Source organism: Macaca mulatta, chromosome 16 (genome assembly GCF_049350105.2).
Source record: "Macaca mulatta isolate MMU2019108-1 chromosome 16, T2T-MMU8v2.0, whole genome shotgun sequence".
In the NCBI taxonomy this organism is placed as follows: domain Eukaryota; kingdom Metazoa; phylum Chordata; class Mammalia; order Primates; family Cercopithecidae; genus Macaca; species Macaca mulatta.
Window position 1 is genome coordinate 6,481,815 of NC_133421.1, and position 133,938 is coordinate 6,615,752.

The 133,938-nt window shown below is 53.3% G+C and overlaps 10 protein-coding genes and 1 pseudogene across 98 annotated transcripts; 5 read left to right on the forward strand and 6 right to left on the reverse strand.

Annotated features, from left to right (window-relative positions):
- Positions 1-1,970: 1,970 nt before the first annotated feature.
- GP1BA (glycoprotein Ib platelet subunit alpha) lies at positions 1,971-5,162 on the forward strand. Its single transcript, XM_077969955.1, has 2 exons — positions 1,971-2,168; positions 2,396-5,162. The coding sequence occupies exons 1-2, from the start codon at positions 2,088-2,090 to the stop codon at positions 4,694-4,696; spliced, it is 2,382 nt and encodes a 793-aa protein (XP_077826081.1). The 5' UTR covers positions 1,971-2,087; the 3' UTR covers positions 4,697-5,162.
- A 2,283-nt stretch (positions 5,163-7,445) lies between these two features.
- SLC25A11 (solute carrier family 25 member 11) lies at positions 7,446-10,214 on the reverse strand. 3 transcript variants are annotated; one of them, XM_077968921.1, is made up of 8 exons: positions 9,993-10,214; positions 9,203-9,355; positions 8,912-9,118; positions 8,645-8,735; positions 8,472-8,562; positions 8,287-8,386; positions 8,156-8,207; positions 7,446-8,031 (listed from the first exon to the last, which is right to left on the reverse strand). In XM_077968921.1, the coding sequence occupies exons 1-8, from the start codon at positions 10,052-10,054 to the stop codon at positions 7,876-7,878; spliced, it is 912 nt and encodes a 303-aa protein (XP_077825047.1). In that variant the 5' UTR covers positions 10,055-10,214; the 3' UTR covers positions 7,446-7,875.
- Positions 10,152-15,308, forward strand: RNF167 (ring finger protein 167). Of its 18 annotated transcripts, none has more exons than XM_028835567.2 (12): positions 10,461-10,509; positions 10,636-10,875; positions 11,022-11,142; positions 11,226-11,306; positions 12,442-12,567; positions 12,677-12,764; positions 12,951-13,041; positions 13,275-13,380; positions 13,513-13,606; positions 14,478-14,549; positions 14,640-14,720; positions 14,797-15,308. In XM_028835567.2, the coding sequence occupies exons 3-12, from the start codon at positions 11,059-11,061 to the stop codon at positions 15,096-15,098; spliced, it is 1,125 nt and encodes a 374-aa protein (XP_028691400.1). In that variant the 5' UTR covers positions 10,461-10,509; positions 10,636-10,875; positions 11,022-11,058; the 3' UTR covers positions 15,099-15,308.
- A 420-nt stretch (positions 15,309-15,728) lies between these two features.
- On the reverse strand, positions 15,729-18,599 carry PFN1 (profilin 1). 2 transcript variants are annotated; one of them, XM_015118359.3, is made up of 3 exons: positions 18,305-18,599; positions 16,712-16,904; positions 15,729-16,073 (listed from the first exon to the last, which is right to left on the reverse strand). In XM_015118359.3, the coding sequence occupies exons 1-3, from the start codon at positions 18,434-18,436 to the stop codon at positions 15,976-15,978; spliced, it is 423 nt and encodes a 140-aa protein (XP_014973845.1). In that variant the 5' UTR covers positions 18,437-18,599; the 3' UTR covers positions 15,729-15,975. The 2 variants fall into 2 exon arrangements, with proteins under 2 accessions (XP_014973845.1, XP_077826215.1); XM_077970089.1 differs by lacking the exon at positions 15,729-16,073 and having other exon boundaries at positions 16,303-16,904.
- A 1,977-nt stretch (positions 18,600-20,576) lies between these two features.
- On the forward strand, positions 20,577-27,363 carry ENO3 (enolase 3). 8 transcript variants are annotated; one of them, XM_015118360.3, is made up of 12 exons: positions 20,577-20,655; positions 21,884-21,970; positions 22,553-22,648; positions 22,809-22,867; positions 23,026-23,095; positions 23,465-23,598; positions 25,442-25,664; positions 25,773-25,970; positions 26,177-26,378; positions 26,807-26,915; positions 27,066-27,124; positions 27,212-27,363. In XM_015118360.3, exons 1-12 carry the CDS (start codon positions 20,631-20,633, stop codon positions 27,279-27,281), a joined length of 1,332 nt encoding a protein of 443 aa, XP_014973846.1. In that variant the 5' UTR covers positions 20,577-20,630; the 3' UTR covers positions 27,282-27,363. The 8 variants fall into 8 exon arrangements, with proteins under 8 accessions (XP_014973846.1, XP_014973847.1, XP_077826188.1 ...); XM_015118361.3 differs by lacking the exon at positions 20,577-20,655 and adding an exon at positions 20,963-21,242; XM_028835931.2 differs by lacking the exon at positions 20,577-20,655 and adding an exon at positions 21,170-21,242 and having other exon boundaries at positions 21,781-21,970.
- A 2,419-nt stretch (positions 27,364-29,782) lies between these two features.
- On the reverse strand, positions 29,783-39,359 carry SPAG7 (sperm associated antigen 7). Its single transcript, XM_015118374.3, has 7 exons — positions 39,266-39,359; positions 31,334-31,401; positions 31,006-31,094; positions 30,781-30,865; positions 30,569-30,658; positions 30,307-30,463; positions 29,783-30,191 (listed from the first exon to the last, which is right to left on the reverse strand). The coding sequence occupies exons 1-7, from the start codon at positions 39,348-39,350 to the stop codon at positions 30,082-30,084; spliced, it is 684 nt and encodes a 227-aa protein (XP_014973860.2). The 5' UTR covers positions 39,351-39,359; the 3' UTR covers positions 29,783-30,081.
- A 179-nt stretch (positions 39,360-39,538) lies between these two features.
- Positions 39,539-60,726, reverse strand: CAMTA2 (calmodulin binding transcription activator 2). Of its 50 annotated transcripts, none has more exons than XM_015118368.3 (23): positions 60,649-60,726; positions 59,251-59,345; positions 58,945-59,048; positions 55,787-55,854; positions 55,568-55,703; positions 54,900-54,971; positions 54,497-54,650; positions 54,044-54,178; positions 52,502-53,439; positions 51,335-51,461; positions 49,889-50,023; positions 46,567-46,682; positions 45,749-45,933; positions 45,328-45,406; positions 44,932-45,154; positions 44,397-44,701; positions 41,876-42,072; positions 41,443-41,626; positions 41,169-41,240; positions 41,039-41,059; positions 40,687-40,874; positions 40,439-40,513; positions 39,539-40,365 (listed from the first exon to the last, which is right to left on the reverse strand). In XM_015118368.3, the coding sequence occupies exons 2-23, from the start codon at positions 59,279-59,281 to the stop codon at positions 40,302-40,304; spliced, it is 3,609 nt and encodes a 1,202-aa protein (XP_014973854.1). In that variant the 5' UTR covers positions 59,282-59,345; positions 60,649-60,726; the 3' UTR covers positions 39,539-40,301. The 50 variants fall into 50 exon arrangements, 30 of the variants coding, with proteins under 30 accessions (XP_014973854.1, XP_077826003.1, XP_014973853.1 ...); XM_077969877.1 differs by having other exon boundaries at positions 44,932-45,185; positions 45,308-45,406; XM_015118367.3 differs by having other exon boundaries at positions 54,900-54,986.
- LOC144335251 (uncharacterized) lies at positions 60,062-64,776 on the forward strand (annotated as a pseudogene). Its single transcript, XR_013405971.1, has 4 exons — positions 60,062-61,285; positions 61,476-61,652; positions 61,748-63,982; positions 64,528-64,776. The product of XR_013405971.1 is annotated as an uncharacterized LOC144335251 (transcript).
- INCA1 (inhibitor of CDK, cyclin A1 interacting protein 1) lies at positions 61,190-68,899 on the reverse strand. Of its 9 annotated transcripts, none has more exons than XM_077970087.1 (8): positions 68,794-68,899; positions 68,321-68,447; positions 64,891-64,972; positions 63,209-63,322; positions 62,947-62,986; positions 62,494-62,645; positions 61,845-62,010; positions 61,190-61,614 (listed from the first exon to the last, which is right to left on the reverse strand). In XM_077970087.1, exons 3-8 carry the CDS (start codon positions 64,932-64,934, stop codon positions 61,465-61,467), a joined length of 666 nt encoding a protein of 221 aa, XP_077826213.1. In that variant the 5' UTR covers positions 64,935-64,972; positions 68,321-68,447; positions 68,794-68,899; the 3' UTR covers positions 61,190-61,464. The 9 variants fall into 9 exon arrangements, with proteins under 9 accessions (XP_077826213.1, XP_077826211.1, XP_028691769.2 ...); XM_077970085.1 differs by having other exon boundaries at positions 62,494-62,690; XM_028835936.2 differs by lacking the exon at positions 68,321-68,447.
- Positions 68,900-69,229: 330 nt separating this feature from the next.
- KIF1C (kinesin family member 1C) lies at positions 69,230-95,713 on the forward strand. Of its 2 annotated transcripts, XM_015118319.3 has the most exons (23): positions 69,230-69,454; positions 71,148-71,268; positions 71,520-71,652; positions 72,073-72,149; positions 72,521-72,700; positions 73,359-73,424; positions 73,764-73,942; positions 74,032-74,143; positions 74,902-74,979; positions 75,119-75,184; positions 75,267-75,342; positions 76,160-76,238; positions 76,440-76,585; positions 78,151-78,320; positions 78,500-78,579; positions 78,704-78,779; positions 84,472-84,551; positions 85,390-85,484; positions 91,009-91,092; positions 91,505-91,691; positions 91,820-91,892; positions 93,091-93,708; positions 94,489-95,713. In XM_015118319.3, the coding sequence occupies exons 3-23, from the start codon at positions 71,547-71,549 to the stop codon at positions 95,170-95,172; spliced, it is 3,312 nt and encodes a 1,103-aa protein (XP_014973805.2). In that variant the 5' UTR covers positions 69,230-69,454; positions 71,148-71,268; positions 71,520-71,546; the 3' UTR covers positions 95,173-95,713.
- Positions 95,714-102,439: 6,726 nt separating this feature from the next.
- Positions 102,440-106,428, reverse strand: SLC52A1 (solute carrier family 52 member 1). 3 transcript variants are annotated; one of them, XM_001099620.5, is made up of 6 exons: positions 105,818-106,428; positions 105,436-105,671; positions 104,438-105,317; positions 104,222-104,345; positions 103,607-104,131; positions 102,440-102,554 (listed from the first exon to the last, which is right to left on the reverse strand). In XM_001099620.5, exons 2-5 carry the CDS (start codon positions 105,563-105,565, stop codon positions 103,919-103,921), a joined length of 1,347 nt encoding a protein of 448 aa, XP_001099620.3. In that variant the 5' UTR covers positions 105,566-105,671; positions 105,818-106,428; the 3' UTR covers positions 102,440-102,554; positions 103,607-103,918. The 3 variants fall into 3 exon arrangements, with proteins under 3 accessions (XP_001099620.3, XP_077826183.1, XP_077826182.1); XM_077970057.1 differs by having other exon boundaries at positions 103,585-104,131; XM_077970056.1 differs by lacking the exon at positions 105,818-106,428 and having other exon boundaries at positions 103,607-104,345; positions 105,436-105,578.
- Positions 106,429-133,938: the final 27,510 nt, after the last annotated feature.

The window sequence follows — 133,938 nt, forward strand, 5'->3', positions numbered from 1 at the left end:
GAGGAGGAGGAGGAGGAAGAGGAGGAGGAGGAGGAAGAGGAGGAGGAGAAGAAAAAGAAGAGAAAGAAAAAAGAACAAGAAGAAAGAAGAAGAAAGGAGGAAAAGGAGGAGGAAGAAGAGGAGGAGGAGGAAGAAACAACAACCACCTTGGACTAGGAATGCTGGCAGGATGGTGTGGATGGAGAGTAGATTTGAGAGAGATGGGAGTAAAATCAGCAGGACTTGGTGATGGGGGATGAAAGACGGGAGACATTATAGATGACTATTAGGGATTGTGTCTGTGTTGATTGAATGGTTAGGTAAATGAGTGGATGATGGTGCCATTCACCAGGTTAAGCAACACAGAAGGAGAAGCCATTTGGAGAGAAATGATGACTTCAGCTTTGAACATACTGTTTTGGTGTCTGTGGGACATCCAACTAGAGATGTCCAGAAGACAGCTATACATATGTGCTTGTGTCTCAGGAGAAGGGTCTGGACTAGAGACATAGATTTGAGAGTCATTAGGTTGTAGGTGGTGGTTGAAGGCAAGGGAATGGATGAGGATAATCTCAGGTGGTTGCATAGCATAAGGAAAGAAGAGAAGTTCGGGCACAGTGGCTCCTGCCTCTAATCCCAGCACTTCGGGAGGCCAATGTGGGTGGATCACTGGAGGTCAGGAGTTCGAGACCAGGCTGACCAACATAGTGAAATCCCATCTCTACTAAAAATAAAAAAATTAGCTGGGCATTGTGGTGCATGCCTGTAATCCCGGCTACTCAGGAGGCTGAGGCAGGAGAATTGCTTGAACCGGAGAGGCGGAGGTTGCAGTGAGCTGAGATCATGCCACTGCACTCCAGCCTGGGAAACAGAGCAAGACTCTGTCTCAAAAAAAAAGGGAAAGAAGAGAGCCTAAGCACAAACTCTGGGGGCAGGTTAATTGTTCAGGAAAGGCACAGGAGGGGGAATCTGTGAAGGAGACTGAGAAGGCCCAACCAAACAGGTAAGAAGAAAACCAAGAAAATCACAGGGTCATGTGTCACAGAGGCCAAAAGGAGAATCCCAAGGGGTGAGTGGCCATGGGTGTGTGGGCTGCTGAAATACAGGAAGATCACAGTGGAGAAGTGTCCCATGGACGTAGTGAAGGGAGGGCATTAAAGACCTTGGTAAGAACCGAGTCAATGGAGTAGCAGGGGAAAGAAATCAGCATAGACTGGGATGAGAAGGCAGAGAGAAAGGTGGGAGAGAATTAAAAGTAGGCAACTCAGGCCGAGGTGGGCAGATCATGAGGTCAGGAGATGAAGACCATCCTGGCAAACATGGTGAAACCCCGTCTCTACTGAAAAAAATACAAAAAATTAGCCAGGCATGGTGGCGGGCGCTGGTAGTCCCGCTACTCGGGAGGCTGAGGCAGGAGAATGGCGTGAACCCGGGAGGCGGAGCTTGCAGTGAGCCGAGATGGTGCCACTGCACTTCAGCCTGGGCTACAGAGTGAGACTCCATCTCAAAAAAAAAAAAAATAAATAAGTAGGCAATTCTCAGAATGCAGCTGTCAAGAGGAAGAGAAGGTGGCATCTGGAGAGGTTTTTTTGTTTTTAAGATGGAGTTTCGCTCTTGTCACCCAGGCTGGAGTACAATGGCACCATCTCGGCTCACCGCAACCTCCTTCCACGTCCCGGGTTCAAGTGATTCTCCTGCCTCAGCCTCCTGAGGAGCTGGAATTACAGGCATGTGCCACCACACCTGGCTAATGCATTTTTAGTAGAGACAGGGTTTCCCCATGTTGGTCAGGCTGGTCTCGAACTCCCAACCTCAGGTGATCCACCCACCTCAGCCTCCCAAAGCTATGGGATTACAGGTGTAAGCCACTGTGCCTGGCCCTGGAGAGGTTTTTAAAAGATGGCGGAAGGCTGTTTGGAGGAGTCCACCCCCATCTCCCCTGTGTAAAAGGAAAGCGGAAGAGAGAACCACAAAGGCGGCTTGGGGGAAAGCCGTGGAGTGAGGCGATAAGGGCTTGTGTCCAAGGGATTCCTGGTCACTGGAATCCCTATCAGGCCTGCATTTCCTCCTCACCCCCATCCCCTTTCTTGCCACTGGCTTAGTCCTCCATGGGGCTAGAAGAGAGAAGGACTGAGTTGAGTGGCACCTCAGAAGACGCTATGTGCCTTCGGAGGTCTTTCTGCCTGCCTGTAAGCTGGGGTTGGTGCTGGGGCAGGAGAGGGGTTGGAGGGAGGGGAAAGAGGGCCTGGAGCTAGTAGTTTAAGCTCTGCAGGCAAGGGTGGGAGAGGGGAGTAGGGAGGACAGGAGGTGTGAACGCTGTTTCTGGAAGCGAAGCTACAGGGGGAAGGGGACTGGGACCTGGGGGAATGCTTCCAGGGGCTGCAGGGGGGTCCACTCAAGGCCCCCTTGCCCACAGGTCCTCATGCCTCTCCTCCTCTTGCTGCTCCTGCTGCCAAGCCCCTTACGTCCCCACCCCATCTGTGAGGTCTCCAAAGTGGCCAGCCACCTAGAAGTGAACTGTGACAAGAGCAATCTGAGAGCGCTGCCTCCAGACCTGCCAAAAGACACGACAATCCTCCACTTGGGGGAGAACCTCCTGTACACCTTCTCCCTGGCATCCCTGGTGCCTTTCACTCGCCTCACTCAGCTGTACTTAGATAAGTGCGAGCTCACCAAACTCCAGGTCGATGGGACACTGCCAGTGCTGGGGACCCTGGATCTATCCCACAATAAGCTGCAAAGCCTGCCCTTGCTAGGGCAGTCACTGCCTGCTCTCACCATCCTGGACGTCTCCTTCAACCAGCTGACCTCGCTGCCTCTTGGTGCCCTGCATGGTCTTGGCAAACTCCAAGAGCTCTACCTGAAAGGCAATGAGCTGAAGACCCTGCCCCCAGGGCTCCTGACGCCCACACCCAAGCTGGAGAAGCTCAGCCTGGCTAACAACCACTTGACCCAGCTCCCCGCCGGGCTCCTGGATGGGCTGGGGAATCTCGACACCCTTCTCCTCCAAGAGAACTCGCTGTATACGATACCAAAGGGCTTTTTTGGGTTCCACCTCCTGCCTTTTGCTTTTCTCCATGGGAACCCTTGGTTATGCAACTGTGAGATCCTCTATTTTCGTCGCTGGCTGCAGGACAATGCCGAAAATGTCTATGTGTGGAAGGAAGGTGTGGACGTCAAGGCCATGACCTCTAACGTGGCCAGTGTGCAGTGTGACAATTCAGACAAGACTCCTGTCTACAGATACCCGGGAAAGGGATGCCCCACCCTTGGTGATGAAGATGACCCAGGCCTATATGATGACTACACAGACGAGGACACTGAGGGTGATGAGGTGCGTGCCACAAGGACTGTGGTCAAGTTCTCCACCAAAGCCCATACGACTCCCTGGGGTCTGTTCCACTCATGGTCTGCTGCTTCTCTAGACGGTCAAACGCCCTCCTCCTTGCATCCAACACAAGAATCCACTAAGGAGCAGACCACATTCCCACCCAGACGGACCCCAGATTTCACACTTCACATGGGATCTGCCACATTCTCCAAAACTCCAAAATCCACTACTGAACTGACCCCAAGCCCGACCACCTCAGAGCCCACCCCAAGCCCAACTACCCCGGAGCCCGCCCCAGAGCCCACCCCAAGCCCGACCACCCCTGAGCCCACCCCAAGCCCAACCACCCAGGAGCCCACCCCAAGCCCAACCACCCCTGAACCCACCCCAAGCCCCACCACCCAGGAGTCCACCCCAAGCCTGATCACCCCGGAGCCCACTCCAAGTCAGACCACCTCAGAGCCCACCCCAAGCCCAACCACCCAGGAGCCCACCCCAGAGCCTGCCCCAAGCCCGACCACCCCAGAGCCCACCCCAGAGCCTGCCCCAAGCCCGACCACCCCAGAGCCCACCCCAGAGCCTGCCCCAAGCCCGACCACCCCAGAGCCCACCCCAAGTCAGACCACCTCAGAGCCCTCCCCAAGCCCAACCACCCTGGAGCCCACCCCAAGCCCGACCACCCCAGAGCCCACCCCAACTCAGACCACCCCAGAGCCCACCCCAAGCCCAACCACCCCAGAGCCCACTCCAACTCAGACCACCCCAGAGCCCTCCCCAAGCCCGATCACCCCAGAGCTGGCCACAAGCCCGACCATCCCGGAGTCCGCCACAAGCCTGATCACTCCAAAAAGCATCATATTTTTGACTACCACAAAACCCGTATCACTCTTAGAATCCACCAAAAAAAACATCCCTGAATTTGATCAGCAACCAAAGCTCCGTGGGGTGCTCCAAGGGCATTTCGAGAGCTACAGAAATGACCCTTTTCTTCACCCCGACTTTTGCTGCCTCCTCCCCCTGGGCTTCTATGTCTTGGGTCTCCTCTGGCTGCTCTTTGCCTCTGTGGTCCTCATCCTGATGCTGACCTGGGTCAGGCATGTGAAACCACACGCCCTGGACTCTGGCCAAGGTGCTCCTCTGGCCACAGCCACACAAACCACACATCTGGAGCTGCAGAGGGGACGGCAAGTGACGGTGCCCCGGGCCTGGCTTCTCTTCCTTCGAGGCTCACTCCCCACTTTCCGCTCCAGCCTCTTCCTGTGGGTACGGCCTAATGGCCGTGTGGGGCCTCTAGTGGCAGGAAGGAGGCCCTCAGCTCTGAGTCAGGGTCGTGGTCAGGACCTGCTGGGCACAGTGAGCATTAGGTACTCTGGCCACAGCCTCTGAGGGTGGGAGGCTTGTGGACCTTGAGAGAGGAGCCTATGAGCTCTCCTATCGAATCTAGTTGGGGGTTGGGCGGATAAGGAACAGAGAGTCATGGGGGAGGGGTCTTAATTCCTTTTTCTGTATCAGAAGCCCTCTCTTCGCACCACAGGCACACAACTTCAGTCCCAGCAAAGCAGAAAGGGTAATGACATGGAGTTGGGTGGGTCACAGGACAAAGCTCCCGATGCTGCATGGGGCGCTGCCAGACCTCACGGTGAATCATTTTGGCGGAATACAGCATGGTTCCCACGTGCATCTATGCACAGAAGAAAATCTGGAAAGTGATTTATCAGGATGTGAGCACTCATTGTGTCTGGATGTTACAAATATGGGTGGTTTTATTTTCTTTTTCCCTGTTTAGCATTTTCTAGTTTTCCACTATTATTGTATATTATCTGTATAATAAACAATAATTTTAGGGTTGGGAGTGATGGCTCATGCCTGTAATCCCAGCACTTTGGGAGGCCAAGATGGGTGGATCGCCAGAGGTTGGGAGTTTGAGACCAGCCTGGCAAACATGGTGAAACCCAGTCTCTACTAAAAATACAAAAATTAGCCAGGCATGGTGGTGCACACCTGTAATCCCAGCTACTCGGGAGGCTGGGGCCGGAGAATCGCTTGAACATGGGAGGTGGAAGTTGCAGAGAGCCAAGATTGTGCCACTGAACTCCAGCCTGGGTAACAGAGTGAGGCTCCATCTAAAAAAAAAAAAAAAAGCCTTCTGGCCGGGTGCAGGGGCTCACACCTGTAATTCCACACTCTGGAAGGCTGAGGCTGGTGGGTTGCTTGGACCCAGGAGTTTGACACCAGGCTTGGCAACATGGCAAAACCTGATCTCTACAAAAAATACAAAATGTCAGCCAGGTGTGGTGATGTGTGCCTGTGGTCCCAGGTACCTGGGTGGCTGAGGAGGGAGGATCACCTGAGCCTGGGAGACGGAGGCTGCAGTGAGCCCTGACTGTGCCACTGTACTCCCGCCTGGGTGACCGAGTAAGAGCCTGTCTCAAAACAACTTGGTTTCTTTCAGTGAAGAGTGGCTGGGGCACCTGTCATGAGAATTCACGAGGCTCCAACTGCCCCTACACTGGTCACAACTTATCCAATAGACCTTCAGTTATAGCCTGCACTTCCCCTGCCTGGGGTGCCTCCTTCTCTCCTCCAGGGCTGGCCACCCACCAGGCCACCCTAGGCATCAGATCCAGCTCAAAAATTGTCGTCTTCCTGGAGTTTAACGACAACTGCTGACACCCACCTGGCAGCAGCCTGCAGTACTAGGGGCAAAGGTGGGTGCCTGCTTTGCACCTGCAGTCTCAGAAGTGCAGCTCTCACTGCCCAGGTCAGCAGGACAGCAAGGGGTGGGCCCTGCAGCATGCACCATTTGGTGAGTGTGACTGAATAGTCTTGGGTTTCCTGCTCTCAGGCTGGGACACAGGCAAACGGAACCCCATTTTTCTCATAAATCCTGCCATTCCCTAAACACACTGGTGTGGCTTCCTCTCCTGCCTTGTCTCCAGCCCAATCCAGGGCTTGGGGCCCAGAGAATGGGACCATGGAGACCCCCATCCCCCTCCAGATGGTCCCGGAAGATCTCCCAAACCTGAAAGTCTGACTGCATCTCTCCCCAGGTGGAGGACCAACTCCTGAGCTTGGCAGTCAGGGAGTGCCACGCACTGACCCCATCTGACAGTCCAGCTTCATCTCAAGGCAGATCACAGCCTGTGCTCCAACTATCACAAGCCTATAGATCACCTGCTCCCCGACAGTGTTTTACTCTAGGCCTTTGCCCTCAGTCCAGCCAGGTGTGCTGTCCTTGCCCCCTCCCCAGCCAGTATAACCACTCAGTGTGCAAGTCACTTCTCCCAGGTGAGGTCAGGTGCTTTCCAGGTTACCCTGCAACACTATTGCTACACTGTTTCCCAACTGCTCCTGTATAATCTTGCCTTCTGGACTGGAAACTCCTTAAGGACAAGGTTTAGGCTTCAAGTGTCTTACAATAGCCACTAAGGCCCAGGACAGAGTGTACACGGAGGCAGCAGCAGGGGTGCCACGATGCTGAGCTCCACCTCTTCTGCTGATGAGGCTCTGCCAAAGGGACAGCTCCCACCTGCTGCCTGCCTGTCCCCTAGCCTGGCCAGCACTCCTCAGTTTGACCTTCCCAAGTTCTTTTATGCCCCAAAGAGGTTTTAAGGCTCCTTGAGGGCTGGCCTGGGAACCACACATCTTCTAAAGAAATGGATAAGGTTCTCACTCTCCCCAGCCAAGGACGAAGATCAGGTCTCTGGCCAGCATCCCTCTTTCCTCAAGCTTCCAGTGCCCACCCACTTAAGCCCTGGCCCTCCACCCGCACTGCCTCCACCCCACAATGGTCTTCCTCTCTCAGAGTCTCTTTAACTCCTCCCTCTTTAGGCTGCAGAAGCAGTCATCAGACCGAGGGGCTTTTCCTGGGGATTATGTGAAATGATCTGTGCGTCTGTGGCATTCTTGGGCAAGTGGCTGGAGGAAACACGCTGGGCCTGGGATTTGAGTTTTTCTAGCCCTGTCAGCTGCTGTGGCATGACAGATTTACACAGCATTTGCATAAAACCAGCGGCTGCTTTTTCTTTAACAATTTTTCTTAAAAACTCCAGTTCCTATTCTCCAGGGGCACCAGCTTCTTTGTCCAGTCTCCTCCCCTCTCCTAGCCACCCCCCAGACTCTCCAGATTTGGGGCTGGTGTCATCAATCCGATTTATTAAGTCCTCAGTGAGGGGGAGGAAGGGCCACATCTCCCTCTGTAGGTCCTTTGACCATCTTGATGGCTTCTGCTCCTCCCTATCCCCTCAGTTCTGCCTTGGTTTCCCCAATGAGAAGGGGGATCTTCTGCTGTCCTGTGTGCCCTGAAACTAAAACCCAGGGGGAGGCCAGAAATCCTCAGGAAGTTTTCCAGCTCCCTGCAAGAATAGCCAGGGACAGAGAAATCACAGGATCAGGATGAGCAGGGCAAGCTGGAGCAGGGGGTAGAACAGACCAAGTCCTTTACCGCAGAGGAAGAAACCACACTGTGGAAGGGAAATAAATAGAGGGGTCCAGGGCAGCAGAGCCCAGGCCCCCAGGGCGCAGTGGCCATAGACGCAGCAGGCAAGTGGGAGCCCCCGGCCGCTTCAGCCACTGAGGAAGAGACGCCTGTAGGCCTTGTTCATCTGCTCCAAGAAGATGAAGGTGAGGACGGTGTGGGGACCCAGGCGGGCATAGTACGGTGTGAAGCCCTTCCACAGGCTGAAGAAGCCCTCGTAGCGGACAACCTTGAACAGGACATCCTAGACACAGACAAGCAGGGCGCTGGGGCTGGGACTCTAGGGCCCATCCCCCTTACCCAGCTGCCTTCACACCTTTCCCAGGGGATCTGACACCCCACCCAGGCTCCCAGAATGGCTTCCTCACCAGTCCATTCTTGTATTCCGGCTTCCCATCAATCATCCGCATGTTCTGGATTCTGAAGGGGAGAAGGCAGGGGCATGAGAGACCGAAAGGACACCTTCCCACCCACCTCCAGGACCAGACTGCACACTCACCGGGTCTTGGCAATATCCACAGGCATGGAGGCAGCAGTGGTGACAAGACCGCTTATCATGCTGGCACAGAAGTGGCACAAGATGTTGTCAGAGAAGTAGCCTGGGGGAGGTGAGGCGGGGGTGGCAGTCAGCTCAGAGGTGGCTCAGGCCAGGCTGGGAGCTAAGGGCCCAGCTCTGGGTCTCACCTGAGTCCAGCAAGAACTGCTTGGATTGGGAGTAGGAGGCCAGCTGGGCAGCATTGACGACGACGGCCCGAGCCATGGTAGGGATGCAGCCCTGGAGGGAGGGGAGCGGGCAAGAGTCAGAAACCCCTAAAACCGGACTTCACAGCCCCCAAGTCTCCAGCCCCTCCACTCACCCGCCACAGGGTGAGGACTCCCTCTTCCCGGGTGATCCGAATCAGGGCATTAAACACATTTTTGTAGCCACGGCGCTGGTCAGCTGGAAGCCTGATAAGAAGGCAGGAAGAGGTCAAGATCAGGATAGCCCACAGGGCCCCACAGATGCAAAGAAAGGAAGGCCAGAACAGGTAAACGCTCTGCTCTAGATGTGGGATAGAAAAGGGGTCCTTTCATTCTAGATTCCAGGGAATGGGGCTGGGGTGAGGCTCAGACTTGGAACTCACCGGCCATCCGCAGTCATGCGGATAAGAGCCACTTCGGCTGGTGTTCCCACAAAGGCACCAGTGGCACCTGCCGTCATGCCAATCAGAGCCTTCAGCAGAAAGCCAGGGGGAGTACCATCAGCCCCAGTCAAGCGCTCAAACAACACGGTATAGATGCCAAGGCGGGTAGTGGTGTAGGTGGCCTGGCGCAGCAGGCCAGCCGACAGCCTGAGGAGCAGAGGGGTCAGCATATCAGGCCAAGGTCTGGAGCTACCAACCCACAGCCTACCCTCCATCCTGAGGCCCCAATACCCGGTGTAAATGCCCCTCAGGCCTTCTGCCTTCAGGATACTGGTGAGGGCATGGAAGCTGGTTTTGTACTCTCGAGTCTTGGCCCCTTCCCCACTCAGCTGCATCCGGTTCTTCACCAGGTCCAGGGGCTGGACAAAAACTGTAGCTCCCATCCTGGGGGAAGATAGAGGTGGAGTGAAGGGATTCACTATTCCAGATCTACCAGTGCCCACTGGAGCCTGGCAGCAAGAGGTTACAAAGGTCAGGGCCTGCCATGCGATTCAAGAATCAGGATGCTGGTGAGCATGTGTATAAGAGTCTATATGTACACCGAGTGCAACGGGTCTGAAAAGTCTAGTTGTCCAGTCGGGGCCATGCAATGCAAGTGCTCCAAGCAGCTTCATGACAGTCAAGCAGTGACCTGGGGCTGCACGCAGTCCGACACAGGGAGGGGACGAAGGGGCATCCAAGATTTAGGACTCCAGGTAGTCCTCCAGGAGCCATTTAATGGCCTGGAATCCCCTGTAGCCCGGCCAAGCTTAGCAATGCGCTGGGAAACTCAGGTGGCCCGGCGGGGATTGTGCAACGACCCCGCATGCAGTCCAGAAGGGGCCTTGCATGGGGCCCTAGCAGCCCATTGGGGAACTCGTAATACGCTGGAGATCACGCTGACCCCGTGCCGGCACAGTTCACTGCAACAGACCCAGAGATGAACCGGGCCCGGTTCCTTGCACCCGTCCCTTCCTCCTCTTTTCCCATCCCTGGGGCCTGAGCTTACCCGGCCAGGCCCCCAAACAGGAACTTGATGGACTTAGGGGAGGTACGGGGCTTCCCGTCCATCCCGCCGGCCCCGGCACTCGCCGTCGCCGCCATCGCCACTCAATGGCCCTCGGCTCCGGGTCCCGTGCGCGCGCGGCCCCGCTCGCGCCCAAGGTGACACCGCGCGCGCAACAGGGCGAGGGCGCGCGCACGCCCCTCCGGCTCTCAGGTCCGGCACCCGCTGGAAGCCAGCGCGGGCGCAGGCGCGCAGCGCAAAGGCGGCCGGGAGTAAGGCGGAGCTGAAGGAGGAGCTTGAGGGAAGCGTGCGAGAAGGGGTGTAACTGATTTAGGAAACCAGAGGAAAGGCGCAGTTTTCACCAAATTGGAATCGCGGGAAAATAGAGATGAGTTTGTCTCAAGGTCTCGCGAGATCGAGTGAGTACGGCTCACCAGAGTAGGAGAGCTCTCGCGATAGACACACCAAGCGTTCAGCAGCGAGGGGACGGGGGAGGTGGGGAGCACTCTCGCGAGATTTGAAGGAGCGGTGGCGGCGGCCAGCGGGAGGAGAGGTTTGTAAACTAGGTGGCTCCAGGTTTCCGGGCACCTTTATTAGGTCGTCTTCTGGGCCACCAGTGCTCCTTCCATCTCCACAGGCACTCCCTCCATCGCTGACCTTTCTTTAACTGGCCTTTTAGGACCGAAAGTTCTTCATCTCAAGCATCAAATGCTGAAAGCGGCCTGACTTTCTCTACCGGAAGCCCTTTTCCAGAGGCTGGGAACACGGCCCACCTGGCAGGAAGTCCCACCTCCTTGAGCTCCGCCACCCTTCCCGAAGTTTTTCTGTCACCTGTGTTAGGCTCCGTCCCCTTTCCCGGTTTTATCCCCGTACCAGAAAAGGATACATTTAGTGCCTCTCACCCAGCTCCACTAAACGGGTTGGATATCTCATTCTTTGAGTCGGGGTTCCTTCCCCGGCGCCTCCATGTAGCTGGGAAGTGGGACCTGGGGGTGGTTGGACCCCTGGGATCCTAAAGGAGGGGCAGGGAGGGCGCAGAACTCCGCTTCTGCTCCTTGCTACCAGGACGAGCGGCCTCCTCAGCCTCTTTCCTCCCGCTGCCATGCACCCTGCAGCCTTCCCGCTTCCTGTGGTTGTGGCCGCTGTGCTGTGGGGAGCGGCCCCCATCCGGGGGCTCATTCGAGCGGTGAGTCCGAGGGACGGAGGAGGCAAGGGCGCTGAAGGGAAGGGTTGCAGGCTGAAGGGGAACATTGCCTTTTTTGTCCGCAGACCTCGGACCACAATGCCAGCATGGACTTTGCAGACCTCCCAGCTCTGTTTGGGGCTACCTTGAGCCAAGAGGGACTCCAGGTGATTTTCTTTCTTTTCTTTCTTCCTCTCCTTCCCCCCCTTTCCTTCCTTTTCTGTCTTTTTTCTTTTTTTAATATTTAGCAAGATCTTCCATCCTGGGCTGGGGTTGGGGAGGTTTGTCCTGGGTGAAACTGGAGGTAGGAAAATCAAGTTAGGAACTGAGCACGTATAGTGTAGAATCCAGAATCCAGAGGGAGAAGACAAAGTGTCCACCCCTGGAACTCCGAGGTTATCAGGGAGACTGAAAGTGGACAGAGACGGAAGGTAGGATCAACGGTCCTTATCAAGAGGGTCTCAGAAGCTGTTGCTTGTATGACCTTGGGCAAGTTAATTTCTCTTTGAGCCTTAGTTTGTTTTACTGTAAAATGGGATATTTTAAGTTTTCCTAGGGTTATTGTGAAGATTAAATTAGATACGCAATTTTTGTAGTACTTCATCCCAAAGACTGCCACATAGCAAGAACTCAGTTGGGCCGTAGTAGCAGTGGAGTTGTTTGTGAGATGGGTAATTAGAAAATTGAAGAGGCCGGGCGCGGTGACTCACATCTGTAATCCCAGTTCAAGACCAGCCTGGCTAACATAGTGAAACCCTATCTCTACTAAAATTACAAACATTAGCTGTGCATGATGGTGCATGACTGTAGTCCCAACTACTTGGGAGACTGAGGGAGGAGAATCACCTGAACCCGGGAGGTGGAGGTTGCAGTGAGTCGAGATCGCACCACTGCACTCCAGCCTGGGTGGCAGAACGAGACTCCATCTCAAAAAAAGAAAAAGAAAATTGAAGGGAAGGGAGTGTGTTCTGTGTAAGTATTGGAGAGGAAACTGTGAAACAGAACTTGAGAGTCAGAACATTAGAAGGCAAAGTAATTGCATTAGCTTGCGGTTTAGGGTACAGATTAGCCCATCTGGGACAGCGAGAGGGATGATGGGAGAGTTTGGTGAAGGGATGTTTTATGTCATTACCTTTTCAAGAGGCTAAGAGAAAGTTGTGAGGTTGCGATGCTCAGACCCCAGGAAGGAGAAGGAAGTGAGGATAGAGGATGTGCAGCATGTGGGCTGGTGTGTTTGGTGGCCCTTGTAGGAGTGAAACCTAGGGAGGAGAAATCTCACTGTTGTTTGCTTCCATCCTTCAGGGGTTCCTTGTGGAGGCTCACCCAGACAATGCCTGCAGCCCCATTGCCCCACCACCCCCAGCCCCGGTCAATGGGTCAGTCTTTATTGCGCTGCTTCGAAGATTCGACTGCAACTTTGACCTCAAGGTTGCTGAATGTGGAGTGGGAGCTGGGCAGCTGAGGGTAAAAAAAGGCACCAGGAATGAAGACAAGTCAGGCCTATGATGGCTCCTTGTCCTCTGCCTTGTCTTCCTAGGTCCTAAATGCCCAGAAGGCTGGATATGGTGCCGCTGTAGTACACAATGTGAATTCCAATGAACTTCTGAACATGGTGTGGAACAGTGGTAAGGCTGGAGGAATCTATACAGCTGGGCTTTCAGTAGGACCCAGAGATGGTGGGAAGGCTGAAGGCTTCAGGAAAAGAAGCCAATCCTTTAGGTGGGTTGGGGCGAAAGTGCCAGATGCCAGGGTTCCCAAAGGATTTGAGTAGAAGGTTGTGAGTCCCCAGAGTAACACCTTGATCCCTGCAGAGGAAATCCAGCAGCAGATCTGGATCCCATCTGTATTTATTGGGGAGAGAAGCTCCGAGTACCTGCGTGCCCTCTTTGTCTACGAAAAGGGGTAGGACATATGCCTCCTTCCCATTCTTCCTTCAGCAAGCAGTTCCATGCCAACCTGGAGCCCAGGCCTCATTACCCGAACCATTCAGCCTCCTGTCCTTCCTTCCCTGCCTCTTTGACTTTCTTCCCATTCCCATCCCCACCTATGGGCTTTGTCCAGAGCCAGTTGCTTTGTCCCTCTGTTTTTCTCCCTTTGCCTTTCTTTCCCTGCTGAGACTGGTCGTCCTTTCCCAGGGCTCGGGTGCTTCTGGTTCCAGACAATACCTTCCCCTTGGGCTATTACCTCATCCCTTTCACAGGGATTGTGGGACTGCTGGTTTTGGCCATGGGAGCAGTAATGGTGAGTAGCTGAGGGAACATGATGGGAAGCACTGAGGCCAGACTGGATCTGGAGTTGGGAGATGGGAGTGGCTTGTCCTAGATTGTCTAGTTTTATTCCTAAGCCTTGTCCATCCACCCCCTCTTCCACCAGATAGTTCGTTGTATCCAGCACCGGAAACGGCTCCAGCGGAATCGACTTACCAAAGAGCAACTGAAACAGATTCCTACACATGACTATCAGAAGGGTGAGGGGTTAGGGGAGGAGAGGGTTTTTCCCACCGTTTACCTGGTTCTGAAGGACTTTGAGCCCAGAAGATAGGGTATACAAAGATGGCAGTGGCTGGGCACAGTGGCTCACGTAATCCCAAGTGCCTGTAATCCCAGCACTTTGGAAGGCCGAGGTGGGTAGGTCGCTTGAGCCCAGGAGTTTGAGACCAGCCTGGGCAACATGATGAAACAAAAAAATCCCACCACTTTGGGAGGCTGAGGCAAGTGAATCCCTGGACCCCAGGAGTTCCAGGCCAGCCTGGGCAACGTGGTGAGACCCCATCTCTATAAAAAATAACAAAAATTAGCTGAGCATGGTGTTGTGCGCTTGTAGTCCCAGCTACTTGGGAGACTGAGAAAGGAGAATCACTTGAACCAGGAAGGCGGAGGTTGTAGGGGGCTGAGATTGCACCACTGTGCTCCAGCCTGGGCGACAGAGGGAGTCCCTTTCTCAAAAAAATAAAAGTAATAAAGATGGCAGTAAGAAATTTTCAGCTTGAGATGCTGTCTTGTCTTGTTTTTACCCATAAATACAGTGAAGATGGGAGAGATATAAAGCAAAGATGATTAAGTGAAATAATTGTGGGAAATAATAGAGGGACAGACTTTGCTTATGGGGCATGTGGAGAGAGCAGAAAAATGGGAGGAATGGGGGAGGATTCAGTTAGAGAAGGAAGAAAGTGGTACTGTGGGGCTGGGGCTTTAGGCCCTGGGGCCTCCAGTGCCCGTATAAGGCTATGGCAGAAGCCCTGCCCATTTCCGTCCCTTCCACTCCCTATCTCCACCCTCACACCTCCCCAAAAACCACTTCCCTTCTTACCTCTGCTTCTCTTTGCTTGTCCCTTTTAGCCCTAAATTCTTCCATGTTCTGCCCTGACCTTATCCTGCCTACCTGTCTTAGCTCTTCCACTGGCTTTGTAGGTGAGGGAAAATTTTCGCAAGGCTTTAAAAGCCTTAGCCCTGGGTCACGATGGCTCAGTGAAGGACTAGATTATTTTCTTTCTGTCCCAGGAGACCAGTATGATGTCTGTGCCATCTGCCTGGATGAATATGAAGATGGAGACAAGCTGCGGGTACTCCCCTGTGCTCATGGTGAGGCCCTCACTGCCTGCCCATGCCCCTCTGCCACTGGCAGCCACCAGGTGCTTCACCTTGTTCCTCTCTGCAGCCTACCACAGCCGCTGCGTGGACCCCTGGCTGACTCAGACCCGGAAGACCTGCCCCATTTGCAAGCAGCCTGTTCATCGTGGTCCTGGGGACGAAGAGCAAGAGGAAGAAGCTCAGGGGCAAGAGGAGGGTGAAGAAGGGGAGCCAAGGGACCACCCTGCTTCCGAAAGGACCCCACTTTTGGGTTCTAGCCCCACTCTTCCCACCTCATTTGGTTCCCTAGCCCCAGCTCCCCTTGTTTTTCCTGGGCCTTCAACAGACCCCCCACCCTCTCCTCCCTCTTCCCCCGTCATCCTGGTCTAATAACCCTCTACACGTACACTTCTGGTGACCTATTTGCACAGACCGTCTTCTTCCCTCCAGTCTTCTAAGTTGAGGGATAGGGGACATTCCATCCTAAGCTGCTCCCTTACCCACACCTATCCTTTTGAGGGGCATTGGGGTGGGGCTGGGGCAAGCAAAGGGACTGGGTCTTCACTTCTTGGGCTAATAAAATTGTTTTTTGTGGACTAAGGAAGGGTGAGATAATTTTTAGGTGAACTTAACCCTTTGGGGGAATCACCCCTTTAGCCATAAGGAGCAAGAGAATGCTGAGACACTAACCTATAGTCATGGGGACAGCCCCAGCAGGCATTTGCTATGACTCAGGGGGAGCCCCACCCACAAGGATGACTCAACTAGCCCTGCCTTGCCTGCAGGCCTGCACCCATTCTCTGGTCCAGATGGCTCTATTCCATTATCCACCAATTTAACCAGCACACTGAGGACTTAGGCCTGGAAATGCCACTGTGGAGGGGCAGGGCCACCTGGCCAGAAGCTCAAATTCTTGCACCTTGTAGTACCTCAACCTTCCTGCTCCCAAGCCATGATAAAGGAGGCAAGTCACAGTGCCTGTCCCCCATTCTGACACCCAAGCTCAAATCACACAGCACCTTGTTAGAATCTTTTTTATTCAGAAAAAAAAAAAAAAACCCAAAAAACAAAGTTTTCCAACCACACACAGGAGGGGTATGGGTAGGGGGAGGTGTCTGTCCATCCAGCCCTGGTCCCCAGCCCATGTGGTTTTGGCAGCAATAAGGGGTATGGGGTAATGGCCTAAAAAATAAAATGGTGTATGTGTATGGGGGAGGAAAGGGGTGCAAAGCTGTGGGGAGCGGTGAAGGGGAAGGGACAGACGAGGTCAGTACTGGGAGCGCCGAAGGTGGGAGGCCATTTCATAACATTTCTTGTTGATCAAACCACCGTGGACACCTTCTTTGCCCATCAGCAGGACTAGCGCTGGAGGAGGAGGAAAGAGAAAGGAGGCTAGGACCCAGGTGTCACAATTCCACCCCCTGCCAGCTGTTCAGCAGCTGTCCAGCCCTGGGGGCTGTAACCCAACCTCATCTCTCCCAACCCCCCCCCAACACACACACACAGGCAGGCTGTCAGTCACCCTGAAACAATAAGGCTTTTCAAAAGAGGAAAATCAAGCTTAAATGCTGGAGAGGAACAGACTAAAAACTTAGGAGTCAAAGGCTCATAGACTGTTGACTCGTGTTCAGGCTAGAAAGGGCTGTGGATGAGCATGCCACCTCCAGGTTCTAACAAAAGAGCTCAAACGATTAACTAAATGATGATTCAGGACCCCAACAATCTACCTATACTCCTAGAAAACAGTTTCTAATCCGAGCTCAAGGCAGGAAGTAACTTAAGAGGTAATGCAGTTCAACAACTTCGAATTACAAGATGAGGAACTGAGACGGAAATGGAGGGACTATCCCATGTTCCATCCAGCATCCAGCAGACAAGGGGCAGAATACTGGTCTGACTGCCTTCATGCTGGGGAATCACACAAGAAAGCACCCTCAAGATTACCAGAAGGCGGTACATGAGAGATCTTGACGCTAGAGGAAGGGTGAGACTCAGGAACTCACTCTTGTCAGTCTTGGTGACAGTGACATTGAAGGTGGGGGCCCCACCGGTGCTCTTGGTACGAAGATCCATGCTAAACTCCCCATCCTGCAGCAGTGAGTCCCGGATCACCGAACATTTCTGGCCCCCAAGTGTCAGCCCATTGACGTAAAAACTTGACCGGTCTTTGCCAACCAGGACACCCACCTCAGCTGGCTGGAAGAGGAACCAAGCGCCCATCAAGTTAGTCAGTGCACCAAGATTCCCACCTTGTTCTCCAAAGACCCACCCCGCGAAGTTATATACTCAGTACCCATCAATGAACTGTGAGAAACTCTGAGGACTGTGGAACGTTAGTGCAGAAAACGATCATGATTCTCAAACCTAGAATATGGGACTAGGGAGGAAGAGATGATGTACTCCTCTAGAGATTTAGATCTCAGTGTTAATGGGGGAAAGTAAACCCAGGAAATAAAGGGAATCAGTGATAAAAGTGAGGAGTCTTTGGATGCTCAGAACTCTCCTTCAGGAAAAGCAGAAGCGGAGAGGGGAAGGGAGGGGGGCGGGCGAGGCAAGAGAAGCAACTTTGCCCTTATTTGGTCAAAGGTTCTGCAGGAGCTCTTAGGGCCCGGACGCCTGGGTCTCCAAGTAACCTAGTTTAGCTCCAGGTATGTCTGCCCTGACAAGAGGAAGCAGACCCCTGGGGGCTTTCCGGGAAAGTTGGAAAACTTTTGAAGGTGGACGGGGGCTAGACCCGGCAAGCCAGCTCTCGGGTCTAGGTACCCCAGGAACCTTTTCCCCCCTCCCCCTTTCACCCCAAGCCCCCACATCCGGTTCCCTCCCGCCCGGAAGCCCCCTTCCCCCCCTTTCGAACTTCCGCTCCCCCTCCCCACTTCCGGGCAGTGTGGACAGGGAGATGGTGGTGGGAGCAGCGGTAGTCAACTCATATTCTTTCGCTTATGCTGTCTCAGAACTTCTCACAAAGTTCCCCTGCTCCAGGCCCCGCCGGATGGCGGGAAGGGAGGGCGAGGGGACTTCCGGGATTGGCCTCGCAGGAATGTTGAGTCCAACGTGCTGAGCTGGGGGGGCGTGTGGTGGCCTCGCCCTCTCTAACGGAGTTGGGAGGGGCCGGGAGTCCACAGAGGGTGGGCAAGGGACCAATACCACGCGCCTGGGGCTCCCTCCCGCACCAGGGGAAACAATGGTAGAGGGGCGCGAGCTGGCGGCCGGACGGGGAGGTGGGGATTCGAGGGTCCCCGGGTCACCTCTCAATCCCAATCCCCAATTAAAATTGAGGCGCGTCCCCACCCCGCCCTGGGAGAGGCGGAAGTGGGCCGCCGCACCGGGCGCCGCGCCCCTCCCCGCCCTGTGCCCCGGATGTAACGCCCCGTCGCGGAAAGCGGGGTAGCGGGCGGGATGGGCGCCGCCGCCTGGGGCATAGGACTTAGGAGCAACCGAGGGACCCGCTCACGTGCAGCCGCCATTCGCGCCGCTTCCAGGACAAGCACCCAGTCAGGGCCTCTCGCTGCGCGCTCTAGACCGCGCCCGCCCCCACCCAAGTCCCTCCCTCAGGGTCCAAGCCCGACCAGTGCCCCGGACCGCAGGCCTCGCAGTACCGTGATGTTGACGAAGGTTTTCCCGGGGACGGCGGCCCAGACGGAGGGCGAGTCCTTGTAACCCACGATGGCCGCGTCCTGACAGGTCCCGTCCGCCATGAGGTTGTCGATGTAGGCGTTCCACCCGGCCATGGCGCTGCTACTGGGGCTGCTCTCGGCGCTGCTGCTGGGGCCGCGGGCTGGGCTCGAGCTGCCTCGGCTGGCGGGCGGGGGGAGGCGGAGAGCTCGAGACACGCGCTGCCGTCCGGACCGCGGCTCTGCTCGCTGTGCAGCAGCCCTCGCACCGCCACTTCCTGCTCCTCCCCCCCGCCCCGCTAGATTTTTATTTGCAAAGGACGGTAGGGGCGGGGCCTACTCCCCATTACCTCCCTCCCCCACTCGCCAGCCCAGACACCGAACTTTGCAAATGCAATTTTAAAAATCCCTCCCCCTATTGCAAAATTTGCAGAGTTCGATGGAAAGCAATGTAGAAAGATGGGGGGTGGCGGCAGAGAGGTGAAGGGTAGGGTTTGCTCCAATTTGCATTGAATATAAACCAGACTTTGCTATCGGGGCAGGGAGTGAGCCAGAAGGAAGGAAGGGAAGAGAAAGGAGGAAGAATTAGCAAGCCGCAAATTTAGCAAATTAAGGAGAGTTCGGGGAGTCCAGGGTTAAACGGGATGACTCCTCCTTCCCCCACCTCCGCCGAAGGGAAGGACCGGCGGGCGGCGGCGCGTGTGCCCGCGCCTGCGCCTGCGCCAAGGCCGGGAGGGAGAGCGCATGGGGCGGTCCGGGCCGGAGCCGGCTGCACGGGAGCGCGCCCGACCCGACCCATGTGGACCCTCCGGGAAAGGAAGGCGGGCTGGGGACGTGTCTCCCGCCTGGCGGAAAGGGCGGGGGCGAAGCCGTGCACGCTGCCGCCTCACCACCCTTGATTTTACTTATTCAATAGGAAAGCAAAGGGAGTTTGGCCAAATACCCTAGTCGCTCTCATAGCTGAAGGCACCCACCGGGGCCACTTCGGTCCCCAGCGTCTTCCCGGGTAGTGCAGGTTAGGTTCACCAGGGCCCATTCTCAGTCCAGAGGATTGTCCCTTCTCTGGATCGGCTCTAGCCCAGGGCCTTATCCCACATCCCAGCCGCGCCCGCCCCGGGCAGGCAATGTCTGGATCACCGGCCGTGCCCCTTGGCCTGAGTCTGCAGAGGTCACTGGGCGCGGACACCCGCGGGGCTTAACAGGCGGGGCTATTTTTCGAGGCGGAAGAATACTCAAGTTGCAAGAGTGGCAACTTTTTCAAGAAGGGGAAAGTCCCACTTTGGGCCCTTTGGGTTTCTTCTCAGTCAGATGTGCGCTCGCCGCCACCTGGGGAGGGCGGGGCGGCCGGGCGGCGGCCGCGGTGAAGCCGTCTTCTCCGACCCGCCGCCGAGGGCTGGGCCGCTTCCGGAGCCTGGGTTAGGGGCGCGAGGTCACGGAGCGCGGCCCGGGCGGAAAGGGGCTTGGTTTTCTCTCTCCTTCTCCCGAGTGCGGCGCGCATCCCTGGCGTCCACGCCGAACCCCACAGTCCCCGACGCCCCTCGAGCCCGTGTTCCTCGACAGCCGCGCGGCTGAGTCACTGGCGGGCTCGGGCGGGGCCGCACCCGGGCACGTGGCGGCGCTCCCCGCCCGCCATCTCCTGACCCCTGACCCGCCGCACCCCCACCCCAGGGTGGAAAAATCCCGGGAGGAGGGGCCTGAGATGAGAGGGCGGGGCAAGATGGGAGACGGGACGGGTGGCGGGGCAGGTGGCTTGAGGTGGGGGCTGGGAGGCCGCGCTGGCCGGCGGGGCGGGGAGCAGGGGTGGGGAGAGGGAGGCGGGGGTGAGTCACCGGGCGCGGGCTGCCCCGGCGCCGGCGGGAAGGGCCTCCGAGTCGAGCCCCGTGACCCCAGCCGTTCGGCTGGCATGGCTGCAGAGGAGCTCGGGGCAGACCCCGCACTGGCCCCAGAGCTGGCAAGGTGGAGATCTCTACCGAGAGCAGAGACCCACCTCCCCGCAGTGCTACGGCGGGGCGCCGGAGGAGCCCCAGGCGTGCAGAAGCTCACAAAGGGCCACCCGTCCTCGGTCCATTCATTTTTGTTCACTGTTGATTCAACCCCATTCATTGATGGGCTGGGGCCGTGCGCTGAGCGCCCACAGTCGGTGGGGAGAAGGGCTCTGACCAATAGTCCCCATGCCGGGCGACAAGTGCTGTCCCAGCGTTATCAATCGGGCGCCGCGCCAGCCGAGAGGGCCCGTCTAAATTTGTCTCCTGGCCCCTAATTCATCCCTGCCCTGGCTGGCCTGGAGAGGTAGGATGGGGCGGCGCCGATAATGGCCGTTATGAGGACCCTAAGAGGTGAGACTCTCTCGCCTTCTGGGGTGGGGGGGTTCAATTTTAGACGTCAGAGCTTGCCCAGAAGTCCCCTCCCTTCCCCCACTGAGGGCAGAGGCCCGCCCAGCGATCTGAGCATGTGTGGATGTCAATCCTGCAGCCCCTCTTCCAGGCCCCCTCCCCAGCCTTGCAGGGCTCAGGTTACCCTGGCCTTTCCTAAAGGTCACACATTCCTCTTGACGTTTGCAAAAGGGGAATGTAATCCTGGGGTGGGGGAGACCCCTCATCTGAAGCCCCTCCCCCGCTCCTCCCAAAGGGTGGAATTAAAACTGGGACTGTTACTGGGGGACGGAAAGAAAGTGGGGGATAGTAGTTGACCTTTGGTAAGGGGGCAGGTGCCCAGGGCCAGAGGCTTCTGCTTTAGGCTGTAGTGGGCACTTGGCTGCCAGCCCAGTGTGAAGGGGGGAGGATGGAGAGAGAGAGAGGCGGGGCTGGCTGGGGACCCAGTGGCTCAGGGATAAATGCGCAGCCCGAGAGGGGGTGAGCTGACACTGTCCCAGCTGCCACCTAGACTCGGAGCTCCATCCAAACCTCCAACGAAGACATCCCAGGTCAGCTAAATCTTCCAGCCCCCGGGGTGGACGTAGTAAAGGGTGCGCATGGTGTTGAGTTGGAGGAAGTGGGGGACGTTTCTGCTTTTTTTTCTCCTGGGACTGGAGGTGCTTGAAAAAGCTGGGGGAAGGGGCGGCTGGAGCAAGCAGATGGGACAAACTCTGGGAGCACCCAAGGATCTAGGGAAAGGAGGCTGTGAGGAGGGGCAGTAAGGATGGATAGAGAAGGGCAGCTAGAGTTGAAACCTGGTAGGGAACTGGGGGCCCAAGAGGATTTCGGAGCAGGAAAATGAGAACCAGAAAGGATTTGAAGGCCACCAGCCGTGGAGAGCAGACTGCTTGACCAGAGGGTGGAAGGAGAAGGCCTAAGTGCAGCCTTGGGGGAGGTGGGGGCTTGGGGAGTGATGGCATCCTAGGAGCCATAGATGAGAGGCCCCTGGATTCTTAGGATGGGAGGGTGGAATAAGAGCTATTCTGAGTGGGGGAGGGGGCTGCGCCTGCCTCTTTGGTCTGTGACCTTTTTGTAGGGTATTTTTAGCTCCAGCACCTGCCTTCTTGGAGTGGGGAAGACTCTTAAAGGGCAAGGGATTTCTGGTTCCTTAAGAGATCAACTGTCTACCCTCACACCTCCTGTCCTGCAGCCATGGCCATGCAGAAAATCTTTGCCCGGGAAATCCTGGACTCCAGGGGCAACCCCACAGTGGAGGTGGACCTGCACACAGCCAAGGGTAACATAAGGCCCATTGGATAGGCTCGCCCCAGAAGACCCCAACCCTTTGGCCTTTACCCCCCAATTCTGTGCCATATCCTCTCCTTTCTCTCAGGTTCCCTTTCCCAGACTTCTTCCCAAGCCCTCTTCCAAAATGGAACCAGAGCTGGAAGCTGGGAGAAGAGAAGCAGGAGTCTCTGCACTGCCTCCTGTCCCTGAGCTCAGAGAGGATACCTCAGCCCTTTGAGGGGCAGAGGGGACTCCCTGTGAGCTCTTTTTTTTTTTTTTTTGAGACAGTCTCGCTCTGTCACCCAGGCTGGAGTGCAGTGATGCAATCTCGGCTCACTGCAACCTCCGCCTCCCGGGTTCAAGCGATTCTCCTGCCTCAACCTCCCAAGTAGCTGGGATTACACGCCTGTGCCATCACGTCCAGCTAATTTTTGTATTTTTAGTAGAGATGGTTTCACCATGTTGGCCAGGCTGGTCTTGAACTCTTGACCTCAAGTGATCCACCTGCCTAGGCCTCCCAAAGTGCTGGAATTACAGGCATGAGCCACTTGGCCTAGCCATCCCTGTGATCTTCCAATTCCTCCTGCCTCAGGCCGATTCCGAGCAGCTGTGCCCAGTGGGGCTTCCACAGGTATCTATGAAGCTCTGGAACTAAGAGATGGGGACAAAGGCCGCTACCTGGGGAAAGGTGAGGAGACACCAGTGCAGAAGGAGTCTGTGTGGGTGGCTTTAGGACATGGGTGCACAATGGGTAGAGGACTGGAACCCCCAAAGCTCTTGAGGAGCTGGGGTCCACAGAAAGAGGCCCAATTGATTGAGATCCAAACCTCATCCTCTGGCCTGTCTAGGAGTCCTGAAGGCTGTGGAGCACATCAACAAGACTCTAGGCCCTGCTCTGCTGCAAAAGGCAAGTGGGGAAGCCGGCTCCCTGCAGTCTCCTCTCCATGCCCCTGCTCCCTCACCCCAGACGCGCCTCTCCCCATTTTCACTTATCCTCCCCTTGTACGTGCCCTGACTTCTGAGAAATCTGACCTCTGCTCTCCCCTCTCAAACCCACCCTTCCAGAAACTAAGTGTTGTGGATCAAGAAAAAGTTGACAAATTTATGATTGAGCTGGATGGGACCGAGAATAAGTGTGAGTGAAGGGCAGCGGTGGGGAAGGGTTGAGGTATGGGAGAGATGGTGAGAGGCCACAGGGGTGAGGCCTGATGGGTTATTTCTGGGTCCCCCATTTTGGGTCACACCGCAGCTGGATGGATTTGTGTTCATTCCACAGGCATTTCCTATGCCTGCCCTCTGCCAGGCCTGGGCTGGGCGGTGGACACAGACATGCAGCTGACACATTCCCCGGGGTGGGGGCTCCCAGAGCTACTCAGGCGGTGGGAGAGAGATCTGTTAACCAATTCTTCATGCTCAGTGGTTTGGAACTCTGGCGTCTTCTTGGAGTAGCCACCCCAAACCCGGAAGAAGCTCTCATCCTTTCTTCCCGCTTGCCTCCTTCCAGCCAAGTTTGGGGCCAATGCCATCCTGGGCGTGTCCTTGGCCGTGTGTAAGGCGGGAGCAGCTGAGAAGGGGGTCCCCCTGTACCGCCACATCGCAGATCTCGCTGGGAACCCTGACCTCATACTCCCAGTGCCAGTAAGTGCAGCTACCCACCCCCACTAGATCTTGCCGTGACAGAGCCACCCCCACCCAGCCAGGGATGCCCCCATGGAAAATCCACCTTTCAGACCAGCTCCTAAGAAGCAGTTTCCTGAAACTGAATCTCTCCTGCTGTGGTCCAGCCCCTCCCTCTTTCCCACAATCCAAACCTTCCCTGAAGGCTCTATGTGCTTCCTTCCCTGCCATATAACCCAGTTCCTTGCCATTCCAGTCCTAGGCTCGGTAACTCCAGCCTCATGCCAACCCCGCACCCTACACCCCACACCCCAAATCATATTGAGAGTTTCTTTGAGGCAAAGATCTTGGCATTTCTTTGTATCTTCTTGAGTCCTTCTTACACCAGTGCCCTCTTAATGAATGGAAACTCTTTGAATTTAATCTCAATAATAATGTTACCATTTCTTGTTACTTACTAGGAAGATTGCATAAGAGCATGGACTCTAGAGATAGATTGCTGGGTTTGAATCCTGGCTCTGCCTGTTATTAGTTGTATGATTTTAGGCAAGTTCTTTAACTGCTGTGTCTCAGTTTCCCCATCTGTAAAATGGGGGTAATGATACCAATGAATAGAGGTGTTTTGAGAATGAAATGGGCTTATATATGTAAAGTACTTAGTGCCTGGCATGTAGTAAATGCCATATAAAAGTGTTAGCTATGGCCGGGCGCGGTGGCTCACGCCTGTAACCCCAGCACTTTGGGAGGCCGAGGTGGGTGGATCACGAGGTCAGTGGTTCGAGATCAGCCTGACCAACATGGTGAAACCCCATCTCTACTAAAAATACAAAAAATTAGCTGGGTGTGGTGGTGGGCACCTGTAATTCCAGCTACTCAGGAGGCTGAGGCAGGAGAATTTCTTGAACCCGGGAGGCGGAGGTTGCAGTGAGCCGAGATCGTGCCACTGCACTCCAGCCTGGGCAAAAGAGCAAGACTCCATCTAAAAAAAAAAAAAAAGCTGGGCGCGGTGGCTCATGCCTGTAATCCCAGCACTTTGGGAGGCCAAGATGGGCAGATCACGAGGTCAGGAGATTGAGACCATCCTGGCTAACATGGTGAAATCCCGTCTCTACTAAAAATACAAAAATTAGTCGGCATGCATGGTGGCGGGCGCCTGTAGTCCCAGCTACACGGGAGGCTGAGGCAGGAGAATGGCGTGAACCCGGGAGGCGGAGCTTGCAGTGAGCCGAGATCGCGCCACTGCACTCCAGCCTGGGCGACAGAGCCAGACTCCGTCTCAAAAAAAAAAAAAAAGTGTTAGCTATTATATGCTAGGCACATGCTAAGAACTTTACATTCAATTTCTCTAATTTTCAGCAAAAGATCCTACAGGGAAGTAGGTGCTATCCCCATTTTATAGAAATGAGGAAAGAGAGGCTGGGCGCGGTGGCTCACGCCTGTAATCCCAGCACTTTGGGAGGCCGAGGCAGGCAGATCATGAGGTCAGGAGTTCGACACCAGCCTGACCAACATGGTGAAACCCTGTCTCTACTAAAAATACAAAAATTAGCCGGGCATGGTGGCGCCCGCCTATAGTCCCAGCTACTTGGGAGGCTAAGGCAGGAGAATCACTTGAACCTGGGAGGCAGAGGTTGCGGTAAGCCGAGATTGCACCATTGCCCTCCAGCCTGGTGACAAAGCGAGACTCTGTCTCAAGAAAAAAAAAAAAAGAAATGAGGAAAGAGGCTCTTGAACAAAATTACTCATCCTAGACCACTGAGCTAGTAAGTAGGGAAGCCAGGTTTCCACCCCAACACCCCCCGCCCCATCCCTTCTTGAGCCCTCATGCCCCAGCCCAGGTCCAGACACCCTCTCCCCATCTCAGGCCTTCAATGTGATCAACGGGGGCTCCCATGCTGGAAACAAGCTGGCCATGCAGGAGTTCATGATTCTGCCTGTGGGAGCCAGCTCCTTCAAGGAAGCCATGCGCATTGGTGCTGAGGTCTACCACCACCTTAAGGGGGTCATCAAGGCCAAATATGGGAAGGATGCCACCAATGTGGGTGATGAAGGTGGCTTCGCACCCAACATCCTGGAGAACAATGAGGGTCAGTGCTGAGCACCCTGGGGGGCAGACCCCCTGGATCTCCACATGGGCAGGGGAGGCTGTAGACAAGGGGTGCTGAGTCTCAGGTCCTTTCTTGGTCCTCCCCCAGCCCTGGAGCTGCTGAAGACAGCCATCCAGGCAGCTGGTTACCCAGACAAGGTGGTGATCGGCATGGACGTGGCAGCATCTGAGTTCTATCGCAATGGGAAGTACGATCTTGACTTCAAGTCGCCCGATGATCCCGCACGGCACATCACTGGGGAGAAGCTCGGAGAGCTGTATAAGAGCTTTATCAAGAACTATCCTGGTGAGGCGCTCAGGTGTCCCAGTGTTCCTGCCCGAATCCCCTGCAGCTGCCTAATACCCTGATTTCAGTGACCTGCTTTACCATGGGCTTGGATCCCACCAATCCTTAGCCCCATTGAAATCCCCATTTAAGCTCTTCTGCCCTGTCACCCCTCCATGAGGCACCTTCTGACCTCTAGCCCTGTCTCTGCTCCCAAACCCCACCAGTGGTCTCCATCGAGGACCCCTTTGACCAGGATGACTGGGCCACTTGGACCTCCTTCCTCTCGGGGGTGAACATCCAGATTGTGGGGGATGACCTGACAGTCACCAACCCCAAGAGGATTGCCCAGGCCGTTGAGAAGAAGGCCTGCAACTGTCTACTGCTAAAGGTCAACCAGATCGGCTCGGTGACTGAATCGATCCAGGCGTGAGTGTCTCCTGACCCTGACGCTCACCGGCGCCTCCCTCTGCCCCAGCTCTGCCCACTCCAGCTACAGTCTCACCCACTAACTCCAAGCTTACCTTTCCCCTGGCACCTGACCTACCCACACGTTGATCTCAAGGCTTTGACTAATCCTTGGCCTGACTCCAAGAGCTTTGCCACTGTGGCCCTTTCATGACCCCCCACCCGCAGCCCACACCATTCCTCTCTCAGATTCTGCTCTTCTCACCAGCATCTCAAGAGCCCAAAATCAAGATGAGAATTCTTTTCCTCTCCTACTTCCCAAAGAACTTAGTCACTGCCCTCCCTGCAGAGTGCTTGCTACCCAAAACAGCAGGGACAGGCCCCACCCAACCCCTGCTTTCCCACTGAGGAGCCTCTAGAAGGCCACATCAAATGTCCTCTCCACTCAGGTGCAAACTGGCTCAGTCTAATGGCTGGGGGGTGATGGTGAGCCACCGCTCTGGGGAGACTGAGGACACGTTCATTGCTGACCTTGTGGTGGGGCTCTGCACAGGACAGGTACTTGCAGCTTCTGTCTACTGAGTGTCTCACCAAGTTTTCTTGGGGTCTCTGGCCTCCTGCCTCTGAGGTGAATGTTCCCCTGGGGCCAGGTCCAACCCCCTCCTCTCCAGCCTCACCCAACCTTCCAAATCCTTCTTCCCTCATCAGATCAAGACTGGCGCCCCCTGCCGCTCAGAGCGTCTGGCCAAATACAACCAACTCATGAGGTACAGCGGGAAGAGTGGGCCTGGGCATTGGGGTGCTGGAGGCCATTAGGTTGGAAGGCAGCAGCCCTGACCTTGCGTGCATTCTAGGATCGAGGAGGCTCTTGGGGACAAGGCAGTCTTTGCTGGACGCAAGTTCCGTAACCCGAAGGCCAAGTGAGAAGCTGGAGGCTCCAGGACTCCACTGGACAGACCCAGGTCTTCCAGACCTGCTTCCTGAAATAAACACTAGTGCCAACCAAGACAGCTGTGTGCTTCTTTGTGGGAGCGAGGGGAGGGGTGCTGGTTTCTGGGCTGAGCTGGGAAAGACAGGAGGTGGAGAGATGGGAGCAGGGAGGGGAGGCAAATAGATGTGTAACCCACTAGGACAAAGAGGAGGTGAGGGACTCAGAGAGGAAGCTGGGTGGATCTAGAACAACAGAGGTGTTCACATTTCCAAAGGAGGTAGGGGAAAGCAGATGCTATATGGCAAAATGAGGCAGAGTTGCCAGTGGAGCCAGGCATGGTGGCACATGCCTGTAGCCCTGGCTACCTGGGAGGCTGAGTTGAGAGGATCGCTTGAGCCCAGGAGGTCGAGGCTGCAGTACACTCTGTTCATACCACTGCACTCCAGCCTGGGCTGCAGAGCAAGACCCTGTCTGCAAGCAACAACAACAACAACAACAAAAACGAAAACAAACAACTAAATTAATAAAGAGTTTCAGAGGGAGGCCGGGCGCGGTGGCTCAAGCCTGTAATCCCAGCACTTTGGGAGGCCGAGACGGGTGGATCACGAGGTCAGGAGATCGAGACCATCCTGGCTAACCTGGTGAAACCCCTTCTCTACTAAAAAATACAAAAAACTAGCCGGGCACGGTGGCGGCGCCTATAGTCCCAGCTACTCGGGAGGCTGAGGCAGGAGAATGGCGTAAACCTGGGAGGCGGAGCTTGCAGTGAGCTGAGATCCGGCCACTGCACTCCAGCCTGGGCGACAGAGCGAGACTCCGCCTCAAAAAAAAAAAAAAAAAAAAAAAAAAAAAAAAAGAGTTTCAGAGGGAATAAGAAACCAGCTCCAGGAGAGGGGAGCAGGGTGGGGCTGAGGGTCCTGCCACCACCATGAGGGGGAAGCTGGCTGTGAAGTAAATGGTCTGCAGAGGACACTAGAGTGAGGCTGCAGTCCTAGTGAGGGCTTTGTGAGGATGAGAGTGATAATGACAGTGGCTGCCTCTCCTACGGAACTTACAGGATCTGAAACTGTTCTAAATATTTGACATGTATCGTCCTGCGCTATTGTTCAAACAGGTCTGTCAGATAGCTGCCATAATTATCCTTATTTTACAGGTGAGGAAACTGAGGCACAAAAGGTTGAATGCCTTACCCAAAGTAACGGTTGGCAGCAGGCAGGATTAGGATCCAAAGCCAAGGTATTTGACTCCAGCGATTATACTCTTGTATCTTTATTTTGAGCCAGCTTCTTGATCTGTCACCCAGGCAGGAGTGCAGTGATGCGATCACAGTTCACTGTAGCCTCAAACTCCTGGGCTCAAGCAATCCTCTTGCCTCAGCCTGCAAAGTAGCTGGGACTACAGGTGCACACCACTAGGCATGGCTAATTTTTAAATTTTGTATATTTTATTTTCTTTTTGTAGAGAAGGTTTGTGGCCTAGACTGATCTCAAACTCCCGGAGTCAAGCGATTCTCCTGCCTCGGCCTCCCAAAGTGCTGGGAGTGCAGGTGTGAGTCACTGCACCCAGCCAATTATTTAATTTAATTTAATTTTTATTTATTTATTTTTTGAGACAGAGTCTTGCTCTGTCCCCCAGCCTGGAGTGCAGTGGCATGATCTCAGCTCACTGCAAGCTCTGCCTCCCGGGTTCACACCATTCTCCTGCCTCAGCTTCCCAAGTAGCTGGGACTACAGGCGCCCGCCACCACGCCCGGCTAATTTTTTTGTATTTTTAGTAGAGACGGGGTTTCACCGTGTTAGCCAGGATGGTCTCGATCTCCTGACCTCGTGATCCGCCCGCCTCGGCCTCCCAAAGTGCTCGGATTGCAGGTGTGAGCCACTGCACCCAGCCAATTTTTTAATTTTGTAGAGAGAAAGTCTCACTATGTTGCCCAGGCTGATCTTGACCTCCTGGCCTCAAGTGATCCTCCAGCCTTGACCTCCTAAAATGCTGGGATTACAGGTGTGAGCCACTGTGTCCAGCCTCTGATTGCACTCTTAAAATACTGCATCTTATAAAACCCTCTGGGCTGGGCACAGTGGCTCACACTTGTAATCCCAGCACTTTGGGAGGCTGAGGTGGGCAGATCACCTGAGGTTGGGAGTTAGAGACCAGCCTGGCCAATATGATGAAACCCTGTCTCTACTAAACATACAAAAAATTACCCAGGTGTGGTGACACATGCCTGTAATCCCAGCTACTCAGGAGGCTAAGGCAGGAGAATCGCTTGAACCCTGGAGGCAGAGGTTGCAGTGAACCGAGATCACACTACTGCACTCTAGCCTGGGCAACAAAGACTCCGTCTCAAAACAAACAAAAAACCTCTGATAGTGTCAACTGGCCATGTTTAACCTACACAAACAGCAATTTTATGCTGTTCCACTGAAAATTATTCCCCTTCTTCTCTACCAGTGGCTTCAGGGCCCACCTTTCCGGGTACAAACCAACCAGGACATTGGGTTAAACAGCATTTATTGAATGTAAAGTACCCCAGCCCCATGGGGAAGAAAATTCCAAGAACGGGGAATCATACAGATTAAATACCCGCTGTGCATTCACACTCTCACACACACACCACGCACATATCCACGCTCGAACAGTGACAAATCAAACACCTGTTGTCCCCCAGCCCGCGGGACAGCTGGTAGGAGGCGGTTCAGAGGTGGGGCTCCAGGATGGGTTCTAATAGCAGCAGCCTAGTCCCTCCCTGCCCCCTGCCCTGCCCCAGGGGTCAAAGGGAGCTGGGCGGGGCGCCTAGGAGGTTGGTGGCAACTCTTCCCCGCTCTGCCGCAGACGCTTCTTGGCTCTGATCTCATTCATAGCCTCTTCAATGGAGCGTGTGTCCCTCTTATTGGCCACGGGCACTAGGGGCAGAGAGGAGGGTAGGGAGGACTTAGAAACCCGTACCTCAGCCTCCACTGCCCTCCCACCACATCCCATGCTCCTCTCCCAGCCACGCCGGCCGCACTGTGGCCTCACCACAGCCGTAGGTTTTATTGGCCTGCAGCATGTGGGCTGCGTCTTTCGCTGCTCCCTTGCCGATGAGGTGGCTGTACTTGTCCTTGTAGTCGCTAGCAGGGCTCACCACCACGGGCCCCTGCTGGGCTGCCTCCTCCTCCTGCCTCTGAGCCAGCTCCTGGGGGTGAAAGTGGGGGCACTGGTGCTCAGGGCCCCAGCCCAAATCCCCACCCCTCCCAGGTGGTGGGCTTCTGGGCCCCAAGGGCTGCCACGCATAGCTCACCTTTAGCTTCCGCTTCTCCTCAGCCTTCTGGGGATCCCATTCCTCTCCACGACGGTAGGAGTCTAGCTCTTCATCTGAGGGTGCAAACTCCTAGAGAAGAGCACAATGATGGGGTCAGAGTCCATACAAATGTTTCATTTCATTCCTTCATCAGGGAAGGGGGAGAAGGCCACAAAGGGGAGAGGAGAGAATGAGGAACTCAGGCCTTTTACCTTTTTGAAGATCATGACATAGCGACAGTCATCATCTTCCCCAAAAGAGAAGGATGTCAGGCCAGCTACTTCCACTACATCATGTCTGGGATGGGACGGCAGAGGGGAAAGAGTATCATGAGCCAGGAGTGGGCCTAGTGCCCTCCTCTGGAGGAGCTCCCTGCTGGCCCTTTCATGCCCCGCTAGCCACCCATTTCCTTCTTCCCCCAGCCCCGAGACACTCACAGTATGCTCCTCTCGATCTTGTTCATTGGCTGAAACTTTTTCTTGATCTGCCCACTGTCTTGAATGAAATCTGACACCTCCTTCTCCATCTTGGGAGAGGGGAAAGGAAGAAGATATGAAACAATGGCTCCACCCAAGTACCCCCCACCCCAGCTGAGTTGGCGGCCCTTCTACGCCTCCCCAGCACCCTCCCCAGCCTCCATGCCACTGGCTTCCAGGCATCACCTCTCTCAAGACATTTTCAGCAAAACTGAGTCCTCAACCTTCCAATTTTAACTTATTGGAAGTCCTTCCTGAGTCTGCCTTTGATCACTCCAGTTGTTCTCACCCTTTTACGAAACTCCACTTTCTGTTGTTTCTCTTGCTCTTGTAGTTTCTTCAGGCGGGCAGCCTGTTCTGGGGGTGAGAAATGGCAGCATGAAGCCGGGGCTGGAAGCATGGATGGGGAAGGTTTCTAAGGCTTCAAGTGAAGTGTGGTGCCCCCTGGGAAGTGTCAGGCTGGGAAGGCAGGATTATTCCTCAAGCATTTATTCATCAAGCATTTATTGATGTTTATTCTACCTAATAGTCCCCCTTATCCACGGGGGTTCATTCCAAGGCTCTCAGTGGATGCCTGAAATTGTGGATAGTACTGACCCTTATATATACTATGTCTTTTTCTACACATACATGGCTATGATAAAGTTTAACTTATAAATTAGGCACAGTAAGAGATTAAGAATAACAAGCCAGGCACGGTGGCTCAAGCCTATACCCCAGCACTTTGGGAGGCCAAGGCAAGTGGATCATCTGAGGTCAGGAGTTCGAGACCAGCCTAGTCAACATGGTGAAACCCCATCTCTACTAAAAATACAAAAATTAGCCAGGTGTGGTGGTGGGCACCTATAATTTCAGCTACTGGGGAGGCTGAGGCAGGAGAATTTCTTGAACCTGGGAGGCAGAGGTTGCAGTGAGCTGAGATCGCGCCATTACACTCCAGCCTGGGCAACAAGAGTGAAATTCTGTCTCAAAAAAAAAAGAGAGAGATGGCTGGGCGCGGTGGCTCACACCTGTAATCCCAGCACTTTGGGAGGCCGAGGTGGGCGGATCATGGGGTCATGAGATCGAGACCATCCTGGCTAACATGGTGAAACCCCATCTCTACTAAAAAAAAATATACAAAAAATTAGCCAGGCGTGGTGGTGGGTGCCTGTAGTCCCAGCTACTTGGGAGGCTGAGGCAGGAGAATGGCGTGAACCTGGGAGGCGGAGCTTGCAGTGAGCCGAGATGGCGCCACTGTTAGCCTGGGCGACAGAGCTAGACTCCACCTCAGAGAAAAAGAAAAAAAAAGAGAGATTAAGAATAACAATAATACAATAGAACACTTATAACAATGTACTGAAATAAAAGTTTGCGGCTATGCTCTCTCTCTCTCTCAAAATATCTTATTGTATATAATAGTTCCAGGCTGCAGGTAACTAAAACCTTGGAAAGCAAAACCTTGGATAAGGGAGAGCAGGGACTACTGTATCTGGCACCAGGCGAGACCCTGAAGTACTGAGATGATTAAGACACAATGTGGCCCTTCAAGAGTTCCCAGTTTAGTGGGAGTGACAAAGATCAGAATAATGCTTAACCCCCTTTTCCAACTCCACTGGGGAAACCAATGAATAAACATTGATTGATTGATTGACTTTTGAGATGGAGTCTCGCTCTGTCACCCAGGCTGGAGTACAGTGGCATGATCTCAGCTTGTTGCAACCTCCGCCTCCTGGGTTCAAGCGATTCTCCTGCCTCAGCCTCCCAAGTAGCTGGGATTACAGGCACACACCACCACATCCGGCTAATTTTTGTATTTTTAGTACAGACGGGGTTTCACCATGTTGGCTAGGCTGGTCTCAAACTCCTGAGCTCAGGTGATCCACCCACCTCGGCCTCCCAAAGTGCTGGGATTACAGGCGTGAGCCACTGCACCCGGCCTATATATTTATTTTTGGGACAGGATTTCACTTTATTGCCCAGGCTGGAGTGCAGTGGCACAATCACAGCTCACTGCAGCCTTGACCTCCCTGGCTCAAGGGATCCTCCTACCTTAACTTCTCAAGTAGCTGGGGCCACAGGCGTGTGCCTCCATGCTCAGCTACTTTAAAAAAAATAATTAAACAAAAATATTTGTGAGATGAGGTCTCACTACGTTGCCCAGGATGGTAATTTTTTTTTTTTTGAGACAGAGTCTCACCCTGTCACCCAGGCTGGAGTGCAATGGCACAGTCTTGGCTGACTGCAACCTCTGCCTCCCAGGTTCAAGAGATTCTCCCGCCTCAGCCTCCCGAGTAGCTGGGAATACAGGCGTGTGGCACCACACCTCGCTAATTTTTGTATTTTTAGTAGAGATGGGGTTTCAGTATGTTGGTCAGACTTGTCTCGAACTCCTGACCTCGTGATCTGCCCACCTCAGCCTCCTAAAGTGCTGGGATTACAAGTGTGGGCCCAGGCTGGTCTTGAACTTGGCTTCAAATACCCCTCCCACCTGGGCCTCTCAAACTGCTTGAGAGGCTTAAGCCTCGGCACCTAGCCTTGGATTTTTTTTTTTTTCTTTTTTTTAAGTTTTCTGTTAAGATGGGGTCTCAGTTTGTTGCCCAGCCTGGTCTCCAGCTGGCTTCAAGCAATCCTCCCACCTTGGCCTTCCAAAGTGTTGGGATTATAGGTGTGAGCCACCATGCCCGGACTATAGTTAGTTGTTTGTACATTGTGGGCATTAAATAAATGTTTGGGCTGAGTGCGGTGGCTTACGTATATAATTCCAGCATTTTGGAAGGCCAAGGTGGGAGAACTGCTTGAGGCCAGAAGTTCGAGACCAGTGTGGGCAATATAGTGAGACCCTGTCTCTACAAAAAATAAAGAATTAGTCAGGCATGGTGATGCATGCCTGTAGTCCCAGCTACTCGGGAGGTTGAGGTAGGAAGCTCACTTAAGCCCAAGAGGTCTAGGTGACAGAGCAAGATCCTGTCAAAAAAAAAAAAAGAAGAAGAATTATAATGCATCTGGGAAGGAAAACAGACTCAGACCCTGGCCTCAAAGAGTCTATCATCTCGTTGTCTACACAGCAAAGGGGAATTTTTTTTTTTTTTTTTTTTTTTTTTTGAGACGGAGTCTTGCTTTGTCGCCCAGGCTGGAGTGCGGTGGCGCGATCTCGGCTCACTGCAAGCTCCGCCTCCCGGGTTCACGCCATTCTCCTGCCTCAGCCTCCCGAGCAGCTGGGAGTACAGGCGCCCGCCACCGCGCCCGGCTAATTTTTTGTATTTTTAGTAGAGACAGGGTTTCACCGTGTTAGCCAGGATGGTCTCGATCTGGCTCCGCCAGATCGCCCTTGGGTGATCCGCCCGCCTCGGCCTCCCAAAGTGCTGGGATTACAGGCGTGAGCCACCGCGCCCGGCCAGGGGAATATTTTTTTTTGAGACAGAACCTTGTTTTGTCACCCAGGCTGGAGTGCAGTGGCATGATCTCGGCTCACTGCAACCTCCGCCTCCTGGGTTCAAGCGATTCTTCTGCCTCAGCTGTCTGAGTAGCTGGGACTATAGGCATCCGCCACCACACCCAGCTAATTTTTGTATTTTTAGTAGAGATGAGGTTTCACCATATTGGCCAGGCTGGTCTTGAACTCCTGACCTTGTGATCCACCTGCCTCGGCCTCCCAAAGTACCAGGATTACAGGCTTGAGCCACCGCGCCCGGCCAGAAAGGGGAAATTATTTAACTTCCTATATTTTGTAAAATCCCCCACTTCCCACTTCTACAGACAGGATAAAGCCGAAATGGATAATCTGACACCCTTCTCCTTTGGGAGTCCAAGGTTAGCTGTGAAGGGTCTTTTTTTCTGAACTCTTGGGCTCAAGAGATCTGCCTGCCTCTTGCCTGAAGATGCCCGAGACCCCATCTTTACAGAAAACTTAAAAAAAAAAAAAAAAAATAGCCAGGTCTGGGTGCAGAGACTCAAGCTTCTCAAGCAATTTGAGAGGCCAAGGTGGGAGGATCACTTGAGGCTGGGAGTTCAAGACCAGCCTCCCAAAGTGCTGGGATTACAGCAGTGAGTCCCCTCGCCTGGCTAAGGGTCTTATTTAACTTTCTTCCTCTTCCTTAGATCCTGCCTCTGGAAGAGGAGGAGGAATTTCTTTTTTTTATTTTTATTTTTTGAGACAGAGTCTCGCTGTGTCGCCCAGGCTGGAGTGCAGTGGCGCGATCTCGGCTCACTGCAAGCTCCGCCTCCCGGGTTCACACAGGCACCCGCCACCACGCCTGGCTAGTTTGTTGTATTTTTAGTAGAGACGGGTTTCACCATGTTAGCTAGGATGGTCTTGATCTCCTGACCTCCTGATCCACCTGCCTCGGCCTCCCAAAGTGCTGGGATTACAGGCTTGAGCCACCGCGCCCGGCCGAGGAGGAGGAGGAATTTCTAACCCAGGCCCTCCATGCTTGCCTGTCTTCCCCACGATGTGATTTTACTACCTCTTGAGATTTGGGTGCATGCTTCTTCCTATTCCTGCTCCTCAGCCTGAAATTTTTCTCTCTTTTGCTGTTTCAAATCCTTTACATCCTTAAGGCTTCCTTCTTCCACAGGATCTGAATCCTCTCCAGCTGCACTGAACCTCTCCCCATCATTTATTTATTTATTTATTTCCAGACAGAGTCTCGCTCTGTGCCCAGGCTGGAGTGCAGTGGCGCGATCTCGGCTCTCTGCAACCTCTGCCTCCCAGGTTCCAGTGATTCTCATGCCTCAGCCTCCTAAGTAGCTGGGATTACAGGTGTGAACCACCACATCTGGCTAATTTTTTTTTTTCTTTTTCTTTTTATGAGATGGAGTTTCGCTCTCTTTGCCCATGCTGGAATGCAGTGGCACAATCTTGGCTCACTGCAACCTCTGCTTCTTGGGTTCAAGTGATTCTCCTGCCTCAGCCTCCCAAGTAGCTGGGATCACAGTCATGCGCCACCACACCTGACTAATTTTTGTATTTTTAGTAGAGATGGGGTTTCTCCATGTTGGTGAGGCTGGTCTCGAACTCCTGACCTCAGGTCGGAGTTCATCTGTCCGCCTCGGCCTCCCAAAGTGCTAGGACTATAGGCGTGAGCCACCACGCCCGGCCATTTTTTTGTATTTTTTGTAGAGACGATGTTTCACCATGTTGGCCAGGCTAGTCTTGAACTCCTGATTTCAAGTGATCTGCCTGCCTCAGCCTCCCAAAGTGCTGGGATTATAGGTATGAGCCACGGTGCCCAGCCCTCTCCCCATTTTTTTTTTTTTTTTTTTTTTTTTGAGACGGAGTCTCAGGCGGTTGCCCAGGCTGGAGTGCAGTGGCGCGATCTCGGCTCACTGCAAGCTCCGCCTCCCGGGTTCCCGCCATTCTCCTGCCTCAGCCTCCTGAGTAGCTGGGACTACAGGCGCCCGCCACCGCGCCCGGCTAATTTTTTGTATTTTTAGTAGAGACGGGGTTTCACTGTGGTCTCGATCTCCTGACCTTGTGATCCGCCCGCCTCGGCCTCCCAAAGTGCTGGGATTACAGGCTTGAGCCACCGCGCCCGGCCCCTCTCCCCATTTTTAAAAATAACTCCATGCCTTTGCACATGTTCCTCTGCTTGGAATGCTTTTCCTCCTCTTGCAAACATTGAGATCTACCATGAGTCAGAGTTACTTCTTCCCCTGGGCTCCAAGCTCCTTTGGCTCAGACACCCAGCATAGCATAGAGAACTAATGTATCATAACTTTTTGTCTCCTTTAGCATAGTATGAGCTCCTGGAGGGCAGGGATCCTGTTCATCTACTGTTCAGTTATCCTCTGGAGCCCCAGGGCCTGACAGCCTAGGAGCTCTCATCCCTCTGCCCTCACTGACCATCAGGGCATTTCATTTTTTGTTGTTGGAAACAGTCTCAATTTCACTGCCCAGACTGGAGTGCAGTGACGCAATCACCTCTCACTTGCAGCCTCAACCTCCCAGACTCAAGTGATTCTCCCCGCTTTTGGAATTCTCCCAAGATTCTCCGGAGAATTGGGACCACAGGAGCGCGCCACTGAGCCCGGTTATCATTTATTTATTTATTTATTTATTTATGAGACAGAGTCTCGCTCTGCCGCCAGGCTGGAGTGCAGTGGCGCAATCTTGGCTCACTGCAACCTCCGCCTCCCGGGTTCAACCGATTCTCCTGCCTCAGCCTCCTGAGTAGCTGGGATTACAGGCACGCGCCACCACGCCCAGCTAATTTTTGTATTTTTAGTAGAGACGGGGTTTCACCATGTTGGCCAGGATGGTCTCCATCTCTTGGTCTCATGATCGCCCGCCTCGGCCTCCCAAAGTTTTGGGATTACAGGCGTGAGCCACAGCGCCTGGCCAATTTTTGTATTTTTTTGTAGAGACGGGGTTTCTCCATGTTGCCTAGACTGATCTTGAACTCCTGGGCTCAAGCGATCCGTCCGCCGCAGCCTCCCAAAGTGGTGGGATTACAGGTGTGAGCTACAAGGCCGGACCCCACTGACTGTTCTTTAACTGGTTTTCGAGTCTTCTCTGCATCTAGAGAAGTGGCATAAGATTATGGTCAAGAACATAGGCTTCAAGCCCAGTCATACCTGGGTTTGAAACTCTGCCACTTACCAAACTAACCATGTGACCTCAGGCGAGTGACTAACTTAAGCTTCCTAGTCTGTCAATGCCGCTGGTGATCACCCACTTAGACAGTCATCAGAGCATTACAGAATTCCAGTTCCCCGTTCCCATCATGCTTCCTCCTTCCTCAGAGATTTCTTTTTTTTTTTTTTTTTTTTTTTTTTTGAGACGGAGTCTCGCTCTGTCGCCCAGGCTAGAGTGCAGTGGCCGGATCTCAGCTCACTGCAAGCTCCGCCTCCCCGGTTTACGCCATTCTCCTGCCTCAGCCTCCCGAGTAGCTGGGACTACAGGCGCCCGCCACCTCGCCCGGCTAGTTTTTTGTATTTTTTTTTAGTAGAGACGGGGTTTCACCGCATTAACCAGGATGGTCTCGATCTCCTGACCTCGTGATCCGCCCGTCTCGGCCTCCCAAAGTGCTGGGATTACAGGCTTGAGCCACCGCGCCCGGCCGAGATTTCAAATAGACTCTTCTGCCTGTAACGCTTTGCTTCTCTCTCTCATTTACAGAATTATCTGTTCTGATCTCGGCTCACTGCAGCCTGGGGGAGAATCTCAGGTGGCCGCTCTCACAGTCATTTTTCTCTCAGAGCACTTATCAAGTTGATTATTAAACTTCGGTGTGATCACTGCATCAATGAGCGCCCCAGCCCCGGACTGTGGCCTCCCTGAGGGGTACCCCTGACCCTTAACAGTTGTTCAGGAAATAACGAGACGAAGTGTAGGCATCCAGCACCCCTTGAATACTCGGAAGGCGTCCTGTCTGCCCTGGCCCCCCTGGGGCATGTGGGGAGCCGGGCCAGGGCTCGTCCGCGGTCAAGGTCCGCAGGTTTGGGAGTTGGGGTCCTGCATTCCGCCAGGATCATCCCAAGCCCAAACACGAGCAACCCCGGGGAGGCTCCCACGGCCCCGCCGGGCCGCGCCCTACGCCGGCCGCCGAACTCCAGCCCGCCCGCAGGGAAGCTACTCAGAGAACGCAGGCGGAGACAGTGGCCAATCGGACCTGGCGGGCATTCTCATCCCTCCAATCAACACTACGATCCGCCTGGGCAGCTCGGGAATTTAAGGCTACAGATGGGAAAAAGGTTGTAGAAAGGAGGCAGAAGGGACTGGGTTAAATCAAGCAGGAGGGGCAAGAAGACACAGAGGACCCAACAACCAATGGGAGTTCTGAGGCTGGGGTGGGTCCGAAGGAAGGTCGAATAGGCCTAGGAGGCAGAGCTTTAAGTTGAGATAGCCAATGGAGATGAAGGCAGAGTAGATGGGCGTGTCCTAAATCCAATCGAAATAGAGCTAGAGGCGGGCGGGGAAGGAATGCGGCAGGTTGGAGGCACCCTACCAATCAGACCAGGTCAGCAGCGGACAGGCGGGCCGGTTGGCTAATGGGAAACAAGGACTGCGGAAGGCCAGGGTCGGGAGAAGAGGCAGGAGGCTGGCGCTATCTTTCAGGTAGCCAATCACTGTCCGCTGAGAACAGCGGGCGTGTCAGCAGCCCTTTTAGGGACTCTGAGGGTCTCGGAAGGGGCCTGTGAGGGGTCTTTCAAGGTTGAGGAGGCGGCATCGTCCAAAGAGGGAAAAGTGCGGTCCTGAGAACCGGGCGAAGGAAGGCGGTTGTGAATTTGGGATCCTCACCTCGGGCCTTGCGCCGAGTCTCCTGGTCACCGAGGCTGGGTGGCTTCTCCATGGAGCTCAGGATGGAGCCCAGTAGGTCCGCCATCTTGGGAGTGACTGAGAGGGGGCGGCGCGTCTTAAAGGGAAGGGCGGAATGCCTTTAAGGCCGGAAACACGTCGGAGGCGGAAAACCCCGAGCCCGCCTAGCCGGGGCGCAGATCCGAGGCCAGCAGCGCGTGGCGACCTCCAGCTGGCCGAGGCCCCGCCCCGCCCCCGTAGACAGAGGCCGCAGGCTGGCTGGTGCAGCGATGTTTAATGGCAATTCGTATAAACCAAGCCCATGCACAAGTAGAAAGTGCCCGTGGAGCCGGCAGGAGGCCCCCGCCGCGCTAGAGAACCACAAGCCCGGCCGTGCAGCCCTCCCCGCGGCGCCTTAAATAGATTCTTCACTATACTCTGTATGTTACAGTATGTACAAGACCCCTCCCCTCGGGGGACGGGGCGGACTCCGCAACGCGTTCCTATGTACACCACCTCCCCTTCGGCCCTGAGGTCGGTGGCCAGAGTCGGGTGATGGGGTAAGACAGGGCCAGAAAGGGAGGAAACAGACGCAAACATGCGGAGTCGGGTGGGGGCACGGTCAGCCCTGAAACACGAGGGGCGTGCGCAGCGAAGGCAGAGGTGGGAACCGAGGCGGATACATTCAGAGACGCGTCGAACAAATAAATAAGGCAAGTCAGGAGGGGGCCGAGTCGGGTGCAGGCAGGAGGAGCTGGGGAGCAGGGGCAGGCAGGGCTCTGGAGGTCACAGCGGAAGATGCAGGTATGTGGGGCGCGGCTCTTCTGGAGCCAGGACCAAAAGAGATGGGGCACGACCAGGAAGGATGAGGAGAGGGGTGTGGGAGCAAGGCATGGGGAGGAGGGAGGAGGCCTACGAAGGGCTCCAACAAAGGTGAACGGGAAAGCTGCCGACAGGGGCTCCCCCTGCCCCAGAAAGCCCTCTCCCTGTTAAGACTGCACGAGGCGTCCCCAGGGTGGTGAGAAAGGCGGTGGCCAGGTCAGGTGGCCAGTCCCGGCTGGGGAAGCCCTTCCAGCTCCTGGTTCTGCTTCAGTTCCCTCATCCTGCAGAGAGAAAGATGGGAGTCAGAGAAGACTGGCGATCAGGACGGCTGGCAGGGGGAGAAGGGATGAGTACCTGTGTCGGCAGCGCCGCAGGAATCTCATGATCTTCCGGGCTGCCTGGTCCTGCTTCTTGGTGAGAAAGGAGCCTCTGGTGAAAGAAAGAAAAGATGGACCTCACAGAACCCCCCAGGCATTGCATGCCTTCGCCCCCCTGGAACCCTACGCGGGGAATGGCAGTGAGGCAAGATGATCAAGAAGATGAATAAGGGGGAATGGCGTGGACACAGTGGGTGGGCACAGAGGGCTGGGGCTGAACCCTACTTGTTGCGGGCAGGCAGGGTGGCCGAAGGCCGGTGGGGAGGGCCGGGCCTGCGGCGGTAGGAGCGGTAGTGCTGCTGGATGAGCACAGCCGCTCGGCGGCTCTGCTGAAATCGCTTCTGTTCATAGTAGCTTCGGAACTTGCTCTGGATCAGGATGGCCGCCTGGGTCATCTTCTTATAGAGTGCAAACTGCAGGGGTGGGGAGGAGGGACAGGGGCTGAAATCGAGGGACAGAGACCCAAAGCCCTGGGGCTCACCCAAGATAGGCTGATGCAAGGCTCTTTCTGTAACCCACGCACTCAAGGAAAATCTGAATCATCACAGACCTCACACTCAGATCTCATGCCTAATACCTTAAGTGCAATCCAGGTCAGCTTGTGGAGAGAGAAGGGGAGTTAGGACTCTGGCAGCATTCTGAAATGGTTAGGCGTGGGTGTGGGTTGGTGGGTTGGTGGGTATGCTTTTGAGGGAGAAGGGTCTCACCTGCTTGTACTTCCGGTAACAGCGCTGGATTACAGCTGCTGCTACCTCCTGCTGCTCCTTCAGCCGCCGGCCCTGAGGGGAGAGAAGTCTCAGCACCTCATAACCCACATAATGGGATATCTGACTTGTCCCTCCAACTTTTCTGGGGTTCCCCTGACCCTTTACCCCATCCAAGGCCTGTCTGCATGACTACTCATCCTCCAAAAGCCCTGGGAGCCCAGTCTCCCCTGACTGGAGATGGTATAGTTCATCCTGAGCCCCCTGTCCCTCTGACCTTGTACTTTCGGAAGGCCGTCTGGATGACTCGGGCCGCCTCATACAGTTCCCGCTGCTCATGATCGGATAATGTCAGCAGGGCAAAATCACTTTCCATCTTGCCACTGGTAGATGCAGAGAGAAACTCTGCCCAGGAGGGTGCTGGAGGGACAGCCAGGCGACCTCGCTCAAAGGGCAGTTCGCTGTAGAGGGCAGGGAAAGAGAGTGTCATGAAGCATTTGAAGTGTCTCCTCTGCTACCTATGGGTGGCTATGAAGGAAGACCACCAGCAAGTGAGTCTGGAGAGTGACTTCAGAGTTCATCAGCCAGTTCAGTTCGCTTCTCCAAGGCCCTGGGGCCTCCGCCAGAATGGAGCTTTGGCTGTGGAAAGCCACCTTTCTCCGTTCCTCCCATCTCTGGAGAATCTGGAGGCTTTGTCCTGAGCTAGTCACCTGGGAGGGGTTGAGCTGGGGAAATGGTCCACATTCTCCAGGTAGCTGGCCAGCCAGGACATGGTCTCACTGAGTCCCACAGCCCCTGTCCGCTCCCGCATTGAGGCTCCAGCCTCAGGCAGCCCCACAAAGTCCTCTCGTTTAATCCGCTCTGGTGTGGCTTCGATGATCTGCTTGGCCAGTGAGATCATGTCCACCTGGATGAAGGGAGAAGCTGAGTGAACCCTTAGGGGCCCCAACTGCCAGCTGTAACCTCCGTCCATTCCTGTCCCGTTCCTTCTCTCCCTGCCAGGCGCTGCTAACCCTGTCTTTCTGGGCCACTGTTCCAGACTCATTCATTGATACTGGTGGGGCTCCCACTTGGGGGTCCCTCCGTGCTGAGATGCTATGGAGAATACAGGATAAAAAGCAGATACTCCCAAGTGGGGATTCAGAAGCTGAACAAATGGAGGACTTGACACCCTTTCAGGCCAACCATCCACTGTCCTACCTGGGCCTGCCCCATGCCAGCTGACTAGCACATGCTCCCCATAGGCTTGGCTGTGCCCACCCCCAACTCCCTTTCAACTCTCCAAGAACCATCCCAACACTTGCCAACTACTGCCCTGATGAATGGCTCCAGTCTGGCCTTTGCTCCAGCCCTGAAGCCTATGCTCCAGTACTTCCTGCTGGACACACTCAACACGGCCTACTTGTGAAGTTCTCTTAAGCTTTTTGTACTTAAAGTGCCACCCACTTACTCCCATTAGTCTCTCTAAACCAGATATGTCCCCAGTCTCTAGCAGAGAAGTACAAGGCTATACTTGAAGATTCACTTTCATTCCACAGACTTTCTTAGCTTTATCATGTGCAAGCCTCCTTCCTGCATCGGATCACTGCCAAATACCCCCATCTTGCCCACCTTACTTCTCCACACAACTCCCAGCTGCCCTCTGTCATCTTGGTTCTCCTAGAACCTTGTCCCTACATGGATCAACAGGTAACTCCTACAAACCAGCTCTAACTGAAAATACTCCCCAGAATTTTCTTTTTTTTTTTTTTGAGACGGGGTCTTGCTCTGTTGCCCAGGCTGGACTGCAGTGGCTGGATCTCAGCTCACTGCAAGCTCCGCCTCCTGGGTTCACGCCATTCTCCTGCCTCAGCCTCCCGAGTAGCTGGGACTACAGGCGCCCGCCACCTCGCCCGGCTAGTTTTTTTTTTTTTTGTATTTTTAGTAGAGACGGGGTTTCACCGTGTTAGCCAGGATGGTCTCGATCTCCTGACCTCATGATCCGCCCGTCTCAGCCTCCCAAAGTGCTGGGATTACAGGCTTGAGCCACCGCGCCCGGCCACTCCCCAGAATTTTCGTTATAGAGACAGGGTTTCTTGCCCAGGCTGGAATGCAATGATAGTCAGCTCACTGCAGCTTCATACTCATGGGCTCAAGGGGTTCTCCTACTTCAGCCTCCCAAGTAGCTACAACTGCAGGTGTGTGCCACCATGCCTACTTTTCAAAAATTACTTTTTGTAGAGATAGGGTCTTGTTATGTTGGCCAGACTGGTCTCAAACCCCTGGCCTCAAGTGATCCTCCCACCTCGTTCTCTAAAGTGCTGGGATTACAGGGGTGAGCGACCGCACCCAGCCAGAATATTTTTTAATGCTTTTTATATTTTAAATCTTACTATTTTGTCCTTTTTTTTTTTTTTTGAGACAGAGTCTCACTCTGTCACCCAGGCTGGAGTGCAGTGGTGCAATCTCAGCTCACTGCAGCCTATGCCTCCCAGGTTCAAGCGATTCTCATGTCTCGGCCTCGCAAGCAGCTGGAATTACAGGCACGTACCACCATGCCCAGTTAGTTTTTTTTTTTTTTTTTTTTTTGAGACGGAGTCTCGCGCTGTCACCCAGGCTGGAGTGCAGTGGCTGGATCTCAGCTCACTGCAAGCTCCGCCTCCCGGGTTCACGCCATTCTCCTGCCTCCGCCTCCCGAGTAGCTGGGACTACAGGCGTCCACCACCTCGGCCGGCTAGTTTTTTGTATTTTTTAGTAGAGACGGGGTTTCACCGTGTTAACCAGGATGGTCTCGATCTCCTGACCTCGTGATCCGCCCGTCTCGGCCTCCCAAAGTGCTGGGATTACAGGCTTGAGCCACCGCGCCCGGCTAGTTTTTGTATCTCTTGTAGAGGTGGGGTTTTGCCATATTGCCCAGGCTGGTCTCAAACTCCCGGCCTGAAGTGATCCACCCGCCTCGGCCACCCAAAGTGCTGGGATTACAGGTGTGAGCCACCCAGTCCGGCCAAAAAAAATTTTTTTTCCACCATCTGAATTGTGGGATCAGCCAGAATTTTTAACCTCCACTGCCTCATGACTTCCAAGTCACATGGTCTGAAAGGAGCTAAGCAAAAGGCTACCTTGCCTGTCCCAAAATGAAGTAAATGGGTCCTTCCTAAACTGAAGCCAGACTTTGATTCTGCTTCATGGAAGTCGGCCTCACCCTACCTACTCCACTTCTAGCCCCTATAACTCCATCGACAGAAGCAGTACCGGGATCACATCCACAGCCTGTGGGCTGTCGGCGTCCTCTGGAGCGGCCCCATCATCTGAGGCTGGTGGGAGGGCGGGAGGGGAGGACACGGGCCCCTTGGAGTTGGTAGCCTCATAGTCCATGAGGAGTAGGGGGGCCTCTGGGACACCAGAGGAAAGCTGGCCTGGGGCCATATCCTCCATAGTCATCTCAGAGGCTGGCAGAGGTGCAGGTGGGGGACTGCCATCTGGGGCACTAGAATAGGCTGATGTGACAGAGAAGGTGCCATCCGACAGCTCCGAGGGTGAGGAGACACTGCTCAGACCTGTGTGGGGAGGGAAGAGAGTCAGGGCAGCAGGAGCCACGGCCATCCCTCGATCGAGTCTCCTGCCTCCGCCATCCTGTTATCGGTCTCCCTGTCTGTCCTTGCTTCTGTTACCTCATCCCTGCCTCTGTGGTTTGTCTCCTCTTTTACTCGTTTCCCACCCTTTGGCTTTGCCCTGGCCTTGCCTCCTACCCACATCCCTCTCTCCAAAAGATTAGGGCCACCCTCACCAGTGTCTGGGCTGGAGGAGGGTGGTGATAGGGCAAGTGGGGGCTCCACCGAAGCCTCTTGTCTCTGTAGTTCCTCAAGGCAGCGGGCAAGGCGCACATGACCCCGGGAATGAGCCACAGACAATGGCAGACGGCCCAGAGAGTCGGGAATGCTCAGTGCCTGTCGGTTCCAACGGAAAAGGAGCACAGCAGCTTCCAGGTGTCCCAAGGCACAAGCCCACATCTGAGGAAGGGGGCAGGACAGGAGGTGGAGGCTGAGTCCCGGGGCTCTTCCTCCAGTAGTCAGGTCTTCAGACCCCAGCCCACCCCACTCCCTGCATTCCTCAGGATCTTCCTTTTCAAGGGCGGTTCCCATTGCCCAGTGCCCCATGTGCACTCAGGAATTGTCATCCTCACCAGAGGGGTGCAAGAGAAATGATCCACGTTGAGCGGGTCAACCTCTTGCTCTAAGTCCAAGCTTCCAGTCTCCACACTCCTGGAGGGTTTGGGAGAGAGACAGCGGAGCCCAATGAGGGAGGAAGTGGGCAAAGTAAGAACATAAGAAGTAAAGGCACTAGGAGGCAACCTGTACAGGGCCGGTGGGAAAAGGCAGTCAGGGACACTAGTTTAAGGAGGTCAAGAAGTCAAAGTGTCTTAAATCAGGATATGAAAGTTCCCCAAAATGTAAGTCCTCTCCCAGCCCCCTCCCTTCCCACAATGACCCCAGCTCCCGCTTGGTAGGGCCCCAGGTCCTCCAGTTCCTCTTCAGTCCCTCTTCAGTCCCCTGACACTTCTGTCCCAGAGGCTGCCCAGCCCTCACCCAGCTGCCCTTGCTCACCGCCACTGGCTCAGGGTCTCGATGAGGCGGGCATAGCCCTGGGCAGCAGCCAGGTGCAGAAGGCTCATGCCCCGGAAGGGGCTTCCGTGGGCCAGACGTTCAGGACCCTTCCAGGTGGAGCGTGGGATCATGCTTTCTACCAAGACCACTACCCGTGCCTCGAACCCAGGCCCCTGGCCTTCATCCTGTGACATACACACTCTTAGGCAGAGACCCAGGTATCTGCTCCCCTGGCTTGGGATGGCCTTGGCCACCTCACATCTGTCCTCCCAGCTTCGAATTTTACCCCCTCCCCACGCGTCCCACTCTAGGATCCCATCAGTTAAAGTTCCTGTGTGGCCTCAGTGACTCCTGCTCCCATAGCCGCTTCCTCCGGCCCATCCAGCAGCCAGAGCTCACACAATCTTGCCCACGTGCCTTCCCATCAGCTCAGATGAGTGCCATATTCACACATGGCTTCTTCCCCTCAGAAGCCAGAGCCTTCTCTGAGCAGTTCCACAGCCCTCTTCTTTCAGAAACTTGGGACCCACTGCGATCTAAGCCCCAAAATGCTCCTGACCCCTCCCCCGCCCTCTCCTTCACCTCCACCCTTCTTCCGACCAGAAATAGTCTGAAGCCCGTCATGCCAAGAGGATGCCCAGAATAGCCACTCTATCCATGAGGTGGGGATGGGAACGGGGTGACGTCAGGGAGAGGGAAGACAGGCTGAGGAGGCTGGGGACAGGGGAGGGAGGAGAGCCACGGGTGCCAGACATTTTCTTCAGCTGCATCCTCCCCCTGCTTCCCACCATAGACCACCTCCCTCCTCACAGAAGTACCTGAACTGGAGGAGCGTCAGGACCCCGGCAAGGCGCCTGCCCAGCTGCTGCGATCTCTGCCATCCGCTTCTCCATCTGCTCCAGTCGCTCTAGTATGGACATCCGGAACTGGTTGTCTGAGGGGGAACGGGTGTGGGAGGCTGAGTGGGCAGAGTCTAGGTGATGCCCTGAACACCAAAAGTAGACTTGTCCCAAGATCTGGGGATGAGGACATAGAACCATATTCTTTTATCTTCCCCAAAACAGCACCTCCTTTACCCCAATAAAGCCCATCAGGACTCAGTCCTTAAGCTAGGGCTGTGAATACTGCCCACTGACCTAGAACCCGGATCTGGAACCAAAACTGTTTCCTTCAAGGTACAGAGGTAGTAGGAATTCCCAGATGGCCATCCAGCCTTCTGCTATCCCAAATCCCATGCATACACACTCTTCCCCCCAGCCTTTTCCTGCGTAAAACGTTCCATCAGTTTTTGCAGCAGACACTACCTTTGTCCCCCATGGTGAAGGTGAAGGATTCCAGGGTCCCTCCTCTGTAATAACCACTGCCCCAAAGAGCTCAGGGACTGTGATTTGAAAAGCACCTCTCCCTCCTCCCAGCCCCCTGCAGCTGTCCACAAAGATGATGGTGGGGGAGGGAAGGTGACAGAGATGGATAGCCATGTCCATTTCTCCTCCTCCTCCTTCTGCCCCCCATACACAAATACACAAACACACACATATGCACAGACACACACATCCCCCCAAGCTATATGTGTCCCGGCCTGAGATCAAACAAGGACAAGAAGGGGAGGTGGGAGGGGATCAGAGCCACAGGAAAACAGACACAGAGAAACAAGGTGAAGGTTGGAGATGTTCTGAAATGCCAGGATAGAAGGGGATGAAGGTACACAGGTGATAGTAAGGGAGGAGGACAGAGAATGATTAACAGAAACCCAAGTAAAACAAAGGGAGGAGAGAGAGCAAAAAAGATCAAGTGAAGGAGAATAGAGAAAGGACAAAGGAGGGCTAGGGGAAAGTGCCAAACAAGCAGTAAGAAAGGATGATCAAAGAGAGGCAAGTTAAGATGTTGGTTCAAGAAGAAATGGAAAGAAGAGGGATGGAAGAGACTCATAGGAGAGATGGTAAAATGCAGATTAGACAGGGACAGAGAAATAAGGTAATGAACAGTCACAGGGCAGGACAGAGACAGCACAGGACTGAGAGACCTGGCCAGAGCCCAAGGTAGGCAGACTCAAGTCAGAGACAAGCAACCCAGCACACACGCAGGCTTTGTGTGGGCGCCAGCTCCAAGGCCGAGGCAAAACTAGGGACCAGAGCTCCGGAGAGAAAAGTAAGGACAGAGAGAGACTAAGATAACACAGACGGCCGCAGAACTGAGAGGAACCAAGAGGCACCAACAAAGACACCAAGAGGAAGACAGGGAGAAAAGCAAACCTTGAGAAAGCAGCAGGTGCAGACGGAAACAGTGCTCAAGGCCACGAGAGAGATAACCAGTAACAGGAACAAAAACAATCCCAGATTTAAATAAATACACACACATATATGTACATGTATGCGTGTGCCTCTGTGTTTGTGTTAGTACACCATGTTATTAGCAATGGATATCACTGAGAAGTAGTAGTATAGGAAATTTTTCTTTTCTTTTTTTTTTTTGAGATGAAGTCTCGCTCTGTCGCCCAGGCTGCAGTGCAGTGGTGCGATCTCAGCTCACTGCAACCTCCGCCTCCCAGGTTCAAGCAGTCATCCTGTCTTGACCTCCCAAGTAGCTGGGACTACAGGCACCCGCCACCACGCCTGGCTAACTTTTGCATTTTTAGTGGAGATAGGGTTTCACCATATTGGTCAGGCTTGTCTCAAACTCCTGACCTCAGGTGATCCATCTGCTCTGGCCCCACAGAGTGCTGGGATTACAAGTGTGAGCCACCAGGCCCAGTCGGAATTTTTATTTTCTATTTTGTGCTTTTGTGTAATTTCTGAATTTCCATTAATGAACGCATCTTTATAATCAGAAGAGGAAAAACAATAGAAATTTAAAGATGTAACTACAGCTGGGTGTGGTGGCTCACGCCTGTAATCCCAACACTTTGGGAGGCTGAGCGGGGCGGATTGCTTGAGGTCAGGAGTTCGAGACCAGCCTGACCAAATAGAGAACCCTGTCTCTACTAAAAATACAAAAAATTAGCCAGGCGTGGGGGTGGGCGCCTGTAATCCCAGCTACTCGGGAGGCTGAGGCAGGAGGATCACTTGAACCCCCGGAGGTGGAGGTTGCAGTGAGCTGAGATCATGCCATTGCAGTCCAGCCTGGGAGACAGAGCGAGACTCTGTCTCAAAAAAGAAGAGAAAAATAAATAATAAATATATAAACTTGTGCATAGCACCTATATATTGCTCTAGACACTGTCCCTGCCCTGCCTGTTGACCTTCCTTGTCTAGATTCCACCCTTTGGGATGGAGGGCAGGTCAAGAACTGGTATAAAGGCCAGGCGTGGTGGCTCACGCCTGTAATCCCAGCACTTTGGGAGGACGAGGCGGGCGGATCATAAGGTCAGGAGCTCGAGACCATCCTGGCTAACACGGTGAAACCCCGTCTCTATTAAAAATACAAAAAAAAAAAAAGAAATTAGCCGGGCGTGGTGGCGGGCACCTGTAGTCCCAGCTACTCCGGAGGCTGAGGCGGGAGAATGGCGTGAACCCAGGAGGTGGAGCTTGCAGTGAGCTGAGATGATGCCACTGCACTCCAGCCTGGGTGACAGAGCGAGACTCGGTCTCAAAAAAAAAAAAAGAACTGGTATAAAAATGACCCCAAGATTTATGGGGAAGAGGAGGTGAGGGAAGTTTGCTGCCACATTTAGAAATCACTAATGAAGGGCCGGGCGCGGTGGCTTCACGCCTGTAATCCCAGCACTTTGGGAGGCTGAGGCGGGCGGATCATCTGAGGTTGGGAGTTTGAGACCAGCCTGACCAACATGGAGAAACCCCGTCTCTACTAAAAACACAAAAAAATTAGCCAGGCATGGTGGCACATGCCTGTAATCTCAGCTACTCTGGAGGCTGAGGCAGGAGAATCGCTTGAACCCGGGAGGCGGAGGTTGCAGTGAGCCAAGATTGCGCCATTGCACTCCAGCCTGGGCAACAAGAGCGAAACTCAGCCTCAAAAAAAAAAGAGAGAGAGACCACTAATGAAACAGGAATTGGAAAAAAAAAAAAAAGAATGGTAAAGTTGGGGCTCATTGGTGGTCACCTGAACCCTGAGGGGTCTAGGAGCATGTCATGCTCGAAGGCTGTGGGCCCGATACTTGGGGTCAGAGGGCTAGGTACTCACCGTCCAGTGACAGCCAGTCAAGTTGAGTACTAGGCAGAGACAGGAATCGGCGAGCTCGATACTCAAAGAGCACAGAAGCAGAAAGGGGCCCCTCCCGCCCTGCCACCTGCAAAGACACCAGCCCTACCTCGTGGGCTGGAGAGGGCAGGATCAGCGAGAAGGGCTCTCTTTGCCTGGCTCCTTCTCTGGCTACCTGGGTCAGCCATAGACAATTATTCCACAGCTATTTCCCCTACTGCCCTGCTGTGGGCCAAGAGGCCCCTGGCTTCGGTGGCCTTGGCACTAACTAAGAAGGGAGTCCATTTGTTTGAGAACTTAATACATACTGTGGGCCAGAGAGCCCTTGGATTCTAGACCCTGTAGTTGAAGATATTTGTTATTCAGCAAGAAGGTTTGGAAACTGAGGGTCAAGAGACTAATTATGAACAATTTGATGTTGGAAAATCCTCTTGATTCCTGGATCAGAGTCCAGAAGTTACGACCTTGTTGCTGAGATGGAGGAAAGGGGAGCTCGCTGCTCATAAACAGTGTCCAGTGGCCATAAGGATGGAACCAGCAGGCCCTGATCCTAAGACCAGGTGCTGAGACTTTTTCTCCCAGTCCCCAGATTCTCTGGTCTCATCCCCTTTCCATCCACACATGCTGGATGCCGCCGTAGAGACTGGGGGCGAACACACTCACAGACGGCAAAGCTGCCAACCTCTCACTTTGGTGGTCCTTGAGGTCCCCTAGTAAGGCTGATTTTTGAGTGGAGGGTAAGGGCAAGGCTGGTGGCAAAAGGGCAGAGATGAACCTTGGCAATGAAGTCTAGACCAGTGCTGTCGAAAAGAACATTTCTGCAGTGACAAAAATGTTCTATGTCGTCACTATCCAACAGGGTAACACCAGCCACCTGTGGCTACTGAGCACTTGGAATGTGGTCAGTGAGACTGGGGAAGTCAATTTTAAGTATTCTTTAGCTTTAATTAAATAGGCTCATGTGGCTAATGGCTACCATACTGGACACCACAGTTCTAAAAGCCAATGTCCTTCAGTCCCAAGACTGGTTAGAGGACACCCACATGTCTTCTTTCTCCTTCCCCCGGGAGTGGAGTGGGAGACTCTGGCTCTAACTAGGCCAGAAAGCCTGGACGGACATTAGAAATCCCTTTGGTCAATGCCTAACCCTACAGGAGGGGAGGCCAAGGACCTCAGGAAGGATCAGAGTTATCTGAGGTCACTGGTTGGCTAAGGAGTAGATTTCTTGGACCAGAACCTAGATCTGACACCTAAGTCCAGGCTCTTCTGCCTGCTGGGAGAGCATGGGGCTCAACCTCAGGACTGCATGAAGTCCTTGTGCTCTCAAAACAACCCATTCGTTCCCAGTGCTTTCTGGAAGCCTGGAAGTCCTGATCTATCCTAACTGCCCACGTCAGTCCCTCCCCCTACAGTTCCCAATCCTCATACCGGGACAGTAGCAGCGTAAGACACCAGGCTGGACAAGTGAGGCTGGTACTGCGATGTGATCAAACACACAGGAGTAATGCTCGGCGGCCTCGGTCCAAGGACCTGTGATGAGCACCTTGACCCCACCCTGCAGACAGAAGTCAGAGACCATGTGACTGGAGTTGGATGTTCATCCACTCCCTCATTCATGTATTCAGACCCTTATAGGGTATGGCAGGTCCTGTGCTAGAGCCTGGGGGTACAGGGATAGACAGGACCCAGTGGGGTGAGGTCAGTCAGTCTATCCCTCCCCAACATTCCTGCTCAGTGGTTGCCTGGTCTCTACCTGAATCTGCCAGCAACTGGGAATTCAGGGCCTCCCCCAAAGCTACCACAGAGCTGTCACCAGAAGGAAGTTCTGTTCTTGGTCTAATTCACCCCCACTGCAGTTCCTCCTTTCCCTCTCAAAGGCAGCACAAAACAGAACTTCTGCACTGCTGAAGACAGTCTTTCAGCTACTCAAAGTCTGCAGTCACATGCCTGATCTTTCTTTTCTTCTCCAGGTTGCACAGCCCCAGTTCCCTACCCCTGAAAACAGTCAGGAAGGGAATGAGGTCCCACGAGACTCCAGAAACCGTGCTAACACGTGAAAGGGAGAGGAACAGAAAAAACGTTAAGTTGCTGAGGACTCTGGAAACAGGAAAGCAGCTTCACTCTACGTAAAAAAGAGATTGGCGCCCGGGCGCGGTAGCTCACGCCTGTGATCCCAGCACTTTGGGAGGCCAAGGCAGGCAATCACCTGAGGTCAGGAGTTCGAGACCAGCCTGGCCAACATGATGAAACCCTGTCTCTACTAAAAATACAAAAATTAGCCAGGCGGGGTGGCGGGCACCTATAATCCCAGCTACTCAGGAGGCTGAGGCAGGAAAATCATTTGAACCCAGGTGGTGGAGGCTGCAGTGAGCCGAGATCGTGCCATTGCTCTCCAGCCTGGGCCTCAGGGTGAGACTCCTTCTCAAAAAGAAAAAAAAAGACAGGGATTGGATAGAGAACTAAGTAAAGCCTAAGAAGCCATGAAAACTGAGGGAAACTAGGTTACAGACCACGGGGTAAGCATTCATACAATTTGTTTTGGGCAGTCAGAAAACAAATGGGAGGGAGAAGGGAGGAGATAAGCCTGAGCCTCACCTCTGGGTAGGACCACTCTGGGGAGAAGTCTGTGATGGTGCTAAGAGCAGGAGAGAGCTGGGGGGTTGGAGCAGGGATGCTTGCAGCTTCCTCACTGATGAGTTCTCCCATAAGGTCTGGGAATGATGAAAGACTGAAGGGCTCCAGTTCGCTGGCCCCAACAGGTCCTCCAAACAAGGCCTCTCCTCTTCCTACCCTGCTTGATGGCTCCAAGGGGGCAGGTGAGGGTGGGGGTGAGGGAGGGGGTGAAGGTATGGGTGGGGCAGCCCCCTGACCCTTGAGCTCCTCCCCACTGTCATCATCTTGGATGAAGAAGCAGTTTCCTCTTCTCCCACCTGCTCCCGACTGTGGTGGGGGACCCCGAGCAGCTGCCTGGGGCTCCAGGGCAGCAGCAGGCTCTAGGGCAGAACAGGGGGTATGAGCGGCCTCTGCCTCGGGGAAGTCTGGGCTTACTCCCTGCCCCCCTCCATATGTCTGGCCCCTCTGGGGGCTGTTGAGAAAACGATCAGGGTCAAAGGCAGGACTGGGAGGAGCCGGTGGGGCAGAAGGCTCAGTGCCTACAACCACCGCCAGACTCATGGAAGGCCTAGGATCAGCCTGGGGAGCCAAGTGCCTGGTGGGCGTCAGGCCCCCAGCCCGCTGCTCCAGTCCTGTCAGGAGGAGGATAGCCGTGCCTCCTCTTGAAGAACCCCCTCGAGAAGTGGGTGGGCTAGGTCTGATTTCCAGGGGCTCTGCAAATCCCGATGAGGAGGAAGAAGAGGAAGAAGATGGGGAGGTGTGTGCCTTAGGGAGCTCTGGGGGAAGTGGGGTTATCAGCGGAGGAGGCTCTGGGGGGTGAGTGTGGGGGACAGAGGTCAGGGTTAAAGCTCGGGGCTCCACTTTGGGAGAGATGATGCGGTGTTTCGTGCTGCTGCATTTGTGGGTAAGGCTCCCAGAACCTGGAGTGGAGAGGAGTAGGAAGGAGAGAAGGTAAGACACATCATTCCGTACCCTTCTCTACCTCGAAGCCCTCAGAAGTATTTCCTGGTACATCCCTATAAACCAGAGGTGTAATACTGATTGTAGCCACTGGGAGGCATGAGAAATGTCTGTTCTCTACCCCTACCCTTTATTGCCCCTCCCCCTCTCTATTTCCCCCCAGAACAAGCAAAACCAGAGGAACACCGCAGAGGAAAACTGAGGGCTTGGGAGAGTAGCTAAAAGCCAACGGTAAAGGCATAGGAAAAGGACAAAAGAACAGAACCAAGGGGGTGCCAACTAGGAGGAAGGCTAAGGCTGAGTGTCCTTGGTGGTACTGAGGTGACAGGGATTGCTGAAGGTAGAAGACAAGAAGGGCAGAGGCTGCCAGGACAGCTGAGTGCCAGGCTGCAGCCAGTGTGCACCCAGATGGGAACATCTCTGTTCATCTGGCTCATCTTTCTGGGACATGCAAAAGACTTGCAAATCAGCATGCAAATCCCATCAAGACGGATATCCCCCTGGCTTGCGTAAGAGCAGGGTGGCTTGGTGGGAAGACAGCCAAAAGGTCAGGGAGTAACTTACCAAGTCCCCCACTGCAGAGGCAGGCGTGGGTTCGGGGCGCAGGCTTGGTTGGGTGGGTGTCTAAAATCTGCTGCACCAGCTGTTCTACAGAGAACTCCTCTGTTCCATTCCCACAGCTCCACTTGATGCCATGAACTAGAGAAGTTAGGGGGAAGTGCTGTGGGACCCCCACGAAACAGGCCCCAGAGTACCTTGATGGCTCCTCCAAGCACCTGACACGCTTCAAGACTTCTGGCCAGGTGAACAGAGGCCAGCAGCCTCAAGACTGCTCAGACATGTCGCTTTAGTCCTTTCTCCGTATTCTAATACCTGAGAACACGCCAGGAATCCTAGCACCCTCCCAGCTTGGAGGGAGACAATCAGCCCTCAGGCTTTGGGTCCAGAACCATGGCCCCGCTGGGAGCCCTGTTTCTACTCTCCCCTTGGAGCTCTATCCCCACCCTGCTGCCTTACACATGGGCTTCAGCTGTCCCAACAACTCCTCCCGGGACCACTTCAGCCACTCTCGACGGTCGCTGCTGATGGAACAAAAGATGGGGCTGCAGCCCTTTCCACAGTCCTCCAGGGCTGGGACGTTCAGGTAGTGCACAAGGACGATGTCAGGGTTCTGAGAGCATAAGGGGACACACAGAGCCATGGGGTCCTGAGGTCCAGGGGCTCAGCTTCCTAATCCTCACTTCTTCCTGGGCACCCTCCTAACCTCACCCCCAATTTCTGACTCTCTCCATCCCCAAGCCCCTTTCTCTTCTTCCCAGGCTCCTTTCCTCACTCAGAACTTAGTCATCCTTTCACTTCCTTCTTTCAGACCCTCAAACAACCAGGAAGACTGTGGCTCCCTGGGCTCTTCCGTCCTTACCTGGAGCAGCCAGTAGCAGCGCCGATGGAATGTGGGGACGATGGAAGAGTGAACGTAGCAGCCATAGAGACACTGCCAGGAGACAGGCTGGGGTGGGGGGAGGGCTAGTCTGCTCCCCAACTCTTCCTCTGTTCAGTCCCTTTGCAGGAATCCCAATCTTTCCACCAGTTCCTCTTCAACCCTTCCCCCACCCTCGCCCCCACCTAGTCCCCATCCCTTTTGAAGCCCAGCAGCCCTGAGTCATACATGAGCAGTGGGGCTGGGGCCTTACAGTGAAGACCAGATTTGAGATATGGGACTATCTAGAAACCAGAGGGCAGAGCAAGAACGCATCTGAGATGAGGGGCAGTGATCTGGGGAAGAGAAACCTGTGCTGACAGCATCACTGCTGGGATCCCTGAGGGAAACACAAGAGCAGTGAGGGGCCTGGGCATCAGTGTTCCGGAAGGGAGGCACGGCCTACAGCCTGGAGAGTTGAGTCGTGGAGGGAAATGGGAAGTGGAGAGTGGCCAAAGCAATGTCAGCCGACCCAGAGTGAGTGAGAAGGGAAGAGTAACTGGGTGGGGGCTGAGGTGGACAATGCCACTAAGCCCTGGTAGGGCTAGAGTCCAGCTAAGGGTGGAGGAGGGCAGGCTCGGGAAGATGAGCTGAATGTCTGACTCTCTTACCTCCATGCCCTGGACCTTCAGCTTCATGTGGTCCTCTCGGGTGGTCTTCCCATCCTTCCGCTTCTTCCAGAGGTAACCGTCCTTCCGATATTTCACCTTCTTGCGATTGTAGAGGATGATGGAGCCATTCTGAGGCCTGTGAAGGGAAGGGTTGCCCTGGAATTCTGTGAACAGAACCCAGGACCCCTGCCACTCCCCCACGTTCTCAAACTTTCTCACCTTGTCTTTGGGGCACAAGACAGCCACTCATCATGCTTCTCAAAGGTGATCAGGTAGGATGCAATCTCCTGTAGAAGAGTAGGCACTCAGGTGGGTGTCTCCTTCATAGTCTCAGCCTGGCCTCTTGGTCATCCTGTCAGTGTCTCTCTCTGCTGAATTGTGGCAGCTAGTGGAGGATGCTTCTAGGTATCTGGACCCAGCAAGACCCACTGCCCTCCTAAGAACCCCTCTTTTGTCCTAAGACAAAAGTCTAACATTTTATCCTTCCCTTACTCCCACCTGGGGCCTTTATCTTGGGGGCAGGCCCACATTCTTCATTGTCCACTCATCATACTGTGAATTATTTTACTCTCCAAAAATCTCATTTCTGTGCCCCTTGCTTTTTTTTTTTCTTTTCTTTTCTTTTCTTTTGAGATGGAGTTTCACTCTTGTTGCCCAGGCTGGAGTGCAATGGCGCAATCTCAGCTCACTGCAACCTCTGCCTCCCAGGTTCAAGCAGTTCTCCTGCCTCAGCCTCCCAAGTAGCTGGGATTATAGGCATGCGCCACCACACCCGGGTAATTTTGTTGTTTGTTTTGTTTTGTTTTGTTTTGTTTTGAGTAGAGATGGGGTTTCTCCACATTGCTCAGGCTGATCTCGAACTTCCGACCTCAGGTGATCCACCCGCCTTGGCCTCCCAAAGTGCTGGGATTATAGGCGTCAGCCACCACGCTTGGCCTCTGTGCCCCTTCCTAACAAAAAATTTCAGTAGTTTGACACTGCCAGGAATTTCAGATTCTTTTATTGATTGATTGATTGATTGACTGAGACAGAGTCTCGCTCTGTCGCCCAGGCTGGAGTGCAGTGGCGTGATCTCAGCTCACTGCAAGCTCTGCCTCCCGGGTTCACACCATTCTCCTGCCTCAGCCTCCCGAGTAGCTGGGACCACAGGCACCTGCCACCACGCCTGGCTAATTTTTTGTATTTTTAGTAGAGACAGGGTTTCACCGTGTTAACCAGGCTGGTCTCGATCACCTGACCTCATGATCCGCCTGCCTCGGCCTCCCAAAGTGCTGGGATTACAGGCATGAGCCACCGTGCCTGGCAGGAATTTCAGATTCTTTAATTTTTTTTTTTTTTTCTTTTTTTTTGAGACGGAGTCTCACTCTGTCGCCCAGGCTGGAGTGCAATGGCCGGATCTCAGCTCACTGCAAGCTCAGCCTCCTGGGTTTACGCCATTCTCCTGCCTCAGCCTCCTGAGGAGCTGGGACTATAGGCGCCCACCACCTCGTCCGGCTAGTTTTTTGTATTTTTTAGTAGAGATGGGGTTTCACCGTGTTAGCCAGGATGGTCTCGATCTCCTGGCCTCGTGATCCGCCCGTCTCAGCCTCCCAAAGTGCTGGGATTACAGGCTTGAGCCACCACGCCCGGCCTGGAATTTCAGATTCTTTAGCCTGACTCCAAGGTTCTCCCCAACAAAGGATCAAACTTTCACTGTGCCCACTATTTACCCATACTGCTCCTATAATTCCTGCCAGATGGGTCCATTGATTCCTTCCTGAACATGCTTTGAACAATTACCTCCTGCATGTTAGTACCCTACAAGGCAGGTACCATGTGCACACCTCTCCGTGTCTGGAAATCCTACCCATTCTATAAACCAAACCCCTTTTCAGATGCTCCATGAAGCCCTGCTGACCACACTGGCCCTTCCTAAAGGCTCTATAGCACAACAATCACACATACATACATACGCACACCCTTTTACTGACAGTTTTCTTCTGACATCAAATTGATAAATATTAACAACCAACTACATACAAGGCACTAAGTATGCAGAATACAGAAGGTGTGTACGCAAGGACTGTGCCCCCTCCAGAAGGAGCCAGTATCAGTGGTGGTTAAAAACAAAGGTTCTGGCCGGGCATGGTGGCTCATGCCTGTAATCCCAGCACTGTAGGAGGCCGAGGCGGGTGGATCACTAGGTCCAGTGTTCGAGACCAGCCTGGCCAACCTAATGAAACCCTGTCTCTACTAAAAATACAAAAATTAGCTGGGTGTGGTGGTGCGCCTGTAGTCCCAGCTACTCGGGAGGCTGAGGCAGAAGAATCACTTGAACCTGGGAGGCGGAGGTTGCAGTGAGCCAAGACCGCGCACCATTGCACTCCAGCCTGGGCGACAGAGTGAGACTCCATCTCAAAAAAAAAAAAAAAAAAGGAAAAAGCCGAACTCAGTGGCTCACACCTGTAATCCCAGCGCTTGGGGAGGCCGAAACAGAACGATCACCTGAGGTCAGGAGTTTGAGACCAGCCTGACCAACATGGTGGCACATGCCTGTAATCCCAGCTACTTGGGAGGCTGAGGCAGGAGAATCGCTTGAACCCAGGAGGCAGGGGTTGCAGTGAGCTGAGATCACCGCACCATTGCACTCCAGCCTGGGCAACAAGAGTGAGACTCCGTCTCAAAAAAAAAAATAAAAGGGGGGCTCTGGAGTAAGTTAGATAAACTATGAGGTAAATCAGTTTCCTCATCAATAACATAGGAGCAACAACAGGGCTTGCTCTGTAGCATCCTTAGAGGATTAAACGAGACAAGGCAGGCCAAGTGTTCAGCACAGTGCCTAGTATGTAAAGAATATTTTATTGGCAGTAGCCTTTGTTTTTACCCAGGGGGCTATGCCATGGAAAAGAGGGCTCCTACAAGATCCATGTCTTTTTTTTTTTTTTTTTTTTTTTTTTTTTGAGACAGAGTCTCGCTCTGTCGCCCAGGCTGGAGTGCAGTGGTGCGATCTCGGCTCACTGCAGCCTCCGCCTCCCTGGCTCAAGTGATTCTCCCACCTCAGCCTCCCGAGTAGCTGGGAATACAGGTGCACATCACCACGCCTGGCTGATTTTTCGTAATTTTAGTAGAGACGGTTCCACCATGTTGGCCAGGCTGGTCTTGAACTCCTGACCTCAGGTGATCCACCCGCCTCAGCCTCCCAAAGTGCTGCGATTACAGGCGTGAGCCACCGCGCCCGGCCAAGATCCATGTTCTTTATACCTCTCCTATGATCCCCAAAGAGCTCAGAATGGTGCTCTGCAGTTAAGAGTGTCGAGAGACACAGAAAGACCCCCCACTCACCCTCCTCCAGCCTACTAGGTCTTGCTGGGCCCCAACCCCCAGCCTCCCTAGAAAACCTCATTTGTATTCCACCGTAGCCTCTCTGGAGGCAGCAGCGGGCAGCGAGGAAGACACTCCAGCAGCTTCTTGGGGAGAAAGATCTTCAGGTGGTGGCTGTTTTCTAAAGGGAATTAGAAGGGAGGGTTTAGTGTGCTACCCCGGGGCATCCCTGTCCAAGGGGAAAGGGCTGAAGGCAATGCAGAGCACTGGGGAGAACTGAAACCTCACTAAGGAGAACAAGGAATCCAATAATTAGAGGGCTACTAAGGCATGGGGAGAACGAAAGGCTGTGGCCACATTGGGAACCTGCTTTGTGAACTTACCGGCAACCTCGGTGGTGTCCTTGGTATTCATGGTGAGGGTTCCAGGGGGCAAGGTCACCCCCGGCCTGAGGGGCCGGGGGGAGGGGGAGTCTGTGCTGGGAAGGGAGAGAACAAGGTCATGGCAGAAGCCCCCACATTAATCCAGGATGAGAAGTATGAGGTGGGGAGTGAGTATAGAACTGGGTCATAGTATCTGGGAAGGATGAGGAAAGGGAGGGAGGGGCTGACTGTGATGTGACAGTAGAAGGGAGAACCAGACACGGTGCCTGGAGTCAATATGAGTGAGGAGACTGGACAGAAAGAGTGAGCAGGAAGAAATGGGTTGGGGTGGGGGAGGGGAGAAGACAGGCAGGTCTGGGGCCTCAGAGGCCCTAAAGCTTGAGCTTTTGCACAGACTGGGGCTATGGCTGGGTCAGGTCCTGGGGGTTGGGACTCAGGCCATCCGGTCCTTGGAGGATGGTTTGGTGAGACAGCCAGGATCCTGGGGGCAGGGCAGGAGATTCTACCTCCGGTAGAGAGCTAGGCCTTTAGAAGACACGCCCTGAGTTCCTTCTCTATTTGATTTTTCCAAGGGGGAAGGGCAGATCTGATAACTGAGCCTAACCTATTCTCTCTTCCAGGTTGGTTAGGACCTGATACAATCTGGGCCAGACACCCAGATTCCCACCCTCAGGACCACCCGCCCTCCAGCTGACAGCCCTCTCTACCTCCCTCTCCCCAAACGCCTCTGCCTCCCCTGGCCTCCAGGCCTAGCCTACCCCATCTACCGCTCTGGCTCCAGCCTGAGCCCCCCGCCCTTCTGGGGGAACAGATGGGAGCTGGAGGAGGCTCTCAGCACGGGCTCCGCCAGGTGTCCAGGATGGAGATGGGAGGAGGCCGGTCGGGCTCGACTGTGTGCAGTGAAGCTGGGGTTGGGGTAAGGACTCCGCCCCAGGGCGCAGGTGCGCAGTCCCGGCTAAGGCAGTCTGCCAGGGTGCGGAGAGGGAGCGGGTCCTCGGGCCGCACTTGGGCGGCGCCGGATCGGACACTTGGCACTCTGGGCGGCCCCCCGGCGGAGTGGTGGTCCCAGGAGAACCTTCGAGGTGGGAGGGTCCCGCCCGCATAGAGGGATGTTCTGGAGAAGCCGGGAGCAGAGTCTGCGGGCACGCGGTGGGCGAGGGACAGTGCGGGTGCCGGGTGCGGGGGTCTCCGGGACAGTCCCCGGCACGCGCTGGTCGGCCGTGGGGCCCTGCGATGAGCGGCGCCCCCTGGCGCGGGGGAGGAGGACGGAAGCGGGAGGTGAGGGCGAACGGGGAGGAGGGACGGTGGTCCCCGGCGCGGCGCTCCGCGTCAGGGCCTGGAGGAGCTGCGCCCCCTGGCGCGGGGGCGGAGAGGCGGGCGAGAGGCCCTGGCTCTTACCTCCCGGGGTCCCGCGGGTGACGGCGGCAGCGGCCATTCTACCCCACACCGACCCCCCCCCCAGCGCCGGCTGACAGCGGCGTCCGACGTCACTGCGCACGGGGCGGGGCTTCCCAATTAAGGGGATGGGGGTCAGGAAGGGAACCTGGGGTCAGCACACGTGGGGTTCTGGGTGGGGCGCTGGGCAGAGGGACTCGGCTTCTGAAGCTCTGAGCCAGGCCGAGGGACATACTACTGGGAAGTCCCCAAAAAGGCAGCAGCGCTGAGGGGCAGGATTCCAGGGTCCTGGAGGCGGAAGCTCGGCCGACGGACTCCCAGTCCGAGAGAACGGGGCAGGGGCGGCCGACCGGTGCTGGAACCCGAGGGGCCGGGCGAGGAACACAGGACTGGGAGCAGGACCCTTCTCGCCTCGGACAAGACTCCTTGAATTTGGGGACCCAGCCCGACTTCATTGTAGCTGAGTCCTCGAGAAAGCGAAAGGAGCCCACCTTCCCCATTGGCCTCTCCATCGCTGCATCCCAAGAAGAAAGACAACTCGGGCTCCGCTTGCTTGCTTTTTAATAACAGAGCAGAGAGAACACAAGGCCAGGGGCGGGGCCTGGAGGAAAACAGGACTTGGGGTGCTCCTGTGAGAGCGGTGGGTTGATTTGGGAGCCCAGGGGGGCTGTTAATGCCTAGTTCAGAGGATGGGAAAGGCAGTTGGAGAGGCTAAGGAAGGGGAAACGCCTTCATGTCAGCAATGGGGGTGACTCTAGTGACGGAACTCGTCTTGGGTTCCTGGGGCACCACCAGTATCTCGGCATCAGTGGTTTCTCTTTACTCTTCAGACGCTGCCAACTGCATCCCCCAGGGATTGTGAAGGGGGTTCCTCCTGGCTGTGACAGTGCTGAAGGAGGCCAGAGAGTGCAGCTGCCTGGAGGCACAAGCCGCCTCCTGACCCAGGGGACTCCAGGGAGACCAAAGCAGCTGTAAAGATGAGAGAAATTGAAAAAGAGAATGGAAAAGTAGGTCTTTTTTTCCAGATTTCCTAGTACCCAAGCTTAGGTACCTCAAAGTCTCTGGCTCTCAGCTACGTTATTTTTGTTCCTCTCAAATCCAGCTCTCCAACCTGGCTCTCAGCTTCTACTGCATCTCCATGCAAGACCAGAAACCCACGTCACTCCCTCTCACTCCACCCAGTTCCACTCCAACAATACCTGGGCCCTGCCAGGAGTGAGAAAACTGTTCTCTTCCTGTGGATAGGTTGCCCTCTCCTCTTCCAGATCAGGGTATTCATTGGTGCTGGGAAATCCACAGCCCTCTTCGCCAAGCACCACTGGCTCAGATGCAGCCCCAGAGCTGCCCCACTGGGCCTTCTTCAGTCTGTGGAGACTTTAGGCTGAGGAGAGAAGTACCTGGAGGCCAGGCTTCCTGTCTCTCCATTCTTCACCTTTCTGTTCTGAAATACTTCCTGCTGGGACTCCAGGGAGTTGTCATTTGACCTCTAACTCTCCACTCCCAATTTTCTGCTACCCTCAGACTGAAGCATATTGTCTAGGAACCCAGAGGCGACCCCAGCCTCCCCATTGTCCTCCAGTTCTATGGTTTGCTTTCCTGTCTTCAGTGATCCAGTTTCTACTCCTTCCAGCTCAAGTGGCTCATCCTCCTTACCGCAATTCCCTCCTCCTTTTCATATTACAGAAATCTGTTTCAATCACACCAAAGCCCACAGCTTCCTCCCAAGCAGTCTCCCCTCAAAGCTCCCCTCAAACCTCCCCTCAAAGCTCTCAACCCCTTCCTTAGCTCAAACTGTTCTGCCCCCAAATCCTGCATGACTGCCAGAACCTAGATGTCTCCCTTCCTTACTCATTGATGATGCTCTGACGCCTTCTTAGGTCCTCCAGGTGGTAAGTGACAGCCCTCACCCGGGCGGGGACACCCCCAAGCCCCTGCTGCTGCATTCTTTCCAAACATGGCCTCCTCTTCTTTCTTCTCCAAAGCATTTCAGGGGGTGGGAGCTGCTCAGGAGGATACAGACCAAGCTGGGAGCAACCAGTGGCTCTCTGTGCCAGAGAATGGGGAAAAAGAGCTAGAAAAAAGAACTGGCTCTCTCAAGGGAGCTTGGATTGAACTAGGTAGGGAGTCCGGGGTCTTAGGAAGACCCCTGTGATATCTCGAAAACATGATGACTGATTCATAGAAAGGAAGTGCACTGGTTGGGGAATACCATAGGGAAGCGGTGATGAGGAGAGCTTGGGACAGGACAGCAGTGGGTGCAATTTTAACAGAGAACTGTTGAAGGCAGAGGGCCTGTCTTACCAGCATGGGTGGAATGTGCTGCTCCTCCAGCCAAGTGAGGCTGTGAAGAACAAAAAGGGGGCTATAAGTGCAGAGAGGACACGTCCATCCATATTGCTTGTTTAATAGTCTCTCCCAACCTCCTTTCTGTCATTAGGAGCTACAATGTCCACCAGCCAGTGGGAAATTAACCCCAGACTAGGGCCTATTGCTATATGGGTTTATGGTAGTTTAATCCAGTTAAGACCACATCCAGCTGGTATCCATTTTCTCCTCTACTCACCTGGGCCTTTGACTGAGGTTCTTCCAGAAGACATCTCCATAACGCTGGGGCATGAGTCTGAGGCTCTGGGAAGGCAACCTTGGTGGTGGAGATCGGCTGACCACCCTGGAACACCTGAGGGGAGGACAAGGTAGGCTCAGGTCTGGCTCTTCCCTTACAGCAATCTACTCACCCGAAGGATTCAAGGGCCATCTTTCCATGGGACTATAAAGCTGCCCAGGTTCCCTCAGGCCGTGTCCTCTCTTAACCACTTTAGCTGAAGAAGGTGGTAAGGCCTCTGCCTTGAAAGGAAATTGAAGCTGGGTTGAGGGTGGAGATTGGCTGTAGTTTGACCCTCAGATCTCACTGAGTCTAAGCTCTATACCAGGGATATCCAATCTTTTGGCTTCCTGGGCCACATTGGAAGAAGAAAAATTGTCTTGGGCCACACATAAAGTACACGAACACTGGCCGGGCGTGATGGCTCACGCCTGTAATCCCAACACTTTGGGAGGCCAGTGTGAGTGGATCACTTGAGGTCTGAAGTCCGAGATCAGCCTGGCCAACATGTTGAAACCCCGTCTCTACTAAAATTACAAAAAATTAGCCAGGCGTGGTGGCAGGCACCTGTAATCTCAGCTACTTGGGAGGCTGAGGCAGGAGAATCCTGCCAGAGGGTGGAGGTTGCAGTGAGCCAAGATCGCGCCATAGTACTCCAGCCTGGGCGACAAGGGAGAAACTCCGTCTCAAAAAAGAAAAAAAGGCCAGGCGCGGTGGCTCACGCCTGTAATCCCAGCACTTTGGGAGGCCGAGGCGGGCGGATCACAAGGTCAGGAGATAGAGACCATGGTGAAACCCCGTCTCTATTAAAAATACAAAAAATTAGCTGGGCGCGGTGGCAGGTGCCTGTAGTTCCAGCTACTCAGGAGGCTGAGGCAGGAGAATGGTGGGAACCCGGGAGGCGGAGCTTGCAGTGAGCCAAGATGGCGCCACTGCACTCCAGCCTGGGGGACGGAGCGAGACTCCGTCTCACAAAGAAAAAAAAATTCACAAAAAAATTCATAATTTTATTTATTTATTTATTTATTTATTTGAGATGGCGTTTCGCTTTTGTCGCCCAGGCTGGAGTGCAATAGCACGATCTTGGCTCACGGCAACCTCCGCCTCCCAGGTTCAAGCGATTCTCGTGCCTCAGCCTCCCGAGTAGCTGGGATTACAGGTGAGCACCACCGTGCCTGGCTAATTTTTGTATTTCTAGTAGAGATGGGGTTTTGCCATGTTGGCCAGGCTGGTCTTGAACTCCTGATCTCAGGTGATCCGCCCGCCTCGGCCTCCCAAAGTGCTGGGATTACAGGAGTCAGCCACCACACCTGGCCCTGTGTTTTATGTTTTAAATAGTACCCGTCATTAGCTGAAATTTTATTTGTTTACACATTCTAGAATGTGTTCCCCTCTCTAGAATGTAAGCTCTACAAGAGCAGGACCTCTATCCTGCTAATTGCTGAATCCCCAGTGCCTAATATAGTCCCTGGAACACTGTAGTGTTCAAACTATTTGTTGAATAAATTAATGAATCATCAATCCCCTGAGACCAGGCATTGCATTTCCTGTTCTTTATTTCCTAATCCTCTTAGGGAAGGACCCAGGCATGCAATATTCCCTCCATCCCCTCCCCATGCTCCCCACCCAGTGGGAGGACTCACTTGGCAAAGGGGATGAGGTTGCCTCCATCATCCTGCACCTGCATGACTGGACTGGGCTGGGTAGCTAGTTTCCTTTTTGGTGCTGGGAGGATAATGGAAAAGAAGTCATTCATTCCAGCTGGGCATGGTGGCTCACACCTGTAATCCCAGCACTTTGGGAGGCCAAGGCAGGCAGATCATGAGGTCAGGAGTTCGAGACCAGCCTGGCCAATATGGTGAAACCCTCTCTCTACTAAAAATACAAAAATTAGTAGGGCGTGGTGGTGTGCGCCTGTAATCCCAGCTACCCACAAGGCTGAGGCAGAAGAATCGCTTGAACCTGGGAGGCGGAGGTTGCAGTGAGCTGAGATCATGCCACTGCACTCTAGCCTGGGGGACAGAGCAAGACTCCATCTCAAAAAAAAAAAAAAAGACATTCATTCATATAATGTCTGTAGGGATGAGACCAGTAGCAGATCTAGAGACTGGAAAAAGAAATATGGATGCTGAAAAAAAGAGAGAGCTTAAAAAGTATTTGTAGCGGCTGGGCATGGTGGCTTACGCCTGTAATCCCAGCCCTTTGGGAGGCCAAGGTAGGCGGATCACCTGAGGTCGGGAGTTCGAGACCAGTCTGACCAACATGGAGAAACCCCATCTCTACTAAAAATACAAAATTAGCTGGGCATGGTGGCACATGCCTCTAATCCCAGCTACTCGGGAGGCTGAGGCAGAAGAATCGTTTGAACCAGGGAGTAGGAAGTTGCAGTGAGCTGAAATTGCACCAGTGCACTCCAGTCTGGCAACAGAGAAAGACTCTGTCTCAAAAAAAAAGAAAAAAGAAAAGAAAAAGGTATTTGTAGTGCTGGACTATTAATTGAACATTAGGTTGAAGACAGCACAGGAAAAGTGGATATGGTAAAAAGATAAAGGAGAAAGCAAATCTTCTGAAGCTAAATGTACAAAATAAGTCAAATTTACATGGGCCGGGCGCGGTGGCTCACGCCTGTAATCCCAGCACTTTGGGAGGCCGAGGCGGGCGGATCACAAGGTCAGGAGATCGAGACCACGGTGAAACCCCGTCTCTACTAAAAATACAAAAAATTAGCCGGGCGCGGTTGTGGGCGTCTGTAGTCCCAGCTACTCGGGAGGCTGAGGCAGGAGAATGGCGTGAACCCGGGAGGCGGAGCTTGCAGTGAGCCAAGATTGCGCCACTGCACTCCAGCCTGGGCGACAGAGCGAGACTCCGTCTCAAAAAAAAAAAAAAAAAAAAATTTTACAGATGGCAGTTAAGTGACAACTGGCAATATGGAACAATGAAATTGAAAAATAATGACAGTGGAGATTGGATGGGGCGGAGGCATTTGGGGGTAAGAGAAGTGACAGAATTGAGGGTTCTCAATGAATCAACTATGAGTGGTTAGTGAAAGTTAAGTGTGTGAGGCCGGGCGCCGTGGCTCACGCCTGTAATCCCAGCACTTTGGGAGGCCGAGGCGGGTGGATCACGAGGTCAGGAGATCGAGACCATCCTGGCTAACACGGTGAAACCCCGTCTCTACTACAAAATACAAAACATTTGCCGGGCGCGGTGGCGGGCGCCTGTAGTCCCAGCTACTCTGGAGGCTGAGGCAGGAGAATGGCATGAACCCGGGAGGTGGAGCTTGCAGTGAGCCGAGATCACGCCACTGCACTCCAGAATGGGCGACAGAGCGAGACTCCGTCTCAAAAAAAAAAAAAAAAAAAAAAAAAAAAAAAAAAAAAAGTTGGCCGGGTGTGGTGGCTCATGCCTGTAATCCCAGCACTCTGGGAGGCCGAGGCGGGTGGATCACCTGAGGTTGGGAGTTCGAGACCAGTCTGACCAACATGGAGAAACCCTCTCTCTACTAAAAAATACAAAAATTAGCTGGGTGGTGGTGGGTGTCTGTAATTCCAGCTACTCAGGAGGCTGAGGCAGGAGAATCGCTTGAATCGGGGAGGCAGAGGTTGTGGTGAGTAGAGATCATGCCATTACACTCCAGCCTGGGCAACAAGAGTGAAACTCTGTCTCAAAAGTAAATAAATTTTTAGGCCGGGCGCGGTGGCTCAAGCCTGTAATCCCAGCACTTTGGGAGGCCGAGACGGGCGGATCACGAGCTCAGGAGATCGAGACCATCCTGGCTAACACGGTGAAACCCCGTCTCTACTAAAAAACACAAAAAACTAGCCGGGCGAGGTGGCGGGCACCTGTAGTCCCAGCTACTCGGGAGGCTGAGGCAGGAGAATGGCGTGAACCCAGGAGGCGGAGCTTGCACTGAGCTGAGATCCGGCCACTGCACTCCAGCCCGGGCGGCAGAGCAAGACTCCGTCTCAAAAAAAAAAAAAAAAAAAAAAAGTAAATAAATTTTTAAAAGTTAGGTGTGGACATAATGGTCAACTGGTGACAGGGAAGGAGGGGGCAGTTGGGAATGCCTGTGGATAGGAAGGTAAGCAGGGAGGTCAGTTGCATATAGCTAAAATGAGGGACAGCCAAAGATGACCTGAAGGCCAGTTGGGGTGGGGAGAAAGGGCAGTTAAGGCTGGGGACGGTGGCTCACGCCTGTAATCCCAGCGATTTGGGAGGTGGAAGTGGGTGGATCACTTGAGCCCAGGAGTTTGAGAACAGCCTGGGTAACATGGCAAAACCCCCTCTCTACAAAAATACAAAAAAATTTAGGCAAGTGTGGTGGTGTGCGCTTGTATCTGGGAGGCTGAGGTGGGAGTATCATCTGAGCCCCGGGAGGTCAAGGCTGCAGTGAGGTGAGATCGCACCACTGCACTCCAGCCTGGGCGTCAGAGTGAAACCCTGTCTCTAAGAAGAAGAAGGAAAAAAAAAAAAAGCCAGGCGCGGTGGCTCAAGACTGTAATCCCAGTACTTTGGGAGGCCAAGGTGGGCGGATCACTTGAGGTCAGGAGTTTGAGACCAGCCTGACCAACACAGTGAAACCCTGTCTCTACTAAAATTATAAAAATTAGCCGGGTGTGGTGGTGTGCACCTGTAATCCCAGCTATTCAGAAGGCTGAGTCAGGATAATTGCTTGAACCCAGGAGGCGGAGGTTGCCATGAGCCGAGGTCGCGCCACTGAACTCCAGCCTGGGCAACAAAGCAAGAATCCGTCTCAAAAAAACAAAACAAAACAAAACAAAAACTAGATAAGTTAGGAGACAGTGCCTGTAGGCTCCTGAAGGACAGAAGCAGCAAGCTAGAACGTAGGGGTGAACTAGCATTTATCCAAGGGAAGTAGGGATGGGCTGAGAAAGCAGGTGAGGTCAAAGGCGGAGGGAGGTCAAAGGTTGGAGTTGAGCTGAAAGGGCCTAAAGTGGGGTCTAAAGGGGATGTCCTGACTCGGAGGGGGGTCAGCAGAACGCGGGGGGCGGGGGGGTCAGCGGGAGCTGCGGGGCATTCCGGCCTCAGATAAGTGGCGCCCAAGCGGGTGACCTAGATCCAAGGGCAGGATGGAGCTGAAGGAAGCCAGGAAGGATCCTCCACAGTTGACTTCGGGGTAGCCACAGCCCGGGCCTGCAAGGGTGGATGAGGACCCGAGAGTCAGGCTGGGGCTGAGGGGCTGCCTGGAGCCTGGAGCCCCGCTGGAGGGAAGCGCCGGGCCGGAGAGCGCGGCGGGCGCCTGAAAGGGCGACCGGGACCCTCGACAGGTGGACCGGGCGTGGCCGGACCTTCCGGGCAGCCCAGCCCCGAGAGGGGCCCTGGGGTGGTGGTCCCAGGCTGAGCGGCAGGCTGGGGCCTGAGGGGAGCCCCGCGTCTGAGGGGGCAGCCCCGGCCTTAGGCGGCACCCGGGCCTGAAGGGGTTGTTTGGGCCTGAGGCGGCGTCCGGGGCGGCCGAACTTGAGGGCCAGGCGGGGATAGAGCACCCGAGTAGCCGCGCCACGGCCGGCCGCACTTGGCCCCAGCACCTGAAGCAGCTGCGCGGCGAATTCTAGAACTCGGCGGGGCGGGGAGGAGAGAGACGGCGATTCGAGCCGCGGGAGGAGCCGGCGGGCGGTGCTCGCCTGGGGGCGGGGCCTGAGCGGAGCCGCCTTCTGGGCGGGCCTCGGTAGGAGGCTCCGCCCCCTGGACGCGCCTCCAACGGCGGCGACATGAGCTGGGCCGGGGCCTGGGTGCCCCCGCGGGTCAGCCCCCGACGTTTCCCTGCTCCTCAGGCGTCTGCAACCCTCCTGGGTTGCGGCGTCTGCTCGCCCTTCTGCGTCCGCAGCTCGGTCCCCGCGTCCCTGCACGCTGGGCCCCACAGGCCGGGAGCGTTGCCCCTTTAACAAGAGTAACCCGGGTCGCTCCCGGCTCCTTCCCAGGACGGCGCGCGCCCGCCTCTCCGCGCGCGCCCGCGCGTCCCCCGCCCCTCGCTCCCGCCCCAGCTCGCGCTGCCCGGGCGGGCGCCGGCCGCTGGCGCCGCTACTGCTGCCGCCCCCGGGGCGCGAGTCCGCCGCCCGCCGCCCGGGGACCCGGCGAGGGGCGGGGGCAGCTCCGAACCGGCCCCCGATCCTTCCCGCCGCCGCCTCACGCTTCCCGGAAAGCTTGTCCTTCTCCGCCGAGCCACTCCGGGAGCCCCGCCGCGCCGAGGTGAGGGCTGGGCAAGGGGGAGGGAAGGGACGCCCGCGGAGGAATGTGCCGGGTTGGGGGGCGGGGAGCCGGGGTCCGGCGGCGCGATCTAGGCTCGAGAGCCGGGATCATGTGCTGTTTGTTCCGCGGAGGCGCAGAGAGGTGCCAGGCCCGGGCGGCCGCCGGCTTAGGGCTAGACAGGAGGACCGGTCCGCATGGCCGCCCAGAGAGGCCGGGCGGGGACATGTGTGAGAACTGCCGGGTGGGCAAGGTGCAGGTGGCCCAAGACTCCCTTTCGGGTCGGGCGGCCCCACCCAGCCGCCCAGTATCCTCCTTGTACCCCACGGCTCCTTAACAGCTGCACCGGCTGACCCCTGTCCCTACCTCTGTTCCCTTACCCTGCTGGCCCCCAGCCATGCCACCCCATTCCCTGTCCCATTAGCTGCAGCAACGGCGTCACCATGGCTTGTCCCCACCAGTGTCCTTCCCTCCCCTGGTCAGGGTCTAGGGGGTCAGGGCTGTTCTTCCTGAGCCAGCTTCTGTGATTCCAGCTACTCCCTTCCTGTCCTGGGACAGACCAGCCCCTCACCCTCCCATGCTCTGCCCAGGAAGGCTGGTGAGGGGGAGGCCCAGTGTGACAGGAGTTTGGGGCCCACTGGGGTCACAGGAGGGGGCTTAGCATCCCTTATTCCTCTTCGTGGTTCTCCTCCCTGTTGTCCGTGGGCGTGGGCTGCTCAGCCTCTCCTCACAGGGTGTGGGCACCCGATCACCCACATTCCTGGGCTCCAGCCTGGCACCTTCCCCAGGGCAGTGGACGCCATAGCACTAGCCCCAGGCTGGGGCTGGCACTGGCCAGCCGGCTTCCTTTTGCTTTTCTTTCTCCCTTTCAGGGAGGCCCCAGGGACCCTCTACCCTCAAACACAGGTATTTCTGGGCACCCCAAGGGTGGAGCCCTGAGGGTTGGTCTGATGGCTACAGGATGACCCCACCCTCCCCTGCCCATTGTCCTGGATCCTGAGGAGGAAGTGCTGGGGGCTGGGCAAGGGGCTTAAAGCCCACACAGCCGGCCCTGTGGATCCCAGTCCTGGGCCCTATCTACAGTCCTTGGACTTTGCCCATCCGCACTGCCGGCCTGGTGTGTGGAGGTTGTGGGCCTTAGGTGGAAACTGGATTCTCCCTTGCCGACCCTGTGGGGAATTTCAGGACAGGTTTTGCATTTGCAGTTTCTTCTGATCTCTCTTCTGGGCTCCCAGTTTGTGCTTTGGCCCCGGAGTTCCTGCCTCTTTAACAGCTTGTGTTTGCTGTGCTGTGTCTCTTTCTCCTTTCCTCTCCCATTCTTTCCTTCATAGCATGACCTCAGGCTTGCCTTTTGTCTTATTTCTCTCATTTTCTTGGTGTCTGTGACTCTCTACCCCTCGTCTCTCTCTTCCCGCCACCCTCACGTCTCTGCCCATGTGCCCCTCTCTGAATTGCCCTCTGTCCAGCCTCTTTCTCTCTCTCTCCTCTATCTGAACGTTCAGTACACTTGCGAGTGATGAGGAATAAAAATATCACCGTCCTTGCCCTTGGATTCACATTGCATTCTGCCACTCCAGAGGGGCAGCTGTCCATAACGTTTTGTACTATTCCCCCCTAACCGTGGCCCTCCAACCTGGGAACCCCAGACAGGTCTCGAGCCACAGGTGCCTCCTAACAACTCTTCCCCCACAACCAGGGTGTCTCCCAGAGCCCCAGCTGGTGTGGCCAGGTCCCAGTAGTAGGATGGGGCTCCCCCTACGAGGGCCAGTGGCAGCGAGAACTGATACAGCCCCCCTGGTCTGGAGCCAGGACGCCAGGTAACTCTGGGGGAGACCGCCCAGGTTCCTGCAAGGTGGAATATGGCTGGGGAGAGAGGCAGAAATACCTTTGGGAGTCTCTCAAGACAGTGACATTTGGGAGGAAAGCCAGGGGAATAAGAGCTGGGTGCTTGAGAGGCTGGGTGGCTCTGGGGGAGATGTGAAGAGACTGGTTCTGGGAAGAAGCTGGGAGGCAATGTCTGGGTCCCCCCAGTGGCTCTGACCCCACCACTCCTTTCTCTGTCCTCCAGCTGAGGAGGGCAGGAGTGTCTGAAGCCATGGCTGGTGCCTCGGTGAAAGTAGCAGTGAGGGTTCGGCCCTTTAACGCCCGTGAGACCAGCCAGGATGCCAAGTGTGTGGTCAGCATGCAGGGCAACACCACCTGTGAGTGAGTCCCCGGGGCCTGGCTGGGCACAGACAGGGAAGGCCGGGCCCACCACACAGGCCAGTCCCGCTGGGCCAAACTAAGAGGAGGTCTGTGCCGGGCACAGGGCAGGTGCTAGTCGTGAGGGCGGGGGCTGGGGCAGGCTGGCCTTTCCCGTGTTCCCAGTCTTCTGGGAGGGGGAATGTTGGCCTGGAGCCCTCCATTGCCCAATCCAGGGAGGCAGCTCAGTGGGGGCGGGTCCTAGGAAGCCAAAATTAGCTTTGGTGGCTGGAGGGGGTGGGGAATATTAAAGGGGAGAGATGAGTCAGGGCAGTGGTGAGGAGTGGGATGCTTGGATTCCAGGGGCTGGTGGGGGTATGGGCAGGGGCTGGGAGTACCTGACCTTGACTTTCCTTCCTTTACCCCCTCCTGCTCCTCAGCCATCATCAATCCTAAACAGAGCAAAGATGCCCCCAAAAGCTTCACCTTTGACTACTCCTACTGGTCACACACTTCGGTGGGTTGTTGGGCTGGGGGAAGAGCAGGGCAGTGAGAGACAGTGGATTTAGGTCCTGGGGAGGGGACATGTTGAGAAATAGGACCCCCAGGGGATTATTCAGGCTGATTGGGAGGATGATCCTGGATGGGGGTGGTAGGACCCTTAGGCTGTGATTGAGGCCATGACAAGAAGGCAGAATCCCTTGGGGTAATTAGGACTAGCAGGGGCTGGATAGGATCCTCGGGGTGATTAGGACAATGATGAGGGTGGGAGGGCACATAGGACCTTTGGAGAATCATCAGTTCTGGAAGCAAGACTGTTGGGACAGACACAAAAGATAAAGACATCCAGGGTTCCTTCTGTTTTTCTCTGCCCCCGCTTTGTCCTAGGCGGAGGACCCCCAGTTTGCATCTCAGCAGCAAGTGTATCGGGACATTGGAGAAGAGATGCTGCTCCACGCCTTTGAAGGCTACAACGTGTGCATCTTTGCCTATGGGCAGACCGGGGCTGGGAAATCCTATACCATGATGGGGCGGCAGGAGCCAGGGCAGCAGGGCATCGTGCCCCAGGTACACCTAGGACCTGGTGGGGCAGCCAGGGCAGGAACATCTTTAGCTGCCCCCTGAGGAAGGAAGGACCGGGGTCTGAGGATTGTGGAACAGAGAGACCTGGCTCTGAGGCCACTGGTGATGGGAGATAGAGGTTGACTCAAGCTGGACAACCCTTTGGGGTGGGAGGGTCTTTGTCCCTATTGGAGGCAACGAGCCTCATTGAGAAGAGCAAGGTTTTGGCATCAGTGAGTCTTGGGTTCGAGCGCCAGTGTTACCACTTATTACTGTTTTACTTAGTTTCATAATAATTTATGAGGATGGTTCTCCTGCAGGCTTGTGTACCATCGCAGAGTGTTAACTGTAGAAACGCCAATTGCGATAACAGAGTTAACCATAATTGTCCCTGGCTGTCCAGCATAGCAACCTGGCACACAGGCTTGGGAGTCAGGACGCCTGGGGTTTGCGCCCTGGCTGGCTGAACGCTAGCCTGTGTTCTTGGGCAAGTGGGAACCTCTCTGAGGTTGTTTTCCCATCTGTGAAATGGGAATAACCCCTCCCTCAGGGCTGCGGCAAGGGTTAAATGGGGTCACTTGGGACTGGGCCTGGCCTGTGGCTGGATACTTTAGGTGTGCCCTAAACTAGGAGCTTCTCTGTATTTCCCTGTGTCCCCCTCCAGCTCTGTGAGGACCTCTTCTCTCGCGTTAGTGAGAACCAGAGTGCTCAGCTATCCTACTCTGTGGAGGTAAGCCCGGGTCCTGGTGGCGGGGCTGAGAGCGGTTCAGACTGCTGAGGGCCATTGCTGAAATCAGACAGCCTGGGATCTAATCCTGGCTCTGCTGGTTACAAACTGTGACTTTGGGGCAGTGATTCTGTCCTTCAGCTTCGTATGTTCATCTGGGAGATGCTAATGATCAGATGCACCTCCTGGCTTGTTGGACAGGTCCCTGAGCTAGCATCTGCAGAATGCTTTGCACTGTGTATTAGCTGCAGTCACCTGGATCATGTCCAGTGGAGTCAGATTAAGTTTCGTTGTCATTGTTGTTGCTAGTTTTGTTACTTCTCATTTGCTTTTCCCACTCAGGTGAGCTATATGGAGATCTACTGTGAGCGGGTACGAGACCTCTTGAACCCCAAGAGTCGGGGTTCTCTGCGGGTCCGGGAGCATCCCATCCTGGGCCCCTACGTGCAGGACCTGTCCAAGTTGGCTGTGACCTCCTATGCAGACATTGCTGACCTCATGGACTGTGGAAATAAAGCACGGTGAGGCAGGCTGATGGAGCAGAGGGCAAGGGGGCCAGGGTTGGGAAGGTGAGAGGCAGGATCCAGTGACTGCTTCCTTTGCCCCCAAGGACTGTGGCTGCCACCAACATGAATGAGACTAGCAGCCGATCCCATGCCGTCTTTACCATCGTCTTCACACAGCGCTGCCATGACCAGCTCACTGGGCTGGACTCGGAGAAGGTGAGACTGCTCCCTGGCCCTGCACTGGACACAACCTCCCCTGGCAACAGGGACAGTGACATGGTAGAAGGTCTTGGGCCCTCCTTGCCCATGCTGGGTTGAGTGCCTCCTCAGGCCTTCCATGACCCTGCCCCACCCCGACCCCGTTTTCCCATCAGATCAATCTGTCCCCCTCTACTGTTTGCTTGTCTTTTTTTTTTTTTTTAAGGGTCTTGCTCTGTCGCCCAGGTTGGAGTGCAGTGGTGCTGTGGTGCGATCTCAGCTCACTGCACCCTCCACCTCCCGGGTTTAAGCGATTCTCCTGCCTCAGCCTCCCGAGTACCTGGGATTACAGGCATGTGCCACCAGGCCTGGCTAATTTTTTTGTATTTTTAGTAGAGACAAGGTTTCGCCGTGTTGGCCAGGCTAGTCTTGAACTCCTGACCTCAGGTGATCCACCCGCCTCAACCTCCCAAAGTGCTGGGATTACAGATGTGAGCCACCGCACCCAGCTGTTCTTACGAGACCCAGGACAGGGCTTGGATCCCTTGTGTGTCCCTTGTCCGTGCCTGCGGTGGGCCTGTAGCTATTTGTAATTGAGTGAGTAACCACCGTCTCACTGTTGTCATGTATTCTGTTTCCCCCGGCCTCCTCCCTCGCCTCCTCCTGGCTCTCTCTAGCCCTTGCCAGCTGCCCACATTCCTGCTGGGTGCTTCCCTGATTTGCCTGCCCCATCCCCCACCCGCACCTTATCTCCTGCCTGTTTCCTCTGACCCCAGGTCAGTAAGATCAGTTTGGTGGACCTTGCTGGGAGTGAGCGAGCGGACTCCTCAGGGGCCCGGGGCATGCGCCTGAAGGTGAGGGGCTTCACAGTGTTGTGGGCCGTATGTGGAGGTCTCCAGTCGGAACATGAGACTCTCACTGGGGAGGTAGGAAGGGGAAATGGATCGGATTGGGAGAGCACACTTATCCCCTACATTCCTTATCCTTTTCCAGGAGGGCGCCAACATTAATAAGTCCCTAACTACTCTAGGGAAGGTGATCTCGGCCCTTGCAGATATGGTGAGACCTGGGTGTTGGAAAGAGAAGGGGCTTGGGAAAGGGGGGTGACCCACCCTAACTCCTTCACCTTTTTATTCCCCAGCAATCAAAGAAGCGGAAGTCCGATTTTATCCCCTACAGGGACTCTGTGCTCACCTGGCTGCTCAAGGAAAATTTGGGTGAGGGCCTCTTCCTCTCTGCCTGCTGACCCTGACATATCCCACAAACTCCTTTGATACGTCTGACAAATCCCCTTGCTATGCCGAGAATCCCAGATCCCATTGTCTCACTTCTCCCCTTGACCCTTCAAAGGAAACATCCTTCGAAGATTTCCTGTTGCTGAGAACAAGGCCATACCCTCCGCCAAGCCAAGGGCCTCACTGACCTGGCTACTCATGACCCCTCCCTGATCCCCAATCCCTGATCTCACACCCACTGCTGCACTGCTCACTTCATCCCCCTTCCATGGTTCTGTGACTGTCCTGCAGATGTATCTCCCTGACCTCATTCCCTACCACAACCACATGTCATGGTTAGTTCCACCCCACTAGATTCCCCTACCTCAGACCATGACCCTATAAGACCCACACCTGGGCAGTGGGCCTCAGCCCCGTGACCCGGTCTGACTTTTCTTTTCTTTTTTTTTTTTTTGAGACGGAGTCTCGCTCTGTCACCCAGGCTGGAGTGCAGTGGCTGGATCTCAGCTCACTGCAAGCTCCACCTCCCGGGTTCACGCCATTCTCCTGCCTCAGCCTCCCGAGTAGCTGGGACTACAGGCGCCCGCCACCTCGCCCGGCTAGTTTTTTTGTATTTTTTAGTAGAGATGGGGGTTTCACCGGGTTAGCTAGGATGGTCTCGATTTCCTGACCTCGTGATCTGCCCGTCTCGGCCTCCCAAAGTGCTGGGATTACAGGCTTGAGCCACCACGCCCGGCCCCGGTCTGACTTTTCTTAGCCCCTGCTTCAGCTAAAGCTTTTCCCTGCACTCCATTCACAGGTGGGAACTCACGCACAGCAATGATTGCAGCCCTGAGCCCTGCTGACATCAATTACGAGGAGACTCTCAGCACCCTCAGGTGCGGCTTCTGGCTTTGGCAGGGATGGGGCAGCATAGGAAAGTGCCAGGCGTTCAGCGAGCTGCTCAGGACCCTGCTCGTGAGACGAGATGGGGGAGATGCCCGAGCCCTGCCACAATATCTTGAGACCTGGGAGAGAGGGAAGCAGAGCAAGGGTCCCATGCACCCAGTCCTCACCAACCCTTCTCTTCTCTCACCCAGGTACGCTGACCGCACCAAGCAAATCCGCTGCAATGCCGTCATCAACGAGGACCCGAATGCCCGGCTGATCAGAGAGCTGCAGGAGGAAGTAGCCCGGCTGCGGGAACTACTGATGGCTCAGGGACTGTCAGCCTCTGCTCTGGAAGGTCGAGTTTCCAGGGAGGGGCAGCTCAGGGATGCCCCTTGGCCCACCCCATCCCTCCCTTGCCTTTGCCCAGTCCTGGAGCCAGGGAGGGACCACGCACTATGAAACCCTCCATGTCCTCAGTGACGTGGACACAGATGTGGAGAGGGGACATATGTCTTCAGATGTTACCGGGAGGGACTAATACTCTCGGGGAGAGTCAGGATCCAGAGGGACCTGTCAGGCTCCTGGAACTAATGACCGTTATAGGAAAAAATGGCAATCTGGACTTAGAGGTCAAACGGTACATTGTTGAGAAGAGGCTAAGCTACTGTAACTTTCTTGACAGAAGTTCTTGTAAAACGCCAGAGTCCAGGTGGACCATAGCTTAGCAGTTCGCAGTGGACTGCTTTCTGGCATGTCATTCTCAGCCTCGCTGATGGAAACAGTGTCCAAGTCAGAGGATGTGTAATCCGTGTTGACTGGGTCAGGAATGGGCCCTGCATTCAGTCTTGAGATCATCGCATTGAAGATGGTTAGGGTGCTGAGGGCACAGTGCAGAGAATATGAGTGTTCTTGGGAAGAGAAGGAGAAGGTAACTAGGATGTTTGCCTTCCAACATTTGAGGGATTGTCTTGCAGAAGAGAAAGCAGTAAGAACTTTTTATCCCAGAGGGCAGAACTAGAAACACCAGCACACATGACGTGGGGCCAGTTTCAGCTCAACACAGCCAAGAATTTCTTTTTAATTAATTAATTTATTTTTTGAGACGGAGTCTTGCTCTGTCGCCAGGCTGGAGTGCAGTGGCTCGATCTTGGCTCACTTCAACCTCCGCCTCCTGGGTTCAAGTGATTCTCCTGCCTCAGCCTCCTGAATACCTGGGATTACAGGCTCCTGCCACCACACCTGGCTAATTTTTGTGTTTTTAGTAGAGATGGGGGTTTTGGCCTGGCATGGTGGCTCATGTCTGTAATCCCAGCATTTGGGGAGGCCAGATCAGGCAGATCACCTGAGGTCAGGAGTTCGTGACCAGCCTGACCAAATGGTGAAACCCCGTCTGTAATGCAATGGTGTGGTCTCAGCTCACTGCAACCTCCACTTCCTGGGTTTAAGTGATTCTCCTCCCCCAGCCTCCCAAATAGCTGGAATTACAGGCACCCATCACCACACCAGACTAATTTTTGTATTTTAGTAGAGATGGGGCTTCACCATGTTGGCCAGGCTGGTCTCGAACTCCTGACCTCAGGTGATCCATCCACCTCAGCCTCCCAAAGTGCTAGGATTACAAGTGTGAGCCACCACACCTGGCCCCACCTAAAAATTTTCTGATGGTGCAAGTTATGTAATAGTGGAAAGGACTGGCCGCCTTCTTCAGTAACAAGCTCTCCACCCCTGGAGTTCATGCAGAGGGACTGGGTGCCCGTTTGTCATGGCCGTAGTAGGAGGACTCCCTGCCTGGTAGGAGGCTGACCAGCGGTCTTCTGTAGTCCTTACAGAATGGTCTTCTGTGAAGCTCTTGGTCTCCTGGCTGTCTCTCATCAGCTCCTTCTTTCCTTAGCCTCATTCTTTTTCCCATCTCCCTCCCAGGCCTGAAGGCGGAGGAAGGGAATGTCGGAAGCGCCCTGCCAGCTGTGTCATCTCCCCCAGCTCCAGTTTCACCCTCATCACCCACCACACATAATGGGGAGCTGGAGCCGTCATTCTCCCCCAACACAGAGCCCCAGATTGGGCCTGAGGAAGCCATGGAGAGGCTACAGGTGGGAAGCTGGAGCTGGCAAGGGCTGGGGCTCTGGGCGTTCCTGGGAGTTTACTTCTCCAAAGTCAAGCTTGAGAAAGAAGGAATTCTAGGAGTAGCATGGCCCCAGGGTAGATTGTCCCTACCCTGGGTCTGCTTGTCCCAGACCATCCTGAAACCTACCCACCCTTATACTCCCAGGAGACAGAGAAGATAATAGCTGAGCTGAACGAGACGTGGGAGGAGAAGCTACGCAAGACAGAAGCCTTGAGGATGGAGAGGTGTGAGGCCTGACTGCTGGGGTCCTGGGAGGAGTTGGAGGCTGCGAGGGAGATCAGGTCCCACAGGGAAGGAGGTCACGGGCAGTGGAGGTAAGACTGACATTTGCCTCTCCTCTGCCCACAGAGAAGCATTGCTGGCTGAGATGGGGGTGGCCGTCCGGGAGGACGGGGGAACTGTGGGTGTCTTCTCTCCAAAGAAGGTGAGTGAGGAATCGGGCGAGGAGACCTAGAGAGCCTCTGGATGCTTAGAAAAGAGGCAGCAGGTGCAGGGTAGTGAATGCTGTCCCTGATCGCTCCCTTTGAGGTCCCTGGCTTGTCCCTCCATCATTTCTGTCCACACCCTGCCACCTCCTCTCTGTTGTCTAGTCATCCCTGCCTTCTCCCCCCAGCCACTTGACAGTCAGCCTCAGGAGAGGGAGAGGGCCTGGGAAGTCGGAGGTTGGTTGGGATAGAGACTGAGGCACTGTGCATACTTTTGTATCATTTGAGTTTTGTATTCTGTGCATGCTTAAAAAAATAACTAGAGGACTCTATTTTTAAAAGGATAATTTGGGAGGACTAGACTAAAGGAACAGAGGAGGCATAAGCACTGCGATGTAAGACAGTGGTTGCCAGTGCAGCAAGGGGTTGGTTATAGATAGAGGCACCCATGTGGCTTGGAGCTATGCTGCAACTGGTTTCCTGGAGAAGGTGGTTTGGAAAGTGGAACCTGAAAGATGGACAGGACTTGGGGGGTATGGAGGAGTAGGGCCGACATGAGGCTGAACAACCTGGGGTACGTGTTGGGGTGAGTGGGACATGCCAGTGCCCAACGCGTGCCTGCCGCCAGGTTTTAGGTGCCTAATAAATCTTTGCTGAAAGGAGGGAAGGAACAGGGCAGGAGAGGTCAGGCTCAGGTGGAGGCAGGAATGATACTCAAAATATTAATAACCATTCGGCAGAGGGACTGACCAGTCAGAAAGGACACTGGCTATAGACAGCCACCCTGCTGTACCGGTGCATACCAATGAAGGGATGGTGCAGAGGCCAGTTTGAGCAAAGCATGAACTTCCAGTTCTACCAGGGAACCAGCCCAGCCCATTGGACCATGGTGTGAAGCAGCAGAGGATCAGGCCCTAAATCAGATACACTGTGCTCTGGGCCTGATAGGGTCACTGGGGGCTGCCTGGAAGAGGTGATGGGTTATCAGAACGAGGCTCTTCTCTGTTTTGTAAAGTCAGGTCCATCTGGGGGACTAAGCAAGCAAGGATCACTGAATCCCTGTTCTGAAAAGAAGAGAGGGGTTTTGCCTTGCCTGGCCCAAGCCACAGTGAGGGAGTAAGAGAGCTGTGGGCAGCAGGCCAGGCTGCTTGTCTGGGGTCTTGTCTGGGGCTGGGTACCCGGGGCTTTGGGGTCCTTCTGAAGGAGCCAGATTCTTCTGGGACGCAGCCACATCTAGGTGGAGAGAGGGGCTACAGACGCTCTCAGCATGGCTTCCAGCCACCTTTGTATACCTGGAGCTGGGCCACTTCCACCATGGTCGCAAGGATGGAGAAAAAGCAGAAAGGAGTGGGAGACTGGTGGGGTGAAGGTTTGTTCCTTGGAGAGCTTGCAGAGATGCCACCTGCCAAAGCCTGGAGACCAAAGAAGGGGGTTCTTGTTTTGTTTTTAATTGTTCTTATAAAAGTAATACACACCAGAGAGAACATTCTAATAGTTCTAAAAGGTGTGTACAGTGAAAAGTCTCTCCGTTTACAGCATTTTGTTATAGAAAAGAAAAAAGTAACTCTCCATCCTTCCCACCCTTAAGTTCCCCTCTCAGAGGCAGCCTTCATTGTGAGTTCTTTTTTTTTTTTTTTTTTGAGACGGAGTCTCACATTGTCACCTGGGCTGGAGTGCAACAGCATGATCTTGGCTCACTGCAAGCTCTGCTTCGTGGGTTCATGCGATTCTCCCGCCTCAGCCTCCTGAGTAGCTGGGATTACAGGCGCACACCACCACACCCAGCTAAGTTTTTGTATTTTTATTAGAGATGAGGTTTCACTATGTTGGCCAGAGTGGTCTTGAACTTCTGTCCTCGTGATCCACCCACTTTGGCGTCCCAAAGTCTTGGGATTAGACGTGTAAGCCACTGTGCCCGGCCCATTATGAGTTATTAATATAGTAGTATTTGTCCATTCTCACACTCCTATAAAAAACTACCTAAGGCCGGGTGCGGTGGCTCACACCTGTAATCCCAGCACTTTGGGAGGCCAAGGTAGGTGGATCACCTGAGGTCAGGAGTTCGAGACCAGCCTGACTAACATGGTGAAACCCCATCGCTACTAAAAATACAAAAACATTAGCCAGGCATGGTGGTGGGCGCCTGTAGTCCCAGCTACTAGGGAGGCTGAGACAGGTGAATGGCATGAACCCGGGAGTGGAGGTTGCAGTGAGCAGAGATCGCGCCACTGCACTGCAGCCTGGGTGACAGCGAGATTCCGTCTCAAAAAAAAAAAATGTTCTCCTAGAGAGGCTGTCTAGGGGACGTTATAATACGTGTACGGGCATGTGTTATGTAGAACTATACACAATGCACACATTCACGGCCTCTAATAGTTGTAGTTGCATAGTTTATTTTATTTAATTAATTAATTTATTTATTTATTTTTGAGACAGAGTTACACTCTGTCACCCAGGCTGGAGTGCAGTGGCACAGTCTCGGCTCAGTGCAAACCCAGCCTCCCAGGTTCAAGTGATTCTCATGCCTCAGCCTCCTGAGTAGCCGGGATTATAGGCACCCGCCACCACGCCAGGCTAATTTTTGTATTTTGGTAGAGACGGGGTTTTGCCATGTTGGCCAGGCTATTCTCAAACTCCTGGTCTCAAATGATGTGCCGGCCTTGGCCTCCCAAAGTGCTGGGATTACAGGTGTGAGCTACTGTGCTTGGCCCGTATACCTTATTTTAAAGGTTCCTTTATTTTTTTCCCCGGTGTCAGGGTATTCTGTTGTGTAGATGTAGGATAATGTATTTAACCAGCTTCCCACTGATGGACATTCAGCATGTTTTCCATTCCTTGACACTACAAAAAAGGCTACAATGCATAGTCTTACAAATGTGTTGTCTCAGCCGGGCGCGGTGGCTCAAGCCTGTAATCCCAGCACTTTGGGAGGTCGAGATGGGCGGATCACAAGGTTGGGAGATCGAGACCACCCTGACTAACACGGTGAAACCCCATCTCTACTAAAAATACAAAAAAAAAAAAAAATTAGCCGGGCGTGGTGGCAGGCGCCTGTAGTCCCAGCTACTGGGGAGGCTGAGGCAGGAGAATGGCGTGAACCCGGGAGGCGGAACTTGCAGTGAGCCGAGATCACGCCGCTGTACTCCAGCCTGGGTGACAGAGTGAGACTCCATCTCAAAAAAAAAAAAAAAAAAAGAACTATTCTCATGTTTGAAAGCCATGGGATCTGAAGCCAGAAGAGAGAACTGTTAGACTCATGGGGGAAATGGGTTTGGTGTGGATAGCTCCAACAGGGAATGGTTGGGTCCTACAGGAAAAAACTACAGTTTGTCTTGGAGGGAGTCCCCTCTTGCTAAGACCCCCCTCACCGGGGCTAAGGATTGCTTGAATCAGTGGTATTCAAACCTGGTTCTGAGCTTCCTTCTCAGGGGCTGAGGAGAGGGGCAGGACCAGACCCCGGGGCTCCCACCCCCACCCTGGGCCTGAGCAGCTTCTTGCTTCTCTGCTTGATGTCCTCGGCTTCTAGAGAAGGTTTCATTCTGAACCAAGAGTTATAGGGCTGAAGAAAAAGTTGAAAAGCACTGCCCCAAATCGCGTTCCCTCTCCCCAGGGATAGATTGCTTTCCGCTTCCGGAGCCCATCAGTGTTTGTGAGTCCCAGAGCAGGCCTGACACTGCAGTGCAGGGAAGGACATGGTTGTCCCTCAGGAGAAGTGTCACAGGAGTGATCCTTGGAGCACTTGGGCAAAGGGCGGATGCACAGGATACACAGACACCCGTGGGGGACACAGCTTTGGGCTCTTGAGTGTTCAGGTGGCTCCCAGAGAAACAGAGGTTTGACTCTGTGCTGTTTCCCTTCTGTACCCTGTGCTTTCTGCCTCCGTGCTTCCGTCCAGGCTGCTTTCTCCTGGAGCGCTCTTCCTTGTGCATGTCCACGCCCTCCTCATCCTCCAAGGCCGGCTCCCGCGTTGCCCTTCCGTTAAGTCCTCCTGGTCCCCTTGAAATCCCACAGTTCTTCACTTTGTTCCTCTTTGCATGTGAGTCCCTCCCAGAACACAGAGGCACTCAACCCCCTGGGAACAAATGAATGAACAAATGAACTTAAGCAAGGGCATGAGACGATCAGAAACTCCCCCATGAGGCATCCGTTTCCCACTTGTAATGGTGTTTCCATGCCAAGCCTCACCTCCCCTAGCTGACTCTGATTTCCTGACTGACTGGACGGCAGTGCCTGGGCTTGACTCATCTCTGTGCCCCGCCTCGTGCTCCACCAGGATGAGGTGGAGAGGCCACAGTCAGTCCTTCTGCAGCAGAGGCAGGGGCCTTGTGTTCTGATGGAAGGCTCAGGAAAACTTCCTGGAGGAAGGTACATTTCAGACACTGGGAGGAACGTGAAGGAAGTGAATGATTTTGGCAGGTGGGGGCAGGGTGGGAGGAGGGCTGTTGTTGGGGACACTGGCGGTCAGGGAGGCGGCTTTGGAGTGAGTGCTCAGGGGTCCGCTGAGTGGAAGTCCAGAGCCTGGGAGAGAAGCCTGGGAGGGGGGCTTGGACAGGTGGACTAGAGCCGGGACATGGAGGAGGCCCAGGGATGCCAGGGGAAAAAGCAGGCTCCAGTCCTGCGGGCCTGGGGTTCCAGCTGGAGAGGTCTCAGCAGAGACGCAAAGACACGGCCATAGCGAGGTGTGGGCAGGAAGCTGGGAGACCTGAGGGGTGGCAGGAAGGCAGGTGGGCCTGGGACAGGGTGGTGCCCAGGGATGGACAGGTGTGTGAGGGGGCAGCAGCTGGCAGGAAGGGAGGCTTCCTCAGGTGTGGCAGCAGTGGCATGAACGGGTACAGAGGCAGCAAGGCCTGTGTGCCACCCAGAGTACTGCCCAGCAAGGGCAGGGCTGCTGTAACAGGAACAAGTCGGGAGAAGGTGCTTTGGGAGAACGGAATGGGCTGGGTTTTCAGCACAGCAGCATGACAGTCACTCAGGATGGATTCGCTGAGGGGCTCAGGCAAGGACAGCCCCAGGCAGGCGCTGCAGGGACGCGGGCTTGAGGTGAAGCAGTCCAGGGAGAGGTCACTGGGGAAGAGTCAGGGAGTCCGCTTCAAGAAACATGTTTGTTCCATTTGCTTTTAAGTTGAAGCGCCACTTTCATTTTTAAATTGTGAAAGTGATTCATGTGTGTAGGAAATTCAAGGTTGATGAAAGGTGGGGAGCACCAGTCTGCTCACTCAGTCTCCCCCAACTCTCCAGAAGCTGCAAGGTACATTTTGAGGAAAGAACTGATGGGACCTGAGACAGAGGAATATAGGGAAGAAGAAGGGAATGCAGGGGGGTCCGGGACTTCTGGTCAGGGAGCCTGGTGGGTCGAGGTGCTTCCGAAGAGACAGGCCCTGGGGAGGGTTGCTGACCTGGACACAGCTGGATGGGTGGGGCAATTTTTGTAGGCGCCTTGTGTGAGGAGAGGGTGGATCAGGCTGTCCCGAAGGTGGCTGGTGTGAGAGGTGGGAACCAAAGGACCAATATGATCCTCAGGGTGGAAGGATGACGATGGGAGGAGCACAGAGGGCAGGAGAGCTCTCCAGAGTGAGGGGGCGCAGCTGGCAGTGCCAGGCCTGAAGGGGTGTCTCCTCCCACAGCTCCATTTCTTCCTTTCCATAGCAGCCCTGGCTGGCTCCCCCTGACCACATTTCTCTCCCATCTTAGACTCCCCACCTGGTGAACCTGAACGAAGACCCTCTGATGTCTGAGTGTCTGCTCTACCACATCAAGGATGGCGTCACCAGGTAGCGTGTACCCAGCAGCCTGGGGGGCAGCCTCTGCTTTTGGGGTGTGGCTGCAGGGGGTTGGCCACATTGGTGTCTCCCTTCCCTGGTGGTCCCTGGAGATACCTCAGATCTCTAAACAGCTGCCTCCATAGCCCTGCATGCTCTCCCAGCTTCAAGAGAAGTCGCTGAGCCTGCCTACTCAGTGGTTGTCTTGCCTCCACCTGCCAGTCTGGTTAGGGCGAGACATCCTTGTTTACTGGGGCAGGAGAGTTGGGAAACGTAGATCCCGCATTCTTAGCCCCTGATGCCATTGCCTTGGCCTCCCTTGGTAGGGCCTTCCCTGGGGGTGGGAGAAGGGAAACACGGCCTGGTCTGTGCGGTTGAGGGCTGGGCAGCTAAAGGCATGTGGCTCCTTGGGCTGGTATTATGAAGTCCTGGGGGCTCGGTGCCTGCCCTAAAGGGGTGAGGGTGCCCTTCCCCTCCCACCACAGGCATTTGTGGCTGTCCTTGATGAGCATCGTGGGTAGGGAGTGAGCTCTCAGGATCATCAGCCTAAGGATGGGTGGAGGCCTGTGGCTGAGGGTGCCCCTTTCTCCCAGGTTTGCTTTTCCCCGTTGCTGTATAACATGGTGACTAAGAGCATGGCTTCAGAGTCAGGCAGACCTGGGCTCAGATCCCAGCATCACCACTGCCCACCAGAATGACCCTGGGCATACCCGTTCTCCTCCCTGAGCCTCTGCTTCCTCATCTGTGAAATGGGAGTAATTTGCTTGGCTCATTGAGTTGGATAAATTAGTGTTCAGGGCTTGGTTAAAGTCTGGCGTATGCTCACACATGTTGGCCACTGCTTCCCCAGGGTCGGCCAGGTAGATATGGACATCAAGCTGACCGGACAGTTCATTCAGGAGCAACACTGTCTCTTCCGCAGCATCCCCCAGCCAGATGGAGAAGGTAATGGCTGAGGGGATGAGAGAGGCCAGATGGGGAGACACAGAGGCCCCCATGTTCCACCCCAGACACTGAACACAGAGGTCTGGGTCGGGCACCAGGGAGTGCGGCCATATAAAGAGGGGATGCGGTCTTGTCCTCAGAGGGGCTTCGGGCTCATGGGTATGAATGGAGGAAGACCCCAGGCCCGGCCCTCTGCACTCACCCTGAGAGGGCAGACTACTGCATGCTTAGGAACTGGTGAGGGTCCCAAGGTAGAAATGGGACACTGGCCGGGCGCAGTGGCTCATGCCTGTAATCCCAGCACTTTGGGAGGCCGAGGCGGGCGGATCACAAGGTCAGGAGATCGAGACCATCCTGGCTGACATGGTGAAACCCCGTCTCTACTCCGTCTCAAAAAAAAAAGAAGAAAAAAAAAGAAATGGAACACTGGTGAGCCAGAGGGTGGGATTTTGCTGAAGAGAAGATGCTGCCCTTCTTGATCTTGTTAATGAAAACTAGCACCCTGATCCTTTTTAAATAAAAACCTGTATTTGAATATCGGAACTTATCCCTGTGGAAAACCTGCTTTTATCCAGCTATGATTGCCGAAGTTTCTTTTTCTTTTTGTTTTTGTTTTTTTGAGACAGAGTTTTTGCTCTTGTCGTGCAGACTGGAGTGCAATGGCGCTATCTGGGCTCACTGCAGCCTCCACCTCCCGAGTTCAAGCGATTCTCCTGCCTCAGCCTCCTGAGTAGCTGGGATTATAAGCATGCACCACCATGCCTGGTTAATTTTGTGTGTTTTTTTTTTTTTTTTTTTTTTTTTTCTGAGACGGAGTCTTGCTTTGTCACCCAGGCTGGAGTGCAGTGGCCGGATCTCAGCTCACTGCAAGCTCCGCCTCCCGGGTTTACGCCATTCTCCTGCCTCAGCCTCCCGAGTACCTGGGACTACAGGCGTCCGCCACCTCGCCCGGCTAGTTTTTTGTATTTTTTAGTAGAGACGGGGTTTCACCATGTTAACCAGGATGGTCTCGATCTTCTGACCTCGTGATCCGCCCGTCTCGGCCTCCCAAAGTGCTGGGATTACAGGCTTGAGCCACCGCGCCCGGCCAATTTTGTGTTTTTAGTAGAGACGGGGTTTCTCCATGTTGGTCAGGCTGGTCTCGAACTCCTGACCTCAGGTAATCTGCCTGCCTTGGCCTCCCAAAGTGCTGGGATTACAGGCGTGAGCCACTGCGCCCGGCCTTTTTTTTTTTTTGAGACGGAGTCTCGCTGTCTCCCCAAGATTGGAGTGCAGTGGCGTGATCTTGGCTCACTGCAGCCCCCACCTCCCGGATTCAAGTGGTTCTCTTGCCTCAACCCCCTGAGTAGCTGGGATTACAGGCACGTGCCACCACACCAGGCTAATTTTTGTATTTTCGGTAGAGACGGGGTTTCACCATGTTGGTCAGGCTGGTCTCAAACTCCTGACCTCAGGTGATCCGCCTGCCTCGGCCTCCCAAAGCGCTGGGATTACAGGCATGAGCCACTGCACCTGCTGAGGTGTATTTTTGAGGTCGCCAGTTTGTTTTAGTTCTGACACTTTAAAAAAAAATAGAGGCCGGGCGCGGTGGCTCAAGCCTGTAATCCCAGCACTTTGGGAGGCCGAGGCGGGCGGATCACAAGGTCAGGAGATCGAGACCACAGTGAAACCCCGTCTCTACTAAAAATACAAAAAATTAGCCGGGCGCGGTGGCGGGCGCCTGTAGTCCCAGCTACTCAGGAGGCTGAGGCAGGAGAATGGCGGGAACCCGGGAGGCGGAGCTTGCAGTGAGCCGAGATCGCGCCACTGCACTCCAGCCTGGGCAACAGCGTGAGACTCCGTCTCAAAAAAAAAAAAAAAAAATAGAATGATTTGGGTTTACATAAACTCAAGCAAAGTCTCTGTGAAAATGAATTGGGCAGGGAGGCAGGACATGGTACACATGTGCCGTCTGTCAGCTTGGACCTGGTGTGTGCATTGTGCCTCAGAGACTAGGAGTGCTTGGCCTAACACCTTCCAGGGAACAAGGGACCTGGGGCCTGTATGGTTAGCTTTTTTTTTTTTTTTTTTTTTTTTTTTGAGACAGAGTCTTGCTCTATTACCCAGGCTGGAGTGCAGTGGTACAATCTTGACTCACTGCTGCAACCTCCACCTCCCGGGTTCAAGCAATTCTCCTGCCTCAGCCTCCTGAGTAGCTGGGATTACAGGTGTGTGCCACCACACCTGGCTAATTTTGTGTTTTTAGTAGAGACAGGGTTTCTCCATGTTGGTCAGGCTGATCTCGAACTCCTGACCTCAGGTGATCTGCCTGCCTTGACCTCCCAAAGTGCTGGGATTACAGGTGTGAGCCATCGCACCCAGCCCTAATTTTATATATATATATATATATTTTTTTTTTTTTTTTTTAAATTTTTTTTTATTTATTTATTTATTTTTTTGAGTCGAAGTCTTGCTCTGTCACCCAGGCTGGAGTGCAGTGGCGTGATCTTGGCTCACTGCAAGCTCCACCTCCTAGGTTCACACCATTCTCCTGTCTCAGCTTCTCGAGTAGCTGGGACTACAGGCACCCGCCACCACGCCTGGCTAATTTTTTGTATTTTTAGTAGAGACGGGGTTTCACCGTATTAGCCAGGATGGTCTTGATCTCCCGACCTCATGATCCGCCCGCCTCAGCCTCCCAAAGTGCTGGGATTACAGGCATGAGCCACTGCGCCTGGCTAATTTTTTTTTTTTTTTTTTTTTTGAGACGGAGTCTCGCTCTGTCGCCCAGGCTGGAGTGCAGTGGCGCGATCTCGGCTCACTGCAAGCTCCGCCTCCCGGGTTCACGCCATTCTCCTGCCTCAGCCTCCCGAGTAGCTGGGACTACAGGCGCCCACAATCACGCCCGGCTAATTTTTTTTTTTGTATTTTTAGTAGAGACGGGGTTTCACCGTGGTCTCGATCTCCTGACCTTGTGATCCGCCCGCCTCGGCCTCCCAAAGTGCTGGGATTACAGGCGTGAGCCACCGCGCCCGGCCTCGCCTGGCTAATTTTTATATTTTTAGTAGAGACGGGGTTTCACCATGTTGGTCAGGCTAGTCTTGAACTCCTGACCTTGTGATCCTCCCGCCTCAATCTCCCAAAGTGCTGGGATTACAGGCGTGAGCCACCGCGCCCGGCCTGGGCCTCGGTTCTTAACAGCAGATTTAAGTCCTGGCCAGAGACAGGCAGGAGGACGGGGGCAGCACAGACAGGTACAGATGTAGAAGAATGGTTTTTACTAACCATCTACTCTGTGCATCTGCGTTGTCTCACACAGCTCACAGGTGAGAGAACTGAGGCTCTCGGGGGTTAGGTGATTTACAAAATAGCACACAAAATGGCAGAACTGGATTCAGACACAGGATGGAAGGCACCAGGGGCTGTGCTGGGAACTCTGCCCTGGACTGTCAGATTATCATGGGTTCAGGGTAAGGCTGCCTGGGCCAAGCTGGAGCAGTCTTCTCACCCAGCCCCACTTACCCTGCATAACACCTATACCCTCCTTTTTTATTTTCATTTTCGTTTTTATTTTTTGAGACAGGGTCTTTCCCTGTTGCCCAGGCTAGAGTGCAGTGGCACGATCATGGTTCATTGCAGCCTCAACCTCCCAGGTTAAAGCGATCCTCCCACTTCAGCCTCCTGAGTAGCTGGAACTACAGACCTGCACCACCACACCTGGCTAATTTTCGTACTTTTTGTACAGACAGGGTTTTAATGTGTTACCCAGGCTGGTCTCAAGGTCCTAAGCCCAAGCAGTCTACCTGCCTCAGCCTCCCAAAGTGCTGGGATTACAGGCATGAGCAACTGCGCCCAACCCAACTCCCTTCTTTAGAGAGGACTTTAGATTATCTGCTTTTAAAAATATTAATAGAATTAAATGCCTTTTTTCCCCTCTTTTTTTCGTTTTAATAAATGGCATCTGGCCGGGTGCGGTGGCTCCCACCTGTAATCCCAGCACTTTGGGAGGCTGAGGCGGGTGGATCACCTGAGGTCGGGAGTTAGAGACCAGCCTGGGCAACATGGAGAAACCCCATCTCTACTAAAAATACTAAATTAGCTGGGTGTGGTGGCACATGCCTGTAATCCCAGCTACTCAGGAGGCTGAGGCAGGAGAATTGCTTAAACCCAGGAGGCAGAGGTTGCAGTGAGCCAAGATTGCACCATTGCAGTCCAGCCTGGGCAACAAGAGCGAAACTCCATCTCAAAAAAAAAAAAAAACCATCACGATTAAATGACTTTAGATTATCTTGTTTATTGTCTGTCTTTCCAGCCGGAAGTAAGGTCTATGAGAGCAGGGATTTTTTGTTTTATATCACCACTGTATTTCTAAGACCTAATAAAATAGCGTTTGGAAGATAGTAGGAGTGTGGTATATTTGGATTTAAATTAATAAATGAATTTTGGGGCATGATGAGAAATGAAGAAAAGATGGGGATAGATGGCACCCCCTCTAGGCACCCACATCCCGTCCTGCTGTCCACTTCTGCTGCTGCCGTTTCCCTGAGCCACCGTGATGCCCTTGGCTGCCTCTCTCCCCATCGTCTTCTGAGTCTCTCTTTGCATTGGCTCATTTCCTGTCCTCTGCCCCTAAGCTGAGTCCTCTGCTCTCCTTGTTCTCCCAGCAGCATCCATTGTCCCCATCCCTGCCTGATGTTATAGTTCATCCCAGTTTCTGTGTTTCTCTATTACTTCTAGTATAAGTATTATAATAATAAAACATGATTGCATGTTATTTTATAGTTTACTTATTTGGGCCTTCTAACAACTCTTCATTCAGACTTCATTATCCCATCTAATAGAATATCGCAGAAGTTAAATTGACTTGTTCAGCATCCCTGGCTAAGGAGCTGCAGAGCCTGGGCCTTTGGGAAACCAGGGTTCCTCTGTGGCAATGGCCACTGCTCCTTGAGGGCAGGGAGTTGCCTCATGCATCTTCGTGTCCCCAGAAACTGGCAGGCTCAGTGATTTGTACTGAGGAGCAGCTTGATGGATGTTTGGGTTGGGTTGACTTTCTCTTGTCATATATCAGCTGTGTCTTGAGAAGGTGAGTCAGGCAGCAGTTTGCAAGATGCATGAGGCAGAGAGGTGGGCTACAAGCCTGCTGGAGAAACCCAGGCCCCACCAGGGATAATGTCAGTGGGAAAGGTAGGAATGGACATCTGGAAGGCAGAAATGACAGGGCCTCTGAGCAGTTAAACATGAGGAATGAATCCTTTTGACAATTACTGGTTTTCTAAGCTGCTGCTGGGGAGGATAGAGGTGGGTGAGTCAGGAGCCACTGCAGAGGCTTCTGGGAATTGTAGTTGGGGCTCTAACCCTCCTTCTGCTCTTCCTTTCCCGTGCTGCCTGCCACCAGAGGGGCCATGGCACCCCCCACAGGTACTGGGGGTGGGACTGGTGGTGCATGTGTGGTTTTTCGGGGTAAGGCAAGGTGGGAATCTGTGACCATGACCCACCTTCCTCCAGGGTCTGATCTTTCCCCTTCCTCTGCCCTTCCGTTCAGTGGTGGTCACTCTGGAGCCTTGTGAAGGAGCTGAGACATATGTGAATGGGAAGCTTGTGACGGAGCCGCTGGTGCTGAAGTCAGGTAGAAGATGTGTCACAGAGTGCGGGTTCTGGGGCCTGGCTGTATGGAGGAAGTCTCAAGGGAGGGCCTTCTGGGTGCATCCTAGAGGCGGACCCTGAAATACATCAGAAATAGCACGGGGATATAAAGAAGGAACTGGGAAGCGAAGGTCAAGGAGTCAGGTCTTGGTTTCTCCTGCTGTCCCAGGGAACAGGAAGAGGATGCCAAGCTCTCGCAATTCCCTTTGGCTGACAGGAATGGGGTTGGTCCCTGGGTGTCAGCCAGGGGAGCATAGGCTCCAGCTGCCCTCAGACTTGGGGTGATGGAAGAGAGGGTGTCACAGCCCCTGTGCTGGATCCTCTGTGTCTTGGGTGTAGGGATGGGTTTGGTGCTGTTGGGGAGCGAGTTTACTTTTCCCTCCTCCCATCTCTAGGGAATAGGATTGTGATGGGCAAGAACCACGTCTTCCGCTTCAACCACCCGGAGCAGGCGAGGCTGGAACGGGAACGAGGGGTCCCCCCACCCCCAGGACCGCCCTCTGAGCCAGTCGACTGGAACTTTGCCCAGAAGGAACTGCTGGAGCAGCAAGGCATCGACATCAAGCTGGAAATGGAGAAGAGGTGTGAGGGGGATGCCCACGTGCCCCACGGCCCTCTAGGCCGTCCCTCCCAGGCCTCTGGGCCCGTGTCCTCCTCTTGTCGGGTACCTCACCAAGGTTGCTCTTCCTTCCCTCCCCGCCCAATCCCAGGCTGCAGGATCTGGAGAATCAGTACCGGAAAGAAAAGGAAGAAGCCGATCTTCTGCTGGAGCAGCAGCGACTGGTGAGGGGCAGCAGGAGCTGGAGATGGGCTGACGGGCGGATGAGCAGCAAGCCTGAGTCCCAGTGCAGTGCTCACCCCTGAGCCAGAGGAGGAAGGAAGTGGGCATGGGGCTAAGGGGAAGGGTCCGAGAGGAAAAAGCCAGGAGAGAGATGTGACTACAGGAGGAATCCATTGTGAGGAAGGAAGTAAGATTCCTCCAGTTGACCAGGGCTTCCCATACTCCAGTTGATCGTGCCAAGTTTATGATTTTCACCGTATCCAAGTACTACCTGTGTTGCTATTAAGATTGTTCTTTTTTTTTTTTTTTTTGAGACAGAGTCTCCCTCTGTCACCCAGGCTGGAATGCAGTGGGACAGTCTCAGCTCACTGTAGCCTCTGCCTCCCGGGTTCAAGCGATTCTCCTGCCTCAGCCTCCCCAGTAGCTGGGATTACAGGAGCCCGCTACCACGCCCGGCTAATTTTTCTATTTTTAGTAGAGACAGAGTTTCACCATGTTGGCCAGGCTGGTCTTGAACTCCTGACCTCGTGATCTGCCCGCCTTGGCCTTCCAAAGTGCTGGGATTACAGATGTGAGCCACTGCGCCCGGCCGTGGACTTTCTGTTTTGTTTTTGAGACAGGATCTTGCTCTGTCACCCTGGCTGGAGTGCAGTGACCTGATCATAGCTCACTGCAGCCTCGAACTCCTTGGGTTCAAGCAATCCTCCCAACTCAACCTCCTGAGTAGCTGGGATTACAGGTGTGCACTTCCATGCCTGGCTACATTTTTTTTTTTTTTTTTTGTAGAGATGGTGGTCTCACTACATTGCCCGGGCTGGTCTTCAGCTCCTGGGCTCAAGCGATCCTCCTGCCTTGGCCTTCCAACATGCTGGGATTGCAGGCACGCGCCACCACCCCTCAATGGTCTTTTAAGTCTTGCACAAAGTTCCACACTTGATTAGCTACAGCTAATACTTATGGTAACTTTCTCTGTGCCAGCCATGGTTCTAAGTACTCCAAATGGATCTGGGAGGTAGATACCGTCATTATCTCTGTTGTCTAGAGGAGCAGAGGTTAAGCAGTCTGCCCAAGGGTGTGCTGTCGGGATGGAGCAGGACTTGAACCCAGGCTCCCTGATGGGTGCGTTTCCAGTGTCACTTAGTGACACATGGGCTCTGGATGTCCTTAGCCCTCTCTTCCTCTTTCTCTCTCTGGCCCCAGTATGCGGACTCAGACAGCGGGGATGACTCTGACAAGCGCTCCTGTGAAGAGAGCTGGCGACTCATCTCCTCCTTGCGAGAGCAGCTGCCGCCCACCACGGTCCAGACCATTGTCAAACGCTGTGGCCTGCCTAGCAGTGGCAAGCGCAGGGCCCCTCGCAGAGTTTATCAGATCCCCCAGCGACGGAGGCTGCAGGGCAAAGACCCCCGCTGGGCCACCATGGCTGACCTGAAGATGCAGGCCGTGAAGGAGATCTGCTACGAGGTGGCCCTGGCTGACTTCCGCCACGGGCGGGCTGAGATCGAGGCCCTGGCCGCCCTCAAGATGCGGGAGCTGTGTCGCACCTATGGCAAGCCGGAGGGCCCCGGAGATGCCTGGAGGGCCGTGGCCCGGGATGTCTGGGACACTGTGGGCGAGGAGGAAGGAGGTGGAGCTGGCAGTGGTGGTGGCAGTGAGGAGGGAGCCCGAGGGGCAGAGGTGGAGGACCTCCGGGCCCACATCGACAAGCTGACGGGGATTCTGCAGGAGGTGAAGCTGCAGAACAGCAGCAAGGACCGGGAGCTGCAGGCCCTGCGGGACCGCATGCTCCGCATGGAGAGGGTCATCCCCCTGGCCCAGGTAGGTCTGGCCTTCTCCCGCCCTTCTCCCTCAGCTCTTCCCTTTAGGAATCTGAACCTTCCATCTCAGAGCCTAACCTTCCCCGAGTCTGGAAAAAAATTCACTGAAGTATAGCACAGTTTTTTTCCAATATCGTTTATGAACCACATGCCTCACTGTCACCAGACTGCTAATTAAAAATGCAGATTTCTGGGTTCTACCCCAGACCTACTGAATCACATCTTTGGGGACAAATCTGCATTTGTAATAAGCTCTGGGTGTTTCTGAAGTACAGCAAAGTTTAAGACCCACTGATATAAAGTGTGCAGGGTTTTTTTGTTTTGTTTTGTTTTTCTGAGGCAGAGTCTCGCTCTGTTGCCAGGCTGGAGTGCAGTAGCGCATCTCAGATCACTGCAACCTCCGCCGCCCAGGTTCAAGCAGTTCTCCTGCCTCAGCCTCCTGAGTAGCTGGGACTACAAGTGTGCACCACCATGCCCGGCTAATATTTTTTTTTTTTTTTTTTTAGTATTTTAGTAGAGACAGGGTTTCACCATGTTGGCCAGGATGGTCTTGATCTCTTGATCTTGTGATCTGCCTGCCTCAGCCTCCCAAAGTGCTGGGATTACAGGCATGAGCCACCGCGCCCGGCCCTAAACCCCTATTTTTCGAGCTTCCTTATCTCAAGGCTTTTCTCCAGACCCTTTGACCTCCAGGCACTCCAGGTCCCTCTTGAATCCACATGTCCTGAGGATTCAGCTCTCCTCACATCCCTTCTCCTTTTCTCTCACTCCTCCCTCCCAGGATCATGAGGATGAGAATGAAGAAGGTGGTGAGGTCCCCTGGGCCCCGTCTGAAGGATCAGAGGCAGCAGAGGAGGCAGCCCCCAGTGACCACATGCCATCAGCCCGGCCCCCGTCGCCACCACTGTCAAGCTGGGAGCGGGTGTCACGGCTCATGGAGGAGGACCCTGCCTTCCGTCGTGGTCGTCTTCGCTGGCTTAAGCAGGAGCAGCTACGGCTGCAGGGACTGCAGGGCTCTGGGGGCCGGGGCGGGGGGCTGCGCAGGCCCCCAGCCCGCTTTGTGCCCCCTCACGACTGCAAGCTACGCTTCCCCTTCAAGAGCAACCCCCAGCACCGGGAGTCTTGGCCAGGGATGGGGAGCGGGGAGGCTCCAGCTCCACCCCAACCCCCTGAGGAGGTCACTCCCCCTCCAGCCACCCCTGCCCGCAGGCCTCCGAGTCCCCGAAGGTCCCACCATCCCCGCAGGAACTCCCTGGATGGAGGGGGCCGATCCCGGGGAGCGGGTTCTGCACAGCCTGAACCCCAGCACTTCCAGCCCAAAAAGCACAACTCTCATCCCCAGGCGCCCCAACCCTACCCAGCCCAGCGGCCCCCAGGGCCCCGCTACCCCCCATACACTACTCCCCCACGAATGAGACGGCAGCGCTCTGCCCCTGACCTCAAGGAGAGTGGGGCGGCTGTGTGAGTCCCACATCCTGGGCAGAGGGCCTGGTGGGGCCCCTTGTTAGGAGAAGGGAAGACGCCCGAGACGCTGCTTCCCCGGAAGCTGGGGCAGGGAGGCCCAGGAGATGAGAGAGAAGGTCCGAGTAGGTGATAGAAGATGCAGGGGAGGCCGAGCTGGAGGCTGAGGAAAGGAAGAGGGCACGGAGTTGCCAGGAGCAAACCAAAGTGAAGCGAGAGAGGAAGCTGCCTCGGGGCCACCCCTCGCAAGGGGGTGGGTCCCACAAACGCTGCTATGGGTGGGGTGGGGGGCTGGGGGGCTGCGTAGCCAGTGTTTGACTTTCTTTTTAAGTAGGGGAAAGGGGGAGAGGACAGAGTGAGGCAAGTTCTCCCCAGCCCCTGTCCGTCTGTCTGTCTGTGGTGGTTTCTGTTTCTAGGGAGACATGGTAGGATCATAAGTCATTCCCCTCCTCTTCCAGGCCTCCTGCTGTATTTGGGGGACCTGACTGGTGTGGCTGGAGTCCCATGAGGATGTGGCCCCTTTAATAAAGGATAGTGAACAGGGAGCTTGTGGCCTGTTTGTTTTGGGTTTTCGTGGAGGTGTAGGTTATATAAGGAAACGGCACAGGTCTTAAGCATACTTACCAGTGAAGTTTTACATGTGTGCTCTGTGCAGGCACCACCCGGATCTGGACATAAGAATGTTTCCATCTTGTCGTCCTGAACTGCAGCCTCCTGTCTCTTCCTTCAGGGTGCGCAGCCCGGTCTTTTCCGCCTGCTGCTTTTTTGGTGGGGGAGGGGTGGAGACAGGGTCTTGCTTTGTCGCCCAGGCTGGAGGTGCAGTCTTGGCTCACTGCAGCCTCCGCCTCCCGAGTAGCTGGGATTACAGGCATGTGCCACCACACCCGGCTCATTATTGTATTTTCAGTAGTGACGAGGTTTCACCATGTTGGCCAGGCTGGTGTCGAACTCCTGACCTCAAGTGATCCGCCCACTTCGGCCTCCCAAAGTGCTGGGGATTACAGGTGTGAGCCACCGCACCTGGCCTCCCCTGCTTTCATTTTTGCTTATCCAGTGTCTCCATCTGTGCCAGCCACACCACTGTCTGCTATGGACAAAGCACAGAAGGGGGGATGCGAGGGGAGGTAGAGGGACTGCCAGCCTGTCAGTGCCTAACTGGCTGTTGCGGACAGATACAGAAGGATCTGTGGGGCACAGAGGAGTTTCTGCTTTATTAAGTCACCTCACTTGTTTGAAAGGTCTCCCAAGTAGCTAGTTTCTCCTGATAGCGAATGGGTTGGGCAAGCGCTTTCCTGATAGTTTTCATCCTGGTTGGGTCACCCGCCTTCTGGCGGGGGTACGTCATTGTTCCCAGACTGTTGCCTGCTTGTTTTAATGTTCTGGATCGAGGCAGCGAGCCCTTGACTGTGCCACATTGCCAGGATTTTGCAGGTTAGATTATACTCCAGCACTGCCGTAGGCTTGCCAGACTCGAGTCCCCACATTTTCATCCTGTTCTCAGGAAAACACTTTGACCCACTTGAAGCTCTGAGCTACTACTGCACAGCTTTCTGAGGCCAGTCTCCAGTTGCAAGCAGCCAAAACCATGGATATGCCAACTGCAGCCAAACCACGGCTCTGGGCGAAGGAAGGATTAGGTTTACTCTTGGTTTCCACAGGGTGTGGTTTCCACAGCCTGATGCTCCTACCTTTATTTTGACACCTCTGACAGCCAGGTTTTCACAGACCTGTCGACAGTGACCCAAGACCTGGAATGTAATGGATGGTTTGGCAACAGTGTTTGCTTGAGCAGTTTAAAATCTGGCCAGGGAGACTAAATGTGAGCAAGAAAATGATAGAATATAAAGTTCTTTGGAGGTCAGAGGGAGCTGAGTGTTACAGAGAACACTGTGGGGTTCAAGATGAGAAAAATAGCTTGCTAATTTAAAAGACGGATTATTTTTCCCAAAAGACCTTGCCTTATATAAATGTATATTATCCATAATTTTAAAAATGCACTTATGGCCAGGCACAGAGGCTCACACCTGTAATCCCAGCACTTTGGGAGGCTGAGGCAGGAGGATCAGTTGAGTCCAGGAGTTCGAGACCAGCCTGGGCAACATAGCAAAACCCTGTACCTACAAAAAATACAAAAACTAGCTGGGTGTGGTGGTGTGTGCCTGTAGTTCCAGCTACTAGGGAGGTAGGAGGATCACCTGAGCCCATGGAGATTGAGGCTGCAGTGAGCCATGAAGGCACCACTGCACTCTGGCCTGGGCAAGAATGGGACCCTCTCAAAAAAAAAAAAAATCAACATATCCAGCCTTGCAAGTCAATCTTTAATAATGTGCGTGGGCCAGGCACAGTGACTCACGCCCGTAATCCCAGCACTTTGGGATATTAGGGTGGGAGCATCACTTGAGGCCAGGAATTTGAGACCAGCCTGGGCAACATAGTGAGACCCCCCCATCTTTACAAAAAATAAAAATGAAAAATAATAATGCAGGCAAACTTGTTTAGATTTTATTCAGAGTAGTGCCTATTTATCTTTTTTTTTTTTCTTTTTTTTTTTTTCTGAGACGGAGTCTCGCTCTGTCGCCCAAGCTGGAGTGCAGTGGTGTGATCTCGGCTGACTGCAAACTCCGCCTGCCAGGTTCACGCCATTCTCCTGCCTCAGCCTCCAAAGTAGCTGGGCCTATAGGCGCCAGCCACCACGCCCAACTAATTTTTTGTATTTTTAGGAGCGACGGGGTTTCACCGTGGTCTCGATCTCCTGACCTCGTGATCCACCCGCCTCGGCCACCCAAAGTGCTGGGATTACAGGCGTAAACCACTGCGCCCGGCTGCCTACTTATCTTTTATCTGTGCTACATGTGCCAGCATTCCATACGCATTTCATTTAGTCCTTAAAGTACCCCTGTAAAATAGGTCTTTTGTCTGCATTTTTCAGATGGGAAGACTGATGTTTTGTTTATTTTTATTTATGTATTTTTTGAGACGGAGTCTCACGCCGTCGCCCAGGCTGGAGTGCGATGGCACAATCTTGGTTCACTACAACCTCCGCCTGCCGGGTTCAAGCAATTCTCCTGCCTCAGCTTCTTGAGTAGCTGGGATTACAGGCACCACCACCGTGCCCAGCTAATTTTTTGTATTTTTACTAGAGACGGGTTTTCACTATGTTGGCCAGGCTGGTTTCCAACTCCTGACCTCAGGTGATCCGCCCGCCTCTGGTTCCCAAAATGTTGGGATTTCAAGCATGAGCCACCATGCCCGGCCTATTTATTTTTTTAGAATCAAGATCTTGCTATGTTGCCCAGGCTGAACTCTAACTCCCAGGCTCAAGCAATCCTGCCTCAGCCTTCCAAACCAAGTGGCTGGTACTGCAAGCATGTGCCACCGTGCCTGGCTCCTGAAGACAGATTTGATTAGATTAATGACTTGCCCAAATTCAGACAGTTCTTAAGTGGCAAAGTTAGGATTCCAATCCAGGTCAATGTAACTAAAGCCGAAACCCCATCTCATCCCTCTAGGCCATCCAATATTGGCTGGGTGTGGTGGTTCATGTCTGTAATCCCAGCACTTTGGGAGGTGGAGGCGGAGGTGGGAGGATTGTTTGAGCTCAGGAGTTTGAGACCAGCCTGGGCAACATAGCAAGACAAAAAATATATAAATTAGCTGGGTGTAGTAGCTCACACCTGTAGCTACTTGGGAAGCTGAGGTGGGAGGATGGCTTGAGCCTGGGAGGTCACAGCTGCAGTGAGCTGTGATTGTCACTCCAGCCTGGGTGACAGAGGGAGACCCTGTCTCAAAAATATGTATAAAAAATAAAAAGAATATCAGACATCACCATCACCTCTCCTAGAAACCATGAGGCCTTCTCCTCAAATCAGATCTTCCGAGGTATTTCATGAACTTGGATCTAGTTCCTGTTCTCTCCCAAATTGCCCAGGTTGTCCTGTGAGTGAGAGCAGCTATTTCATGGGCCACCTCTGGAATCATAAGTCACCCAAACAATCTCAGTTTTCTAGCTCACTCAATCTTGACATTTCTACAATGTCATCCTTTGTTTTCTTGGAAATTAATTTGCTTTTCTTCATTGTCTTTCTTTGGAGCTTCTTTCCTCTTGTTGGTCACTATTTTATTTTTAACTTCCCACACCATACCAGCATATGTTGGTTATTCTTTTAGACATTTTGTTGTTGTTGTTGTCACTTGGAACTTTTGTATCTTGAATAAATTTGGGGATCGAATACATTTTTTCTCCACCAGTCTTATTTATACCTTTCTATATTAAGAGCTTCAAATTTGATTTGGTTTGAAATTGTTCTCCCCCAAACCTTTTTTTTAATTTGAGATGGAGTCGTGCTCTTGTCACCCAGGCTGGAGTGCACTGGCACGATGTCCGCTTGCTGCAACCTCCACCTCCCAGGTTCAAGCGATTCTCCTGCCTCAGCCTCCTGAGTAGCTGGAATTACAGGTGCATGCTACCACACCCGACTAATACTTGTATTTTTAGTAGAGATGGGGTTTTGGCATGTTAGCCAGGCTGGTCTCGAACTCCTGACCTCAAGTGATCTACCCACCTCAGCCTCCCAAAGTATTGGGATTATAGCCGTGAGCCACCACACCTGTTTTTTTTTTTTGTTTGTTTGTTTTTTTTAACTTTTATTTATTTATTTTTGAGAAAGAATCTCACTCTGTCACCCAGGCTGGAGTGCAGTGGTGCCATCACAGCTCATTGCAGCCTCAACCTCCCAGGCTCAAGTGATCCTCCCACCTCAGCTTCTCGAATAGGTGGGACTGCAGGCGCATGCCACCATGCCCAGCTAATTTTTTGTAATTTTCATAGAGACAGGGTTTTGTCATGTTGCCCAGGGTGATCTGGAACTTTGGAGCTCAAGCAATCCATCCATGTCTGCATCCCCAAATGCTGGGATTATAGGCGTGAGCCAGTAACCTTGTCCCTTTTATTTTATTTTATTAATTTATTTTTATTTTATTTTTGAGACAGAGCCTTGCTCTGTCACCAGGCTGGAGTGCAGTGGCACAATCTTGGCTCACTGCAACCTCTGCCTCAGCCTCCCGAGTAGCTGGGATTACAGGCGCGCACCACCACGCCCAGCTAATTTTTGTATTTTCAGTAGAGGTGGGGTTTTACCACGTTGGCCAGGATGGTCTTGATCTCTTAACCTCGTGATCCGCCCGCCTCGGCCTCCCAAAATGCTAGGATTACAGGCATGAACCACTGCACCTGGCCCTAAAAGTAGCCTTCTTTTCCCTTTTAAAGAGTTTGTGTCCACAGCTACTGGATGCCGTGTTGTTTCAGATGGACCGTGAATAGGTTTCACTCGTCACGCCCAAAGGTTGCCACTCCTGATGAGTCACAAACAACGCTTGCACCATCATCTTATTCCTTCAAACAGAGTCTATGGGCCCCTGGTTGTCACTGAGGTTCTGCTTCCTATACCAGTAGGGTTTTAAACACTACTCAAGGCAGTCTGGCTTTAAATATCCTACTTAGGCCAGGTGTGGTGGCTCAAGCCTGTAATCCCAGCACTTTGGGAGGCCAAGACGGGCGGATCACAAGGTCAGGAGATCGAGACCATCCTGGCTAACACGGTGAAACCCCGTCTCTACTAAAAAAAAAATACAAAAAACTAGCCAGGCGAGGTGGCGGGCGCCTGTAGTCCCAGCTACTCGGGAGGCTAAGGCAGGAGAATGGCATAAACCCGGGAGGCGGAGCTTGCAGTGAGCTGAGATCTGGCCACTGCACTCCAGCCTGGGCGACAGAGTGAGACTATGTCTCAAAAAAAAAAAAAAAAAATCCTACTTAATCTAATCTGGCTCACAGGCTCTCCTCTGGTACTCTGCTGCCTCATAAACATCTCTGGCTACTCAGTTAAGGTTGGCTTAGTGTCCATCTCTCCAGTTCAAAGGCCAGGAGCCTCTGCCTTGTACAGGATTGTTCTCACTCCCGCTACACACTTCTGTCTCTACTGAAAGGCAGGAGGAGACTGTGGCATCATCGGGATAGTATGTTTCATCTAAAGGCCTGGTCACCAGATGTGAGTTGTAGAAACTACTTCTCTCATCCCTCAACAATTTCACGGTTGTAGGAGCTGACATTAACCTGCCATGCCCCCAACAGCCAGGCGCGGTGACTCATGCCTGTAATCCCAGAACTTTGAGAGGCTGAGGCAGGTGGATCGCCTGAGGTCAGGAGTTCGAGACCAGCCTGGCCAATATGGAGAAACCCCCGTCTCTACTAAAAATACAAAAATTAGTCAGGCGTAGTGGCTCTCACCCTAATGCCAGCTACTCAGGAGGCTGAGGCAGAAGAATAGCTTGAAGCTGGGAGGCGGAGGTTGCAGTGAGCTGAGATCCCGCCACTGCACTCCAGCCTGGGCGACAGAGCGAGACTCAGACAAAAAAAAAAAAAAAAAAAAAAAAAAGGCCGGGTGCAGTGACTCATGCCTGTAATCCTAGCACTTTGGGAAGCCGAGGCAGGTGGATCACTTGAGGTCAGGAGTTCAAGACCAGCCTGGCCAACATGGTGAAACTGCGTCTCTACTAAAAATACAAAAATTAGACGGGCATGGTGGCAGGGTGCCTGTAATCCTGGCTACTCGGGAGGTTAAGGCAGGAGAATCGCTTGAACCCAGGAGGCGGAGGTTGCAGTGAGCCAAGACTGCACCATTGCACTCCAGCCTGGGCGACAGAGCGAGAGTCCGTCTCAAGCAAACAAACAAAATTAAAAACGAGGTCAAGTTTCAAAAGATGTCACCCCCAACCCCGCAAATCTTCTCCTCAAGCCCTGTTGTTCCACTCTTGTCCGCCAGGAGGAGAAAAGGTTCCCTCGAAGGACGTCTTTGCTTGCGCGTTCATGGAGCCTTGAGAACGAGTGGCCGAGCGGACCCCCGCGGCGTGCGCGCCCGTGAGTCTCCCGGGGGCGAGGCGGGAGGGCGCACGCGCAGCAGACTGGCTGGGCGTGACGCGGCGCCGGGCTTGGGCTTCTGTATTCCGCGTGGCTGGAGCTGGGGCTGGAGGAAGGTCCGGAGGTGGGTGCGAACTCTGCGAGGATTTCCTCTTCCCCCAGGACTAGCTGTCATCTTCGTTTTTCAGAAGGGAGGACCTGACTGCTTTCAGAATTAGCATTTCTTCCCCTTCGTGGATGCTCTTGAGTTCCAAAGAAAAGGAAGAGAAGCCGTCATTGAGCAGCTTCTTCTGCCTTAGGGACTTTGGTAGGGGGTAGATCGACCTTAGGGGAAACGATACCCTCTTCTTAGAGGAGGTTTGGATCTGGTTTGCTTTATTTGAAATTTAACAAATACAGAAAAGCAGAAGGAAGAAAATTGAAGTAATCCATGTTTCCACAGGGCGCTGTGGCTCACTCCTGTAATCCCAGCGCTTTGGGAGGCCCAGGCGGGCGAATCACGAGGTCGGGAGTTCGAGACCAGCCTGACCAACATGGTGAAACCCCATATCTACTAAAATTACAAAATTAGCCGGTCGTGGTGGCACACGCCTGTAATCCCGGCTACTCAGGAGGCTGAGGCAGGAGAATCGCTTGAACCTGGGAGGCGGAGCTTGCAGTGAGCCGAGATCACACTACTGCACTCTAGCCTGGGCGACAGAGTGACACTCCGTCAAAAAAAAAAAAAAAAAAAAAAGGCAGGGCGAGGTGGCTCATGCCTGTAATCTCAGCACTTTGGCAGGCCAAGGCAGGTGGATCACCTGAAGTCAGGAGTTCAAGACCAACCTGGCCAACATGGTGAAACGCCGTCTCTACTAAAAATACAAAAATTAGCTGGGTGTTGTGTCACTCACCTGTAATCCCAGCTACTCAGGAGGCTGAGGCAGGAGAATCACTTGAACCCGGGAGGGTAAAGGTTGCAGTGAGCTGATACCGTACCACTGCACTCCAGCCTGAGAAACACAGCGAGACTCTATTGTCTTTAAGGGCCAATCCCATAGTATATTACAGAGACTCACCTGACTAAGAAAGGTTTTTGACAAAGAAAACCCACAGAAGAAGAGATAAGCTGTGGATATGATAAGACACTACAATCTATTTAAATCTAATTGCACATTAGATAATATATATATGAAAAATTATTTAAGCCAGTTTCCTGATTTCATTATATATTCATTATATATTTCTTATAAGGTTTTCATTTTTTTTTTTTTTTGAGACGGAGTCTTGCTCTGTCACCCAGGCTGGAGCGCAGTGGCCGGATCTCAGCTCACTGCAAGCTCTGCCTCCCGGGTTTACGCCATTCTCCTGCCTCAGCCTCCCGAGTAGCTGGGACTAAGGCGCGCGCCACCTTGCCTGGCTAGTTTTTTGTATTTTTTAGTAGAGACAGTGTTTCACCATATTAGCCAGGATGGTCTCGATCTCCTGACCTTGTGATCCGCCCGTCTCGGCCTCCCAAAGTGCTGGGATTACAGGCTTGAGCCACTGCGCCCGGCCAAGGTTTTCATTAGGTTTTGTTGTTGTTGTTGTTGTTGTTGTAAGAATAATTTATTGCCCAAATCCCACAAAGGTCTCAGGCCCTGGGGCCAAGCCCACAGCGCCAACCTGTCCCCTGGCTCCGAGCCTGGTCTTTGGTGCCCACCCTGGCCTGATGGGCCAAGGTCTTCTTTGGAGTGTGCAGGTGTCCATGAGCGTTCCTGTGTTGGGGGAAGCCTGCCTCGGCCACAAGTAATCAGGCACTGTGGCAGCCTCAAGATGAAGGCAGGTGGTGTAGAGTTGGGTCCCCACCTGCCCAGGCTCAGGGGCCACAGGGGTCTACACAGTCCTTTCTGCTTTGAAACACGTGGTAGATGCTGGTGGGAGGGAACATGGTGCTGGCACCAAGCAGGGAGCCCACCTGGATGGCCACACCAGCCGCCAGCAATGCCGGCCGACCCCCACCATGCAGCAGGGAGCTTGCAGCCACCTTCACGTATGAGAACACACAAAGACACAGCACCCACGACAGTACCTGCAAGGGGGGACACAGCAGCAGGCTGAGTGTGAACGCCTTTGCCCCAGGGAACACCCTCCTCCCCACTTCATGTCCCCACTTGCTCACCACAAGGATCACCCCTGCAGTGGTGCCCACCAGGGGTGGGCAGGGGCTCAGGATTGCCAGTACCATCAGGTAGGCCCCAAAGAGCATGCCCAGCAGAGAAAGACCAACCAGCCCTGCCAGGGACCTGTTGGGGATGAGCAGACTCAGGGCTGATTGTTCTGGGACCTGGGCCCCAACTGTAAGTTCCACCCACCAAGCTTGGGGCCCCTTTTGCACCTGCACAGCACGCCCATGGCCAGGAAGCAGGCAAGGGGGTTGGCGGCACTGCCCAGCACCACAGCCAGGTGGTAGGCCAGGCGCCCATAGGGCAAACAGGAAAAGCTCTGCACGGCAGGCAGCACGCCATTGGTCAGGGCACTGGTGATGGCCAGCAGGCCCAGCAGGAAGGCACCATGGGCTGAGAACAGCTGATGGGCCTCAGGGTCTGGGCCAGGGATGGTGCCTGCTGCCTGGCTTGGTGGCTCCTGCAATGGCAAAGCCTCTTCTTCCTCCTTCTCTTCCTCCTCTGCTCCTGGGGATCCCAATGGAAGTTCAGGCCCTGCGCCCCCTGTGGTTACAGATGGTAGTGATGGCAACAGCAACAGGAGACCCTGGAAGGCGGCAGCCGAAGTGACCAGAAGGGCAGTCAGTGCCCAGAAGAAGGTGCTGGCAGGAAAACGCTCAGGGAAGTTGAGGGGAGGCCCAGAGGTGCCATTGGTGGGTGCTGGCGAGCACTCGAGGCGGCCTACACCCTGCACTAGGGCCAGCACACAGGGGAGCAGGGCACTGAGACCCTGACCCAGGAAGAAAGACCGTAAGAAAGGAGGTGGCAGGTGGCTCAGGAAGGGCAGGAAAGTGACATTAGAGGTACAGCAGGCCAGTGCCAACACTAAGGCCAGTGTTAGGAAGGCCACAGAGTGGAGTTGCCCTGCCACTGGGGCCACGTGGTGCCACAGAGGGGCCAGCAGGGCTGTGCCCACTACACTCAGCACCTGTACCACCTGGATGGGGACCCGCTCGCCCTTGCCCGGGGCCAGCCGCCTCCACAGAGTCACCACCAGCAGACCCAGGTTTCCCAGTGCCACAACCACAGAGAGGTATGAGGGGAGGCTCCAACCTGCAGGGAAGGAATGACGCCACGTCAGGAGCATAGCGGTTAAAGGACAAACAGCTGCCACAGGCCACCTTTCTGGGCACACCTGCCCCACGCTTCCCTGTACCTCCCTCCCACTCACCCTCTGGAAGGTCTTTTACCACCACAGGCAGCTCCACCCAGATGCCGTTGACAGCAGCCCAGGAGCCCATGCCGAAAAGGGCCACCAGCAGGTGGGTCAGCACCAGATGGCCCAGCGTGGGTGCTGCCATTCAGCCCAAAGCTGGACCCTCCAGGACAGTGCAAAGGTCACAGGCAGGTCCTTCCCACGTAGGTCCAAAGATGCTTTGGCTCTTCTGGAAACTGAAGACCTTCTAGCTGGAAGGAAACCGACAGGCTGGCAGGTAATAGGCAGGTGGAACAGAACCGGAGTCAGAAGACAAGTCGGGCAGACTGCTAAGACCAGAGCAACTGGAGGGAGCAGTGGCCAGGCGCCGCGGGGAAGAGGGGGGGCCAGGACTTACCAGGGGGCACTGGCTGCGCGTGTGGGGGCGGCACCCCAGCAGTGCCGGCAGGGAGAGAGGCAGGAAGCTGGCCCAAGGTGCAGCTGCCCCGGAGGAGCAAAGAGGGAGCTGATTTTCCTACCCACAGAGGACCGGAGGTCCCAGTTGTCAAAACAGCTCGGCACTGGCGGGGTGCGGTGGCTCACGCCTGTAATCGCAGCACTTTGGGAAGCTGAGGCAGGCTGATCGCCTGAGGTCAGGAGTTTGAGACCAGCCTGGCAAACATGGTGAAACCCGGTCTCCACTAAAAATACAATAATCAGCTGGGCGTGGTGGCATGCACCTGCAATCCCAGCTACTCAGGAGGCTGAGGCAGGAGATTCACTTGAACCCGGAAGGCGGAGCTTTCAGTGAGCCAAGATGGCGCCACTGCATTCCAGCCTGGGCGACAGAACGAGACTCGGTCTCAAAAACAAAAAACAAAACAACACAAAACAACAGCTCCGCACCAAGACCCTCACCTTCAAATGGACCCCGGGACAAGGGGACCTCTCAGGTGCCACGCGCAACCCTAGCGCTTTTGCGACACTCAGGACTTGCCGAGGCAGGTCGGGTTGGAGAGGGGAGTGGCCGGGGCGGGCTTTGCCGGAGGGGCGTTCCGTTCTGCCCTCCCGCCTGCGTTAGGGGGCGTCCCGGGAGCCGCCAGGTGCGCAGGGGTCCCCGCGCCTCCAGATGCAGCAGTCCCCGGAACCAGCAGCTGGCGGTCCCCCTGAGAGGGAGCCCCCTCCGCCGGGGAGGCGGCCCAGCCCAGAGCCTGCACAGCTCGGATTTTGTTGTTTGTTATTTTAATTAATTAATTAATTAATTTTGAGACAGGGTCTCACTCTGTCACCCAGGCTGGGGCGCAGCGGTGGCGATCGCGGCTCACTACAGCCTCAACCTCGGAGGCTCAAGCGATCCTCCCACTTCAGCCTGACCCAGTCCCCCCACAAGTAAAGACTAGGTCTTGCTATGTTGCACAGGCTGGTCCCAAACTCCTGGGCTCAAGCAATCCTCCCACCTCGGCCTCCCAAAGTGTTGGGTTTATAGGCATGAACCACCATTCCCAGCCCAAATTTGTTCTTGCATGGGGTGAGAGGACTTAATGCAAATGATAGGATCTGTCATTGTGGTTTCAACACTACGTGCCTCAAACCTTACACTTCACCCTGAATTTTCAGAAAACAGCAAGGGATGGCCATGGGGTGGGGGGCGCAGAGAATAACCAAGGGGACCGAAGGTCTAACTCACCAAGGTGCAGAATCCTCACCTGGAAGATCCCTGTGCTCCTTGGTAGATAGACTACCTGGTACTCTACTGTGTCTACGAAGCCCTGAGGCTGTTACTTGCCAGCTCAGTTCACCATAACCTTATAGCACCGAATAGCACTTTTTTTTTTTTTTTAGACAGAGTCTCACTCTGTGGCCCAGGCTGGAGTGCAGTGGTGCTATCTCAGCTCACCGCAACCTCCACCTCCCGGGCTTAAGCGATTTTCCTGCCTTAGCCTCCAGAGTAGCTGTGATTATAGGCGCCTGCCACCTTCCTAGGCTAATTTTTGTATTTTATTTTATTTTATTTTAAGATATTATTATTATTATTATTATTGAGATGGAGTCCCACTCTGTTGCCCAGGCAACCTGGGATTACAGGTGTGCATCACCACACCCAGCTAATTTTTGTATTTTTAGTAGAGACAGCATTTCACCTTCTTGGTCAGGCTGGTCTTGAACTCCTGACCTCAGGTGATCCACCCACCTCAGCCTCCCAAAATGCTGGGATTACAGGCATGAGCCACCGCGCCTGGGCCTTCCTTTTCCAAATCTTGACAACCTGTGAAAGAATAGCTCTTCTTAGAGAGGGGCTGAGTTTGAGGGGAGAGGCATAGGCTGTCTTCCTTCAGCAGGCAAGAAGAGAATGAGCCCTCATGCTCACTCATAACAGTCAGTGCACATGGGCAGGAGGGGCAGTGGTAAGGGTTTTCCAAGTCTCCAACCTCCAATTTTGTTGTTTTTGTTGTTGTTATTTTTGAGACAGGGTCTCACTTTGTCACCCAGGCTGGAGTCCATTGGCAAGATCATAGCTTGCTGTAGCCTTGAACTCCTGAGTTCCAAGTGGTCTTCCAGCTTTGACCTCCCAAGTAGCTGGGACCATAGGTGTGTGCCAGCCACCATGCCTGGCTAATTTTTTACTTTTATTTTTATTTATTTATTTATTTTTGAGATAGAGACTCGCCTTGTTGCCCAGGCTGGAGTATAGTGGTGCACTCTCGGCTCACTACAACCTCCGCCTCCCGGGTTCAAGTGATTCTCCCATCTCAGCCTCCCAAGTAGCTGGGACTACAGGTGCACACCACCATGCCCAGCTAATTTTGTTTTGTTTTGTTTTGTTTTTCTGAGTCGGAGTTTCACTCTTGTTGCCCAGGCTGGAGTGCAATGGTGCGATCTCAGCTCACTGCAACCTCAGCCTCCTGGGTTCAAGCGATTCTCCTGCCTCAGGCTCCCTAGTAGATGGGACTACAGGTGCCCATCACCATGCCCAGCTAATTTTTTGTATTTTTAGTAGAGACAGGATTTTATCATGTTGGCCAGGCTGGTCTCGAACTCCTGACCTCAGGTGATCCGCCCCCCCTCGGCTTCCCAAAGTGCTGGGATTACAGGCGTGAGCCACCACGCCCCGCATTTTTTTTGTTTTTAGTAGAGATGGGTTTCATTATGTTGGTCAGGATGGTCTTGAACTCCTGACCTCAAGCGATCCACTTGCCTCAGCTTCCCAAAGTGCTGGAATTACAGGTGTGAGCCACTGCGCCCAGCCTTTTTTTTTTTTTTTGAGACGGAGTCTCGCTCTGTTGCCCAGGCTGGAGTGCAGTGGCCGGATCTCAGCTCACTGAAAGCTCCACCTCCTGGGTTTATGCCATTCTCCTGCCTCAACCTCCCCAGTAGCTGGGACTACAGGCACCCGCCACCTCGCCCGGCTAGTTTTTTTTGTATTTTTTAGTAGAGACAGGGTTTCACCGTGTTAGCCAGGATGGTCTCGATCTCCTGACCTCGTGATCCGCCCATCTCAGCCTCCCAAAGTGCTGGGATTACAGGCTTAAGCCACTGCACCTGGCCTGTTTTTAAGGATAGGGTCTCAATATGTTTCCCAGACTGGTCTCAAACTCCTAGGATCTAGCGGTCCTCCTGCCTCAGCCTCTCAAAGTGTTGGTATTACAGGCGTGAGTCACCATGACCAGCCGTCCAACTTCCAATTTTTCACTGCCCCTAATTTCCTTACCCAGAAAGTACCTGGAATCCTAGACAATGGTTAGGGCTCCTATTCTGAAGACCTCAGCGCAGCATTTAGCATTCTTATGTTGGGGATGGATAGGGAGAGGGGCACACAGTCCCCACAGCCTTTTGGGGCACTGGGCTGGCCTTACAGCAAGCACTTGAAGGCCCTTCATTCATGAACTGTGGTGCAGGGGATAAACTGTTCCCACTGACTTCCTATTGAACCCCCTGTCCCACTTCCCATGTCTGTGTAGAGAAAGGTCATCACAAAGGAATGTGCTGTCTTCCTTTGCCTTCTGCTCAGGCAGCCGCTCTCCACCCTCTTCCTCTATCTCAGGAACACCTGGCCTCAGAGCTCAGAGGACGAGGTAAGCCCAATCAGTCTGAATCCTTATCTTACTCCTGCTGGCTTCAATCTGTCTGGCTCCTCCCGGATCTTCAACCTTTCCCTGTGGGTTAAAAGGCCATAGTTCTTTTTTTTTTTTTTTTTTTTTTTTTTTTTTTTTTTTTTTTTTGAGACGGAGTCTCGCTGTGTCGCCCAGGCTGGAGTGCAGTGGCCGGATCTCAGCTCACTGCAAGCTCTGCCTCCCGGGCTTTTACGCCATTCTCCTGCCTCAGCCTCCCGAGTAGCCGGGACTACAGGCGCCCACCACCTCGCCCGGCTAGTTTTTTGTATTTTTTAGTAGAGACGGGGTTTCACCGTGTTAGCCAGGATGGTCTCGAACTCCTGACGTCGTGATCCGCCCGTCTCGGCCTCCCAAAGTGCTGGGATTACAGGCTTGAGCCACCGCGCCCGGCCCATAGTTCTTTTTTTTTTTTTTTTTTTTTTGAGACAGAGTTTTGCTTTTGTTTCCCAGGCTGGAGTGCAGTGGCGCGATCTCAGCTCACCACAACCTCCGCCTCTTGGTTTCAAGCGATTCTCCCACCTCAGCCTCCTGAGTAGCTGGGATCTGGTATTACAGGAATGCGCCACCACGCCTGGCTAATTTTGTATTTTTTTGTTTTTCAGTAGAGACGGGGTTTCTCCATGTTGGTCAGGCTCATCTTGAACTCCCAACCTCAGGTGATCCGCCCCCCTCGGCTTCCCAAAGTGCTGGGATTATAGGCGTGAGCCACCGTGCCCGGCAAAAGGCCATAGTTCTTGCCCCTCCAGCATGACTATCTCTGGGCCTGGCCTGGGTTTGACAACTTGCCTGGCAGGGAGAGAAAATCCAGCCAACTGGTACAACTTAAACCGTCAGGGTGAATTTAACACTGCCTTGTCTCCTGCCTGAACAGATACCTCTACAGAGCAAACGTTTTGTGAAATAAGCCCACAGATGAGGTTTGATACTCTTCCATTAAAGACTTGGGAATATTTGGAACTCAAATCTCAGGGAGGCCTTGAGCAGCAATGCTGGCTTTCGAGGGCTGGAAAGAACTTTAGAGAACATCTAATTCGTCATCTCATTGTATTCTTTTCTTTTCTTTTTTTTTTTTTTTGAGACTGAGTCATGCTATCGCCCAGGCTGGAGTGCAGTGGCGCAATCTCAGCTCACTGCAACCTCCGACTCCTGGGTTCAGGTGATTCTCCTGCCTCAGCATCCCAAGTAGCTGGGATTACAGGCGCCCGCCACCTTGCCTAGCTAATTTTTGTGTTTTTAATAGAGGTGGGGTTTCACCATGTTGGCCAGGCTGGTCTCGAACTCCTAACCTCGGGTGATCCGCCCGCCTCGGCCTCCCAGAGTGTTAGCATTACAGGCATGAGTCACCATGCCCAGCCAATCATTGTATTCATTTTTGAAAGTATTTATGGAAGGCCCACTGTATAGAATGCATTTTGTTATGTATTTGGATGACACAAAGACATATACATAAGTAAAATTCTACAAGGCCGGGCCCTGTCCTTCCTCTCCTACCTCCTTTCTAGCACTCTAGGCCTCCCACCAAATTGCTTATGGTTCTCTGCAGACCCCACACTGTGTCCTACCTTTGTGTCTTTCCTCTTCCTGGAAGATCCTCCACACCTCACAGCCCCCTTCTACTGGCTGACTCCTACTCACTGGTGAGTCTCAGCTTAGCTACTGTAGCCTCAAGAGGCCTTGACTCTCTCAGACTGGGTTAAGTTCGTTCGTTCGTTCGTTCGTTCGTTCGTTCGTTCGTTCCTTCCTTCCTTCCTTCCTTCCTTCCTTCCTTCCTTCCTTCCTTCCTTCTTTCCTTCCCTCCTTCCTTCCTTCTTTCTTTCTTTCCTTTCCTTTCTTTCTTTTTCTTTATTATTATTATTATTTTTTTTTTTTTTTTTTTTTTTTTTTGAGAGGGAGTCTCGCTCTGTCGCCCAGGCTGGGATGCAGTGGCCGGATCTCAGCTCACTGCAAGCTCCGCCTCCCGGGTTTACGCCATTCTCCTGCCTCAGCCTCCCGAGTAGCTGGGACTACAGGCACCCGCCACCTCGCCCGGCTAGTTTTTTGTATTTTTAGTAGAGACGGGGTTTCACCGTGTTAGCCAGGATGGTCTCGATCTCCTGACCTCGTGATCCGCCCGTCTCGGCCTCCCAAAGTGCTGGGATTACAGGCTTGAGCCACCGCGCCCGGCCCTATTATTATTTTTTTTTGAGATGGAGTCTTTTTTTTTTTTTTTTTTTTTTTGAGACGGAGTCTCGCTCTGTCACCCAGGCTGGAGTGCGGTGGCCGGATCTCAGCTCACTGCAAGCTCCACCTCCCGGGTTCACGCCATTCTCCTGCCTCAGCCTCCCGAGTAGCTGGGACTACAGGCACCCGCCACCTCGCCCGGCTAGTTTTTTGTATTTTTTAGTAGAGACGGGGTTTCACCGTGTTAGCCAGGATGGTCTCGATCTCCTGACCTCGTGATCCGCCCGTCTCGGCCTCCCAAAGTGCTGGGATTACAAGCGTGAGCCACCGCGCCCGGCCTTGAGATGGAGTCTTGCTCTTGTTGCCCAGGCTGGAGTGCAATGGCGCCATCTCGGCTCACCGCAACTTCCGCCTCCCAAGTTCAAGCGATTCTCCTGCCTCAGCCTCCCTAGTAGCTGGGATTACAGGCATGTGCCACCACACCTGGCTAATTTTGAATTTTTAGTAGAGACAGGGTTTCTCCATGTTGGTCAAGCTGGTCTCAAACTCCTGACCTCAGGTGATCTGCCTGCCTACGGCCTCCCAAAGTGCTGGGATTATAGGCATGAGTCACTGTGCCTGGCTACCTTTCCTTTCTTTCTACAGGGTCTTGCTCTGTTGCCCAGGCTGTGATCACAGCTCACTGCAGCCTTGATCCCCAGGGCTCAAGCAATCCTCCCACCTCAGCCTCTTCAGTAGCTGGGGCTACAGGTACATGCCACTACACCTGGGAAATTTTTTTTTAATTTTAATTTTTTGGTAGAGACAGGGTCTCACTATGTGGTCCAGGCTGGTCTTAAACTCCTGAGATCAAGCCATACTCCTGCCTTGGCCTCCCAGAGTGCTGGGATTACAGGTGTGAGCCACTGTGCCCAGCCCCCTTTTCTTTTTCAGCTTACCTTACCACCACACTTACCATGTGATCATGAAATTATAGATTTTGTGCTTGTCATCTCATGCCTTGACTCTGAACTCCTTGCCTTTAGGAATTGAACCTTTATTCACCCTTTTAGTCAGACCCTGATTTTCTTTTCTTTTTTTTTTTGAGACAGAGTCTTGCTCTGTGCCCCAGGCTGGAGTGCAGTGGCGCTATCTTGGCTCACTGCAAGCTCCGCCCCCCCCGGGTTCACGCCATTCTTCTGCCTCAGCCTCCCGAGTAGCTGGGACTACAGGCGCCCGGCACCACACCCAGCTAATTTTCTTGTATTTTTTAGTAGAGACGGGGTTTCACCATGTTAGCCAGGATGGTCTCGTTCTCCTGACCTTGTGATTCGCCCGCCTCGGCCTCCCAAAGCGCTGGGATTACAGGCTTGAGCCACTGCACCCGGCCCTGATTTTCCGCTAATAGGGATTGCAGCCTAGTAGGAGAGAGAAGGCAGCATGATCTTGTAACATGATTCCATCAGAGTGGGTGTGATAGATGCCAGAAGAGCAGTACAAATGAGGAAACTGAGGCTGTGCCTTGCCTGAAGTCACCCTCAGCTTCCTGGCAGGTGGCCAGAGCTGGAAGTCTACCTCCAATTGGACGCAGGAACCTGGGAAGGGGTTTGAAAGCAACCCAACCTTTCACCTCAGAGCTGAAGGCCTTGAGCCTCAGGGCAGTTGTGACTGAGATCAGGAGCCCGCAGCCTAAACAGGGGAATGTTCTGGATGATGAGGCAGTGAGGAGTAGTGAAAGGAGCCTGAGACTGGGCACCAGGAGACCTGGGTCTTGGTTCATGCTCTGTTCCACCTGACCTCTTGCCTTCAATTCACTTCACTCCATGATGAGAACCCTTTGGCCAAATGGGCCTCCCTAAGATGTCACATCTTTTTCTGAGCATAAGGTGACTTCTGTCCTTCCCCAAGCATCTCCTGGCCAATAAACTGCCCTTCCTTAAGATCCAGCTCAGCTTCTACCTCCTGAGTGAAGCCTCTTCGTCTTCCCCACCAGGTGTAGGCTGAGGGCTTCTCTTCTCTCCTCTGAACGCCCATAGAAAAAAATTGACTGGCCGGGCGCGGTGGCTCACACCTGTAATCCCAGCACTTTGGGAAGCCGAGGCGGGTGGATCACCTGAGGTCAGGAGTTCGAGACCAGTCTGGCCAACATGGCGAACCCTGTCTCTACTTTAAAAAATACAAAAATTAGCCAGGCATGGTGGAGTGCGCCTGTAATCTCAGCTACTCAAGAGGCTGGGGCAGGAGAATCTCTTGAACTCTGGAGGCAGAGATTGCTGCGAGTCGAGATTGTGCCTCTGTACTCCAGCCTGGGCAACAGAGCAAGATGTTGTCTCAAAAAAAAAAAAAAGAAAGAAAATAAAAAAGAAAAAAATTATGTTCCCTTCTTAGGAAGCTGAATCTTGTCCTGCTTTACTGTTTACTTATGTGCTTATCTTGCTTTCCCCTAGTAATTTACCCCCATTACATTTCCCCCTCTCAAGAGCAAAGGCCACATTGGTTTAGGTAGCTTCCTTATTACCTAACTTGTGGCAGATGCTCAAATATTTGTGGATTTTTTTTTTTTTTTTTTTTTTTTTTTTGAGATGGAGTCTCGCACTTTCACCCAGGCTGGAGAGCAGTGGCACGATCTCGGCTCACTGAAACCTCTGCCTCCTGGGGTCAAGCGATTCTCCTGCTTCAGCCTCCCAAGTAGCTGGGATTACAGGCGCCCACCACCATGCCCAAATAATTTTTGTATTTTTAGTAGACACGGGGTTTCACCATGTAGGTTGGTCAGGCTGGTCTTGAACTCTTGACCTCAGGTGAGCCACCTGCCTCGGCCTCCCAAAGTGCTGGGATTACAGGCGTGAGCCACCGCGCCCGGCCGAGGTAGGTTTTCTTAGGATGAAAGAGACTGAGGTGCTGAAGTGGGAGGAGGTGAAATAACACAAATAGTGGGGTGAAAGCCGGGCTACAAGCCAGTAGAGGGAAAACGAATATGTTCCACATGGATTTCCACTGGGCATGGTGGCTCATGCCTGTAATCCAAGATCTTTGGGAGGCCGAGGAGGGAGGATTGCTTTGAGACCAGGAGTTGGAGACCAGCCTGGGCAACATGGCAAAACCCCATCTCTACAAAAACAAATACAAAATTAGCCAGGTGTGGTGGTGCGCGCCTATAGTCCCAGCTACTCAGAAGGCTGAAGCAGGAGAATCGCTTGAGCCTGGGGGCGGAGGTTGTGGTGAGCTGAGATCGCACCACCGCACCCCAGCCTGGAGCCTAGGAGTTTGAGGCCTCAGTGAGCCCAGATCGCATCACTGCACTCCAGCCTGAGCAACACTCTGTCAAAAAAAAAAAAAAAAAGAAAAAAAAGAAAAGAAAAAGAAAAAAAGAAGTAAACATGATTCTTTGATTTCAATTGTCTATTAACCACACTGAAACCCTGAAGCTGAAAGCAGCTAGTCCTTTGCCTGTTTTTGCTCCCTTACACCACTAATAATTTCTGTTATAGAAACTTTGACTATTTTAAGGCTCCCGGTTGTAGCTGTGCTTCTTTTCACAGAGCCTACATCTGGCCCCAGACAGAGGCCTGCAGGGAAAGGGAGCCTTCTCAAGCCCTGCATTCTTTCAAAGAGGGAACAAATTACAGACACCCATTTTGGGTGTCTTCCCAGGCACAGGGGCTGAATTATCCTCCTTTCTGGTGTGGGGCAAGGGTGGGATTGGAGGAGGCTGCCTGGGCAAGCGGGGTCCTCCTCATGCTGTTGCTTGTCACCTTTTAAGGGCTTTTATTTTGTTTCTGTTCTGATAAACAAATAATAAGATTTTCCGTGGAGGACTGGACAATCAGAGGAACTTCAAGAGGAGGGGCATAGTCCTGCCTTTGGGACAGCTTTGCCACAGGAAAGGAAAAGAGAAAGGAAAAGATAGATGTGAAAGCTTCACTGCAGGCCAGGCACGGTGGCTCAAACCTGTAATCCCAGCACTTTGGGAGGCTGAGGCAGGTGGATCACCTGAGGTCAGGAGTTCGAGACCAGCCTGGCCAACATAGTGAAAACCCGTCTCTATTACAAATACAAAAATTAGCCAGGTGTGTTGGCAGGCATCTGAAATCCCAGCTATTCAGGAGGCTGAGGCATGAGAATCGCTTGAACCCGGAAGGCGGAGGTGGCAGTGAGCCGAGATCTTGCCATTGCACTCCAGCCTGGGCGACAAGAGCAAAACATTGTCCCCTCCCCACTCCCCTAAAAAAAAAAAAAAAAACCGGCCGGGCGCGGTGGCTCAAGCCTGTAATCCCAGCACTTTGGGAGGCCAAGACGGGCGGATCACGACGTCAGGAGTTCGAGACCATCCTGGCTAACACGGTGAAACCCCGTCTCTACTAAAAAATACAAAAAACTAGCCGGGCGAGGTGGTAGGCGCCTGTAGTCCCAGCTACTCGGGAGGCTGAGGCAGGAGAATGGCGTAAAAACCCGGGAGGCGGAGCTTGCAATGAGCTGAGATCTGGCCACTGCACTCCAGCCTGGGCGACACAGCGAGACTCCGTCTCAAAAAAAAAAAAAAAAAACCAAAAAAAAAAAAAAACCCAGCTTCACTGTACATCCTTGAGCTGGGTTTATATTTCAGTCGAATGCGTATTGCAGTTTACAATGGTCACATGCACGCGCTGCCCTACAGCGGGGCGGTGAGTTCAGAGCAGTAACCACGGAGACTGAGCAAAGATTGCGTGTCATCCCCCCAAACAGCATTCCAGCGTGGGAATGCCAAATCCAGACGTGAAGAACACAAACAGTATGCGAAAGTTCAGAAGTTAGACTGTTTTTGAGATTGTGCCATTGGACTACTGAAAAGAGACATAAAGACGCAATTCCAATATATTGTATGATCCTGTTTATATGAAATATATAGAATAGGCCGGGCGCGGTGGCTCAAGCCTGTAATCCCAGCACTTTGGGAGGCCGAGACGGGCGGATCACGAGGTCAGGAGATCGAGACCATCCTGGCTGACACGGTGAAACCCCGTCTCTACTAAAAAATACAAAAAACTAGCCGGGCGAGGTGGCGGGCGCCTGTAGTCCCAGCTACTCGGGAGGCTGAGGCAGGAGAATGGCATGAACCCGGGAGGCGGTGCTTGCAGTGAGCTGAGATCCGGCCACTGCACTCCAGCCTGGGGGACAGAGCGAGACTCCGTCTCAAAAAAAAAAAAAAAAAAAAAAAAGAAAAGAAATATATAGAATAGGCAAACCTCTAGAGACAGAAAGTCTCACCTGTCCAGGCTCAGCTCAGAGTGCCACTCCAGTAAGCACAGACAAGTTAATAAGTGAAAAGATACAGGTTAATCCCAGGCACAGTGGTTCACACCCGTAATCCCAGCACTTTGGGAGGCTGAGGGGGGTGGATCCCAGGCACAGCGGTTCGTGCCTGTAATCCCAGCGCTTTGGGAGGCCAAGAGGGGGCGGTGGATCACCTGAGGTCAGGAGTTTGAGACCAGCCTGACCAACATGGCGAAACCCTGTCTCTACTAAAAATACAAAATTAGCCAGGCGTGGTGGCTCACGCCTATAATCCCAGCACTTTGGGAGGCCGAGGCAGGCGGATCATGAGGTCAGAAGATCGAAACCATCCTGGCTAACACGGTGAAACCCCATCTCTACTAAAAATACAAAAAATTAGCTGTGTGTGGTGGCAGGCGCCTGCAGTCCCAGCTACTCGGGAGGTTGAAGCAGGAGAATGGCGTGAACCTGGGAGGCAGAGCTGGCAATGAGCCGAGATCGTGCCGCTGCACTCTAGCCCGGACGACAGAGGGAGACTCTGTCTCAAAAAAAAAAAAAAAAAAAAAAAATTAGCCGGGCATAGTGGAACATGCCTATAATCCCAACTACTCAGGAAGCTGAGGCAGGAGAATTGCTTGAACCTGGGAGGCGGAGATTGCAGTGAGCCGAGATCGTGTCATTGCATTCCAGACTGGACGACAAGAGGAAAACTCCGTATCAAAAAAGAAAAAGGAAAGAAAGAAAATAAAAGATACAGGTTAGAGACATATCCTAGCGCTGTGACACTGATAAAGATCATACTGTAAAATGGTGAGGGGGTGGTATGAAATATTTCATGGGAAATACACGTGGACAACAGACACGTGGAAAAGGTGTTTTTCCTGACTATATATATATAGAAAGGCAAATTAAGACATCAGTAAGATACCATTTGTCAAGTTGAAAAGAATATTTTACAGGCTAGGCACGATGGCCCATGCCTGTAGTCCCAGCACTCTGGGAGGCTGAGGTGGGCGGGTCACAGGAGTCCAGGAATTCGAGACTAGCCCAAGCAACATGGCGAAACCCCGTCTCTACAAAAAATACAAGATTTAGTTGGGCATGCTGGTGTGCACCTGTAGTTCCAGCTACTCAGGAGGCTGAGGTGGGAGGATCCCTTGAGCCCACGAGGTTGAGGCTTCAGTGAGCCGAGATCATACCACAGCGCTCCAGCCTGGGCGAAAGAGTGACACCCTGTCTGAAAAACTAAAAAGAAGATTTTTCAGATGATTTGATTGGTTGGAAGTCAGTGAAAGAATCTCAAACCCTGCTGGTATAAATTGGTAGATGAAGGAGGAATTCAGTCATCAGAAGAGGAACAGAGGCACTGGGTAGGTAAAAGCAACAAGGGCCCATTACAAAGTTTTTCTTATTTTGGTCCTTTTTTTTTTTTTTCCTGGATAAGTCTCCTGAAATAGAATTATTGGGTGAAACAGTATGACATAGTTGAGGCTGTTGTGACAGACTGCCAGATTTCTTTCACAAATAGCGATTCTAATATTCCTTCCCACTAGCAGTACAGGGGTGTGCCCCATGCCACCACTCAAAAACAAGCTTTGAAAAAGAAAGATAGGCCAGGCACGGTGGCTCAGGCCTGTAATCCCAGCAATTTGGGAGGCCGAGGCGGGTGGATCACCAGGTCAGGAGATCGAGACCATCCTGGCCAACATGGTGAAACCCTGTCTCGGGCCGGGCGCAGTGGCTCAAGCCTGTAATCTCAGCACTTTGGGAGGCCAAGGCAGGTGGATCACGAGGTCAGGAGATCGAGACCATCCTGGCTAACACGGTGAAACCCCGTCTCTACTAAAAAATACAAAAAAAGCTAACTGGGCGAGGTGGCGGCGCCTGTAGTCCCAGCTACTAGGGTGGCTGAGGCAGGAGAATGGCGTAAACCCGGGAGATGGAGCTTGCGGTGAGCCGAGATCGTGCCACTGCACTCCAGCCTGGGAGACACAGCAAGATTCCATCTCAAAAAAAAAAAAAAAGAAAAGAAAAAAGAAAAAGAAACCCTGTCTCTACTAAAAATACAAAAATTAGCCAGGCATGGTGGCGGGTGCCTGTAACCCCAGCTACTCGGGAGGCTGAGGCAGGAGAATCACTTGAATCAGGGAGGTGGAAGCTGCACTGAGCTGAGATCATGCCACTGTGCTCTGGCCTGGGCGACAAGAGTGAGACTTGGTCTCAAAAAAAAAAAGAAAAAAAGAAAAGAAAATGAAAGATAAAATAACACCTATAAGCCAAGTGAATAAAGTACAACAGGACTACAGAACAGATTTTTTTTTTTTTTTTTTTTTTTTGAGACCAAGTCTCGCTCTTGTTGCCCAGGTTGGAGTATGGTGGTGTGATCATTAGTCACTGCAGCCTCAACCTCCCAGGCTCAGGCAATCCTCCCACCTCAGCCTCCCAAGTAGCTGGGACTACAGGCACGCACTACCATATCTAGCTATTTTTTTTTTTTTGAGACGGAGTCTCGCTCTGTCGCCCAGGCTGGAGTGCAGTGGCGCGATCTCGGCTCACTGCAAGCTCCGCCTCCCAGGTTCACGCCATTCTCCTGCCTCAGGCTCCTGAGTAGCTGGGACTACAGGCGCCCGCCACCGCGCCCGTCTAATTTTTTGTATTTTTAGTAGAGACGGGGTTTCACCGTGGTCTCGATCTCCTGACCTTGTGATCCGCCCGCCTCAGCCTCCCAAAGTGCTGGGATTACAGGCGTGAGCCACCGCGCCCGGCTCTAGCTATTTTTTTTTTTTTAGACGAATCTCACTCTGCTGCCCAGGCTGGAGTCCAATGGTGTGATCTCGACTCACTGCAACCTCTTCCTCCCAGGTTCAAGTGATTCTCCTGCCTCCGCCTCCCGAGTAGCTGGGACTTTAGGCATGTGCCACCATGCTTGGCTAATTTTTGTATTTTTAGTGGAGATGGGGTTTCACCATGTTGGCTAGGCTGATCACGAACTTCTGACCTCAGGTGATCCGCCCACCTCAGCCTCCCAAAGTGCTGAGATTACAGGTGTAAGTCACCATGCCCAGCCAACTAGCTAATTTTTGTAGAGACAAGGTTTGCCATGTTGCACAGACTGGTCTGGAACTCATGGCTCAAGTGATCCTCCTGCCTCGGCCTCCCAAAATGCTGGTCTGGTCTCAGTTTGGATACTACACCAAGCCATGAGGAGGCATCCAGATTTTTGTGCCTCATTTTGTGCAACTGCTAAATGAGGGGCTTGGACTGGCTGATTTTTAAGTCTCTTGTGGCATTAATATTTTATAACTCTATAATAACAGCTTCTCTACAGCTTTGAAAGGTTTGGAACAGAGGAAGAATAGCTAACATTTTTTTTTTTTTTTTTTTTTTTGAGACAGAGTCTCGCTTTGTCGCCCAGGCTGGAGTGCAGTGGCCGGATCTCAGCTCACTGCAAGCTCCGCCTCCCGGGTTTACGCCATTCTCCTGCCTCAGCCTCCCGAGTAGCTGGGACTACAGGCGCCCACCACCTTGCCCGGCTAGTTTTTTGTATTTTTAGTAGAGACGGGGTTTCACCATATTAGCCAGGATGGTCTCGATCTCCTGACCTCGTGATCCGCCCGTCTCGGCCTCCCAAAGTGCTGGGATTACAGGCTTGAGCCACCGCGCCCGGCCGAATAGCTAACATTTATTTGCTGCTAGGAGCTGGGACAAACTGATGCTCAGTAGGAGTCCTGAGAAGAAGGAAGTGCAGAAAATGGCTGGTGTCAGTCCGCAGATGACCAGACTTGTTCACTGGGACATGTAAGACATCCTTTAGGGGTTTGCACAAACAGCTGGGGAGTCCTGTGTCTGGATTTGTGGGTCCACATTGATGGGTGGGGCCAAGAACCAGAGACACAGAAGCTATGTTTTTTTTTTTTTTTTTTTTTTTTTGAGATGGAGTTTCTCTCTTGTTGCCCAGGCTAGAGTGCAATGGCGCAATCTCGGCTCACCGCAACCTCCACCTCCCGGGTTCAAGTGATTCTCCTGCCTCAGCCTCCCGAGTAGCTGGGATTACAGGCACCTGCCACCACACCTGGCTAATTTTGTATTTTTAGTAGAGATAAGGTTTCTCCATTTTGGTCAGGCTGATCTGGAACTCCCAATCTCAGGTGATCTGCCCGCCTCGGCCTCCCAAAGCGCTGGGATTACATGCGTGAGTCACTGCATCCGGCAGAAGTTATGTTAATATGCCCCAAACCTAACATGCCCTGCCCAACCCAACTTTCTCACCTGCCAGTAGTACCCTGACTTTCCAGTCATCCCGGCTCAAACCCTGTCCTTTTTGACTCCTTGCTTCTTTTATTTGATTATAGCTACAGCCAGCAAGTCCTAACAGCTTGTTCATTGAACAGATATTCTGGAGCTCCCATTTGCTCAACCCACACTGATTTCCTTCCTCTTACAAGATTTCCTTTTGGTACCCTCGGTTTGGCACCTGATTGCACTTTTCTTTCTTTTTTTTTTCATTTGAGACAGAGTCTCCCTCTGTCACCCAGGCAGTGCAGTGGCACGACCTTGGCTCACTGCAACCTCTGCCACCTGTTCAAGCAATTCTCATGCCTCAGCCTCCTGAGTAGCTGGGATTACAGGTGTGTGCCACCACACCTGGATAACTTTGTATTATTATTATTATATTTTTTAGTAGAGACAGGGTTTCACCATGTTGCCCAGGCTGGTCTCGAACTCCTGATCTCAGGTGATCCACCTGTCTTGGCCTCCCAAAATTCTGGAATTACAGAAATGAGTTGCTGCAACTGGCCATATTTCACTTTTCATTTGAGGTGGGTGCCCCTAAGTGTACTGACTTCACCTCATCTGTAACTCCTCTTAGGCAAGGGTTAACATCTTACACCTCTTTGTATCTTTCCCAGGACCTACTTCACAGTTCTGTGTACCACTGTAGGCCCTCATTCTCTATATTTGTATGTACCTAGATAGTGTGGGTCTAGGCTCTGGGGATAGACAAGAGGAAAAAAACCTGACAATAATCCCTGCCCTCATGAATTATACAATCAGAGCAGAAAACAAAACAATAATTTAAAAAGTAAATAAAATATGTAGCATGGGCTGGCTGTGGTGGCTAACGTCTGTAATCCCAGCACTTTGGGAGGCTGAGGCAGGTGGATCACCTGAGATCAGGAGTTCGAGACCAGCGTGGCCAACATGGCAAAACCCCGTCTCTACTGAAAATACAAAACTTAGCTGGACGTGGTGGTGCATGCCTGTATTCCCAGCTACTTGAAAGGCTGAGGCAGGAGAATAGCTTGAATCCGGGAGGTGGAGGTTGCAGGAGTGGCCACTCCAGTGCAGGTGACAGAGCAAGACTCCGTCCAAAAAAAAAAGCTGTTTAGAATATATAAAGTGAGAAAGGGGGCTACAAAGTATGTGAATGGAGGGAGGTAAGATATTGAACTATTAGATAGGATGGCAGACTTTTGGCTAGAGCATAAAAGAGGTGAAAGAGACATATGGTCCCTGGAGGAAGAACATTCTAGGAAGAGAGAATAGGATGTGCAAAGGCCCTGAGGAAGGAACACGTCTCATACCATCCCCAGACAGCAAGAACATGGAGGCTGTTGGCTGCATTTCCCCTCCTGCATTACAAAAAGAAAACAAAAAGATAAAAGCCAGGCGCGGTGGCTCACGCCTGTAATCCCAACACTTTGGAAGGCCGAGGCGGGTGGATCACCTGAGGTCGGGAGTTCAAGAACAGCTTGACCAACATGAAGAAACCCCATCTCTACTAAAAATACAAAATTAGCTGGGCATGGTGGCGCATGCCTGTAATCCCAGCTACTTGGGAGGCTGAGGCAGGAGAATCGCTTGAACCCCTGGGAAGTGGAGGTTACGCTGAGCCAAGAAGGCTGCACTCCAGCCTGGACGACAAGAGTGAAACTCTAACTCAAAAAAAAAAAAAAAAGATTTTAAGGCCTTGGCACTGCCTCACTATGACATGGGCCTGCCCTGGGCGGTCATTGTCCCATCTCGCACAGCCTCTCCTCTGGAGGACAATGACAGCACAAGAAAGCACTCTGAAGACGAGCCGCGTCACCACTCTTCCAGCTCACGATGGATTTGGAAGCCTAGAGCGGGTCTGCCTTTCTAGGACTATAGACGGTTCCTTCCCCTCACCTAGAGTGGCCCTAAGAGGACGAGGGCGCCTCCCTGGTCCTCCAGGGGAATGTGCGCCCCCAGGTGCACAGGGAAACTTGAGCTCTTATCCTACCACCCTTGGGCTTTTACCGATGCTTTTCTCCCCTTCACTCCCTTTTTCTTTTCTTTCTTTTTTTTTTTTTTTTTTTGAGACGGAGTTTCGCTCTTGTCACCCAGGCTGGAGTGCAATGCCACGATCCCAGCTCACTGCAACCTCTGCCTCCTGGGTTCAAGTGATTCTCCTACCTCAGCCTCCTAAGTAGCTGGGATTACAGGCACATGCCACCACGCCCAACTAATTTTTGTATTTTTAGTAGAGATGGGGTTTCACCGTGTTAGCCAGGATTGTCTCAATTTCGTGACCTCGTGATCCGCCCGACTCGGCCTCCTAAAGTGCTGGGATTACAGGCGTGAGCCACCGCGCCCGGCCCTCCCCTTCACTTTCTAAGGCATCATTTGATTTGATACTAGTTCATTGCAGTCAGATTTTGCTCAGTTTTTTCTTGTCTGTTTCCTTCCTTCCTTCCTTCCTTCCCTCCTTCCTTCCCTCCCTCCCTCCCTCCCTCCCTCCCTCCCTCCCTCCCTCCTTCCTTCCTTCCTTCCTTCCTTCCTTCCTTCCTTCCTTCCTTCCTTCCTTCCTTCCTTCCTTCCCTCCTTCCCTCCTTCCCTCCTTCCCTCCTTCCCTCCTTCCCTCCCTCCACCCTCCCTTTTCCTTCTCTTCTCTTCTCTTCCTTCTTTTGGAGTTTTGCTCTTGTCACCCAGGCTGGAGTGCAGTGGCGTGATCTCAGCTCACCGCAACCTCCGCCTCCTGGGTTCAAGAGATTCTCCTCTCTCAACCTCCCGGGTAGCTGGGATTACAGCCGCCCGCCACCACGTCTGGCTAATTTTGTATTTTTAGTAGAGACGGAATTTCTCCATGTTGGTCAGGCTGATCTTTAACTCCTGACCTCAGGTGATCTGTCCCCCTTGGACTCCCAAAAGTGCTGGGATTACAGGTGTGAGCCACCGCGCCTGGCCTGGTCTGTGTTTCTGTTACTGCTGTCAATTTCTTGTTCAGGTTCACAAATTTGTTATATATACATAACAAATATAATATACATATATATACTTTTTTAATTTTTTCTTGAGACAGAGCCTCACTCTGTCTCTAAGACTGAAGTACAGTGACACGATCTCGGATAACTGCAACCTCCGCCTCCCATGTTCAAGCAATTCTTGTGCCTCAGCCTTGTGAGTAGCTGGGATTACAGGTGTGTACCACAACGCCCGGCTAATTTTTGTATTTTTAGTAGAGATGGAATTTTGCCATGTTACCCACGTTGGTCTCAAACTCCTGAGCTCAAGTGATCCACCTGCCTTGGCCTCCCAAAGTATTGGGGTTACAGGCGTGAAACACAGCGCCCAGCCTACAGATATATATACTCTTAATTACAGTCTGTACCAGCCTGGGCAACATGGTTAAACCTGGTCTCTACAAAAAAATTACAAAAATTAGACTGGGCACGGTGGCTCCCAGCACTTTGGGAGGCTGAGGTGGGCGGATCACAAGGTCAGGAGATGGAGACCATCCTGGCTAACACGATGAAACCCGTCTCTACTAAAAATACAAAAAATTAGCCGGGCGTGTTAGTGGGCACCTGTAGTCCCAGCTACTTGGGAGGCTGAGGCGGGAGAATGGCATGAACCCGGGAGGCAGAGCTTGCAGTGAGCCAAGATTGCACCACTGCACTCCAGCCTGGGCAACAGAGTGAGACTCCGTCTCAAAAAAAAAAAAAAAAAATTACAAAAATTAGTCAAGCAAGGTGGTGTATGCCTGTCGTGCTCTGAGCATGCAGAGCACTATATTACGTACTTTACTTCAGATAACTTTGATTTTACATGTCTACCTCTTCCATTAGACTGAGTGTAACTCCAGTGTGCTCAATAAATGCAGAGATCTTAAAATATGTTTGACTGATTTTTTTTTTTTTTTTTTGAGACGGAGTCTCGCTCTGTCACCCGGGCTGGAGTGCAGTGGCACCATCTCGGCTCACTGCAAGCTCCGCCTCCCGGGTTCACGCCATTCTCCTGCCTCAGCCTCCCGAGTAGCTGGGACTACAGGCACTCGCCGCCACCTCGCCCGGCTAGTTTTTTGTATTTTTAGTAGAGACGGGGTTTCGCCGTGTTAGCCAGGATGGTCTTGATCTCCTGACCTCGTGATCCGCCCGTCTCGGCCTCCCAAAGTGCTGGGATTACAGGCTTGAGCCACCGCGCCCGGCCCTTGACTGATTTTTTTTCTTTTCTTTTAGAGACAGAATCTTGCTCTGTCACCAGGCTGGAGTGCAGTGGCATGATCTCGGCTCACTGCAACCTCTGTCTCCCAGGTTCAAGCAATTCTCCTGCCTCAGCCTCCCGAGTAGCTGGGACTACAAGCACGCACCACCATGCCCAGATAATTTTTGTCTTTTTAGTAGAGATGGGGTTTCACTATGTTAGCCAGGATGATCTCAATCTCTTGACCTCATGATCGGCCTGCCTTGGCTCCCCAAAGTGCTGGGATTACAGGCGTGAGCCACCGCGCCCGGCCATTTGATTGATTTTTACTGGGCTCCTCTAGTGGATTCAAATTTCATTTAAGGTTACTAAATTTAGCAAGGGTCAGCAATCCTTTTGGCCCTTAGGGAACTCTAAACCTTCTATGATTTTCAGCATAGAACTTCACCAGTTTAAAAGAAAAAAAAGAAGAAGAAGAAGAGAAACCTTCTAGGAAGAAGAAAAGGTTGAGAGAAAGAGAGAAATAAGAGCAGAAGTGGGAAAGAAACACACGAAGAGAAGAAACAGCCAAAGGGCAAAGCAGCAGGTAGGGATGGTACATGGTACGGAGGGCCACAGCCCCCAGAGGCAGGTCAGGGATAGTTCAGAGTGCTGAATCCACAGGCTGCCCACACTGAGAACTTCCCTGTTGTAAATAATCGTCAATGCTTTACCCTTTGTTCAGCCTTGCCACTCCCCATGTTGATTTCTCTTGCGATGACCCAATATTCCTTCCCCCAGCACACATTTCCGAGTTTGTTGAGGACACAGGCTGTTCTGCCCTGTTGGTTCCCACTTTGGAACCATAGTGTTCTTGGTAACCACTTTATTTATTTATTTGTTTATTTATTTATTTATTTATTTTGTTTGTTTGTTTTGTTTTTGAGATGGAGTCTTGTTCTGTCGCCAGGCTGGAGTGCAATGGCACAATCTTGGCTCACTGCAACCTCCTACTTCCAGGTTCAAGCGATTCTCCTGCCACAGCCTCCCGAGTAGCTGGAATTACGGGCACGTGCCACCACACCCAGCTAATTTTTTTTTTTTAGACAGTTTCACTCTTGTTGCCCGGGCTGGAGTGCGATGGCATGATCTCGGCTCACCGCAACCTCTGCCTCCCAGGTTCAAGTGATTCTCCTACCTCAGTCCCCCAGGTAGCTGGGATTACAGGCATGTGGCACCATGCCCAGCTAATTTTTGTATTTTTAGTAGAGACAGGGTTTCACCATGTTGGCCAGGCTGGTCTGGAACTCCTGGACTCAAGGGATCCACCTGCCTCAGCCTCCCAAAGTGCTGGGATTATAGGCACGAGCCACCCTGGCTGTTAATCCATTTTATGGATGTATCTTTTTTTTTTTTTTTGAGACAGTATAACTCTGTCGTCCTGGCTGCAGTGCAGTGGTGTGATCTCGGCTCACTGTAACCTCCGCCTCCTGGGTTCAGGCCATTCTCCTGCTTCAGCCTCCCAAGTAGCTAGGACCACAGGCGCCCGCCATTACGCCCGGCTAATTTTTTGTATTTTTAGTAAAGACGGGGTTTCACTGTGTTAGCCAGGATGGTCTCGATATCCTGACCTCGTGATCTCCCGGCCTCAACCACCCAAAGTGCTGGGATTACAGGCGTGAGCCACCTGAGCCATCGCGCCTGGCCAGGTGTATCTTAATTAATTAAACCACTTCCCTCCGGATACATTTAAACTGTTTCAAACTATTTGGTATTGTGAACAATGTTGCACCAAATAACTTTGTACACATGTAAATTTATAGACAAGAGTATCTGTAGAATACGTTTGCAGAAGTGGAATTGCTCAGTCAAAGGGTGCATGACTATTACCTTTGGCAAGATTTGCTCTCCCTGTAATTTGTACCAGTTTGCAATCCTTTAACAATGAACAAGTGCTCTTACCTCCCACCCCCACCCTCAACAAAGTTGTATCATTTTTATTTTTATTTTGAGACAGTCTTGCTCTGTCGCCCAGGCTGGAGTGCAGTGGTGCGATCCTGGCTCATTGCAAGCTCCGCCTCCGGGATTCACGCCATTCTCCTGCCTCAGCCTACCAAGTAGCTGGGACTACAGGCGCCCGCCACCTCGCCCGGCTAGTTTTCTGTATTTTTTTTTTTAGTAGAGACGGGGTTTCACCGTGTTAGCCAGGATGGTCTTGATCTCCTGACCTCGTGATCCGCCCGTCTTGGCCTCCCAAAGTGCTGGGATTACAGGCTTGAGCCACCGCGCCCGGCTCAAAGTTGTATCATTAAAAAAAATCTTGCCTGGCGCGGTGACTCACACCTGTAATCCCAGCACTTTGGAAGGCCGAGGCGGGCGGATCATCAGGTCAGGAGTTCAAGACCAGCCCGACCAACATGGTGAAACCCCATTTCTACTAAAAATACAAAAAAAAAAAAAAAAAAAAAAAGCCAGGCATGGTGGCGTGCCTGTAATACCAGCTACTCAGGAGGCTGAGGCAGGAGAATCACTTGAACCCGGGAGGCAGAGGTTGCAGTGAGCCGTGATCACGCTGCTGCACGCACCACTGCACTCCCAGCCTGGGCAACAGAGTGAGACTCTGTCTCAAAAAAAATTAAAAAAAAATCTTTACCAGTGAGCTAGGTGAAAACATGACACATGTGGCAAAGAAAATTAACACCATATGTATTAGTTTGCTCAGGCTGCTGTAATGAAATACCATAGACTGGGTGGTTTAAACCAGACACTTATTTTCTCACAGTTGTGGAGGCTAGAAGTCCAATATCAAGGTTCCAGCCAATTTGGTTTCTGGGAAAGGCTCTCTGCTTGGCTTGCAGATAGATGTCTGCCTTCTTGCTATGTCCTCACATGGCCTTTCCTCTATGCAAGTGTGCAGGTTATGGGGTGGTGGTGGGGGGGGCAGTTAGGGGAGTGCTGGGGAGAGGGAGGAAGAAAGGGAGAGGATGAGAGAGCTCTCTGGTGTCTCTTCTTTCTCCTTCTTCCTTCCCCCTCCTCCTTCCTCCCTCTTCCCCCTCCTCCTTCCTCCCTCTTCCCCCTTCCTCCTTCCTCCCTCTTCCCCCTTCCTCCTTCCTCCCTCTTCCCCCTCCTCCCCCCTCCTCCTCCTTCTCCTCCTCCTCTTTTCTTTTCTTCTCCTTCTTTCTTCTTCTGTCTTCTTCTTCTTCTCCTTCATCTTCTTTTTTTGAGACAGGGTCTCACCCTGTCACCCAGGCTGCATTGCAGTAGCCCAGCAATCACAGCTCACTGTAGCCTCAATCTCCTTGGCTCAAGCGATCCTCCCACCTCAGCCTCCTGAGTAGCTGGGACCACAATCATGCACCACCATGCCCAGCTAATTTTTAATTTTTTTTTTTCTTTTTTATTTTTGAGAGGGAGTCTTGCTCAGTCGCCCAGGCTGGAGTGCAGTGGAGGGCTCACTGCAAGCTCCGCCTCCTGGGTTCACGCCATTCTCCTGCCTCAGCCTCCCGAGTAGCTGGGACTACAGGCACCCGCCACTACGCCCGGCTAGATTTTTGTATTTTTAGTAGAGACGGGGTTTCACCGTGTTAGCCAGGATGGCCTCGATCTCCTGACCTCGTGATCCGCCCGTCTCGGCCTCCCAAAGTGCTGGGATTACAGGCGTGAGCCACTGTGCCCGGCCTAAATTTTTTGTAGAGATGGCATCTCACTATGTTGCCCAGACTGGTCTGAAACCCCATGGCTCAAGCCATCCTCCTGTCTTGACCTCTCAAAGTGCTGAGATTACAGGTCTGAGCCACTGCTTCCGGCCAGGGCCTCAAATTTATGACTTCATTGAACCTTAATTACTTCCAATTAATTATTCCAAATACAGCCATGCTGGGAGTTGGGTCTTCAACTTATGAATTTTTTGGGAACACATACATTCAGTCCATAACACTATACTCTAATCAAGAGAATTCATATTGTAGAAGAATCATATAAACAGAGCAGATGTGAGAACACTTTTTTTTTTTCTTTTGAGTTGGAGTCTTGCTCTGTCGCCTAGGCTGCAGTGCAGTGGTGCAATCTCGGCTCACTGCAACCTCCACCTCCCAGGTTCAAGTGATTCTCCTGCCTCAGCCTCCTGAGTAGCTGGGACTACAGGCGTCCACCACCATGCCCGGCTAATTTTTGTATTTTTAGTAGAGATGGGGTTTTACCATATTGGCCAGGCTGGTCTTGAACTCTTGACCTTGTGGTCCACTCACCTTGGCCTCCCAAAGTGCTGGGATTACAGGTGTGAGCCACCACACCTGGCTGGGAAAGCACTTTCAAAGGGAAGTTAGAGCTCATTAGATATTGTTGAATTCATAGTAGAAAGAAACCTTATGAATGTAATAAATGTGGGAATGTTTTTTTGAGACAGAGTCTTGCTGTGTTGCCTAGGCTGGAGTAGAGTCGCATGATCATGGATCACTGTAGCCTCGACCTCTCAGGCTCAAGTGATCCTCCCACCTCAGCCTCCCAAGTAGCTGGGACTCCAGGTGTGTGCCACCATGCCAGCTAATTGTTTTAGTTTTTGTAGAGACAGGGTCTCCCTATGTGGTCCAGGCTGGTCTGGAAATTCTGGGCTCAAGTGATCCTCCTGCCTTGGCCTCCCAAAGTACTGGGATTATAGGCAAGAAGCACCACCACTGACTGGAAAATATTTTAGGTGGTGATCTCAACTTGTTCAACATGATATGATTCATTTGGGAGGAAAACCCTGTAAGTGCATTGAGTGTGGAAAGAAGAGCCTTCAGCGATAGCTTAGGTTTTATTGAATATCACAGAATTCACACTGGGAAAAAACCCTGTGAAAGTAAGGAGTGTAGGCCAAGTGCGGTGCCTCATGTCTGTAATCCCAGCACTTTGGGAAGCCCAGGTTTGTGGATCACCTGAGGTCAGGGGTTCAAGACCAGCCTGCCCAACATGGTGAAACCCCATCTCTACTAAAAATACAAAATAATTAGCCGGGTGTGGTGGCGGGTGTCTATAATCCCAGCTACTTGGGAGGCTGAGGCAGAATTCCTTGAACCTGGAAGGTGGAGGTTGCAGTGAGCTGAGATCGCGCCACCGCACTCCAGCCTGGGCGACAAGAGCACAACTTGTCTCAAAAAAAAAAAAAAAAAAAGGAAGGAGTGTGGGGAAATATTTAGCTATAATTTAGCCTTTTCTGGAGACTTCATGTTAGAAGAGGAATCCTTTGAATGTAATGACTGCAGGAAAACCTTTCCTCACTCAGGAGAGAAGTCCCATAATTTATTGAATGTAGTAAACCTTTAATCAGAGCTCAGATCGTAGTCCACATCAAAGAATTACCTCTGGGGAGAAAACCTGTGAGTGTCATAAATATTGAAAGTCCTGTAATTATAGTTCATGCCTTACTCTACCCCAGAGAATTCATACTGGAGAGAAACTTTGAATGTAATAGATGTGTAAATGCTGTCTGGCCTAGGTCAATCTTTATGACAATATCAGTTTGTTTCAGGGAATAATCCTATGACTCCAATGAAAGAGAATACCTTCAGCCATCTAAGAAACCACCACAAACATAGAGTATGCATGTTTATACATGTCCCTTTATATAAAAATAATGAGAGCCGGGCGCGGTGGCTCAAGCCTATAATCCCAGCACTTTGGGAGGCCGAGACGGGCGGATCACGAGGTCAGGAGATCGAGACCATCCTGGCTAATACGGTGAAAACCCGTCTCTACTAAAAATACAAAAAACTAGCCGGGCGAGGTGGCGGGAGCCTGTAGTCCCAGCTACTCGGGAGGCTGAGGCAGGAGAATGGCGTAAACTCGGGAGGCGGAGCTTGCAGTGAGCTAAGATCCAGCCACTGCACTCCAGCCCGGGCGACAGAGCCAGACTCTGTCTCAAAAAAAAAAAAAAGAAAAGAAAAAAAAATAATAATTAGAAAAGATCTAGAGGAGGTGGATTAGTCCACATACTGAATTTCATGGGTTCACTGAAATTTAGACACGCGATTGAAGACACACTGTCTAGACAAAGTGGCAGCTGCATCAGGGAGACCTGGGACTAACTTTCCTTCCTCATCCACTCTCCCAGCCACAGTTGAAATTTTCATCTGTAAGTTCCTGGCGCCACCTGATGCCCAGCAAGAGAACGGTCTCTTTATTCCCGAGCAGGGAAGAGGATGCTGAAATCTGTAAACGTATCTACTTCTCTTCTTTTTTTTTTTTTTTTTTTTTATTTGAGACGGAGTCTCGCTGTGTGGCCCAGGCTTAGTGCAGTGGCCCGATCTTGGCTCACTGCAAGCTCCACCTCCCGGGTTCGCCATTCTCCCGCCTCAGCCTCCGAGTAGCTGGGACTACAGGCGCCCGCCACCACGCCCGGCTAGTTTTTTGTATTTTTTTAGTAGAGACTGGGTTTCACCATGTTAGCCAGGATGGTCTCGATCTCCTGACCTCGTGATCCACTCGCCTCGGCCTCCCAAAGTGCTGGGATTACAGGCTTGAGCCACCGCGCCCGGCCCTCTCTTCTTTTTAATTTTAATTTTAATTTTTATTTATTTATTTATTTATTTATTTATTTATTTATTTATTTTGAGAGGGAGTGTCGCTCTGTCGCCCAGGCTGGAGTGCAGTGGCAGGATCTATGCTCACTGCAAGCTCCGCCTTCCAGGTTCACACCATTCTCCTGCCTCAGCCTCCCGAGTAGTTGGGACTACAGGTGCCCGCCACCATGCCCAGCTAATTTTTTTTTTGTATTTTTAGTAGAGACGGGGTTTTACCGGGTTAGCCAGGATGGTCTCGATCTCCTGACCTCGTGATCCACCCACTGGCCTCCCAAAGTGCTGGGATTACAGGCGTGAGCCACTGCACCTTTTTTTTTTTTTTTTTTTTGAGACAGAGTCTGGCTCTGTTGCCCAGGCTGGAGTGTAATAGCACAATCTCGGCTCACTGCAACCTCCGCCTCCTGGGTTCAAGCAATTCTTGTGCTTCAGCCTCCCTAGTAGCTGTGACTACAGGCATGTGCCACCATGCCCAGCTAATTTTTGTATTTTTAGGAGAGACGGCGTTTCACCATATTGGTCAGGTGGGTCTCGAACTCCTGACCTCAGGTGATCTGCCCATCTGAGCTTCCTAAAGTGCTGGGATTACAGGCCCGAGCCACCATGCCCAGGTTCTCCTTCTCTTTCAACATTCAGTTTACTTAATTCTGCTTCAGATAATCTTCCTCACATAAACACCCTTTCCTGCTCCCCCTTTCAGCTGTTGCCTGCTGCCTCAAGAAAATCTGTCTCGGCCGGGCGCGGTGGCTCAAGCCTGTAATCCCAGCACTTTGGGAGGCTGAGACGGGCGGATCCCGAGGTCAGGAGATCGAGACCATCCTGGCTAACACGGTGAAACCCCGTCTCTACTAAAAACACAAAAAACTAGCCGGGCGAGGTGGCGAGCGCCTGTAGTCCCAGCTACTCGGGAGGCTGAGTCAGGAGAATGGCGTGAACCCGGGAGGCGGAGCTTGCAGTGAGCCGAGATCCGGCCACTGCACTCCAGCCCGGGCGACAGAGCAAGACTCCGTCTCAAAAAAAAAAAAAAAAAAAAAATCTGTCTCCTTCTTCATGGTAGCAGTAGCTGAGTGGGGACTGCCATTGTATAGTACCTGCTGCAGCCTGGCAGGTGTGACGTGCTTTGCGTGCAGTGTCTCATTTAATTCTCACATGAACCCTATGTGCTAATAGTACTCCCATTTTATAGGAAAGGAATCTGAACTCAGGGCACTTTCTTAGGTACATGGGAAATAGCAGAAACCCAACGGGAGTGTGGGGTTGTCTTCAAAGCTCGCTTTACTAGTGGTTCTTTTTTTTTTTTTTTGAGACGGAGTCTCGCTCTGTCGCCCAGGCTGGAGTGCAGTGGCCGGATCTCAGCTCACTGCAAGCTCCGCCTCCCGGGTTCACGCCATTCTCCTGCCTCAGCCTCCCGAGTAGCTGGGACTACAGGCGCCCGCCACCGCGCCCGGCTAATTTTTTTTTGTATTTTTAGTAGAGACGGGGTTTCACCGTGGTCTCGATCTCCTGACCTTGTGATCCGCCCGCCTCGGCCTCCCAAAGTGCTGGGATTACAGGCGTGAGCCACCGCGCCCGGCTACTAGTGGTTCTTAATCCTGGAGAGTTTTTTTTTTTTTTTTTTTTTTTGGAGATAGAGTCTCACTCTGTCGCCCAGGCTGGACTGCGGTGACACCATCTCAACTCACTGTAACTTCTGCCTCCCAGGTTCAAGCAATTCTCCTGCCTCAGCCTCCTGAGTTAGCTGGGACTACAGGTGCATACCATCACACCCAGATAATTTTTGTATTTTTCGTAGAGACGGGGGTTTCACCATGTTGGCCAGGCTGGTCTCAAAACTCCTGACCTCAAGTGATCCTCTTGCCTTGGCCTCCCAAAGTGCTGGGATTACAGGCGTGAGACATCATGCTTGGCCAAGCCTGGAGAGCTCTTTTAAAAGTACCAATGCTGGCTGGGCGCAGTGGCTCATGCCTGTAATCCTAGCACTTTGGGAGGTCAAGGTGGGCGGATTGCTTGAGCCCAAGAGTTCCAGACCAGTTTGGGCAGCATAGTGAGACCCC

Excerpts from the sequence above, each read along its gene's own strand:
- GP1BA (XM_077969955.1), top strand. The coding sequence starts at position 2,088 with ATGGGGCTAGAAGAGAGAAGGACTGAGTTGAGTGGCACCTCAGAAGAC. Across the intron at positions 2,169-2,395 it reads GGAGGTCTTTCTGCCTGCCT|GTCCTCATGCCTCTCCTCCT; the intron begins GTAAGCTGGGGT and ends CCTTGCCCACAG.
- SLC25A11 (XM_077968921.1), bottom strand. The coding sequence starts at position 10,054 with ATGGCGGCGACGGCGAGTGCCGGGGCCGGCGGGATGGACGGGAAGCCC. Across the intron at positions 9,356-9,992 it reads AAGCCCCGTACCTCCCCTAA|GATGGGAGCTACAGTTTTTG; the intron begins GTCCATCAAGTT and ends ATCTTCCCCCAG. Across the intron at positions 8,563-8,644 it reads GAGTCCTCACCCTGTGGCGG|GGCTGCATCCCTACCATGGC; the intron begins GTGAGTGGAGGG and ends CCCTCCCTCCAG.
- RNF167 (XM_028835567.2), top strand. The coding sequence starts at position 11,059 with ATGCACCCTGCAGCCTTCCCGCTTCCTGTGGTTGTGGCCGCTGTGCTG. Across the intron at positions 12,568-12,676 it reads ACTGCAACTTTGACCTCAAG|GTCCTAAATGCCCAGAAGGC; the intron begins GTTGCTGAATGT and ends TTGTCTTCCTAG. Across the intron at positions 12,765-12,950 it reads GAACATGGTGTGGAACAGTG|AGGAAATCCAGCAGCAGATC; the intron begins GTAAGGCTGGAG and ends TGATCCCTGCAG.
- PFN1 (XM_077970089.1), bottom strand. The coding sequence starts at position 18,436 with ATGGCCGGGTGGAACGCCTACATCGACAACCTCATGGCGGACGGGACC. Across the intron at positions 16,905-18,304 it reads AAACCTTCGTCAACATCACG|CCAGCTGAGGTGGGTGTCCT; the intron begins GTACTGCGAGGC and ends TTCCTCTTCCAG.
- ENO3 (XM_015118360.3), top strand. The coding sequence starts at position 20,631 with ATGGCCGTTATGAGGACCCTAAGAG. Across the intron at positions 21,971-22,552 it reads GGACCTGCACACAGCCAAGG|GCCGATTCCGAGCAGCTGTG; the intron begins GTAACATAAGGC and ends CTCCTGCCTCAG. Across the intron at positions 26,916-27,065 it reads TGGGGCTCTGCACAGGACAG|ATCAAGACTGGCGCCCCCTG; the intron begins GTACTTGCAGCT and ends TTCCCTCATCAG.
- SPAG7 (XM_015118374.3), bottom strand. The coding sequence starts at position 39,350 with ATGGCGGACCTACTGGGCTCCATCCTGAGCTCCATGGAGAAGCCACCC. Across the intron at positions 31,402-39,265 it reads GACTCGGCGCAAGGCCCGAG|AACAGGCTGCCCGCCTGAAG; the intron begins GTGAGGATCCCA and ends TCTCACCCCCAG. Across the intron at positions 31,095-31,333 it reads AAGTGGAGTTTCGTAAAAGG|ATGGAGAAGGAGGTGTCAGA; the intron begins GTGAGAACAACT and ends CCCTCTCCCAAG.
- CAMTA2 (XM_015118362.3), bottom strand. Across the intron at positions 54,987-55,567 it reads TGAAGGTCCAGGGCATGGAG|CCTGTCTCCTGGCAGTGTCT; the intron begins GTAAGAGAGTCA and ends CCCCCACCCCAG. Across the intron at positions 50,024-51,334 it reads CTTACGCTGCTACTGTCCCG|CCCACGAGGTAGGGCTGGTG; the intron begins GTATGAGGATTG and ends TGCCCTCTCCAG.
- INCA1 (XM_077970083.1), bottom strand. The coding sequence starts at position 65,003 with ATGAATGACTTCTTTTCCATTATCCTCCCAGCACCAAAAAGGAAACTA. Across the intron at positions 62,691-62,946 it reads AGCACATTCCACCCATGCTG|AGAGCCACTGGTTGCTCCCA; the intron begins GTAAGACAGGCC and ends TCTCTGGCACAG. Across the intron at positions 62,011-62,493 it reads CGTCAGAGCATCATCAATGA|ACTGAAGAAGGCCCAGTGGG; the intron begins GTAAGGAAGGGA and ends AAGTCTCCACAG.
- KIF1C (XM_015118319.3), top strand. The coding sequence starts at position 71,547 with ATGGCTGGTGCCTCGGTGAAAGTAGCAGTGAGGGTTCGGCCCTTTAAC. Across the intron at positions 76,239-76,439 it reads GAGACTCTCAGCACCCTCAG|GTACGCTGACCGCACCAAGC; the intron begins GTGCGGCTTCTG and ends TCTCTCACCCAG. Across the intron at positions 84,552-85,389 it reads ATCAAGGATGGCGTCACCAG|GGTCGGCCAGGTAGATATGG; the intron begins GTAGCGTGTACC and ends CTGCTTCCCCAG.
- SLC52A1 (XM_077970056.1), bottom strand. The coding sequence starts at position 105,565 with ATGGCAGCACCCACGCTGGGCCATCTGGTGCTGACCCACCTGCTGGTG. Across the intron at positions 105,318-105,435 it reads GGTAAAAGACCTTCCAGAGG|GTTGGAGCCTCCCCTCATAC; the intron begins GTGAGTGGGAGG and ends CCTTCCCTGCAG. Across the intron at positions 104,346-104,437 it reads GCCATGGGCGTGCTGTGCAG|GTCCCTGGCAGGGCTGGTTG; the intron begins GTGCAAAAGGGG and ends CATCCCCAACAG.